At 43.2% G+C, this 144,179-nt stretch overlaps 5 protein-coding genes across 5 annotated transcripts; 1 reads left to right on the top strand and 4 right to left on the bottom strand.

Moving 5' to 3' along the window:
- Nucleotides 1-40,260: 40,260 nt before the first annotated feature.
- Nucleotides 40,261-51,072, bottom strand: LOC139369601 (jupiter microtubule associated homolog 1-like). Its single transcript, XM_071108855.1, has 5 exons — nucleotides 50,900-51,072; nucleotides 49,307-49,449; nucleotides 42,188-42,288; nucleotides 41,988-42,015; nucleotides 40,261-41,692 (listed from the first exon to the last, which is right to left on the bottom strand). The coding sequence occupies exons 1-5, from the start codon at nucleotides 50,953-50,955 to the stop codon at nucleotides 41,523-41,525; spliced, it is 498 nt and encodes a 165-aa protein (XP_070964956.1). The 5' UTR covers nucleotides 50,956-51,072; the 3' UTR covers nucleotides 40,261-41,522.
- Nucleotides 51,073-53,024: 1,952 nt separating this feature from the next.
- Nucleotides 53,025-55,437, bottom strand: LOC139370345 (small ubiquitin-related modifier 2-like). Its single transcript, XM_071109771.1, has 4 exons — nucleotides 55,201-55,437; nucleotides 54,467-54,598; nucleotides 54,067-54,138; nucleotides 53,025-53,708 (listed from the first exon to the last, which is right to left on the bottom strand). Exons 1-4 carry the CDS (start codon nucleotides 55,219-55,221, stop codon nucleotides 53,643-53,645), a joined length of 291 nt encoding a protein of 96 aa, XP_070965872.1. The 5' UTR covers nucleotides 55,222-55,437; the 3' UTR covers nucleotides 53,025-53,642.
- A 23-nt stretch (nucleotides 55,438-55,460) lies between these two features.
- On the bottom strand, nucleotides 55,461-63,109 carry LOC139370344 (ADP-ribosylation factor-binding protein GGA3-like). Its single transcript, XM_071109770.1, has 17 exons — nucleotides 63,025-63,109; nucleotides 62,307-62,391; nucleotides 62,038-62,113; nucleotides 61,846-61,944; nucleotides 61,610-61,733; nucleotides 61,403-61,506; nucleotides 60,948-61,028; nucleotides 60,662-60,799; nucleotides 60,354-60,435; nucleotides 60,121-60,240; nucleotides 59,692-59,928; nucleotides 59,409-59,467; nucleotides 59,027-59,259; nucleotides 58,515-58,804; nucleotides 58,204-58,373; nucleotides 57,496-57,606; nucleotides 55,461-57,142 (listed from the first exon to the last, which is right to left on the bottom strand). Exons 1-17 carry the CDS (start codon nucleotides 63,062-63,064, stop codon nucleotides 57,032-57,034), a joined length of 2,160 nt encoding a protein of 719 aa, XP_070965871.1. The 5' UTR covers nucleotides 63,065-63,109; the 3' UTR covers nucleotides 55,461-57,031.
- A 12,937-nt stretch (nucleotides 63,110-76,046) lies between these two features.
- LOC139370343 (growth factor receptor-bound protein 2-like) lies at nucleotides 76,047-122,870 on the bottom strand. Its single transcript, XM_071109769.1, has 5 exons — nucleotides 122,414-122,870; nucleotides 91,949-92,046; nucleotides 84,201-84,323; nucleotides 82,858-83,026; nucleotides 76,047-80,284 (listed from the first exon to the last, which is right to left on the bottom strand). The coding sequence occupies exons 1-5, from the start codon at nucleotides 122,489-122,491 to the stop codon at nucleotides 80,099-80,101; spliced, it is 654 nt and encodes a 217-aa protein (XP_070965870.1). The 5' UTR covers nucleotides 122,492-122,870; the 3' UTR covers nucleotides 76,047-80,098.
- A 7,982-nt stretch (nucleotides 122,871-130,852) lies between these two features.
- On the top strand, nucleotides 130,853-137,553 carry LOC139369600 (melanin-concentrating hormone receptor 1-like). Its single transcript, XM_071108854.1, has 2 exons — nucleotides 130,853-130,928; nucleotides 136,529-137,553. The coding sequence occupies exons 1-2, from the start codon at nucleotides 130,853-130,855 to the stop codon at nucleotides 137,551-137,553; spliced, it is 1,101 nt and encodes a 366-aa protein (XP_070964955.1).
- The last annotated feature ends 6,626 nt before the right edge of the window (nucleotides 137,554-144,179 follow it).

The raw sequence follows: 144,179 nt of genomic DNA, 5'->3' as shown, positions 1-144,179 counted from the left end.
TCTGGTTAGACTGTAAACTCTCCTTACAGACTCACATTAGGCATCTCCAATCCAAAATGTAGTCTAGAAACAGCTTCCTATTTCGCAGCAAAGCATCATTCACTCATGCTGCCAAAAGCCTCATAAAACTGACTATCCTACCATCCTTGACTTCGGCGATGTCATTTACAAAATAGCCTCCAACACTCTACTCAGCAAATTGGATGTAGTCTATCATAGTACCATCCGTTTTGTCACCAAAGCCCCATATACTACCCACCACTGTGACCTGTATGCTCTCGTTGGTTGGCCCTCGCTTCATATTCGTCACCAAACCCACTGGCTCCAGGTCATCTATAAGACTTTTCTAGGTAAAGTCCCGCCTTATTTCAGCTCACTGGTCACCATAGCAGCACCCACCCATAGCACAGGCTCCTGCAGGTATATTTCACTGGTCATCCCCAAAGCCAACTCCTCGATTTGGCTCCTTTCCTTCCAATTCTCTGCTGCCTGTGACTGGAACAAATTTCAAAAATCACTGAAGCTGGAGTCTTATCTCCCTCACTAACTTTAAGCGTCAGCTGTCAGAGCAGTTTACCGATCATTGCACCTGTCAACAAATGGAGTTCTGTTGGATATAAACTCAGCAAAAAAAAAGAAACGTCCTTTTTTCAGGACCCTGTCTTTCAAAGGTAATTTGTAAAAATCCCAATAACTTCACAGATCTTCATTGTAAAGGGTAAACACTCTTTCCCATGGTTGTTCAACGAAACATAGACAATTAATGAACATGCACCTTTTGGAACGGTCGTTAAGACACTAACAGTGTTAGACGGTAGGCAATTAAGGTCACCGTTATGAAAACTTAGGACACTAAAGAGGCCTTTCTACTGACTCATCTGCGTGAACGTGGCTTAGGCATGCTGCAAAGAGGCATGATGACTGCAGATGTGGCCAGGGCAATAAATTGCAATGTCCGTACTGTGAGATGCCTAAGACAGTGCTACAAGGAGACAGGACGGACAGCTGATCGTCCTCGCAGTGACAGACCATGTGTAACAACTCCTGCACAGGATCGGTACATCCGAACATCACACCTGCGGGACAGGTACAGGATGGCAACAACAACTGCCCGAGTTACACCAGGAACGCACAATCCCTCCATCAGTGCTCAGACTGTCTGCAATAGGCTGAGAGAGGCTGGACTGAGGGCTTGTTGGTCTGTTGTAAGGCAGGTCCTCACCAGACATCACCGGCAACAATGTCGCCTACGGGCACAAACCCACCGTCGCTGGACCAGACAGGACTGGCAAAAAGTGCTCTTCACTGAAGAGTCGCGGTTTTGTCTTACCAGGGGTGATGGTCTGATTCGTGTTTATCGTCGAAGGAATGAGCGTTACACCGAGGCCTTTACTCTGGAGCTGGATCGTTTTGAAGGTGGAGGGTCTGGGGCGGTGTGTCACAGCATCATTGGACTGAGCATGTTTTCATTGCAGGAAATCTCAACGCTGTGCGTTACATGGAAGTCATCTTCCTCCCTCATGTGGTACCCTTCCTGCAGGCTCATCCTGACATGACCCTCCAGCATGACAATGCCACCAGCCATACTGCTCGTTCTGTGCGTGATTTCCTGCAAGACAGGAATGTCAGTGTTCTGCCGTGGCCAGCGAAGAGCCCGGACCTCAATCCCATTGAGCACATCTGGGACCTGTTGGATCAGAGGGTGAGGACAAGGGCCATTCCCCCCAGAAATGTCCGGGAACTTGCAGGTGCCTTGGTGGAAGAGTGGGGTAACATCTTAAAGCAAGAACTCTCAAATCTGGTGCAGTCCATGAGGAGGAGATGCACTGCAGTACTTAATGCAGCTGGTGGCCACACCATATACTGGCTGTTACTTTGATTTTGACCCTCCCCCCTTTGTTCGGGGACACATTAACAGAAATGTAATAATCACATTAATGTGGAACTTGTTCAGTTTGTCTCAGTTGTTGAATCTTGTTATGTTCATACAAATATTTACACATGTTAAGTTTGCTGAAAATCAACGCAGTTGATATTGAGGGGACGTTTCGTAATGTTAGGCTACAGTGTTTCTTATCTTCTATTTTGACTGGAATTGTGTGGCCATTCTTAATCAGTGCAGCATTTATTCCAGCTCTGAAAGTAATATTTGGTCCCATATACCTAGCAGGCAATGATTACATCAAGCTTGTGACTCTACAAACTTGTTGGAGGCATTTGCTGTTTGTTTTGGTTGTCAGATTATTTTAGTTCCCAATAGAAATTAATGGTAAATGATGTATTGTCATTTTAGAATATGTTTCTAAACAATTCTACATTAATGTGGATGCTACCATGATTATGGATAGTTCTGAATGAATCGTGAATAATGATGAGTGAGAAAGTTAGACACAAACATCATATGCCCCCCAAGAATGTTATCCTCCACTGTTATTGTAATGGTGAGGTTAGCATGTCTTGGGGGTCAGTTGGACAACTGACTAGGTATCCCCCTTTTCCTTTCCCTTTATACACATACACTATAAATATTCAACATTTCAACATATAGCTGTGGGAAGTAAGGGTGGCGCTGCAGCACTCCCTGATAATTAAAAAGTGTATTTAAAAATAAAATAAATATATATATATATATATATATATATAATAATAATACTTTTCCCCCTACCAAATTACTGCACTTAGGCCTTTGTTAGTCCTGTAAATTACTCCTCAGAAGTGGAAGTTAAGTTGTCCTCACCAGCGTTCCCCATGGCATTGTCTCCATTCTAAGAGATGAAGGGGAAAAGGGTAAGTGATTAGAAAACAACAGAAAGGAGTAGGTCAAATACATGAAATTGAAAGAGAAAATCCTCAACAAAGAATACCCATTGTTTAACTTTGAGGAAATGTCAACATGGGAAATTCCAGATGTATCATTTCCCCCCCCCCCCCCCACACACACACACACACACACTAAGCCATCATCTCACCCCGGCGTTGGTGTCTTTATGGCTGTTGGAGGAGAACTGGGCAGCACATTAACCTTGTTTGATTCTCATTTGATAGAGGGCTTAGATTCTAATTTACAGATGTCTCATGCCAGAAGTGATAACATTTTCAGATACTTGATATAAGCAGCCAAACACCTCATCTAATCAAGTAGAATTAAACTAAAACTGCTTAGCTTGGCCATTTCATGGATTGTTTTTAATTGCTCAATCCCAAGGGGTTGCGAGTTACGACCTAGAAAATACAATTTGGAGGACGAGTCAGAGTCCACAGCCATAAGCAACGACAGGGATAACCCCAATTCAACATCCTGCCTGGGCTGGACATCAATAGGTTTCAGACAGACAAAGAACCCCTGAGAGAAGGGCTATCCACTGATGTCCATCGAGAGAGTCAGTGTAATGTAATGAACTGACATAATGACTCCAGACATTCTAAATGAAGTCATCAAAGGGATGTCACCTTAAATAAGTAGATAATATCAATTTCAACTGTTTTCTGTTTTATGTTGGTCCTTGACCCCATAGATCTATTTGTTGCTTTGTTAAAATGGAATCCATCCAGATGAACCCTGTTTCTGTTCCAGTATCTAGGTGACAGAGTGTCGGAGGTGGTGAAGAATAGAGTGGTAGATATGCTCTTCAGCTGGACACTCTCTTTACCCAATGAGGCCAAGATCAGTGATGCTTATCAAATGCTGAGGAAACCAAGGTAAGATTTCAACATTTTAAATGACCCTATTGCATGTTTTCATTGGTTGTTGTCACTTTTGGGCATGGCACTCCTAACTGTGGCCTGTTTTCAGGTATTGTCACTGTTGACCCTGAGCTTCCTTTGGATAAGGCATTGATGCCGTCGCCTCCATCATGGCCCAAGAACTCTGTGTTTGAAAACGAGGAGTCGGAGTGAGAGCTTTGGATCAATGCTACTTGGGAAATACGTTTAACATCACAAGGAAAACCTGGATTGTTTTGGAGGAAAGTGTGGAGGCGGTAAGAGTCACAAGAAGTGGTCTTATTAAGATTTTTGTTTGTGTGTCTGCGGAGCAGAAGAAGCGTGTTTTAAGGCTCAAATGTATCTGACTGGAATAGTGAAAGGGGTGGTGAAATGCTACATGTTGAAAAGGTGGACTTTGTATTATTTATTGCTACAGTCATAAACTGTACAGCACAAGCGGAGAAGAAGTCTAAGATAATTGGAATCATTGTTTTTGCCGAACAATGAACTCTGTGCAAAAGCAACAACTTCATAAGTGAAAGCCATGACATTTTGGTTGTAACATTCCTTTCCAATTACTGTCAGGCTGTGCGTCAAAGCACCCATTCATCTGTAAGTCCTGTATCCGAGCTTTTGCCATTGGCACCGAGATTGAGTGAGGGACAACTACAGCACTACAGATGCCAGAGGCTTGGATCATGTACATAAAGTGCTTCTGTCAAAGAACTCTTACAAATATTTTAAAAGACAGGGTATCAAAACAATGGTCACAGCCAGGGCATTTTACAGTTAAAATGTACAGTAGTATTATTAAATTCTCAAACTCAATCTAAATGTATTTAGATAATTGAGTGACGACACAGCCAACCTCCCTATTCCCATCAGAAATAAAGACATAGCCGTGTATGGTCAAAAGTGACTTTAATGTAAATTTTTATGTGCTAATATTAATTGAGACTTTTACAGTGATAAACCTGCATGAATTTGGATGAACAAGTAACGGTCATGTAGCCCAGCTTGACCCTTCAACATCTACAGAACAGCACTTGAAAATGTGAATTCACTAAAGCCATGTGTGCAATTTCATTCCAATTATATTTCAACAAAATTGACCTGTGGCTGTAAATACATATGTGTACATTGATTGAACCATAGGTTTTCCCTGTACAAGGCAGACCGTAAAATAGGCATCAGACCTGTAAGAGAGACCATGACAGAAGTTTGAACAAGAACTCTGGATACTTTGCTTAATGTACCAAATTGTTGGCTCCAACATCGAGAATTAAAAGATTAGGCAGAACGAGAACTAGGCAGAGCTGTCATAAAGTCACTTGTCATTCTCTCAGGCATAATTTAATTAACCTGTTGCTGAAAAAGTTTCCCTTTTTAAAAAACACCCAGCACTCATTACTGGCGTTTTAAAGTTATAACATTGAAATGTAAAAAGTACAGAGATAATTCTTTTCTTTAAAATAAATCTGATTTCTCCATTACATTACAATAGTATGCCCATTCTCCAGTGTTGTAGTCTCGGTCTCGAGTCCGGCCTTAAGACCACACTGAGTGTCTAGGTCTTGTCTCCTTGTCAGATACATTTGTACTTGGTTTTGTCTCGGACAGTGAGGTCTCGTAATTTCTTCCCGAGATCAACTGTGTAAAAAAACTCAGTGGGGGCAGGCCAAATATATACACTCCTTTCTTTAAACATGAATACCTGCGGTCTTTATTTCTATTATAGACATGTTTGCACAGTGCCGAACCTATTGGACCTTGGCCTTCAGTGTGTGTCAGGTTTGTACTACTAAAAGGACAGCAATGGTAATACCAGTGCATCAGTAGAGGTTGCTGAGGGGAGGACCATTCATAATAATGGCTGGTACGGAGCGAATGGAATGGCATCAAACCATGTGTTTTGACGTACAGTGGGGCAAAAAAAGTATTTAGTCAGCCACCAATTGTGCAAGTTCTCCCACTTAAAAAGATGAGAGGCCTGTAATTTTCATCATAGGTACACTTCAACTATGACAGACAAAATGAGAAAGAAATATCCAGAAAATCACATTGTAGGATTTTTTTATGAATTTATTTGCAAATTATGGTGGAAAATAAGTATTTGGTCACCTACAAACAAGCAAGATTTCTGGCTCTCACAGACCTGTAACTTCTTTGCCTATACTCACTTCCTCATCCCCACTGATGTGTATCAAAGTAGTGTAGTGGAGGTATACGACTCTTCAAGTATGTAGTACAATAGTGAAATAATGCACAAAGTAGCCTACACAATCCCAAAGCATGTGAAATATATTCACATGCGCGCTGCATTCATGGTCTAGTTTCATCAGAATATCATCTGCAGGCAGTAAGAGCGCTCAGCTCTCAACTGGTTTTGGCATGGAGCAGCTCACAGAAGAATGACATCGGTAGCAGGTAGGAAAGACGTTTCAACTGATGATATCTACCGGTAAATGACAACTAAGGCAACAATGGGTATGCATACCAGATACTGTAAAAGATTGGTCCAAAGTCTTGGTTAGTAATCTATTTGTGAATCGTAATTCAGTCATTTGCTGTTTGCATCAGGGGTGTATGCATGAATGGGCTTGGGTGGACACAGGCCAACCCACTGGGGAGCCAGGCCCTGACCAATCAGATTGAGCAAAAACAAAAAACATTATTATTACAAAAATACTACTCAGACCTCAAATGGTCTCCTGATGTGGTTTAAGCAAAATTGATTTAAAAAAAACAGGATTTTTCCCACAGGGGGCCTTTCCTTCGCTGGGTGGGCCGTTGGGGAAATGTTTGGCAAAATTAGAGTATACCTACTTCTCCAGGCACCACTACACCACTGCATAGGGCTGATGGGCAGCAGTCACACACAGCATGCTGTTAAAGGATAAGCTGTTCATTCACTTGAACATATTAAGCCAGTAGTTCACGATCAGAAGAATACAAATAAATAAAAATATTAGGCTAAGCATTTCCCAATCCTAAATTTACCAAAACGAAACTATCACTTCCCATTGCAAAACACATTTCACATTAACCACACAAAGTAACCAGTGACCAAAAATGAGCCTGATTTCAACATCTAGAAAATAGACATTTTTAACGTCGGTAAAATACGTATTTTCAACAACAGGACAATAAGTATGTTCAACTTTAATTCAGATCCCAAAATAAACCTGATTTCAACGTCCTGAAAGTACTGCTCGCTATTGAGCAGTGAGCTGTTGGCCTTCAAGAAAGCAGAGTTTCCATAAGTTTTTTGTAAAAACTGTCCCACCCATTACAAGTCAATGTGATTGGTTGATTCCACTTTCACTCCAAAATGTTTCCCTATCTAGGTTATGATGACCTAGCCAATAGCTCACTTACCTAGCTATATTTATCTCCCCAGAGACCACCAACGAAAAATCCTGATTGGATATTTTTTTCTCTTCAGTGTTAACCCTTTCCAACAAAACTGAAGATATTAAATCAGAACAAAGTTGAAAATAATATAATTATGAATATTATTATATTATAAATCCTTAGCTCTTGTCTTATTGTTCCCTACTGTGTTTGGGTTAGCAACAATTTGTAGAGTGGCTCTATTTGCCCTTAACAAGAAGAGGAAGAGGAGGTGTGGTGGGCTAGGAGGCCCCACCTGACAGCTAGGTCGCCTCGTCCCTCTGCTCTGGAGTGGGAATGGCCTCGGCCTCCATAGCATTATCTAAACATGGGAAAAGAAACAGGATAACATGCTTGAGACTCAAGCGTTTGAAAATGTGATAACATACACAGAAATCAGCCTATATACACAAACGCTCCATAAATGTTCAACATTTCAACATAGCCGCAGGAAGTCGGGGTGCTGAGGATTCTGCAGCACTCCCATGATAAATAAATACATATATTTTATATAGAAATATTTTTTTCAAAATGTACACCAAATTACTGCACTAGGCCTTTATTACCCCAGTATGAGAGGAGAAAAATACTTGTCAGCAGAGTGAATAAAAATACTCCTCAAAAGTGGAAGTTAAATTGTCCTCACCAAAATTCCCAATGTCATTGTCTCCATTCTAAGAGGAGATTAATGAAAAGGGGTAAGTTATTAGAAAACACAACAGAAAGGAGTAGATTATTCTAATTTATTGCCTGGGAATTGTCTGGCTAATCACCAAGTGATCGAGGGTTTACATTCTAATTTACGGACATCTCATGCCTGAAGTGATAACGTTTTAAATGCTTGATAGAGTTATAAGAATCCAAACACCTCACCTATTCAAGTAGAATGAAACTAAAACTGCTTAGCTTGGCCATTTCATGGATTGACCGTACCGCTCATAGTTCACAGCCATAAACAACGACAGGGAACACTCCAATTCAACATCAAGCCAAAAACAGTCTCCCCACCTGACCTTTCAGACAGCAATGCCCGAACTCCCCTACTCAACAGCTGCTAATCAGACAAGTCAGTTGGATTTATTGTATCATATATCATCGTATTACTTATCATACGCAATCAATATCACTATCAAAGGAAACAAAGAGGAGACGAGCTGCGTCACTAGGTTTCAGACAAAGAGCCCTTGAGAGAAGAGCTGTCCACTGATGTCCATAGATAAGTCAGTGTAATGTAATGAACTCCAGACTGAATGTATTGTAATGACTCCAGACGTCCTAAATTAACTCATCAAAGGGGTGTCACCTAAAGTAAGTAGATAATATCACTATCAACAGTTTTCTGTTGGTCCTTGACCCCATAGATCTATAACTGTAATGTGTTGCTTTGTTTAAATGGAATCCATCCAGATGAACCCTGTTCCTGTTCCAGTATCTAGGTGACAGAGTGTCGGAGGTGGTGAAGAAGAGAGTGGTAGATATGCTCTTCAGCTGGACACTCTCTTTACCCAATGAGGCCAAGATCAGTGATGCTTATCAAATGCTGAAGAAACAAGGTAGGATTTCAACATTTTAAATGACCCTATTGCATGTTTTCATTGGTTGTTGTCACTTTTGGCCATGGCACTCCTAACTGTGGCCTGTTTTCAGGTATTGTCACAGTTGACCCTGAGCTTCCTCTGGACAAGACATTGATGCCGTCGCCCTCCTCCCGGCCCAAGAACCCTGTGTTTGAGAATGAGGAGAAGAGCAAGGTGAGATGCTTCCTTCTTATGATGTTTGATGGAAGATCTTTGTATACGGACGATGGAAACAGACTATGTGGAGAAAGTGTTAATTGTGCTCCCTTAATTTTTTTTGGGTGAATTCTGTCTTTGAGATGCAAATAGCATAGGCTAGATAGTTTATGACTATGTCATTACAATAACAATTACACTATAAAACCCGCCTGACTATCTCACCCTCTCTCTTTGGCCTTGGCATGTTTGCATTTCTGAGCTTCAAGTTGATCTATGATCAAAGATTGTTTTCTCAAGCCCTGGGATCTGTCACAGGGATTGGCTGCTGTGACTGGACCCTACTGTGGGAAATAGACTAGAGTACTAGAGACTCTGACTTATTATTCTCTCTCTCTGTAGCGACTGGCCGAGCTTCTGAAGAGCAAAAAGCCTGAGTATCTACATTGGGGCAAAAAAGTATTTAGTCAGCCACCAATTGTGCAAGTTCTCCCACTTAAAAGGATGAGAGGCCTGTAATTTTCATCATAGGTACACTTCAACTATGACAGACAAAAGGAGAAAAAAAATCCAGAAAATCACATTGTAGGATTTTTAATAAATTTATTTGCAAATTATGGTGGAAAATAAGTATTTGGTCAATAACAAAAGTTTATCTCAATACTTTGTTATATACCCTTTGTTGGCAATGACAGAGGTCAAACGTTTTCTGTAAGTCTTCACAAGGTTTTCACACACTGTTGCTGGTATTTTGGCCCATTCCTCCATGCAGATCTCCTCTAGAGCAGTGATGTTTTGGGGCTGTTGCTGGGCAACACAGACTTTCAACTCCCTCCAAAGATTTTCTAAGGGGTTGAGATCTGGAGACTGGCTAGGCCACTCCAGGACCTTGAAATGCTTTTTACGAAGCCATTCCTTCGTTACCCGGCGGTGTGTTGGGAAAGTTGTCATGCTGAAAGACCCAGCCACGTTTCATCTTCAATGCCCTTGCTGATGGAAGGAGGTTTTCACTCAAAATCTCACAATACATGGCCCCATTTATTTTTTCCTTTACACGGATCAGTCGTCCTAATCCCTTTGCAGAAAAACAGCCCAAAACATGATGTTTCCACCCCCATGCTTCACAGTAGGTATGGTGTTCTTTGGATGCAACTCAGCATTCTTTGTCCTCCAAACACGACGAGTTGAGTTTTTACCAAAAAGTTATATTTTGGTTTCATCTGACCATATGACATTCTCCCAATCTTCTTCTGCATCATCCAAATGCTCTCTAGCAAACGTCAGATGGGCCTGGACATGTACTGGCTTAAGCAGGGGGACACGTCTGGCACTGCAGGCTTTGAGTCCCTGGCGGCGTAGTGTGTTACTGATGGTAGGCTTTGTTACTTTGGTCCCAGCTCTCTGCAGGTCATTCACTAGGTCCCCCCGTGTGGTTCTGGGATTTTTGCTCACCGTTCTTGTGATCATTTTGACCCCACGGGGTGAGATCTTGCGTGGAGCCCCAGATCGAGTGAGATTATGAGTGGTCTTGTAGGTCTTCCATTTCCTAATAATTGCTCCCACAGTTGATTTCTTCAAACAAAGCTGCTTACCTATTGCACATTCATTCTTCCCAGCCTGGTGCAGGTCTACAATTTTGTTTCTGGTATCCTTTGACAGCTCTTTGGTCTTGGCCATAGTGGAGTTTGGAGTGTGACTGTTTGAGGTTGTTGACAGGTGTCTTTTATACTGATAACAAGTTCAAACAGGTGCCATTAATACAGGTAACAAGTGGAGGACAGAGGAGCCTCTTAAAGAAGAAGTTACAGGTCTGTGAGAGCCAGAAATCTTGCTTGTTTGTAGGTGACCAAATACTTATTTTCCACCATAATTTGCAAATAAATTCATAAAAATCCTACAATGTGATTTTCTGGATATTTGTTTCTCATTTTGTCTGTCATAGTTGAAGTGTACCTATGATGAAAATTACAGGCCTCTCTCATCTTTTTAAGTGGGAGAACTTGCACAATTGGTGGCTGACTAAATACTTTTTTGCCCCACTGTACACATCTTGTATTATCATTTTAGCTTGTTAGCAACAAACAAAAAAGTAACAATATGGGGATGGGGTAGTTGGGTGGGCTATTTGCGGATGGGCTGTGTACAGGTGCAATGATCGGTAAGCTGCTCTGACAGCTGATGCTTAAAATTAGAGAGGGAGATATAAGACTCCAGCATCAGTGATTTTTGTAATTTGTTCCGGTCATTGGCAGCAGAGAACTGGAAGGAAAGGTGGCCAAATGAGGAGTTGGCTTTGGGGATGACCAGTGAAATATACCTGCAGGAGCCTGTGCTATGGGTGGGTGCTGCTATGGTGACCAGTGAGCTGAGATAAGGCTGGGCTTTACCTAGCAAACACTTGTAGATGACCTGGAGCCAGTGGGTTTGGCGACAAATATGAAGCGAGGGCCAGCCAATCAAAGCATACAGGTCACAGTGGTGGGTAGTATATGGGGCTTTGGTGACAAAACGGATGGCACTGTGATAGACTGCATCCAATTTGCCGAGTAGAGTGTTGGAGGCTATTTAGTAAATGACATCGCCGAAGTCAAGGATCGGAAGGATAGTCAGTTTTACGAGGGTATGTTTGGCAGCATGAGTGAAGGATGCTTTGTTGCAAAATAGGAAGCAGATTCTAGAACTAATTTTGGATTGGAGATGCTTAATGTGAGTCTGTAAGGAGAGTATACAGTCTAACCAGACACCTAGGTATTTGTAGTTATCCACATATTCTAGGTCAGAACCGTCCAGAGTAGTGATGCTTGTCGGGCGGGCAGGTGCGCGCAGCGATCGGTTGAAGAGCATGCATTTAGTTTTGCTTGCATTTCAGAGCAGTTGGGGCCATGGAAGGAGTGTTGTATGGCATTGAAGCTCGTCTGGAGGTTTGTAAACAGTGTCCAAAGAAGGGCCAGAAGTATACAGAATGGTGTCTTTTGCGTAGAGGTGGATCAGAGAATCATCAGCAGCAAGAGCAACGTCATTGTTGTATACAGAGAGAAAAGAGTAGTCCCGAGAATAGAACCCTGTGGCACCCCCATAGAGACTGCTAGAGGTCCGGACAACAGGCCCTCCGATTTGACTAACTGAACTCTATCTGAGAAGTAGCTGGTGAACCAGGCGAGGCAGTCATTTGAGAAACCAAGGCTGTCGAGTCTGCCGATAAGAATGCGGTGATTGACAGAGTCGAAAGCCTTGGCCAGGTTGATGAAGACGGCTGCACAGTACTGTCTTTTATCGATGGCGGATATGATATCGTTTAGGACCTCAAGCGTGGCTGAGGTGCACCCATGACCAGCTCGGAAACCAGATTGCATAGTGGAGAAGGTACGATGGGATTCGAAATGGTCGGTGATCTGTTTGTCAACTTGGCTTTCGAAGACCTTAGAAAGGCAGGGCAGGATAAATATAGGTCTGTAACAGTTTGGGTCTAGATTGTCTCCCCCTTCGAAGAAGGGGATGACCACGGTAGTTTTCCAATCTTTAGGAATCTCAGATGATACGAGAGGTTGAACAGGCTAGTAATAGGGGTTGCAACAATTGCGGCTGATAATTTTTAGAAAGAGGTCCCAGATTGTCCAGCCCTGCTGATTTGTAGGGGTGCAGGTTTTGCAGCTCTTTCAGAACATAAGCAGTCTGGATTTGGGTGAAGGAGAAATGGGGAGGCTTGGGCAAGTTGCTGTGGGGGGTGCAGAGCTGTTGACCGGGGTAGGGGTAGCCAGTTGGAAAGCATGGCCAGCTGAATAAAAATGCTTATTGAAATTCTCGATTATCGTAGATTTATCGGTGGTCACAGTGTTTCCTAGCCTAAGTGCAGTGGGCAGCTTGGAGGAAGTGCTCTTATTCTCCATGGACTTTACAGTGTCCCAGAACGTTTTGGAGTTTGTGCTACATTATACAAATTTCTGTTTGAAAAAGCTTGCCTTTGCTTTCCTAACTGCCTGTGTCTATTGGTTCCTAACTTCCCTGAAAAGTTGCATATCGCAGGGTCTATTCGATGCTAATGCAGTATGCCACAGGATGTTTTTGTGCTAGTCAAGGGCAAGCAAGTCTGGAGTGAACCAAGGGCTATATCTGTTCTTAGTTCTACATTTTTTTGAACGGGGCATCCTTATTTAAGATGGTGAGGAAAGCACTTTTAAAGAATAACCTGGCATCCTCTACTGATGGAATGAGGTCAATATCCTTCCAGGATACCCGGGCCAGGTCGATTAGAAAGGCCTGCTCACTGAAATGTTTTAGGGAGCGTTTGACAGTGATGAGGGGTGGTCGTTTGACTGCGGACCCATTACGGACGCAGACAATGAGACAGTGATCACTGAGATCCTGGTTGAAACAGCAGAGGTATATTTAGAGGGCAGGTTGGTCAGGATGATATCTAAGAGGGTGTCCGTGTTTACGGATTTAGGGTTGTACCTGGTAGGTTCCTTGATAATTTGTGTGAGATTGAGGGCATCTAGCTTAGATTGTAGGATGGCCGGGGTGTTAAGCATGTCCCAGTTTAGGTCACCTAACAGTACAACCTCTGAAGATAAATGGGGGACAGTTAATTCACCTATGGTGTCCAGGGCACAGCTGGGAGCTGAGAGGGTCAATAACAAGAGGCTTATTGAAAGAGAGAGACTTATTTCTGGAAAGGTGGATTTTTAAAAGAAGAAGCTCGAACTGTTTGGGCACAGACCTGGATAACCTGCAGAATTATGTCATGCTATCTCAGCAGTGGATTGCAACTCCTCCCCTTCGGCAGTTTTATCTTGGCGGAAAATGTTTTAGTTGGGGATGGAAATTTCTGAATTTTTGGTGGCCTTCCTAAGCCAGGGTTCAGACACGGCAAGGACAGCAGGGTTGGCGGAGTGTGCTAAAGCAGTGAATAAAACAAACTTAGAGACGAGGCTTCTGATGTTAACATGCATAAAACCAAGGCTTTTACGGTTACAGAAATAAACAAATGATAGAGCCTGGGGAATAGGAGTGGAACTGGGGGCTACAGGGCCTGGGTTAACCTCTAGGAGAAGTAGGATAAGGGTGCGGCTAAAGGCTATAAGAACTGGTTATCTAGTGCGTTGGGGACAGAGAATAAAAGGGGCAGATTTCTGGGCGTGGTAGAATAGATTCAGGGCATCATGTACCGACTATGACATAGTAGGATGCGAGTACAGTGGAGGTACACCTAGGCGTTGAGTGACGGTGAGAAAGGTTTTGTCTCTTGTGGCACCAGTTAAGTCAGATGAGGTCTCTGCATGTGTGTGGGGTGGGACAAAAGAGCTATCTAAGGCATTTTGAGCGGGACTGAGGGCTCTACAGTGAAATAAAACAATAAGAACTAGCCAAGACAGCAGTAGACAAGGCATTTTGACATTAGAGAGAGGCATAAAGCAATCACTGGTGTTGCTGACGATGTATATTCCTCAATGTTGATGGATGAGTCCTGGGTGAAGGATGAAAAAATAACAACACTATTCTCAAAACATTCCTGCCGCATTGAGTCTGCCACCTCTGTCCAGCACCTCAGTATTCTCTGTGTTTGTGTCTCCCTCTTGAGTTGTTGAGACATCAACGTGTAAATAGCAATGAATGGGCAGAGCGGGTCAGTTAGGTACATACAGGACCTGAGGCTGGGGCTGACAGGTAAACAAAATGAGGTACCGTGTTATTGAAACAGTCCAGGGGGCATCAGCTGAGTGGCCGAGTGATCATAGGGTCAAAAGAGCAGCAATCGGTGAGTCAGGGTGCCGTTTGGTAGTCACTACTACACTAGGCGAGCAGGGGACACAGCGTTCAGAAAAGCTAGCGGGCTAGTAGACGGTTCTTCGGCAACATCGTAACAGAATAGCCTGTTGAGACCACATCGGGCGATCACATCAGCAGTCCAGTCGTGATGGATCGGCGGGGCTCCGTGTCGACAATAAAGCGTCCAGGCCAATTGGCAAAGTAGGTATTGTAGCCCTAGAATTAGCTGGTATATGGGCCTAGCTCAAGGCTAGCTCAAGGCTAGCTGGTGCTTGCTTTGGGACAGAGGCGTTAGCAAACAGTAGCCACTCGTTTGCAGCTCGCTAGCTGCCATGATCTGGTGTAATGATCCAGAGTGGTAGGAGTCCTGTTATGTGCTACAGAGGAGGAGTCCAATATGCTCTGGGTTGATATCACGCTGTGTAGACTGGTGGGTGTTGTCCGAGCAAAGGCTGGCTGGTGACCGAGTAAAAGGTGAAGACCACTAGCCGTGGCTAACAAAAACTAGTAGCTAGTTAGCTGGCTAGCTCCTGATGGAAGTTCCAGGTATAAGGAATAAGGGTTGCAGGAAAGTATATTTAGTTCGTAGATAGAAAGTGAGATTAAGATGTATACGAAAATGACCGGCTATTTACACGGGATAAGACACGTGATAAGACAAAGACAAACACACACGTCCTACTGCTACGCCATCTTGGAATGAAATTTGATTGGCTCTGAGTATATTTGGAACTCTACCCATGCGAAATACAACGAGTCACTGCTTTCCATTTAGACTATGCCGTACTCTAACACTTTTTATCGTATTTCTGAGAAGAACCTCTCTAGACTTTCAAACAGTATGGGAGAAACCTGGGCTTCCAAGGCTACGTATAACTTAACTAATATCACACTCACTAACATATAAAACCCTGACAAACTTATTACAGACGCACAATTGAAAGCATCCTGTCGGGCTGTATCAACGCCTGGTACGGCAACTGCACTGCCCGCAACCGCAAGGCTCTCCAGAGGGTGGTGTGGTCTGTCCAACCCATTACCGGGGCAATCTACCCTCCCTCCAGGACAGCTACAGCACCCAATGTCACAGGAAGGCCAAAAAGATCAAGGACATCAACCACCCGAGCCACTGCGTGTTCACCCCACTATCATCCAGAAGGTGAGGTCAGTTCAGGTGCATCAAAGCTGGGACCAAGAGACTTAAAAACAGCTTCTATCTCAAGGCCATCAGACTGTTAAACAGCCAACACTAGCACATTAGAGGCTACTGCTTATAGGCATAGACTAGAAATCACTGGACATTTTAAGGAATGGAACACTAGTCACTTTAATAATGTTTACATATCTGGCATTACTAATCTCCATATGTATATACTGTATTCTATACTATTCTACAGTATCATAGTCACTTAATATTTGCATATCATGCATTCTCATCTCATATGTATATACTGTTTTCTATACTATTCTACGGTATCTCATTCACTTAATAATGTTTACATTTCTTGCATTACTCATCTCATATGTATATACTGTATTCTATACTATTCTACTGTATCTTAGTCCGTTCCGCTCTGACATCGCTCGTCCATATGTATATAGTCTTAATTCATTCCTACTTAGTGTCACAGCTGCTCCTGCAATGCCCTCTACTGCTCATCCTGTGTCTCCTTGACCTGCCACAACTCCCCAAGTACTCTCTCCCTCCGTGTGTGATTGTGTGGGGGCGGAGACAGGTGTGCTGGAGTCAGAGCAGATCCTCACCAGCTGCAACCTGTTCCATAATCAAGACCTCTACAAATACTCAGTCCTACCACTTCCAGATCGTAATCTCTGCTCAGTCAGTCTACGCTTCTAGCCGTTTGTGATGATTAGAGCATGTTATCCAGTTTTTCTTGCCTGATGCTGTTTTCCTCCCTGCTACAGTTCCGCCTGCTCTGACTCTGCTCCTTGTCTCCAGTTCCACATCTCGTCATCCTGCTACTCTGTCCTGGATTCCACACTCTACTACTCCCTTGGATTCCCCTCTGGAACTGCCTACCCTCTCCCAACCCCTCTCGCTCCAGCCTCAGCCTCCGCACCTGGTTTCCTGCAACCCACCCGAACTTCCCCTGGCCTGCACTCCATCGTCCCCGTGTTTCAATAAATACCTCGTCTGAGTCTGCTCTTGGGTTCCCCTGTTCCACTCCGCGTAACACTAAGTATTATGCTACACCCGCAATAACATTGGCTAATCATGTGTATGTGACCAATAACATTTGATTTTGATTTGAACAGATCAAATCAAAGTTTATTTGTCACTTGCGCAGAATACAACATGTGTAGACCTTAGAGTGAAATGCTTACTTACATGCTCTAACCAATAGTGCAAAAAAAGGTATTAGGTAAAAAATAGGTAAGTAAAGAAATAAAGACAGTGAAAACTAACAGTAGCCAGGCTATATACAGTAGCGAGGCTACATACAGACACCGGTTAGTCAGGCTGATTGAGGTAGTATGTACATGTAGATATGGTTAAAGTGACTGCATATATGATGAACAGAGAGTAGCAGTAGTGCAAAAGAGGGGTTGGTGGGTGGCGGGACACAGATTATAAAATATTGAGGCATGCAATAAGATGGTACAATCAGGCATTCAATGGATAGCAGAGAGTGCACCAATACTGGAGAGCATGTTCTAAAACCGGAAGACTAAGGTCATTAAACCTTTCCCAGACTTCTCAGAAGGAAATGTCTGGTCTCTGGCATCTATGCATGGGAAGTTGTTCTCCATCCTCAACAAGCACATGTACAGATAGGACTACTTATGCAGAGCACATGTCCTTTTCAGCCCCATTTGCCTTTCCACTCTCAAAAGTGCCCTTTTCGGTGTTGGTCAAATTTACCTCCCAAAGTGTTATAAAAAACAAAATGGTGTTGTTCTGAACCCACTGCCTGCAAGCTGTCGTTAAATTGTCATCTATACTTCAGAACCAAAATGTTGCGTGTCTTCATTGTTGATGTTGACGAATGGCATTGGCGCGTGAAGGCGGTTGCCCATATCCAGATTAGTGCCCTGAAAACGTTTCATTTCCTCCAGTTTAGCCTGACAACAGAGTAGACCTAAGTTTATATTATCCGAAATGTACTTCAGAGTCATCTTTGCCAGAACAATAAAAGGCTACATGGCAATTTGATAGGCTAGTTTAGGTGGCTACTGGCTACATGTCTAAAGATACGCAGCTGATCGCACTGCCTTAAATATAATGGGATGATGGGATGAAGATGTAACATTCTGGCAAATGTATTAAGATATTTGTGAGGAAAAACCGGGCTACCCGGCTGGCCAACCTGGTCTCAGAGCATTTTGTAATATTCTGTACATAAATCCTAACATGTTCATAACATTCATAACATAATACACTGCTCAAAAAAATAAAGGGAACACTAAAATAACACATCCTAGATCTGAATGAATGAAATGTTCTTATTAAATACTTTTTCTTTACATAGTTGAATGTGCTGACAACAAAATTACAACAATTATCAATGGAAATCAAATTTATCAACCCATGGAGGTCTGGATTTGGAGTCACACTCAAAATGAAAGTGGAAAACCACACTACAGGCTGATCCAACTTTGATGTCCTTAAAACAAGTCAAAATGAGGCTCAGTAGTGTGTGTGGCCTCCACGTGCCTGTATGACCTCCCTACAATGCCTGGGCATGCTCCTGATGAGGTGGCGGATGGTCTCCTGAGGGATCTCCTCCCAGACCTGGACTAAAGCATCCGCCAACTCCTGGACAGTCTGTGATATAACGTGGCGTTGGTGGATGGAGCGAGACATGATGTCCCAGATGTGCTCAATTGGATTCAGGTCTGGGGAACGGGCGGGCCAGTCCATAGCATCAATGCCTTCCTCTTGCAGGAACTGCTGACACACTCCAGCCACATGAGGTCTAGCATTGTCTTGCATTAGGAGGAACCCAGGGCCAACCGCATCAGCATATGGTCTCACAAGGGGTCTGAGGATCTCATCTCGGTACCTAATGGCAGTCAGGCTACCTCTGGCGAGCAGATGGAGGGCTGTGCGGCCCCCCAAAGAAATGCCACCCCACACCATGACTGACCCACCGCCAAACCGGTCGTGCTGGAGGATGTTGCAGGCAGCACAATGTTCTCCACGACGTCTCCAGACTCTGTCACGTCTGTCACATGTGCTCAGTGTGAACCTGCTTTCATCTGTGAAGAGCACAGGGCGACAGTGGCGAATTTGCCAATCTTGGTGTTCTCTGGCAAATGCCAAACGTCCTGCACGGTGTTGGGCTGTAAGCACAACCCCCACCTGTGGACGTTGGGCCCTCATACCACCCTCATGGAGTCTGTTTCTGACCGTTTGAGCAGACACATGCACATTTGTGGCCTGCTGGAGGTCATTTTGCAGGGCTCTGGTAGTGATCCTCCTTGCACAAAGGCGGAGGTAGCGGTCCTGCTGCTGGGTTGTTGCCCTCCTAAGGCCTCCTCCACGTCTCCTGATGTACTGGCCTGTCTCCTGGTAGCGCCTCCATGCTCTGGAAACTACGCTGACAGACACAGCAAACCTTCTTGCCACAGCTCGCATTGATGTGCCATCCTGGATGAGCTGCACTACCTGAGCCACTTGTGTGGGTTGTAGACTCCGTCTCGTGCTACCACTAGAGTGAAAGCACCGCCAGCATTCAAAAGTGACCAAAACATCAGCCAGGAAGCATAGGAACTGAGAAGTGGTCTGTGGTCCCCACCTGCAGAACCACTCCTTTATTGGGGGTGTCTTGCTAATTGCCTATAATTTCCACCTGTTGTCTATTCCATTTGCACAACAGCATGTGAAATTTATTGTCAATCAGTGTTGCTTCCTAAGTGGACAGTTTGATTTCACAGAAGTGTGATTGACTTGGAGTTACATTGTGTTGTTTAAGTGTTCCCTTTATTTTTTTGAGCAGTGTTTGAATTGTAATGGATATACACAAATGAAAACATTAATACATACCAAGCATCTCAGATTTATATACATAATCAGAAGAAATGCTCTGAGACCAAGTTGGGCTGGCCAGCCTGGTCTCATAGACTAGACGTAACATAGTAGACGAAACATAGTAAATGTAAATTGGGACACTCAAATTAGTATGATATGCTACATTTGCTATGGTTACATAAGACATATGATTAATTAATTCAAAATGAAAGTAGGATGGTTGGTCGGGCTGGCAATGAGCACTCCGCAGGCAGCCTGCCCTCCAAAGTGATGGTGCGTTGCAGACCGAACATGGTTTCCATCCGATCATGCAACCTCCCCTACAAGTAGGTTGTATGATTTTGCCTGCTCTGGACTCCAGACAAGTGACATAATATATCCCTAGTTGACATTGAATGCTAACATGAATTAATTTCTGCTCCAAATGCAGGTGTAAAATGCAGTTTATTTCTGTAGCCTTTCTTGCGTTTTGAAAATGCATCAACATTTATGGCTGTAATGCTACATTTGCACGCATGTTGGTGTGGGCATGTGCATGTTGGTTGCAAGTTCTGTATCACTCCTTTTTGGAGTAGCAGGTCAAAAAGCTTGAAACCCACTGGGTTGCATAGTAACGGTAGGCTACAGTATTTCTTACAATCTTCAATTTTGACTGCAATTGTGTGTCCATTCTTAATAAGGGCAGCATTTATTACAGTTCAAAATACAGTGGGCTCTGAAAGTAGTATTTGGTCCCATGTTCCTAGCACACAAGAATTACATAAAGCTTGTGACTCAGCAAATGCATCCAACAAATTTGTAGTTTGTTTTAGTTGTGTCAGATTATTTTGTGTACAATAGAAATGTTTGGTAAATGATTGGTCATTTTAGAATATGTTTCTAAACAATTCTACATTAATGTGGATGCTACCATGATTATGGATAGTCCTGAATGAATTGTGAATAATGATGAGTGAAAAAGTTAGACACAAACATCATATGCCCCCCAAGAATGTTATCCTCCACTGTTATTGTAATGGTGATGTCATGACATTGGCCTGGGGGTAGGTTTATGACAGTCATAAATACCGCTCCCCTCCTTTTTCCTCTCTCTACCCTACTGATGTTACATTTGAAAACCCCTTGGTTAACATAGAGATTCTGGGAACATCAGAAGCTGGGGGGAAATTAACTATATTCTGGTAATCCGACCAATTGAACATATGCGGTGGTACTTAATGAATATGATGTCATTTCGGTTGTCATCTGAGACATTCTCATCGATGATAGGATGACATAAACTCTACAGTGGAAAGTCTACACATCAGAGTTATCGGATTCACATGGAATTGTTGTTCATTTTAACTGTTTGAAAATGAAATTATTCGTGATGGGATGAAATGTGATTTTAACTTCTAAAATGTGAGAATTGGGTTTTCATGAATGAATTAGGCCCGACTCAGTGGCCCGCCCACGTGAAGAGACATAGGTTGTAAACTATGAAACACACCCCTTTTCTCCGTCCACTACATAAGCCCTTGACGAAAATGAAACCTCCTGTTCCGAGGATGTGAGGACGACGGTCCGATGTCAGAATGGTTCAGATAATAACTACAGAACGAAGCCAACATCAGGGTGAGCTTTGGTTGCGAATGGTATGAACTTTGAACTCCTATTCACTACAGAAGTGATACCTCCTAGCCGGTGAGTTAGCAACAGCAGCTGCAAATGAGGGTAAGGAAGGAACAGACAGAGTATCCCGTCTACCAAACAACGACGTTACTACAACGTATCCAATTGACCACCAGAGGCGTTCTTCAAAGGACTCGGTTTGGCAACACGGCCTTCCATCTACCACCAACCTACTGAAGCGCAGCTCAGAGTAAATATTTATTGCATTTTCCTTTTGCAAATGGGCGGTAATTTAGAATGCATAAAATACTGTATTTGCGATAGCACAGCTTCTTCCTTTGGTCCTCAGTCTTCCCGCTCTTTCACTCAAACCCAGCCCTTTTCTTTTGTGTAACCAGCTGTCATATCTGTTCCGCCCGCTAGGTATGTTTTCTTTTATGACGTAATTTGTAATCAAGGTATGATTAATTCTGTGTATATGTAATTCTGTGTGATTAGTTAGGTATTTAGTAATTCAACTTGTTAGCCAGGGTTCGTAAAGATAACCAAGAATTTAAAACTTTCAGATGAGACTGAATTAAGGTGACGGTTAATATTGACTGCTATTGATGTAAAATATTACTAGGTCTTTAAGAGTTTATTCGGAAGATAACAGCTCTATAAATATCATTTTGTGGTGCCCCGACTCTCTAGTTAATTACAGTTACATGATTAGCTCAATCAGGTAATATTAATTATGGAGAAATTATTTTAAAGAATAGCATGTCATATCCCTTAATCCAGCATAGCCAAAAACACGACAGTGAGGTTAGCATGTCTTGGGGTATGATATTTGTACGTCTTTCTCACTCATTATTAATGACTCCAGACCACCACAATGAGATCATCTTGAAAGCTCCATGTTTTTGAGAACTCAAAGCACTGACTGGGTTAGTACAGGGTTGTTTGACCGCTTTCATTCCATGTTTGTCACACAGAGACAATGCAAAGACACAAGCACCCCAAATTTAAAAACACTGCATTGTGGAAGTCTGGGAGAGTCACATCCGCGCCAGATTGTTCTTGTTGATCATAATCCCCTGCAAGACCAGCTGGCGCAATTAGAAGTCTTCAATCTATCATTCAGGAGTGGGGGACCCACTGACAGGGAGCACAGGGATGCGAGGACCGGCCTGCTCCCACAAGGATGTGGTTGTGGTAGAGCTGGGATGATAAACTGAAAATTACAGACTCCCACATTGCCTTCCTCTCACCGAATAATTTTGCGCATGTCGGATAATTATCTGTGATTTCTGATACACAATGTTCCTGTTCAAAGGCACTTAAATATTTTGTCTTGCCTGTTCACCCTCACATACACAATCCATGTCTCAATTTAAAAATACTTATTTAGTCTGTCCTCCCCTTCATCGACAATGATTGAAGTGGATTTAACAAGTGACATCATTTGTCTCATAGATTTCACCTGGATTTACCTGGTCAGTCTTATGGAAAAAGCAGGTTTTTAACAACAAGCACTCAAATAGGGCACTGAAGTTATAACTTTGACCTGTAAAGACTACAGATACAATACAAAAAATGACATTAGAATTGGACATATTCTCTGAATTTAGAAATAATGATGCCAGTGTGTTGGATTTGACAGCTTGGCTCCCCCGTGTGGATTATGGTTTCCATAGAAATGTTCAAGTTCCCAACTTCATGTAACACTACATTGTGTACCCCACCAATTAATTAATATGACTTACAATTTAGTCCAGCATAACCTTAAATAAAAAAATCTTTCACAGTACATTATTTAAAAAATATTTTTTGTTTTTTTACAAAGGATTCACCAAAAATGTTTCGGTCTCGGGAACAAACAAGGCGTGCATGCAGTTTTTGCCAAACAATGGGAACTGTGCAAAAACAATTGCGCATTGGAGCATTTGACATTGGCACCGGGATGGTGCCTTATGCCCTTTAGCCAGCAGTCCTGTGACAGCACTACAGATGCCAGAGGCTTGGATCAGTTACATAAAGTGCTTCTATCAAAGAACTCTTACAAATATTAAAAAAGTGTGGGTATCAAACAATGGACTTGGGTAGGGAGGAAAGAAAGAGAAGGACGGGATGAAATTCCTGGAATCACATGAACGGTTGGGGCTTCTTCTTTTTTCAACATATTTTTTTTTTGAGAATAGGATGGCAGAGTTCAGAGAAAGAGAGCGATAGGGAAGGAAGGAGAGGGACCTCAATCCAGGATGAGGCTGGACTTGCCCTCTGGGGAGTTCCTGTGGCCTGACAGCATCCCTGCGGCAGGCTGGGAGAACCCTCATGACAGCTGGAGCGTAAAGTCCCTCTGCTCTGGAGCAGGAATGGCCTTTGCACCTACATCATTATCTAAAGATGGGAAAGGAGACAGGATAGCATACTTGAGACTTTTAAGCATTTAAACATGTTTCACTGTAGAGCCTCCAGCCCTGCTCAATATGCCCTTATGTTAGACCCCACCACACATGCGGTGACCGCACCTGGCTTAAATGGTGCCTCTAGAGACAAAACCTCTCCCATTGTCACTCAACGCCTAGGCTTACCCCCACTGTACTCACATCCTACCATACCCTTGTCTGTACATTATGCCTTGAATCTATTCTTCCGCGCCCAGAAACGTGCTCCTTTTACGCTCTGTTCCAAACGACTAGATGGCCTTTAGCAGTACTCTTACCCTACTCCTCCTTTGTTCCTCTGGTGATGTAGAGGTTAACCCAGGCCCTGCAGCCCCCAGCATCACTCCCATTCCCCAGGCACTCTCATTTGTTGACTTCTGTAACCGTAAAAGCATTAGTTTCATGCATGTTAACATTAGAAGCCTCCTTCCTAAGTTTGTGTTATTCACTGCTTTAGCACACTCTGCCAACCCGGATGTCCTAGCCGTGTCTGAATCTTGACTTAGGAAGGCCACCAAAAATCCTGAAATTTCCATCCCTAACTATAACATTTTCCGCCAAGACAGAAAAGCCAAATGGGGTGGAGATGCAATCTACTGCAGAGATAGCCTGCAGAGTTCTGTTATACTTTCTAGATCTGTGCCCAAACAATTTGAGCTTCTATTTTTAAAAATTCACCTTTCCAGAAACAAGTCGCTCACCGTTGTCGCTTGTTATAGACCCCCCTCGGCTCCCAGTTGTGCCATGGACACCATATGTGAATTGATTGCCTCCCATCTATCTTCAGAGTTCATACTGTTAGGTGACCTAAACTGGGATATGCTCAACACCCCGGCCATCCTACAATCTAAGCTAGATGCCCTCAATCTCACATAAATCATCAAGGAACCTACCAGGGCAACCTCTTAGATATCATCCTGACCAACCTGCCCTCTAAATATCTTTCCTGTCTTCAACCAGGATCTCAGCAATCACTGCCTCATTGCGTCCTGGGTCCGCATTCAAACGATCCCCCCCACCCCCTCATCACTGTCAAACGCTCCCTAAAACACTTAATCGAGCAGGCCTTTCTAATCGACCTGGCCCGGGTATCCTGGAAGGATATTAACCTCATCCCGACAGTAGAGGATGCCTGGTTGCTCTTCAAAAGTGCTTTCCTCTCCATCTTAAATAAGCATGCCCCATTCAAAAAATGTACAACTAAGAACAGATATAGCCCTAGGTTCACTCCAGACTTGACTGCCCTTGACCAGCACTAAAACATCCTGTGGCATACTGCATTAGCATCGAATAGCCCCCGTGATACGTAGCTTTTTCAAACCAAAATTTGCTTCCTGTAGCACTAATTCTTAAAAGTTCTGGGACACTGTAAAGTCCATGGAGAATAACAGCACCTCCTTCCAGCTGCTCACTGCACTGAGGATAGGAAACAATGTCACCAACGATAAATCAATAAGCATTTTTCCACGGCTGGCCATGCTTTGCACCTGGCTACCCCTACCCTGGCCAACATCTCTGCACCCCCTGCAGCAACTTGCCCAACCCCCCTCCCTCTCCCCACTTCTCCTTCACCCAAATCCAGATAGCTGTTGTTCTGAAAGAACTGCAAAATCTGCACCCCTACAAATCAGCAGGGCTAGACAATCTGGGCCCTCTATTTCTAAAGTTATCCGCTTAAATTGTTGCAACCCCTATTACTAGCCTGTTCAACCTCTCGTATCATCTGAGATTCCTAAAGATTGGAAAGCTACCGTGGTCATCCCCTTCTTCAAAGGGGGAGACACTCTAGACCCAAACTGTTACAGACCTATATCTATCCTGCCCTGCCTTTCTAAGGTCTTCGAAAGCCAAGTTGACAAACAGATCACCGACCATTTCGAATCCCATCGTACCTTCTCCACTATGCAATCTGGTTTCCGAGCTGGTCATGGGTGCACCTCAGCCACGCTTGAGGTCCTAAACAATATCATAACCGCCATCGATAAAAGACAGTACTGTGCAGCCGTCTTCATCGACCTGGCCAAGGCTTTCGACTCTCTTAATCACCGCATTCTTATCGGCAGACTCAATAGCCTTGGTTTCTCAAATGACTGTCTCGCCTGGTTCACCAACTACTTCTCAGATAGAATTCAGTGTGTCAAATCGGAGGACTGTGGGGGTGTCTCTATGGGGGTGCCACAGGGTTCAATTCTCGGTACGACTCTTTTCTCTGTATATATCAGTGATGTCACTCTTGCTGCTGGTGATTCTCTGATCCACCTCTACGCAGACGACACCATTCTGTATACATCTGGCACTTCTTTGAACACTGCTAATATACCTCCAAACGTGCTTCAACGCCATACAACACTCCTTCCGTTGCCTCCAACTGCTTTTAAATACTATTAAAACTAAGTGCATGCTCTTCAACTAATTCCTGCCCGCACCCTCCCGCCCGACAAGCATCACTACTCTGGACGTTTCTGACCTAGAATATGTGGACAACTACAAATACCTAGGTGTCTGGTAGACTGTAAACTCTCCTTCCAGACACACATTAAGCATCTCCAATCCAAAATTTGTTCTAGAATCGGCTTCCTATCTCGCAACAAAGCCTCCTTCACTCATGCCACCAAATGTACCCTTGTAAAACTGACTATCCTACTGATCCTTGACTTCGGCGATGTTATTTACAAAATAGCCTCTAACACTCTAACACTAATACTCAGCAAACTGGATGTAGTCTATCACAGTGCCACCTGTTTTATCACCAAAGCCCCATATACAGTTGAAGTCGGAGGTTTACATACGCCTTAGCCAAATACATTTAAACTCAGTTTTCACAATTCCTGACATTAAATCCTAGTAAAGATTCCCTGTCTTAGGTCAGTTGGGATCAGCACTTTATTTTAAGAATGTGAAATGTCAGAATAATATTAGAGAGAATTATTTATTTCATAACATTCCCAGTGGGTCAGAAGTTCACATACCCTCAATTAGTATTTGGTAGCATTGCTTTTAAATAGTTTAACTTGGGTCAAATGTTTCAGGTAGCCTTTTAAAAAGCTTCCCACAATAAGTTGGGTGAATTTTGGCCTATTCCTCCTGACAGAGCTGGTGTAACTGAATCACGTTTGTAGGCCTCCTTGCTTGCACACGCTTTTTCAGTTCTGCCCACACATTTTCTATAGGATTGAGGTCAGGGCTTTGTGATGGCCACTCCAATACCTTGACTTTGTTGTCCTTATGCCATTTTGACACAACTTTGGAAGTATGCTTGGGGTCATTGTCCCTTTGGAAGACCCATTTGCGACCAAGCTTTAACTTCCTGACTGAAGTCTTGAGATATTGCTTCAATCTATCCACATAATTTTCCTTTCTCATGACGCCATCTATTTTGTGAAGTGCACCAGTCCCTCCTGCAGCAAAGCACGACCACAACATGATGCTGCCACCCCCGTGCTTCACGGTTGGGATGGTGTTCTTCGGCTTGCAAGCCTCCCCCTTTTTCATCCAAACATATCGACGGTCATTATGACCAAACAGTTCTATTTTTATTTCATCAGACCAGAGGACATTTCTCCAAAAAGTATGATATTTGTCCCCTTGTGCAGTTGCAAACCGTAGTCTGGCTTTGTTATGGCGGTTTTGGAGCAGTGGCTTCTTCCTTGCTGAGCGGCCTTTCGGGATATGTCGATAGAGGACTCATTTTACTGTGGATATAGATACTTTTGTACCTGCTTCCTCCAGTATCTTTACAAGGTCCTTTACTGTTGTTCTGGGATTGATATGCACCAAAGTACGTTCACCTCTAGGAGACAGAACACGTCTCCTTCCTGAGCGGTATGATGGCTGTGTGGTCCCATGGTGTTTTTACTTGCATACTATTGTTTGTACAGATGAACGTGGTCTTTTCAGGCATTTGCAAATTGCTCCCAAGGATGAAAGAGACTTGTGGAGGTCTAAAAATAAAATCTGAGGTCTTGGCTGATTTCTTTTGATTTTCCAATGATGTCAGCAAAGAGGCACTGAGTTTGAAGGTAGGCCTTGAAATACACTGCTCAAAAAAATAAAGGGAACACTTAAACAACACAATGTAACTCCAAGTCAATCACACTTCTGTGAAATCAAACTGTCCACTTAGGAAGCAACACTGATTGACAATAAATGTCACATGCTGTTGTGCAAATGGAATAGACAACAGGTGTAAAATATAGGCAATTAGCAAGACACCCCCAATAAAGGTGTGGTTCTGCAGGGGGTAACCACAGACCACTACTCAGTTCCTATGCTTCCTGGCTGATGTTTTGGTCACTTTTGAATGCTGGCGGTGCTTTCACTCTAGTGGTAGCATGAGACGGAGTCTACAACCCACACAAATGGCTCAGGTACTGCAGCTCATCCAGGATGGCACATCAATGCGAGCTGTGGCAAGAAGGTTTGCTGTGTCTGTCAGCGTAGTGTCCAGAGCATGGAGGCGCTACCAGGAGACAGGCCAGTACATCAGGAGATGTGGAGGAGGGCGTAGGAGGGCAACAACCTAGCAGCAGGACCGCTACCTCCACCTTTGTGCAAGGGGGAGCAGGAGGAGCACTGCCAGAGCCCTGCAAAATGACCTCCAACAGGCCACAAATGTGCATGTGTCTGCTCAAACGGTCAGAAACAGACTCCATGAGGGTGGTATGAGGGCCCGACGTCCACAGGTGGGGGTTATGCTTACAGCCCAACACCGTGCTGGACGTTTGGCATTTGCCAGAGAACACCAAGATTGGCAAATTCGCCACTGGCGCCCTGTGCTCTTCACAGATGAAAGCAGGTTCACACTGAGCACATGTGACAGACGTGACAGAGTCTGGAGACGCCGTGGAGAACGTTCTGCTGCCTGCAACATCCTCCAGCACGACCGGTTTGGCGGTGGGACAGTCATGGTGTGGGGTGGCATTTATTTGGGGGGGCCGCACAGCCCTCCATGTGCTCGCCAGAGGTAGCATGACTGCCATTAGGTACCGAGATGAGATCCTCAGACCCCTTGTGAGACCATATGCTGGTGCGGTTGGCCCTGGGTTCCTCCTAATGCAAGACAATGCTAGACCTCATGTGGCTGGAGTGTGTCAGCAGTTCCTGCAAGAGGAAGGCATTGATGCTATGGACTGGCCCGCCCGTTCCCCAGACCTGAATCCAATTGAGCACATCTGGGACATCATGTCTCGCTCCATCCACCAACGCCACGTTGCACCACAGACTGTCCAGGAGTTGGCGGATGCTTTAGTCCAGGTCTGGGAGGAGATCCCTCAGGAGACCATCCGCCACCTCATCAGGAGCATGCCCAGGCATTGTTGGGAGGTCATACAGGCACGTGGAGGCCACACACTACTGAGCCTCATTTTGACTTGTTTTAAGGACATTACATCAAAGTCAGCCTGTAGTGTGGTTTTCCACTTTCATTTTGAGTGTCACTCCAAATCCAGACCTCCATGGGTTGATAAATTTGATTTCCATTGATCATTTTTGTTGTCAGCACATTCAACTATGTACAGAAAAAAGTATTTAATAACAATATTTCATTCATTCAGATCTAGGATGTGTTATTTTAGTGTTCCCTTTATTTTTTTGAGCAGTGTACATCCACAGGTACACCTCCAATTGACTCAAATTTTCCAAGCTGTTTAAAGGCAGAATCAACTTAGTGTATGTAAACTTCTGACCGACTGGAATTGTGATACAGTAAATTATAAATAATCTGTCTGTAAACAATTGTTGGAAAAATTACTTGTGTCATGCACAAAGTAGATGTCCTACCCGGCTTGCCAAAACTATAGTTTGTTAACAATAAATTTGTGGAGTGGTTGAAAAACGAGTGTTAATGACTCCATCCTAAGTGTATGTAACTTCTGACTTCAACTGTACTATCCACCACTGCGACCTGTATGCTCTCGTTGGCTGGCCCTCACTACATATCCGTCACCAAACCCACTGGCTCCAGGTCATCTATAAGTCTTTGCTAGGTAAAGCTCCGCCTTATCTCAGCTTACTGGTCACCATAGCAACACCCACCCGTAGCACGCGCTCCAGCAGGTATATTGCACTGGTCATCCCCAAAGCCAACACTTCCTCTAGCCGCATTTCCTTCCAGTTCTCTGCTGCCAATGACTGGAACGAATTGCAAAAATCTCTGAAGCTGGAGTCTTATATCTCCCTCTCTAACTTTAAGCATCAGCTGTCTGACTAGCTTACTGAGAACTGAGAACTGTACACAACCAATCTGTAAATAGCACACCCGACTACCTCATCCTCATAGTATTACTTACCCTCTTGCTCTTCTACACCCCAGTATCTCTACTTGCACATCATCATCTGCTCATCTATCACTCCAGTATTAATGCTAAATTGTAATTATTTTCGCCTCTATGGCCAATTTTTAGCCTACCTACCTACTCTTTTTGCACACACTGTACATAGATTTTTCTATTTATTTATATTTTTATTTTCTCTTGTGTTATAGACTGTACCTTTGTTTATGTGTAACTCTGTGTTTGTTCTTTTTGTCGCACTGCTTTGCTTTATCTTGGCCAGGTCGCAGTTGTAAATGACAACTTGTTCTCAACTAGCCTACTTGGTTAAATAAACTTGAAATAAATAAATAAAATGTGGTAATAACATAGACAGAAACAAGCCTATATACACATACACTAAATATTCAACAGTTCAACATAGCCGCAGGAAGTAAGGAGCTGCACTCTATACAAATAAATATAGACTAAATACAAATATTTGTTATTGAAAATGACTGCACTAGGCCTTTATTACTCCTCTATGAGAGGAGAACAATACTAATCAGCAAGAACACATCAAGAATACATGAAACTGTCCTCACCAGCCCTCCCCATGTCAAGAGGAGATTGTTTAATTTGATTTCACCTTTATTTACCTAGCCAAGCCAGTTAAGAACAAATTCTTATTTACAATGACGGCCTACCCCGGCGAAATCCGGACGACACTGGGCCAATTGTGCGCTGCCCTATGGGACTCCCCACCACGGCCGGATGTGATACAGAAATTAAGGGGAAAAGGGTAAGTGAAAACACAACAGAAAGGAGTATTCCAACTAAATAAAAAGAAAGTGAAAGAGAAAATTCTCAACAAGGAATGCCCATTGTTTAACTTTGAGGAAATGTCAACATGGGAAATTCCAGATTTATCACCCCCACACACACAAACAGTCTTAAGCCATCATCTCCCCCTGGCGTTGGATTCTTCGTGGCTGTTGGAGGAGGACTGGGCAGCACCTCAGTGGGGCAAAGGGCTCTCCACACAGCACTCCAGTGGCCTTCCCACCAGTTTGATTCTCCTTTATTGCCAGCGAATTGTCTGGCTAATCACCAAGTGATAGAGAGCTACATTCTAATCTACGGACGTCTATTGTCAAACGTTATAACGTTTAAGATGCTTGATAGTGTTATAAACAGCCAAATACCGCATCTAATGAAGGAGAATGAAACTAAAACTGCTTAGCTTGGCTATTTCATGGATTGACCCTCACATGGGGTTGAAAGTTATGACCTAGAAAGGAAAGTTTGAAGGAAGAGTGAGAGTTGAATTGGAAACACTCCAATTCAACACCCAGCCTGGGGACAAGCCAAAAACCACTCAGTCTCCCCACCTGACCTTTCAGACAGCATGCCGAACTCCCCTACTCAACAGCTGCTAATCAGACAAGTCAGTTGAATTTATTGTATCATATATCATCGTATTACTTATCATACGCAATCAATATCACTATCAAAGGAAACAAAGAGGAGACGAGCTGCGTCACTAGGTTTCAGACAAAGAGCCCTTGAGAGAAGAGCTGTCCACTGATGTCCATAGATAAGTCAGTGTAATGTAATGAACTGACTTAATGACTCCACCACAATGAGATCCTCTTGAAAGCTGTTTTTGAGGACTCAAAGCACCGACTGGGTTAGTACAGGGTGCTTTGACTGCTTTCGTTCCACATCTGGCAAACAGAGACAACGTTAAGGCACAAGCACCCCAAATGAAAAAAAAAACACAGCATTGTGGATGTCTGAGGGAATCACTTCCCCCAAAAAAGTATATTTTGAGGACATCAGTAGCGGCACGGCACCCGGTAGTTCTGCTAGCTTATTATCCCCCACACAACTAGCTCGCCAAAACTCACTGGAGCAATTATAAGTCTTCAAACATTTACAGGCCGGGTGGACTCAATGACAACTAATCATAGGGATGGACGAACAGCTCTGCTCCCACAAGGATGTGGCTGTGGTCTCCCGTCCTCCCACTTCACCGGTACACAAGGCCTCATTAGTGGTGCGTGGGTAAAACCACCGGGGAAGACAAGCCAGGAAAGAAAATAGCCATTTACAACCTATGTGTTGTGATAATTGTGTTGTTTGCTCTATAACCACGGCTAAGGGCTGTTCATATGCCTTGACACCATGATATATAGGCCTAAAGGCCGAGACAATGAGAAGACACAGTGGCACAGTGGCAGAATAAATTCAAACACACCTTTGTTTCGTCACAAAACCGGAGAGCAAAGACCTGTCTGGTGAAGTCCACAATGCATTTTGCATGTAACAAACAGTTAGGAGGGCCGGGTGTCTCCGGGTTTTCGCACCTCCCTTGTACTTGATGAATTAAGGTCACTAATTAGTAAGGAACTCCCCTCACCTGGTTGTCTTGGTCTTGACTGAAAGAAAAAAACAAAAACCTGCAGACACTGGGCCCTCCATGGATTTAGTTTTACACCCCTGACTTAGCATGGTCAAGCAAGTTAATGTTTCTGACATTTTCCAACTACTAAACTACCATTGATTTAGAACCGCGGAGAGTTACTGAAAATCGAAACGAAAGCAGGGACTGCCTCCACTATTACAGCATCATTTCAACTTCAACATGTCAATATTGTGTGTGTGTGTGTGTGTGTGTGTGTGTGTGTGTGTGTGTGTGTGTGTGTGTGTGTGTGAGAGAGAGAGAGAGAATGCGTGCAAGTAGAAAAAAAACGTATCTACTCACCCGATTTGTAGAGCAGGGGTGTCAAACTCATTCCATGGAGGGCCTAGTGCCTGCAGGTCATGTTTTATTCCTTTTAATTAACACTTAGACATCCAGGTGAGGGGAGTTCTTTACTATTTAGCTAGGACAACTAGATGCAGAAATGTATTTGTTTTCTGTAAATGACGTTCTGCTTTTGATGTGATGTGATTGGTGTGAAGCCAAATGACACTTTTAGGTGCGCCAGGACAATTCACAGCTGAGCTCACTCAGTTTAGCTCAACGCTGATTGGCTATTATTATTATATTTTTTTATTATCAAGGGAGGCCATATGCTCGCTGGATTCCCTTGCATTCAATGCTAAGGGTGGCAACAATGGATTTATATATTTTCTTTTAGAAAATATTCCACTTTCTTTCCTGCTCGAGGGACGCAATCTCTCTACCGGTCCCCCATCGCCACCGTCTATTCTAAGACTGCCATCGTTGAAGTTGTTTGTGGTGAGGTCAAAATAAGGGTTATTGTACAAAACAAAGTCATTAACGATTGGATCATCTCTAACCAATCAGATTATCAAAGCCAAGGATGAATTTCTGGCTCTTGCCCAACCTACCGGTTTCTGGGACCAATCAGAACGGTTAGAATGTGTTTGTGTTCTAGAAATAGTTGGGGAGGTACTCAGCTCCAAACTCATGGTGAAGCGTTTGGCCGAAGCAAGGAGTTTTGGTCGCCAGGCAAATCAATCTAGTCTGATGAAGCTAGTCATTTCCATTGAGGGCAACCTCACCCCCAGGCTATTTGGGGAGGAAGTCAGTGTCTGTTGTGCAAGACTACATTACAGTTTTTCCCAATTGCTGAAACACAATTTTGCAAACTAGGCTGGTTTTATCAAAATACTTAACACAATTCACAAAACCACACACCCAAACTGCAAAATACCTCATATATCCTGCAAAATGAAGCACTGCAACCAAAACTACATACAGCATTATCAAAATCAAACGTTTGCATGAAATGGCACACACTTCATTCATATTACCAGATTTTTGTCTAACCAACTACACACTGTTGGGCATAATGAAAAGCACTCTCATCTTTAGTATGCTTTGCCATAATACTAAAATAGTTCAAATTGTAGAAAATTCTTCAGATGCACAGAAATCTGCCAGGACCTATGATCAAGAGAGACGCTCAAGTGTTTTAGTACTATATCTCTTGACACAATGATGAAAATAATCATGGCCTCTAAACCTTCAAGCTGCATACTGGACCCTATTCCAACTAAACTACTGAAAGAGATGCTTCCTGTGCTTGGCCCTCCTATGTTGAACATAATAAACGGCTCTCTATCCACCGGATGTGTACCAAACTCACTAAAAGTGGCAGTAATAAAGCCTCTCTTGAAAAAGCCAAACCTTGACCCAGAAAATATAAAAAACTATCGGCCTATATCGAATCTTCCATTCATCTCAAACATTTTAGAAAAGGCTGTTGCGCAACAACTCACTGCTTTCCTGAAGACAAACAATGTATACGAAATGCTTCAGTCTGGTTTTAGACCCCATCATAGCACTGAGACGGCACTTGTGAAGGTGGTAAATTACATTTTAATGGCATCGGACCGAGGCTCTGCATCTGTCCTCGTGCTCCTAGACCTTAGTGCTGCTTTTGATACCATCGATCACCACATTCTTTTGGAGAGATTGGAAACCCAAATTGGTCTACACGGACAAGTTCTGGCCTGGTTTAGATCTTATCTGTCGGAAAGATATCAGTTTGTCTCTGTGAATGGTTTGTCCTCTGACAAATCAACTGTAGATTTCGGTGTTCCTCAAGGTTCCGTTTTAGGACCACTATTGTTTTCACTATATATTGTACCTCTTGGGGATGTTATTCGAAAACATAATGTTAACTTTCACTGCTATGCGGATGACACACAGCTGTACATTTCAATTAAACATGGTGAAGCCCCAAAATTGCCCTTGCTAGAAGAATGTGTTTCAGACATAAGGAAGTGGATGGCTGCAAACTTTCTACTTTTAAACTCGGACAAAACAGAGATGCTTGTTCTAGGTCCCAAGAAACAAAGAGATCTTCTGTTGAATCTGACAATTAATCTTAATGGTTGTACAGTCGTCTCAAATAAAACTGTGAAGGACCTCGGCGTTACTCTGGACCCTGATCTCTCTTTTGAAGAACATATCAAGACCATTTCAAGGACAGCTTTTTTCCATCTACGTAACATTGCAAAAATCAGAAACTTTCTGTCCAAAAATGATGCAGAAAAATTAATCCATGCTTTTGTCACTTCTAGGTTAGACTACTGCAATGCTCTACTTTCCGGCTACCCGGATAAAGCACTAAATAAACTTCAGTTAGTGCTAAATACGGCTGCTAGAATCCTGACTAGAACCAAAAAATGTGATCATATTACTCCAGTGCTAGCCTCTCTACACTGGCTTCCTGTCAAAGCAAGGGCTGATTTCAAGGTTTTACTGCTAACCTACAAAGCATTACATGGGCTTGCTCCTACCTATCTCTCTGATTTGGTCCTGCCGTACATACCTACACGTACGCTACGGTCACAAGACGCAGGCCTCCTAATTGTCCCTAGAATTTCTAAGCAAACAGCTGGAGGCAGGGCTTTCTCCTATAGAGCTCCATTTTTATGGAACGGCTTGCTTACCCATGTCAGAGACGCAAACTCGGTCTCAACCTTTAAGTCTCTACTGAAGACTCATCTCTTCAGTGGGTCATATGATTGAGTGTAGTCTGGCCCAGGAGTGGGAGGGTGAACGGAAAGGCTCTGGAGCAACGAACCGCCCTTGCTGTCTCTGCCTGGCCGGTTCCCCTCTTTCCACTGGGATTCTCTGCCTCTAACCCTATTACAGGGGCTGAGTCACTGGCTTACTGGGGCTCTCTCATGCCGTCCCTGGAGGGGGTGCGTCACCTGAGTGGGTTGAGTCACTGATGTGGTCATCCTGTCTGGGTTGCCCCCCCCCCCCCTTGGGTTGTGCCGTGGCGGAGGTCTTTGTGGGCTATACTCAGCCTTGTCTCAGGATGGTAAGTTGGTGGTTGAAGAAATCCCTCTAGTGGTGTGGGGGCTGTGCTTTGGCAAAGTGGGTGGGGTTATATCCTTCCTGTTTGGCCCTGTCCGGGGGTGTCCTTGGAATGGGCCACAGTGTCTCCTGACCCCTCCTGTCTCAGCCTCCAGTATTTATGCTGCAGTAGTTTATGTGTCGGGGGGCTAGGGTCAGTTTGTTATATCTGGAGGACTTCTCCTGTCCTATTCGGTGTCCTGTGTGAATCTAAGTGTGTGTTCTCTAATTCTCTCCTTCTCTCTTTCTCTCTCTCGGAGGACCTGAGCCCTAGGACCATGCCCCAGGACTACCTGACATGATGACTCCTTGCTGTCCCCAGTCCACCTGGCTGTGCTGCTGCTCCAGTTTCAACTGTTCTGCCTTATTATTATTCGACCATGCTGGTCATTTATGAACATTTGAACATCTTGGCCATGTTCTGTTATAATCTCCACCTGGCACAGCCAGAAGAGGACTGGCCATCCCACATATGCTCTCTCTAATTCTCTCTTTCTTTCTCTCTCTCGGAGGACCTGAGCCCTAGGACCATGCCCCAGGAATACCTGACATGATGACTCCTTGCTGTCCCCAGTCCACCTGACTGTGCTGCTGCTCCAGTTTCAACTGTTCTGCCTTATTATTATTCGACCATGCTGGTCATTTATGAACATTTGAACATCTTGACCATGTTTTGTTATAATCTCCACCCGGCACAGCCAGAAGAGGACTGGCCACCCCACATAGCCTGGTTCCTCTCTAGGTTTCTTCCTAGGTTTTGGCCTTTCTAGGGAGTTTTTTCTAGCCACCGTGCTTCTACACCTGCATTGCTTGCTGTTTGGGGTTTTAGGCTGGGTTTCTGTACAGCACTTTGAGATATCAGCTGATGTACGAAGGGCTATATAAATAAATTTGATTTGATTTGAAATATTTGCAGAAACACACATGCTGTTGAAACATTTTATTTTTTATTTTTCACCAAACAGCAGATATATTTACATTGGACTGAACCAAAATATGATCACAAAAAATCAGTAAACTGAAAAAGAAAAGGCAAGAAAAATAATTAGGCAGCATCTTGCCGCCACAGCTGGTTCTGGCCACAACGCCTCGTCCACATCACAGGCAATATCTTCCCTTGCCAAACATCGAGGGAAGAAGCGCCTTGAGTGCCTTATCCATCCCGGAATCGCACCCACGTCAATCTCATCAAATGCCTCTTCCATAGCCTGCACAAGAGGCCTGCGCACAAAGGGCTGCCTGTCGTATACCTTCCACCGCCATGCCGAAAATAACTTTTCTATGGGGTTCAGAAATGGTGAGTATGGTGGGAGGTATTGCACAAGAAATGGTGGGTGGTCAGCAAACCAGTTTGGACTGGGGCTGCACGATGAAAGCTCACGTTGTCCCATATTACAACATACCGGGTTCTTTGATGGTCTGCATCATTCATACGCTCTGGTGGTATGAGAATGTTGTGGAGTCTGTCTAGAAATGTGTGAATATGGGCTGTGTTGTATGGTCCAAGGTTGGCATGATGGTGGAGGACACCATGTGTATTGGAGATGGCAGCACACATTGTGATGTTCCCACCACGTTGGCCAGGAACATCTATAATGGCTCTGTGGCCAATGACGTTTCTCCCCCTTCTTCTGGTCTTTGCTAGGTTGAACCCAGCCTCATCTATAAAGATGAACTCATGTGGGATTGCATGAGCATCCATTTCCAGTACTCCCTGAAAACAAAGAACAAAAGCAGTCAATATGGTGTTATCCAGCACACTGGGAAACAATGTTGTGTGTAGTGTACTGCAGTCAATATGGTGTTATCCAGTACACTGGGAAACAATGTTGCAGTCAATATGGTGTTATCCAGCACACTGGGAAACAATGTTGCAGTCAATATGGTGTTATCCAGCACACTGGGAAACAATGTTGCGTGTAGTGTACTGCAGTCAATATTGTACTTACATCCACATATGCTCATCTGACCTCTTTGTTTCTTTGAGAGTTTCTCTCAAACGGCACCTTATAAAGTTGTTTCATTCTGATTTGGTTTCGCTTGAGAATGCGAGCCAATGTGGACAGACTGACTCGTTGAATGTTGTTGAATATGGTGTTGTCTTGGTTGATGTGGCCTTGAATTTCTCGTAATCTGATTTCATTATTTTCCAAAACCAAATTTACAATGGCAGCTTCCTGTACCCCGGTGAACATTTGGCCCCTTCCTCCGCCATGGTTGCGTCTCTCAGTCCTTTAGAAAAACAAAAAAACAAAAATATGGGGCTTGGGCAATGCAGCCTAAAGATATTTCCCCCACAGTAGAGTAAATTCTACAGGAAATTTGTGCAGTTAGTGTATGACATCAGCAATTCATGAAGTAAACAGGTGTCACCCAACTGATACACTATGACATGGGGTGTACTACATAGTGTGAAATAAATGTTGGTTACATACCTGCACTCCAGTCTAAATGTCCGGATGACACAGGCGACAGTAAAACGGCTCAAGTTGGGTTGCACTCTCTGTCCAGCCTCTCCCATTGTCAGCCCATGGTTGATGACATGATCAACTAAGGTTGCTCTGATTTCATTTGAAAGTTGTCTTCTTTGGCCATGAACTCCTTTAGCAGCTCTACCCCTACCTCTCACTCTTCCTCCCTTTCTCATTCTCAACCTCCCTCTTCCTCTCTCTGTAATGGCTTCCATTGTTGTTGTAAAACAAAAGGTGTGGTCACCTGTGGTCTTTTCATAGTGCTTACTTCCTGATTGAAGTGGTAACATTTAACCATTGAGGTGTTTGGCCAGGTGGCACATGTATTGGCCAATTAGCTCATGTAGTGTCATTTTGAATGGCAGTGTTTTGAAATGGCAAACATGTGACTTTATGTCAGATTGTTGTGTCTTATGCAGAGAACTGTGTGAAGTGCATTTAAAAAGTGCCATTTTGAATTGCGAAATGTGTGTAAAGCAGAAAATGTGTTTAGACTTTTGGAGACTTGAGAAGAGGTTTTTCTCTCTGTGTGTCAGTTTAAATAATTATGCTATGCATGTCATTTTAGTGTGTTAGCAATTGGAAAAAACAGTAAGACCACTCCCTTTCAATGCCCTCTTGACCCCTGTCATTATGATGGTCTGGTTAGCGGACACACCGACTGACTGGAGCTAATCTATGCTGACACACTAAATGCTTTGAAATCATTTTAGAGATGTGCTCCAGCTGGCTTCACTAGCTCTTCCGGCAGTGAGTGAAACCACCTTTCAAGGAAAAATCTGATGGTTACCATGGAGACCAAGCATGAGGATTTTTATAGCACAAAATAATCTTTGAACTGGAAGCTTCTCTGCTCTTAGAGATTACCCTCCAAGATTTTTTACCCACTGTGTTTGCATAAATGTAACCCAGGTTGCAGACTCACTTAATCGACTGTCACCAGAAGACATTTTAGGTTCCCCAGCCTACACATGCTCATTGGCCAGCAGGACTATGGATGGTGCCAGGTATCCTCCAGACGTGAAGCTTGGCATTCAGGCCAAAGAGTTGAATCTTGGCTTCATCAGAAAAGAGAGTCTTGTTTCTCATGGTCAGAGTCTTTAGGTGCCTTTTGGCAAACGCCAAGCAGGCTGTCATGTCTTTTACTGCCCCCTCTACCATAAAGGCCTGATGGGGGAAGTGCCGCAGAGATGGGAAAACCTTCCAGAAGGACAACCATCTCCACAGTGGAACTCTTGAGCGCTGTCAGAGTGACCATCGGGTTCTTAGTTCTTTCTTTCCCTGACCAAGGCCCTTCTCCCCCGATTGCTGTTTGGACAGTCGGCCAGCTCTAGGAAGAGTCTTGGTGGTTCCAAACTTCCATTTAAGAATATTGGAGACCATTGTGTTCTTGGGGACATTCTATGCTGCAGAAATTTGGTACCCTTCCCCAGATCTGTGCCTCGACACGATCCTGTCTCGGAGCTCTACAGACAATTCTGTCGACCTAATGCCTTAGTGCATGTCAGAGCAAAAACTGTCAACTGTGGGATCTTATGTAGACCGGTGTTTCCAACTCATGTCCAATCAATTGACTTTACCCCAGGTGGACTCCAATCAAATGATTGATCATCCTTGATGTTTCTATGGAAACATGCTGCACCTGAGATACATTTCAAGTCTCTGAATATGTAAATAGAAAGGTACTTCTGTATTTTTAATAGGTTTTATACATTTCTGCAAATGTATAAAACCTATTTTCACTGTGTCATTATTGGATGTTGTGTGTAGATTGAAGAGGATTTTTTTTATTTACCCCTTTGAGAATAAGGCTGTAACAAACAATTTCGGAAAAAATCTAAATGTCTGAATACTTTCCGAAGGCACTGTACCACAAACCACAAAGTGCCTTATGGCTGTTACCGTATAAACTGGTTACAAATGTAATTAGAGCAGTAAAAATAAGTTTGCTGTCAGCCAATCAGTATTCAGGGCTCGAACCACCCAGTTCAAAAATGTATTTAGGTCATTGAATAACGACACAGCCAACTGCACCATTGCCTTCAGAAATAAAGGACAGCCACGTATGGTCAAAAGTGACATTTAATTTGCGCCAATATTCATTGCGACTTTTACAGTGATAAACAAACCTGCATGAATTTGGATGAACAAGTAACGGTCATGTAGCCCAGCTGACCGTTCAACATCTGCAGAACAGCACTTCAACATGAATTCACTAAAGCCAGGTGTGCAATTTCATTCAAATTACATTTGAACAAAATTGACCTGTGTGTTATATGCATGCATGTATGTGTAAATACATAGAACCACAGGTTTTCCCTGTACAAGGCAGACCGTAAAAATAGGCATCAGACCTGTAAGAGAGACCATGACAGAAGTTTGAACAAGAACTCTGAGCAATTTGCTTAACGTACCAAATTGTCCAACATTGAGAATAAAAAAATGTAAAATGAGAACTAGGCAGAGCTGTCATAAGGTCACTTGTCATTCTATCAGATGGAGTACCACACACAAACAGGCATACTTTAGCTGTTGAGAAAATTTCCCTTCCAAAAAAATAAATAAAATCAGATACAATAAAATGTAATGTTGTTCTCCATTTCATGACATTAGAAAGCCCATTTTCTGGACATATTCACCGAATTTAGTCTTCAGAAATAATGACACCAGGGTTTGAGTAAACTGTTTGGATCCCGTGTGGATTTTAGTTTCCATCGAAATGTTCAAGTCCCAAACTTCATGCAACACTAGATCATGTACCCCAACAATTAACTAATATGACTCAATATAGTCCAGCATAACCTTCAATTAAAATGAAACGTTCACAGTAAAACTTTTAGTTCCTTTTTTAATAGATTTTTTATTTTTTTTAAACAAAAGGCTTCACCAAAATGTTTTGGTTGAGTCGGACTTGGAACAAACCAGGCGTGCATGCAGTTTTTACCAGACAATGAACACGGTGCAAAAGCAACAACTTCATATAAATCCATTTTATTATTATTTTTTTTTTTTAACCTTATCGATCGCGCATCAGAACTTTGCCATTGACACCGGATGGAGTGAGGGACAACTTAAACCTCATGCCCTTTGGCCAGAGGGCCTGTGACTACAGCACTACATATGCCAGGGGCTTGGATCAGGTACATAAAGTGCTTCTGTCAAAAAAAACATACAAAAATTAAAAAAGAGGGGGTATCAAAACAATGGACTCGGGGAGGGAGGAGAGGAAGAGGACGGGACGAAATTCCTGGACTCACAGATGAACAAGTGGAGATTCTTCTTTTAAAAAAGAGAAAAGGACAGCGGAGTTCTGAGAAAGAGAAGGACCTCAACCGAGGATTAGGCTGGACTTTCCCCCTGGGGGGTTCCTGCGGCCTGATGTCATCCCAGCGGCGGGCTGGGAGGCTGCCGTGGCGGGCTGGGAGGCCGCCGTGGCGGGCTGGGAGGCCTCATTCCTCTGCTCTGGGGCAGGAATGACCTCAACCTCCACAGCGTTATCTAAACATGGGTAAAGAGACAGGATAACATGCCTGCCACTCAAGCATTTAAAAATGGAATACTGCCACTTGAAGCTTTTAAAAACATCTGGTAATAAACTAAATCGATAGACAAAAACTACAAATGTTCAACATTTCAACACTACATACTAAAAATCATATTTTCCCCTATAATTTAACTAGCATTGTGAATAAAATGAACCTTCTTAGAAGTTTACAGACATGAATATGTAGTCTTAATCTGGACAACTTGTTTAACAGTGGATGTTAGCAAGAATCATTAAAATAGTCCTTACCAGCATTTCCCACATCATTGTCTCCAGTCTAAGAGGAGATGAAGGAACAAAAGGTAAGTGATTAGAAAACACAACAGAAAGGAGTAGGCCAAATACATGAAAGTGAAAGAAAATCCTCAACAAGGAATGCCCATTGTTTAACTTTGGGAAATTCCAGATTTATCACTCCCACACACAAACACAGCGTTGCGCCATCTCACCCCGGCGTTGGAGTCCTCGTGGTTGTTGGAGGAAGATTGGGCAGCACATCTCCTCAGTGGGGCTGAGGGCTCTCCACACAGCACTCCGGTGGGCTTCCCACCTGTAGATACACAGAATTGACACGGTTTGAGTCTCAATCCCTGGGAATTGCCTGGCTAATCACCAAGTGATCGAGGGCTTACATTCTAAATTAAGAACATCTCATGCCAGAAGTGCTAACGTTTCAGATACTTGATAGAGCAGCCAAACACCTAATCAAGTAGAATGAAACTAAAACTGCTTAGCTCTGCCATTTCATGGATTGTTTTTAATTGCTAAATCACAAGGGGTTGCAAGTTATGACCTAGAAAGGAAAGTTTGGAGGAAGAGTGAGAGTTGAATTGGAAACACTCCAATTCAACACCCAGCCTGGGGACAAGCCAAAAACCACTCAGTCTCCCCACCTGACCTTTCAGACAGCATGCCGAACTCCCCTACTCAACAGCTGCTAATCAGACAAGTCAGTTGGATTTATCATATACTGAACAAAAATATCAAACGGCAAGAGATTTTACTGAGTCGGAGTTCATAAGAAAATCCATCAATTGAAATAAATTCATTAGGCTCTAATCTACGAATTTCACATGACTGGGAATACAGATACGAGTGTTGGTCACAGATATCTTTATTTTTTATTTTTTAAACAAGGTTAGGGGCATGGATCAGAAAACCAGTCAGTATCTGTTGCGACCACCATTTGCCTCATGCAGCACGACAGTCGCATAGCGTTGACCAGGCTGTTGATTGTGACCTGACACGGGAGCATTCACTGCAGGCAACGCAGAGATCCTCATGAATATTCCAGAATGGCTCAGACTCAGCCCTGCTGGGATTCAGTGTAGGAAGGAAGATCAATAGTGGAAGAGCTAATGTAATGACTATGGATTGGAGGAGTTAAATTGACAATTTCCTACACACGGTGACAGCTTTTCTTATAAGCTCTGTGAAGCGAACATGAATCACAGCATCATACATGAACACAATCTGCCCTCTTGTGGAGGAAGTTGCAACTTGCATCCCACATAGATTATCTCCAGGTTCGATGAAGTTGAATTTAAGACCTTAAAATGCCACTTGGAATAAAATGTAATATAAATTGTGAGGTTTGCGCACACCTGCTGATATTCCACTCCAGAAATGAGCCCGTTGACAAAAAGTTGTATATTTAGGGCTGGCTCTTAAAGTGGAACTGACAGAGTTAACTCATTTACAAATGTGAAACAGACAACCATAATTTAAGTACAAAAATATCAAATACCCAGGTCATGCTACAAAACCAAACTGAGGTTTTAAAAATAGGTTATATTTTACCCCCCAAAAAAATACATGACGCAAAGTGAGGCATTGTTGACAATATATGGATGCAGTTGAATGCATGATTAATATAATTCACCAATACATTTCTTGGTAGTCCAAATAATTGCCATCAGGTTGTAAATATCAGCTGGCCTGGTACCTTGCTTGTTTCAGTGACTCAATATTTTTGGGGGAAAACAAAAAAACTGAGACAATGTAACTAATACTGGGAATGTTAAAACAAGGGCAATGATCAAGTCAGTCATATCCATCAAATGTATTTATAAAGCCTCTTTTACGTCAGCCGATGTCACAAAGTGCTGTACAGAAACCCAGCCTAAAATCCCAAACAGCAAGCAATGCAGAAGCAGTGGCTAGGAAAACCTCCCAAGGCGGCAGGAACTGAGGATGAAACCTAGAGGAAGAAGGCTCTGAGGGGTAGGCCAGTCCTCTTCTGACTGTGCCGGGTGGAGATAACAGTACATGGGCAAGATGTTCAAACATTCATAGATGACCAGCAGGGTCAAATAATCAGTGGTTGTAGAGGGTGCAACAGGTGGCTAACATGCTGACCAGACAGCACACGTTTAATCTGTGAGCGTTGCAAAATAAAATGTACATGTTATTCAATAATTTCATCCAAACTCCTCAAGCGCATCAGACTCCTGCATAGCCAGGTGCTAAAATAGAAGAACTTGGTTCTATTTTAGCCATTTGACACACTGCATGTCCCACCTCTCCCATCTACTCATTGGTTATTACGAGCATTTACCCACATGGGTCATTGAAATATGGAGGTCCACACTCCAGTCGGTGCTGGTAATGCACCTTAAAGTTGGTTGCCAACCACCATCAAAATTCTATAAATACAAAAAAAAATGTTTTTAATCAAAACCTATGCATTTCAGGTAAAATAACAACCCATGTTAATCTCCCAGGACAAATTAGCAAGCAAGTTCAGGGATGCAAACTAGTGAGGGCCCAAAAAGGATACCTTTAGGCAAAAAAACAAGTGACTAGTTTGCATCCCCGAGCATAGGCTAGCTAAATGTTTAATATGCATTTCAACCTTCAACTCCAAAATAAATATACTTGGTTTTGGCATTTTAACCTGGGTGTCATGAACGCATTTGGTAGGGATAGACAATCAACATGCACGAACGGAGTCAGTTTGGTCATCCAGACAGAAAGTCAGGCAATCAGTAGGCCTAGGTTACAGAAAAACAAACATTAAAAAGCAATCGCGAAAGTTGGTGCCATACTGCAATTAGCTGGAAACAGTTGTCAAAAATATCTGTTCAACATTTTGAAAACGGGTAGATCTAATATGCATCTAGCATTGGTTGGTAACATGACTAGGATTGTGCCTTTGGCCAGAAGACAATGAAAGAAAGTTAACAAAATAATTGCCTCCACAGAAGGCTACTTTGGAGCAAGGCAAGGCGTGTAGTAAAACTTTTCAGGTGTGCAACAATTATGTTTTCAAAGTGCATACTGCCTCCAGCTCATTGCAAAGTGGTGTGTGACACATTGATGAAGACGGCCTTCGGTTGCCTTTATACACTGCTCAAAAAAATAAAGGGAACACTAAAATAACATCCTAGATCTGAATGAATGAAATACTCTTAAATACTTTCTTTACATAGTTGAATGTGCTGACAACAAAATCACACAAATTATCAATGGAAATCAAATTTATCAACCCATGGAAGTCTGGATTTGGAGTCACACTCAAAATGAAAGTGGAAAACCACACTACAGGCTGATCCAACTTTGATGTAATGTCCTTAAAACAAGTCAAAATGAGGCTCAGTAGTGTGTGTGGCCTCCACGTGCCTGTATGACCTCCCTACAACGCCTGGGCATGCTCCTGATGAGGTGGCGGATGGTCTCCTGAGGGATCTCCTCCCAGACCTGGACTAAAGCATCCGCCAACTCCTGGACAGTCTGTGCGGCCCCCCAAAGAAATGCCACCCCACACCATGACTGACCCACCGCCAAACCGGTCATGCTGGAGGATGTTGCAGGCAGCAGAACGTTCTCCACAGCGTCTCCAGAATGTCACATGTGCTCAGTGTGAACCCGCTTTCATCTGTGAAGAGCACAGGGCGCCAGTGGCGAATTTGCCAACCTTGGTGTTCTCTGGCATCTGCCAAACGTCCTGCACGGTGTTGGGCTGTAAGCCAACCCCCACCTGTGGACGTCGGGCCCTCATGGAGTCTGTTTCTGACCGTTTGAGCAGACACATGCACATTTGTGGCCTGCTGGAGGTCATTTTGCAGGGTTCTGGCAGTGCTCCTCCTGCTCCCCCTTGCACAAAGGCGGAGGTAGCAGTCCTGCTGCTGGTTTGTTGCCCTCCTAAGGCCTCCTCCACGTCTCCTGATGTACTGGCCTGTCTCCTGGTAGCGCCTCCATGCTCTGGACACTACGCTGACAGACAACAAACCTTCTTGCCACAGCTCGCATTGATGTGCCATCCTGGATGAGCTGCACTACCTGAGCCACTTGTGTGGGTTGTAGACTCCGTCTCATGCTACCACTAGAGTGAAAACACCGCCAGCATTCAAAAGTGACCAAAACATCAGCCAGGAAGCATAGGAACTGAGAAGTGGTCTGTGGTTACCACCTGCAGAACCACTACTTTATTGGAGGTGTCTTGCTAATTGCCTATAATTTCCACCTGTTGTCTATTCCATTTGCACAACAGCATGTGAAATGTATTGTCAATCAGTGTTGCTTCCTAAGTGGACAGTTTGATTTCACAGAAGTGTGATTGACTTGGAGTTACATTGTGTTGTTTAAGTGTTCCCTTAATTTTTTTGAGCCGTGTATATATTTACGCTCAGTGTGTCGTCTTGATCGCTGGTGAAAAGTTTGTTTCTGTTGGAGTTTTGTCCTCTCTGTTTTGGTTAGAGGGGACAGTTCAGAGTGACATTCATTTGTTATAGAATGGATGTTTCGGCGGTTGCCGTTCTTCGCGTTCAATGATACCGAATTCCTAGCTGCAGACTAGTAATTTATATCAAAACACTTGTTCTTAATCTGTCGGTATCGATAGTCTAAGAGTTTAACCACGTGGTATGGTTAAAAGATTCAGCAATGGTCTACAACCTTCGTCCTCTCCTAATGGAGAAAAACATGGTCTGGTGATATTTTCTCAAAGTTGGGTTTTATTCGGAATTGCAGAAAAGGGGCTGTCCCAGGATGCCTGACCCTAACTGGGCTCAGGGGCGGTCCTCTGATTTAGTTCAAATCAAAAAGGAATTGTATTTTCCTTCATTAAACAGTCCAAAATCATATTACACAATTTTACAAACAGTATTATGCTCACTCATTCATCTTATACAACAATTAGATGTAAACCTCATATCTGAGGCTATTATATAACAGCGTTATGGTAATGTGGCCACACCGTCTCCCATGAGCTTCCCCAAGTTGTAACAAACGGACCAGTTCGTTTGAGCTAAGCTGGATTCTTCACCGATCTTTTATACTTTCTCCGGAACATGAAATTTGTTCGTACCTCAAGTTCTGTGAGGTGGAAGAAATTCCTTTGTTCTCTATGAAAATGTACTCTGCCTCTTATACTGTGTGGCCATGTGGCAGGGTCTTCTCAGGAATTTACGACCTCTCTCTGACCACAGCAGCCTAGTTGAAGGAGGCAGGGAAAGGGGGATGGGGTTTGCTGTACCCAAAGAGGGCAACATCATGACACTTTGTGCGTGTGATAGACACATAACGAAAACACACACGCCAATTGAATTCACTAAATCATGCAACTGAACCTATAGACTGATAGGCATGACAAGTCAAATGCATTTACATGGACTGGTATTTTTTCCTCTCCCAGACTATTGGCCAGTGCTAATTTTATGCATTAATTAATGTCTACATTCCTTTTTGCCACATTTATTATTAGACAATACAATTTAAAAGTATGCATTAAGTTATGTGAGCTAAACAAATAAAATGTAGAATATATACATTTTTTATTAATAATGTTACCGTCCCCATGACATCCATGCCACCACCAAAGAAAAATATTGGCAGTAGAACAGCCTTACAGAACAGCTCAGTGACTTACGTGGCACATTTCCAACAAGTCAGTTCATCAAATTTCTGCCCTGGTCAACTGTAAGTGCTGTTATTGTGAAGTGGAAACGTCTAGGAGCAATAGCGGCTCAGCCGCAAAGTGGTAGGCCACACAAGCTCACAGATCCAGACTTTTGAAGTGCATACAAATCTTCTGTCCTCGGTTGCTTCACTAGGGAGTTCCAAACTGCCTCTGAAAGCAACGTCAGCACAAGAACTGTTCATCGGGGCTTCATGAAATGGGTTCCCATGGCCAAGCAGCCGCACACAAGCCAAAGATCACCATGCGCAATACCAAGCTTCTGCTGGAGTGGTGTAAAGCTCGCCACCATCAGACTCTGGAGCAGTGGAAACGCGTTCTCTGGAGTGATACATCAAGCTTCACCATCTGGCAGTCCGACAGACAAATCTGGGTTTGGCAGATGCCAGGAAAACGTAACCTGCCCGAATGCATAGTGCCAACTGTAAAGTTTGGTGGAGGAGGAATAATGGTCTGAGGCTGTTTTTCATGGTTCGGGCTAGGCCCCTTAGTTCCAGTGAAGGGAAATCTTAATGCTACAGCATACAATGACATTCTAGAAGATTCTGTGCTTCCAACTTTGTGGCCACAGTTTGCAGAAGGTCTTTCCCTGTTTCAGCATGACAATGCACCCATGCACAAAGCAAGGTCCATACAGAACGAGATCCGTGTGGAAGAACTTGACTGGCCTGCACAGAGCTCTGACCTCAACCCCATCGAACACCTTTAGGATGAATTGGAATGCCGACTGTGAGCCAGGCCTAATCGGCCAACTTCAGTGACCGACCTCACGAATGCTTGTGGCTGAATGGAAGCAAGTCCCCGAAGCAATGTTCCAACATGTAGTGGAAAGCCTTCCCAGCAAAAAGGGGGGGGGGGGGGGGACCCACTCCACATTAATGCCAATGACTTAGGATGAAGCAGTTCGACGAGCAGGTGTCCACATACTTTTGGTCATGTTGTGTACTTTCATTGCAGGAAGAAGGGTAATGCGCATCACTGTTGACCAAATATTGGTTTTAGAACCATAAAATTTAGAAATTTTATTGCATGGAACTCTGTTCCATCTCATATTGCTCAAATGTACAGCAAACCTGGTTTAAAAAAACAGATAAAGCAACACCTCACGGCACGTCGCCTCTTCCATATTTTACCTAGATAGTGTGTATGTATTGATATGTATGCTACACGTACCTTTTTAAAAATATTGATATAGTTCTGTCCATGAGCTGTTCTTGTCTATTAATGTTCTGTATTATGTCATATTTCATGTGGACCCAGGATAAGTAGCTGCCGATTTTGCAACAGCTAATGAGGATCCTAATAAAATAACAAACAATGTGTAGGAAATCTTGCTCTCTCTGGCAACGGCCCGACTCGCACATGACGTGCACACATGGTTGGATAGCTTTTAGAAAAAGTGCACCTCCAGTATTATTTGATGTTAAAATAGTAATAACTGCAACAATTAAGCAGCGGCACTATAATGGAAACACTGTAGTCATCTCAGTTGCATTTAAGACCTTTGAATTTAAGAATCTGAGATAAATGAATTTAAGATTTAAAGACTAAGGACCCGCACTGAGAAGTTTTGATAAATTACATAGGCTACATACAGCTAGAGGCACAGTACAAGTATTATACAAGAAGCTGAGGTAGGGTGATGGGTTACCAGGTGGGTTGTTCCTCCGATGAGCGTGTGGGTCATCTGGTTCAGCGAAGATGTTGGAGGCCATCTTGTTTTTGCGATTGGGGGGCTTTTCCTCATCATTGCCAAAAGAGATGTTGGAGGCTCCTCCAGGGGGGCGCAGGACCCTAAGAGACAAAGCAATGAGAAAAGTATTGAGGAAAATAAAATAACTAGCCTAACTTGTATACTTCTTACTGGTATAGCCTTAAACTAGGATTTGTACCCTCTAAGAGTTCCTACTGAAGAAAAAAAAGAAACAAAATAAATACACACCTGTCTGAAATTTTGCACAGGACAAAGGGCATCATCCCCAGGCTATTTTGGGAGGAAGTCTGTGTCTGGTGCGCAACACTACATTAGAGCCTTCCTGACTACTGTCATTATGGTGGTCTGGTTAGCTGACACATTGACTAGAGCTAATCTATGCTGACACACAAAATGCTTTGAATTCATGTTAGAGATGGGCTCCTGCTGGCGCCACTATCTCTTCCTGCAGTGAGTGAACCCACCTTTAAGCCGAGGACTTAGAGGATGAAAAATGGGTGTGACAAAACCATGGAGACCAAATGTGAGGATTTTTAAAGCATGAAATAATCTTTGAAATGGCAGCTTCTCTGCATTGAGATAATGATTTTAAAAAAACAATACCTTCTGCTAAGATTAACAATTAAAAATATATATTTTTGATTTACATGCATTGTGCTTGCATAAATGTAAACCAGGTGAAAGCTCACTTGATCGATTTTCACGATAACAGACATTTTAGGTTCCCCCATCCCACTTGCCCCAGAGGCACACTACAACCAGCGGGTCATAAAATATCCAGATGTCATTGTAGCCAGTTGTCTCTGTATGTGGGGCAGCTGCTTCGGCCTGATATCAACCTTAATCAAGCCGGCTAAACCAACCAGATGTAAAATAATTTAAGTCTGATTAGCATAGTTGGTTTTGCAAGTCAGTAACTAGCTAGCCGAATAGCTGGTTAGTGAATATTTAATTTGAGCAAATCTGGTTATGGAAGAGGGCTGCATGGTCGTGATTGGCAAAGTGGATACTACTAACGTTAGTCGGATAGAAAAATCACCTTCCACAGGGGGCCCCACCCAACCATAAAATTAACTGTTATTGATTTGCTAGCCAAGGACAAGTTTCATGCTAGCAGTCTGGCTCTAGTGTCATGCACCCTGCATTGAATAAAATAAGCAAATGTTGATTCCTTTGAAGGCAATCAGTTAGAACCATTAGCATTTGCTTGCTTTTACACACATACGTGCACGTCGTTAGCTAGCTACATTCACTAGCCAAATGCTAGCAAGCTAACGTTAGTTAGCCTGTTCCACATACAAAGAGGCAAATGTCAACGGTAGTTGTGGACACAGACGCATTTAACGTGAAATACATCCTCTCACAAATAATTTAAAAAGCCATTAATACGAACAGGTTAAGAAAATAGTGTCTATTGTTTGACAACTAGCTAGTTAAAGGTTAGCTAGCTAACTTAGCTGTCTAGAGGAGGGCTGCATCATTTGACATTTGGCTGAAAATGCAAGGCTCTTGACATGTCATGATGCTTACCTGGAGCTGCTTTTTGCTCCGGCTTCCATGCCTGAATATATAGTTGTCGTCGTCATTTTGTGAGAGGCTGGTAAGAGTTAATAAGCTATTGCAAATAACAAGACGATTTTAGACCAATATTTCACCACCTCAGACTCGTTTTACTCCACCCGGTACAAGCAAAATGATCAATCGGATTTAAAAAAAAAAAACGTGAAGAGGGCGTTTCCATGGTTGAATTGCCACCCACAAAAGGACGATTCGTTCTCCTGATTGGTTCCTGACTCATAAATCATGCATTTGATTGGAGAATCGGTGTACGACCTGCGCGCTCAAGGAAAAGCAAACCGTCCTTAGCAACAAACAAAAAATAATTCAAATGATGTCTGAATCTAGATGTTAGAACCCTCCTTTCTGTACAATCAAACAGTTTGAGATAAATATTTTCCTGACAAATACTTCTGTTTTTACCCCTCATACAGAATCAGTCAGTTGATACAACAGAGAACAATAATGAAAAATCTGACTATATGATTCAGACAGAAGGTCAACCTAGAATGCATTTACACAGGCAGCCCAATTCGGATCTATATTCCACTAATTGGTATTTTGACCAATCATATCAGATCTTTTTCAGAACTGATCTGATCTGAAATATATCAGAATTGGGCTTCCTGTGTAAACAGATGGTTGATAATCATCATTATGTCACAACTTGGATTTTTGCACATTTATTAAAAATAAAAAACATAAATATCTATTTTACATAAGTATTCAGACCCTTACTATGAGACTCAAAATTGAGCTCAGGTGCATCCTGTTTCCATTGATCATCCTTGAGCTGTTTCTACAACTTGATTGGAGTCCAACTGGGGTAAACTCAATTGATTGGACATGATTTGGAAAGGCACTCACCTGTCTGAGGTCCCACAGTTGACAGTGCATGTCAGAGCAAAAACCAAGCCATGAGGTCAAAGGAATTGTCCGTAAAGCTCAGAGACTGGATTGTGTCGAGGTACAGATCTGGGGAAGGGTACCAACATATTTTTGCAGCATTGAAGGTCCCCAAGAACACAGTGGCCTACATCATTCTTCAATGGAAGAAGTTTGGAACCCCCAAGACTTTTCCTAGAGCTGGTTGCCTGTCCAAACTGAGCAATTGGGGAAGAAGGGCCTTGGTCAGGGAGGTGACCAAGAATTTGATGGTAACTCCGATAGAGCTCCAGAGTACCTCTGTGGAGATAAGAGAATGTTCTAGGACAACCATCTCTGCAGCACTCCACCAATCAGGCAGTTATGGTAGAATGCCAGATGGAAGCCACTCCTCAGTAAAAGGCACATGACAGCCCGCTTGGAGTTTGTCCAAAAGGCACCTGAAGACTGACCATGAGAAATTATTCTCTGGTCGGATGAAACCAAGATTGAACTCTTTGGCCCAAATGCCATGCGTCATGTCTGGAGGAAATCTAGCACCATCCCTACGGTGAAGCATGGTGATGGCAGCATCATGCTGTGGTGATGTTTTTCAGCGGCCGGGAATGTGAGACTAGTCAGGATCGAGGCAAAGATGAACGGAGAAAAGTGCAGAGAGAACCTGTTCAGGACCGCAGACTGGGATGAAGGTTCATCTTCCAACAGGAAAACGACCTTAAGCACACAGCCAAGACCAAGCAGGAGTGGCTTCGGGACAGGTCTCAATGTCCTTGAGGGGACGAACCAGAACCCAGACTTGAACCCAATCGAACATCTCTGGAGAGACCTGAACATAGCTATGCAGCAATGCTCCCCCTATCCAACCAGACAGAGCTTGAGAGGATCTGCAGAGAATGGGAGAAACTCCCCAAATGCAGGTGTGCCAAGCTTGTAGCGTCATACCCAAGAAGGCTCGAGGCTGTAATTGCTGCTAAAGGTGCTTCAACAAAGTAAAGGATCTGAATACTTATGTAAATGTAATCAGTGTTTATATAAACTTGCAAAAATGTCAAACTATTTTTGCATCATCATTATGGGGTATTGTGTGTAGCTTGAGGGGGGGGGGAATAATTTTATACATTTTAGAATAAGGCTAACAAAATGTGGATAAAGTTAAGGGGTCTTAACTTTCCAAAGGCACTGTATATATATATATATATATGACAGAGACATATTTAAAAAAGAATCAATTTATTTAACAATAACAGATGAGTCGATTTAAATGCAGGCTTATTGGAGAACATCAATACAAGTTGCATCGCAAACAACTTCAATTATTAAAAAGAAAGAATCCATCTCTGAAAACAGAAGTCTGACCAGCAATTGTCAAAACGGGTGAATTAGATGTAAAGAACTTACACACCTTCCAAAATACATTGTCCAGAATTGTAGGCTTTGATTGCTGGATTAGTTCAGCACATGAAACAGGATCTGACAATGGGTACCCTCGCTCAGATGTTTATGTACAGAATAAACTCAATAATATACAACCGTATGTTATGTGAATATCAGAATAAATGGTATTGACACGTGTAGAACTAGGTATGCTGAATCCCAAATTGACCCAACTCCTGTAGACCTGAAAGGATTGGAAGTACGGCTATAACACAGCAAGTCGTATTAACATATTGGTCAAACCTATCCAATCTTTTCAGATTGGCATTAAGTGCCTAGGGATAGGAGTTAGAAGTCGACTTGGAATTCAAAAGCAGAGTTTCAGAAAATACATTATTAGGGAACGTAGAGGCGAGCTGGCAGGGGAGGTAGGGGTGTTGGTGGGGAACATAGGCCCCTAGTGAAGAAAACCTCCCGTTTGCTGCTGGAACACATCGATTGTGTCTTCATCTTCCATTTCCAACTGACAAAACAAAAGTCATAGTCAAGATCAGTTATAGCATCAGCAATGCATGTTTTTTTCTACCTGTGTAAACATTCTTCGTGGGCAGGATAAAACACGTTTTTCAAATATATTTTGGGGGGGGGTTATTTTGAAGTTTTATTGACAGGTTCAGATCAGAATGTTAAATGGAGAGCCAGATGAGAGGATTATAGGAGAGGAAGTAAGGGATTGAACCTCTGCCTCCAGGGGCCCTATGTGGTCCTGGAGGCAGACCCCGGCACAGGATAAATCCATTTGCCAATGAACAGTCAACTCAAACATATTAGAGGAACCAAGGATTTGATCCAACAATAACAAACCTTATCGACCAACTTACTTGAGCTGGTGTGTCTGTCTCGTTGATGGGTTGACCATCAAACCGGAACCGGATTTGCCTAATCGTCAGGCCCTGTGGAAAGGCATCACAAGACACAAACATTTGAACTGCAAATACGCAATTCTTCAATCAAGGGAACTTGTGCATGGCAATAACACCCTCAGTCTGAGTGCATGTATACAGGACGTCACGTAGCGAGTACCACTTCCTCCCGATTCGGCTCATACCTTGCGCGAACTCGGGAGCTCTGCCTTGTTAGCACACGAGACCTCCCTCCTGAAGCGTATTACCAGACGGCGCCAAATGGAAAATCGCAAGTGGGGATACTTCAGGCTGAGGAGTAGGTTTCACACATCCCCATGTCCTACACATGCATGTTTGAATATTGCTGGTGCCTTACCTGTCTTTCGCAATATGCTTTCATGAGTTTGCTGAGAGGTGTGTGCCTTTTGATCTTGAACTGCACCACTGAGCCGTCTTGTCCTGCCACCTTCAAGTTGATGTGGTCATTGTTCTCCGTCTTTACTCCTTCCTAAAAACAAATAAAACAGATTCCATGATTAGAGAAGAGTGGATATTTGGTACATTCTCTAGTAACTAAACTATCCCTCACATCTAAACTAAGTTTCAAATCACGGATTATGATATTTGGATAGACATTGTTAAGTGCAATGGTCTGCACGGAATACTCCCGATTCATAACAATTACAACAAGCTAATTGATCATGTTAGCATGCTAACAACTGTATGTAGCTAGCTGCCATACTGTTATTCGGGCACGGGCCCTCGACGTTAGCTAGCTAGCCATCTAGGTTGCATCCGCGCATCATGACAAGAAAACACATGAATATGAATTACATTTAAATTAGAAAATTAAACTGATTTTATTGACTGACAAAACATGAATTCACAAAAGGCACATTGTTACTGATATTATTCGCTAGCTAACTACAAGCTAGCAGTTAGCCTAGGCAAGCGGTCCAGACCGATTCAGCAATATTTCCTACTAAATCAACCGGTTAAGTAAATTACCTGCTCTAAACCTCAAACCTTTTCAGAATATCATACAGGCCAACATAACGAGAATACAACTTCACTGTAAATATTGCGAATAAAATACGTTTCATTGCTCACCTTGGGTTTTTCGTCTGCCATGGCTGCTACACTTCAGCGACTTTGCGCTTTCTCCACGAAGCTTGGGCAGGAGCGCGACTTCCATCTGCGCCAGTTTGGAGAGCAGTCTGTGCTGCTCTTTTTCCATGACGATACATTTCTGAGCACTCACAGTGTGTGCACAGTGTTACATTTATGAGCATTCACAGTGTGTGTTGCTAGTGTTGCTTGTTGGTGTGAAACTAAACTTAAAAATACAAAAGTAAAATGACATGTTCCAGGAGGTTTGATTATTTATAGGCGTTTCCTCGCCGGAAATCAACGTCTGTATGGGCGCAAGTGGGTTAGGGCAGGCATATGAACATACCACATACAGCATGTGGCAATTCTTTAAAATTAAGACTTTAATTCTTCATGCGGTGAAACAGTTCTTCGAAAATACATATACAGTACTTACTTCTGCTCAATCCCATTAAAGAACCACACATTTTAATGCACATGAATTAATTTGCCAATCTCTAAAATGGACAATAAATAGAGCAACAATTTATATTAAAGTTTGGATGAGAACTCCTCGATTGTAACACTGGTACTGATAACAGAAAACGGCTTCAGAACGCAGACAGACAGAATAGACATTAGATAGTCAGACACTCATGTTACATACAAGTACATTGCAAGGGACACCCATAAGCCCTATTTTGAGTTACCGATTCATGTCCTATTGTACCACTGCAGGCAAAGCACCTTCACCATAGGCTGTTTGAATGGGGATGCAAGGGTTAAGATGTCGCAGATAGAAATGTAATGTATAGAGCTGACAAGCTTCCCTATTCAAACAAGCTCAATACAGGTCTATCTGAAAATGCTGTGATATTTCACCCTCCTGGATAAGCCCCAGGTTTCTACAAACGAATATTAAATTGCTACCAAGCCATTCAAAGTTAAATATGCAGGGAAGAATTTCAGCAGTAAACTGATCTCAAAACAGAAGACAGAGCTTGCTTAGCTAACACCATCTCTGGAAACCAATACTTTCATGACAAGCACCTAAAAATAAATAAATAAATAAATACTTAAAGATTCAGTCACACATCTTGGCTCCCATAACTGAAACATGTCAAAATAGCACTAATAGAAATATATAGGTAGAAATAGAAAATTCCCACCTGACCAGATAAATAGCACTCTGCTCTCAAAATACAAACAATTATTTGGAATATATTCAAAGACCTTCTCAACAACATTATGCAAGTGTTCAGCATTTAGCTGTCTGTACTGTCAGTTATCTGCTCCATCATTTTCTACTGAGGTATCGTATTGGAATAAAGTGAAAGGGGGCAGGTGGAAAATAGATACATGTATGCTACTAGTCTAGGGCTTCTTTTCCATTAACTGTGACAATCGGGAGATTTTCCCTGTCCAATTACTGGTAGTTCATTGTAACAGTCTTGTGTAACTGCCCGATATATATCATGTGATAACTTCCACTCTTATCACATGCTAGGCTGGCTCTTATTGACCGTTCAAAGTTACATTTCCAAGTGTATATGACTGCTCTAAAACCAAACATTGTAAGTCTGTATGGCATTTCTAAAGTGCAGCAATTCTGTAACAATTCCATTCAGAGAAGATTGGGTTTGAAGTATATATAAATAAACATGACACCTAACAGAAGGACAATGTAACAAATGGCATAATGATAATAGTGCTTAATAACTTACTAGTATATGAAACATTCGCAAATACATTGATTCTCCCCCAAATACTGTCTTTGTAGCGTCAACTGACTCAAGCTGTCCCCACCATGTGTTGCTGTATTGTCCCTGGCACCATTTTGGGGTTAGGGGGGCTATAGAGCCCCCCATATCTCGGCTGGGGGGAACTGGTCCACCTCCCCAGTCTCTGTGCACTGCTGCTCTCCCAGTGTGAACGTCAGCTTGTATCTCATCCGGACCTTCTCCTGAGAGAGAGAGAGAGAGACACACACACACACACACACACACACACATAGAGAGAGTAAGCATGCCAGTTTAGCTTGCTGGTTAGCATTGTAGCATCATTTTGACTTCAAACTAAAGCACACAAATGTTCCAGGTGATATGAGACATGGGTAGGTGATGTAAGGAATCATAAAGACCAAGTAACAAAGGATGGAATAATGGATCCTGAACCTTAGCAGGGATCACACAGACAAAAAACATGTACCATAACACATCTGCTAAGTGGAATATCTTATTATACCATAACCACATTTTCAATTCATGCAAATATCAGATTAATAACTCTCATTGACTACACTAGGAGGACTCTCACCATTAGTGGGTTGGCCAGCAGCATGACTTGAGTGATGGCGGCGGGGGGAAAGATGGGGTTAAAAGGCGCCAGGTCAGTTCCCGAGGGCGGTTGTAGTCTCACCTTCATCGACTGGCAAGGGGGAAGGAATGAATGGGTTATCAGTGACAGTTTGAAGACGGGCTTTGGTTCATATATATTAACTCACAAATATTATAGATTGAGCAAACTTCACTGCCTGTCTGAAGCAGTACCTTACTGAACATATCTCACTTGTCAGGAGAGTGAGGATTCAAGTATGCTAAAAGAATGATGCTCATGAGTTCTTTTAATCAACTACAGCAGGCAGCGTTGGTTTTAATTGGCCCCCCATGTTCTGAGCAAACTTTTTTTTCTCCGTTGTTGGACATAAAATACTGTCAAAACACCAGGAAATCAGCTCCAAGTGATTTTAATGTTGGGAATCTGTTCCTCATTATTCCCACGCACAAGAGAGATATGTGATCATAAACAAATGTAAGCAAGGTTTTAAAATATATCTTCTTGCAGTCAATTTGCAGTCTACAAATGATTTGTAATTATGTCCTGGCTCTGACCATCCGCTCGAGATAATAATTAGCCCACGGCTGAATCTAGTTGATTATCCCTGTACTACAGTGTAAGTACAGACCACAGTGTAATTGAATAGGTTGTAACAGCGCGAGTGTCCACTGTCCAAGTCAGCCTTACCTTGGGTACAGCAGCTTGTAGGACCATGTTCCTGACGGGAAGAGGTGCCGTGTTCAGCATGGACACCACCATCACCAGCACATCCGGCCGGCCCAGCGGACAGTCGGTGGCAAAGTGCAGGAGAACGCGGACCCCGTCTTTATCATAGGCCGTCACAGGACACAGCTTGCCTTACACATCACAGAATGACAGAGAGAGGAAGAAAACACTCAGTATCTGCACTTCCAGCCAGTGTACTGAGCCATCTGTGTTGACCAGACTACAATACCCAGAAACTCCTGAAGGCAGGCCAAGGTCTTCCTGGGACTCACTTGGCTTGATGGCTTCTAGGGGGACGTGGACGTTACTTAGGGAGATCTCAGGGAACTTGGCTGGGCTGGCCTGCCCCAGCGGGAGAATCAGGATGGGGGACAGAGAGCGGAGAAGGGGGCTGTCATCAGCAGCCGGTGGGGACAAGGTAGGGGCTGCAGCAGCAGCCGGTAGGATACCCAGAGGGAGAGGGCTGGATCTGGAGGCGGGGATCCCAATTCTCGGGGAGGCAATGGCACCCATAGCCTCACCCATCCCAAACAGGTCGCCAGTGTTGATCACACCAGGCATGCTATGGTAGATGATGACAGATGGATTAAACCTGCACTCTGTACCGCCCATCCCTACTGCATACACTCAAAATAATTGATCAAGCAATAAGCCAATTGGTGGCATTTAAATATTACTTCAGTTATCCACTTTCAAGCCTCCACAGTTACATGGTGTGGTACATGCTAGCTAGCATCTAGCCTTCACAGGAACATAAAGTATGATTGGTAGTAGAGATGAGCACCTCTTGGGGCTACCCAAATCCAACATGGCCAGGTCCTGTAGACTGTGGTTCAGGGAGGCGGAGACTGCCTGGGCAGCAGCACTGGGGTAGGGGAAGGAGGCCGCCACTGAGGATTGTGGGGCGGCTGTCTTAGAAACAGGCTCTGTTGTAGAAGCTCCTAACTGGTCCGTAGAAGCTGCAGAGAATACAGTAGCTGGGGCACTGCCAAACAGGTCCAAAACTGGGTTGGGAGCCTGGAAGAGAAAGGGTTTAACATCACATTAAACATTGTGTGTCAAGCTGACATAGTTAAGATCAATATTTCCAGGAAGGATAAATATTTCTACCAGATAAATGCTTCTGAAAGTACTGACTGGTTAGGACACTTGAAAATGCCATTTACCTGCATAAATGTCCACAGATTATTCAAGTCATCTTTTGCAGGAACTGGGTCATTAAGTCCTGAAACAAACAAACAGTCAATATATCAGTCAATTTATTCTCCTATTCTATCAAGAAAACCCACATTTCCCCTGAAGAGGGAGAGACTTTGGCAATATATGTGGGGATTAGGTGAGTCTACTATGTGAATTCAATGTCAAAAACATGAATCACAAAGACATACAGAAGACTAATGCTTTCTTATCAGATCCAAGACAAAGGTGTTGATACAGGATGTGCTGTACCTAGAGAGAGGAGCTCCTTGTCCAGTAGAGACAGTGCAGCAGAGGGTTTTCTGGGACTGGGGTCCTCCATGGCAGGGCAGGCCTGAAGATCCTGGAGGGGGGCAGACCCGTACAGCAGGTCGGCTGGGATAAAGTCGGGGTGCTGGGCTAGAGGAGGATGCTCTGGTGGGGAGGGGCTCTGGAGGTCCAGACCAGCCAGGTCTATCAGGATCTCAGACTGGTTGCTGTCTTTGGTACCTGGCCAGGGATGGAAAGAGACAAAGATTAGGGTGAAACAGTACAAAATGGTAAATACAATAATACACCAATGTGATCTCAGATGAAGGGGGGGTTATTATTTTGTAAAGAATCCCCAGACCTGGGCCCCAGAAAGGAAAATATGGATAATCCCTGGTAGAAAATAAAATCTGGGAACCGTCATGTTCTTACATTGTGTAGTAGTTGACAGTCCAAGTGGCTCAATCTCTCCATTGGCAGTCTGTCCCTCCACAATCCTCTTATAGGAGTTGATGACGCGGGACAGGTCATCACTGGCCTGCAATATGTCACCTGGGGGTCACGAGAGGTCAAAGGTCACAAAGGATCAATCAATATGACCAATGATAGGAGGGATTTGACTATTTTGGACAATAAGATGGCAGGCCTCAGGGAGTGTTGGTTACCTAAGCTGCTGTCATTGTCCTCTGTCTCTGTGGCCAGCTTGAACACAGTCCCCCTCAGCTTGTCACAGTCACCGTAAAGCTCCTGAAATGAAAAAACAACACCAATAATAATATTATGTGATGACAACACATTTCATATGCTTCCAAAGTGTATTAATGTGCTTTAACAACAAAATATTTTAAAGAAAACTTTCATTGTCCTGGAAGCGATTTTGTTTTATTTTCCACAAAGTTAATCTATAAAAAGTGTTTATCTCCAATTTTATGAAGGGAAGAGTCTACAATAGTGAAGTAAGATGTGGACCAACTTTGATAAGCTCCTTGTCTCCGTCCGTTGATTGGTCCCTGCTGAAGTGGCTGAGCATCTCGTTGAGCAGTTTAACACTGTTGTTGACCTCCTCCAGGGTGCTGCTGCGCTTCGACGCTCTCTGCAGCCTCACCTCATCCTGAAACACAGCACACGCCTGCCTTAAACCCACTGGGACACAGTGACTGACAGAGGGCCGGATTCAATCACTTGTCATCATTATGGTCGTCATCATGTTTGTGTAGCAGCTCTGTTTACACAACTACTGCCTAACAACTACTGCTAACCTCTTTGACCATGTTTTTGATGAGGCGGTTGGCCTCCTGTAGATCCTCAGGCTTTTTGCTCTTCAGAAGCTCGGCCAGTCGCTACAGAGAGAGAGAATAATAAGTCAGTCTCTAGTACTCTAGTCTGTTTCCCACAGTAGGGTCCAGTCACAGCAGCCAATCCCTGTGACAGATCCCAGGGCTTGAGAAAACATCTTTGATCATAGATCAACTTGAAGCTCAGAAATGCAAACATACCAGGACCAATGAGAGAGGGTGAGATAGTCAGGCGGGTTTTATAGTGTAATTGTTATTGTAATGACATAGCATTGGCTAGATAGATTATGGCTATTTACATCCCAAAGACAGAAATCAAACATATTTTTTGAAAGATTAACACGTTCTTCACAAAGTGAATTTATAGCGTCCGTATACAAAGATATTCCATCAAACATCATAAGAAGGAAGCATCTCACCTTGCTCTTCTCCTCATTCTCAAACACAGGGTTCTTGGGCCGGGAGGAGGGCGACGGCATCAGTGCCTTATCCAGAGGAAGCTCAGGGTCAACTGTGACAATACCTGAAAACAGGCCACAGTTAGGAGTGACATTGCGACTTTACAGTATTGGCTAAAAACCAATGAAAACCTGAAATATGGTCATTTTAAAATGCTGAAATCCTACCTTGTTTCTTCAGCATTTGATAAGCATCACTGATCTTGGCCTCATTGGGTAAAGAGAGTGTCCAGCTGAAGAGCATATCTACCACTCTCTTCTTCACCACCTCCGACACTCTGTCACCTAGATACTGGAACAGGAACAGGGTTCATCTGGATGGATTTCATTTTAACAAAGCAACAAATTACATACAGAACTATGGGATTAAAGAAAATACAAAACATCTGATATTATCTACATACTTTAGGTGACACCACTTTGATGAGTTCATTTAGAAACCTAAATTTCCCAACTTCATTGTGGAACCTTTTCCCGCAGTTCTTCATGCAAGCCTCTAAAACCTGCAACAGTGAGAAGTCAATGTTAAAGCTCCAAGAATTATAGGCCTAGTGATAAATGACAAATACTCAATGTAAGAGTGGGATGTTACGCACCATCAAAGCCTGTATCGCCTCCCATTCTTGTGGGGACTGGATTTTATGGGCTAACAATCTCACAGCAATCTGTGGGCTGAAATTAAAATCATATACTATCAGAACAAATCTCAAACAATTTAAGGATTCAACAGTTCCAAATGAGCCTGATTTGAGGTTATGCTGTTGTAACTTTTTATTGTCGTCATCTTCAGAAAACCTTATTGATTACAATTAAATTAATACCTTAACATTACGTTACTTGAAGAGCATAGAAAAAGCATCCATACCCTTCCAATTCCTTATTGATTTGGTCACAGAATCCTATAATGTACTCCCAGTCTTCCTGCCTGTTGGATGGGTTGGTGGCTTTGTCTGTAGGGGGGGGGTCACATGAATATCTATCTCTGACTGAGTTTTCAGATGCTCCTTTATAAAAACTGCTGATGGCTGACATCTGAATGTGATGAAAGTCAAACATGTCATGAAAGTTACAGCACATTCGTCTTGACACAAGTACAGCAAGTTCTAGTCGAATGCAGGCAGCCCTTGCAGTAAATTAGGTAGCTAGGTTGGCAGTTAGCTAGTCACAGAGTTGTGTAGCCTGCTGGTGAGTGATTTGTAAACAACTACAGTAGTTGCTAAGTTATCTAGCTAGCAAACTAACTCCAAAAATCTTGACAACTAGCAAAAAAAATAAGCTTAGTTAGCTAGCTACCTAACAAGAGTCAACAAATGGTCGTATTCAGTGTGCATTGTGAACATGAACTGTTGTTGCCAAAACATGTTGATAGCTGGCTAACGTTAGCTCATTGCAAGCCACCTCTCATGACCCAAACATTGACTCAAAACACGAATAAATGAACATAACCATTGTTGCCATTTGTATAAAATATACAATCTAGCTGGCACTTGTGATGTAGTTGTGAATTGTCAATTTGTGAATTGCCAATTTAAAACGACGCATAAAGAAGTACGTATAATTTAATTTCCAAGCATGTAACTCACTGAGCCACGACTCCAGCGACTCCCCTTCCGCATCCGCCATATTCACTGCGGAGACACCAATGGGCCAATTCGATTATGCTGAGCCGCGGGGCACCGGTCGTGAACGGGAAAAAGTGGTGAGGGAGGAGCACATTCTCAAATCGAACAGTAATCTGCTGCGATCGCTCATGTTGTCTACGTCATGGTGCATACATCTTCTTTCCTTACAATGTTAGAATTTTCAAACGACTTATCATTGGTAAGGCAGATAAAACGCTTTTATTGAAAGCAATCACCTTTGAATGTGAAACAGAATCCTACTCATTACTCCACGTGCTTAAAAATATCACTTTTGTTTTGAGCCCCTTTAGCTGGGGCTTTGAAAGGGGCACCTGGCTCAAACTCAGGAGGCAGCCCGATGTTATGATAATTTGTCGGTACAGATGGTTTGTTTAGCCTACATAGCAGGTTAGGATAATTAACGTAGCATGTTAGGAACATGTACATAGCAGGTTAGGGGAATGAATGTAGCAGGTTAATAGAACTAAGCTAGTGGATTACTTAGGATAATTAACATAGCAGGTTAGGAGAAATAAAGAAGCAGGTTAGGTGAATTAACCTGGCAGATTAAGAGAATCAAATCAAATTGTATTCGTCACATACGCTGAATACAACATGAATTTACCGTGAAATGCTTACTTTTGAGCCCTTAACCAACAATGCAGTTTTTAAAAAGTAAGTAAGAAAATGCAACCGTTCAGGATGCTCTCGATGGTGCAGCTGTAGAACTTTTATAGGATCTGAGGTCCCATGCCAAATCTTTTCAGCCTCCTGAGGGGGAATAGGCATTGTCATGCCATCTTCACAACTGTCTTGGTGTGTTTGGACCATGATAGGTCCTTAGTGATGTGGACACTAAGGAACTTGAAGCTCTCGACCTGCTCCACTACAGCCTCGTCGATGTGAATGGGGGTTTGCTCTGCCCTCCTTTTCCTGTAGTTCACGATCAGCTCCTTTGTCTTGCTCACATTGAGGGAGAGGTTGTTGTCCTGGCACCACATTGCCAGGTCTCTGACCTCCTCCCTACAGGTCTCATCATCGTCTGTGATCAGGCCTACCACCGTCGTGTCGTCGGCAAAACTTAATACTGGCGTTGGAGTCGTGTGTGGCCACGCAGTCGTGGGTTAACAGGGAGTACAAGAAGAGACTAAATACGCACTCCTGAGGGGCCCCGTGTTAAGGGTCAGTGTGGCGGATGTGTTGTTGACTACCCTCACCACCTGGGGGTGACCCGTCAGGAAGTCCAGGATCCAGTTGCAGAGGGAGTTGTTCAGTCCCAGGGTCCTTAGTTTAGTGATGAGATTGGAGGGCATTATGGTGTTGAATGCTAAGCTGTAGTCAATGAACAGCATTCTCACATAGGTGTTCCTTTTGTCCATGTGGGAAAGGGCAGTGTGGTGTGCAAGAGATTGCGTCATCTGTTGATCTGTTGGGGAGGTTATGTGAATTTAAGTGGGTTCAGGGTTTCTGGGATGATGATGTTGATGTGAGCAATGACCAGCCTTTGAAAGCATTTTATGGCTACAGATGTGAGTGCTTACGAGGCAGTTAGGAAAAAGGGTTAGGCTTAGCTACAATCAGGGGGTTTGTTTAATCTCACCCGGGCGCCTGAGTAGATGTGTTTTGCACCGGGTGAAAGTTGATTGCATTAGTTTTGGAACCAGGCTGCCTCCTGGGCAGTGAGCCATGTGCCCTGTTTAAAGCACATGGCAAAGTAATCTCAAAACCAAGTGATATATGGGCACGTGGAGCAATGAGTACGATTCTGTTTTTTCACATGCAAAAGTGATTGCTTTTGAGCTTTATCTACCTTCCCATTGAAAATGAGTTAGAAAATTCTGACATTTATTTTATTGAAAAAATGGATGATGCACCATTCTGCATTGTTGACAAAATGACAGAGCGGCACAGATTACTATTCTATTTGAGAAGGGCAGCCGCGCTCCTCCCTCCCCGCTTTCGCCCGATGACGTAACGGGCTTTTGCCTGATGCCCCGTGGCTCAGCATAATCGAATCCACCCAGTGACAGAACGACGAAGTAGTCAGAAGCCAATAGAAAGAGAAGCTAGAGAGGGATTTAGTTTCCCTGTCGGGCCGCCGTCAGACCCTTCTCCTTTTGGCCGCCGACGTCACGGCCATGTAAATGAGGGAAAAACCAAAGACCTGTGGAGACACCACGTGACTGCGACCAAAATTACATGTCTTTGGACCAAATTTCTCACGCTTTCACCCACTGGGCTGTAGAATGACGATAAATCATTGAAGGGGTTCTATTGATCTGGTTTGGGCGCCTGAGTAGGCATAGTTAGCACCGGGTGAAAAGTGATTGTACTTTTCTGACCAATGGCAAAGTTGGCTCAAAACAAAAGTGAGATAGGAGTAATGCGTAGGATTTTGTGTTTTCACATGCAAAAGTGAATCCTTTTGATAAAAACGCATAATGTGCAATCCCAATGAAAAGTAATTTGAAAATGTACAAGAGATGTATGTTTCTGAACGATGGATCGTGCTGCAGATTGCTGTACGATTTGAGCAGCGTGCGCCTCCCTCGCGGATGCGACCGGTCACGTGGACGGGTCATAGCCCGGTGCACCCCGTGCGTGCCTGTTTAATAGACTCCCCTCATTATAATGAAATAGTGATAGATAGGATTTGGGGTAAACTTTTATTTTACATCCCTCTACTAGAAACTGAATGTGGTTTACTAGTCTGTATGGGAAACAAACTTTAAAATGCCTATATGATAGTCATAAGCCCAACTGTAACATTTGTTTGCTAGAATATCTTGTACCCAAAATATAAGCTTATTTTACTCCAATGTTTGTAAACAATGTACATGTTAACATGGTTAAAACTATAATGTTGATATCATTGATTTTCAGTCCTTACATCCATCGCTCTGCCCATGAATTTGAGTGGTTACATTTATCCAGGCCCATCCCTCAGCTTCTTATCAAAACAGAGGTGGGTTGGCCGCTTTGTTATTGTTTCAACTAAGGATTCAAGCTTTAATGGTTTCAGTTTCAAAATTTTAACAACAAAACGTTTTACAAAATAAAATATTCACGCAATGTAGAAAAATGATCGATTCAAATTGTGAACAACCAAAATCGTCTTAGGCTACTCAAGTGAAATAAGAAATATCTTTAATAAGACTTGATTAAAATGTAAATAAATAAACATATCCTTGATTATACGAAATAAAAAAATATATAACGTAAATCAGTCAAGATAAACCTGATAATAATACATAAAGTGTTATGGAAACGTGTCGTTCAGCACAAACCGTTCTTCAAAGTAGCAAACGTTTAATTAAACTGAACGTACCCCGGTAACACTTTCCGCCAAAATGGCGCCGCATTTGTTTACAAGGAAGCTAACGTTACTTCGTCTTTCAAAGGTTGACCAATATGATCTAATTTCAATGTCAAATTATGTGATATAATTTCATTAACAACTGAAATACTTAATCAGAAGAGCTTATGAAAGTCAGATTTTTCTAATTGAAGCACGCCTGGCCATTGTAGGCAGGCTACAAGCGGGTCTGCATCCACACCACCAGAGTAGAGGTTGTAATATTTGCCGTCATCTCTCGTGGACACACGGTATCTAAGTAAACACAACTAGTACCGTAGAGCAGCTGACCTGAGCTAATAAGGCAAATGGATCCACGTTTTCCAAAGATGGATATGTGAAAAGGATGCTTGTCAACACTACAGCTGGAAGAGAGTAATGTAGTGCTTGTCAGGGCAGAGGTATTGTCATCAATGAAAACAAGATAATCGACCACGTGTTGCCCAGGTGGCTCTCTCCTTGCTGCAATGTGCATCTGTGTGGTCAGTGTTGAGGGGCACTGCAACCACATGGCAGGTGTAATGTACAAGCTGGTTGACCACCAGAATCTGTCACAAAAGAACATCCCTCCTGAGGACACGGGTATAGACCGACTTCAGTCATGGCACAGGCCAACTCAAGTGTCCAAGGAAGCAACAAAGCTGAGTGACATGACGGATAGAGACAAACACTGATGGGGAAAAACAGCTAAATCAAATAAAAATGGGTTAACTGTGCCTTACGCCCCACACACCTTAACCTTACACGCAGCAGACATTAAAGACCTTGTGACAAGGTTAGAGGCAACACAAACTGGCCTTCTGCTGGCAGGGACACTGACTGACAATGCATTCCAGCCTGTGAATGTCCTGGATGAGCCTGGTCCCTCCCATTAAAAGGATATGATGCTCCACTCCAAGATGTCCTGACCACTCAGGGAGACAATGGCAGTCAAGGGCGCACTGTTGCAGTGTGTCGACGAGGAGTTAGATGTGACATCCCTGTAGAGCAGAAAGCAGACTACCTTCAAAATGTTGTTGTTAGTGATGGGAGAGTGAGGAACCCATAAAGAGAGACCGGGGGGGGGCACCATGATGTGGCACGAGGGGTGGATGAAACAGATAACAGCTTCAAACTTCTTCGCTGTGATCAGGAGGAAAACGAAGCACACAAAGTTAGTTGACAACCTAACAAACCCAATCCAGTTCACAACCATACAGAGTTTGGTAAAGAGCATGAGCAGGATGCATACAAAGCCCTTAGCCCATATTACAAGATGAAGAACTCCGGCCTAGTGGTGAACACAAGATCTCCCTTCCTGGCTGCTTCCCCAGATGGTATCGTGGTAGAAGGAGATGAAGATGCACCTGTGGGACTGAGATGCAGCTCAAAATTCAGGAATATCCACCTAAAAGAAGCAGCAAGACTTGACAAGAGTTTCCCAGCTGTAGTAGATTCAAATGACCAGCTCTGATTGAATTAGAAACATCCGTACTACTATTGTGTAATGAGGCAAATGGGCATTATGGGAACACACTGATGCGATGTGGTGTTCTAGACAGCGAGGAATGGAGGTGTGTAGAGGTCTGTTTGATGATCGTCTATGGCAGGACTGCATGTTCCCTTTGGAGAGGTTCTATTTCTTACGTATGTTGCCCAAGCTCACCAATAAATCACGAATGATAAATCATACTTCTACCCAGGAATATGCAAGTCTTTTTTTGGCCTGCACCTTGACTCAAATTTGTTGATGAGCACCTCCTCACTTTTCCTGCTTGTTACATATAAAATAAACATTAGATGGATATCATCTCATGATGTGAGGGAGGCAAAAAAATAAACAAAACGTGTGCCGTTTTACTAACTAAATGACACTTTTAGATAGTACGTTAAGATGGTCAAAGGAAACAGTCTCTTCAGCTTTAGAGGTGAGGAAAATTAGCAGCAGAACACGAATCGGAATGCACTCCTTTTTATGCGCACCAGAATTATAATCTGCTTCTATGAATTACCCTGTGAAAGCATAACACCGTAAAATCGTATTTTATAACTTAGTCATGTTGGCAATAGAACAAACTTTCAAATGATGCCCATCTGACCCAGATTGCGATTTATAATGGTCCGTTTTTGGATTGCGTATACAACAACGGTAATTGTGTGATGGCGGGAATGCAGGGCTGTGTTCCAAACAACAACTGCAAGTGTCCTTGTTCTAGTTCCTCAACGGCACAGCTAGGAGTGCTCAAAAAAGCACCTTATAGCTGAAGACTTCTTTAAGTCATAAAAATGTATTGAAATGACTTAGGAACTGTGTACACTTTAGAGAGGGGTGTGGCCACTCGGAGACTATTGTTTTTATGTTATGTTGCACCTACCCCACATTTTCCAGGAATATTCTTATCATGTTACTGAATGTATCTATAGTATTTTCAGATTTTGTTATCAACAAATGCGGCAAAAGGTACAGTCAATGTAAAATGCACATAAAATCAACAGTGTAATGTTTGGATTCAGTCTTGTGCCAGGCGAACTGTTGTGTCTTCCAACGTTGGTCTAATAATTGTCCCATAATCTCCAAACTTCCCTTTCAATTACTTCCGTGCTTTTCATATCGTTTCTGTAAGAAACATTTCAAATAAGCCCTATCCATATAGGCCAACTCCTGCGACTGTGAAAAGGGTTCATGGTTCCAAGTCATTTGATGTGACATGTGCATTAATAGCATATAATCGAAGATGAAAAATGTGAATGACCACAGACCAAAAAAACCTGTCAGTCAGAATAACCACTACTATGCTTTAAATGTCCATAAACACTAAGATAGTTAGAACATTTAACATAAAAAAAATACTTGCTTGCCCACAAATCTTGCTCCCCTAAAAATGTGAGCTGTACCTAAATGATATACACTTAAATTGTCTTCCATGTTGATGGTGGTTATATGTTCAAATACACACTTATAACAGACACCTTTTCTATTTGAAATTGAAGGAAATGTAGGCTCAATTACATACTAATTATTAAACAGACAGTGCGAGAGAGACCGGAAAGCCAGGAGGAGTGTCCACGCCAGAAAGACAGCGGCCCGACTTGGATGCGACAACACAAACACATGGGATCCCAGGGCCAGCAGCCCAGACCGCCACACCACGCCAGGCCATTCAAACCAGGGGTGGGAAAAAGTTAGTCAGATGACAACATGTGTGCCAGATCTCACTCAGTTCTGGACACATGCTGATGGGAACTTGCTGCTGGAGAATCATGAACATGAATCTGTAGGTGAGCAATGCAACGGGTGTCACACACCTCTGGAGCAGTGAACTGAGACTTCCCCCTCACAAATGGTGCTACAGAGACACAGACTCCTTTGTAAACAAGTCAGTCCTGAATGCCAAAACTCTGATCCACCAGTACCTTTTCCCCTGCTTTCAGCATGTCCAGTAATCCACTTCGCTCAAAGACCCCCCCCCATACATATCAGTCATGTACACAGAGCCATGAACAGAGCCATGAGGTGCAATGCACACTAAGGCCTTGGTCATGTTAGGGTTCTTGTAGTTGAACCAGGTGCAGGACTATGCAGCAAGCCTGGATGGCTTTCAATGAAAACATCTGTGCAGTCTACTATGACTCGACAGTTCAGGTATGCTGTCTTGCCTGCGACAGGCATACGCTTCTGTACAAACTGCCGACTGGGCAGCTGCTTGAAACAATGATATTGCACCAAAACGCCAAAGCAGTCAGCAACGGTCCCTCATTAAAAGTCTGACTCAGAGACAAATTAGGGCCAGGAACAGTTCATCCATGGGACTGAGCTTTCTGTGTCTCTCCAACTCTTGGCCATCTTTTGCCGGCTTCCCTTTGAAAAGAGAGCCCGGTAGTGCAGCTGGCCATTTCGCTTTGGTCGGAGGAAGTCGTATAAGGTCAGAAAGGTCATGTAATCCGTCAGTCCGGTGTAAAACCATATATCACCAGCACTTCCCTGGATGGAGAAGGTTTTCCTGTGCAGCTGCCTCTGGAGGTCTTTGATTTTGGCTTCAGCATTCTCCAGCCTTCTCCAGCTCGGCAGTATCTATACAGTTTCCCTCCTCATTCTTCTCACCGAGTTCCCTCATGGTGTCACAATCGTCGTAAGGAGCGGACCAAAATGCAGCGTGGTATGTGTTCATGATGATTTTTTAATTAAAGAAAGCACTGAACACTGAATACAAACTATACAAAACAAATAACGACCGCGCCGCTATATTGAGAACTGTGCTGACACAAGCAACTAACATAGACAATCACCCACAACCCAAAATGACAAAACAGGCTACCTAAATATGGTTCCCAATCAGAGACAACAACTAACACCTGCCTCTGATTGAGAACCATATCAGGCCAAACACAGACACAGACAAACTAGACATCCAACATAGAATGCCCACTCAGATCACACCCTGACCAAACGAAACATAGAAACATACAAAGCAAACTATGGTCAGGGTGTGACACATGGACGCAACCATCTCTGCTACCTGACAAATAACCAGAATTTGCAATTAGTCACGCGTGTGTACTTTATTGTTTATGTATTACTGATAGAGCTGGAGGCAGATACCTTAACATCATTGGGAGGCTAGCTGCAGAGGCTGCAAGGCAACTGCTAAGCCATCAGGTGATGTATCAGGAAAGGGATTGAAATATTGAGGAGTGGTGGGCCCTAACTCCATCTGTGAACTCCATAATATAGAAGGATATACAATTACCATAATACACACTACCCAGATGCATATTAGGGAGGAGCTCAACAGTCAGCAAGGTTCAGCTCTCAATGTGTCACTCCCTTTACTGGTGCATATTGGTCCACTGCACAACCCTAATATACAGTACCAGTCAAAAGTTTGGACACACCAACTCATTCAAGGGTTTCGTCTTTATTTTTTTACTATTTTCTACATTGTATAATATTAGTGAATACATCAAAACTATAAAGTAATGGAATCATGTAGTAACCAAAAAAGTGTTAAATCCAAATATATTTATATTTGAGATTCTTAAAAGTAGCAACCCTTTGCCTTGATGACAGCTTTGCACACTCTTGGCATTCTCTCAACCAGCTTCACCTGAAATGCTTTTCAAAGTCTTGAGGGAGTTCCCACATATGCTGAGCACTTGTTGGCTGCTTTTCCTTTACTCTGCGGTCCAACTCATCCCAAACCATCTCAATTGGGTTGAGGTCGGGTGATTGTGGAGGCCATGTCACTCCATAACTCTCCTTCTTGGTCAAAAAGCCCTTACACAGCCTGGAGGTGTGTTGGGTCATTGTCCTGTTGAAAAACAAATGATAGTCCCACTAAGCGCAAGCCTGATGGGATGGCGTATTGCTGCAGAATGCTGTGGTAGCCATGCTGGTTAAGTGTGCCTTGAATTCTAAATACATCACCTACAGTGTCACCAGCAAAAAAAAAACCACACCATCACACCTCCTCCTCCATGCTTCACAGTGGGAACCACACACGCGGAGATCATCCGTTCACCTACTCAGCGTCTCACAAAGACACTGCGGTTGGAACCAAAAATCTAACATTTGGACTCATCAGACCAAAGGACAGATTTCCACCGGTCTAATGTCCAATGCTCGTATTTCTTAACCCCAGCAAATCTCTTCTTATTGTTGGTGTCCTTTAGTAGTGGTTTCTTTGCAGCAATTCGACCATGAAGGCCTGATTTATTTGGGCTGCAATTTCTGAGGCTGTTAACTCTAATGAACTTATCCTCTGCAGAAGAGGTAACAATGGGTCTTTCTTTTCTGTGGCAGTCCTCATGAGAGCCAGTTTCATCATAGCACTTGATGGTTTTTGCGACTGCACTTGAAGAAACTTTCAAAGTTATTGAAATGATCCGGATTGACTGACCATGTCTTAAAGTAACTATTATTCTACAATGTAGACTGTTGTTTCTCTTTGTTTATTTGAGCTGTTCTTGACATAATATTGACTTGGTCTTTTACCAATAGGGCTATCTTCTATTTACCACCCCTACCTTGTCACAACACAACTGATTGGCTCAAACGCATTAAGAAGTAAAGAAATTCCACAAATTAACTTTTAACAAGGCACACCTGTGTCACGTCCTGACCTTAGTTCCTTTTTTATGTCTCTATTTTAGTTTGGTCAGGGCGTGAGTTGGGGTGGGCATTCTATGTTTTCTATTTCTATGTGTTTGGCCTGGTATGGTTCCCAATCAGAGGCAGCTGGCAATCGTTGTCTCTGATTGAGAACCATACTTAGGCAGCCTGTTTTCCCACTATGGGTGTGGGTAGTTATTTTCTGTTTAGTGTTTTTGTTGCACCTTAGAGACTGTTTCGTTTTTGTCGTGTTTTCTCCTTTGTTATTTTTGTGTTCGGTTTAATAAATATAACATGAACACTTACCACGCTGCGCATTGGTCCGATCCATCCTATTCCTCCTCAGAAGATGAAGACAATCGTTATAACCTGTTAATTGAAATGCATTCCAGGTGACTACCTCATGAAGCTGGTTGAGAGAATGCCAAGCGTGTGCAAAGCTGTCATCAAAGCAAAGGGTGGCTTCTTTGAAGAATCTCAAATATAAAATATATTTTTATTTGTTTAACACTTTTTTGGTTACTACATGATTCCATATGTGTTATTTCATAGTCTTTATATCTTCACTATTATTCTACAATGAAGAAAATAGAAAAAATAAAGAAAAACCCTGCAATGAGTAGGTGTGTCCAAACTTTTTACCCGTACTGTATATATATTTGTGTTATTCAGATTTTTTTCATGGGGTGCTACTGCACCCTCAGCACCCGTTCTTCCCGCCAATTGATGCTTGCGAGCATTGCACATGCGGTGAGTCCTCTCGAGAGATAGGGTGCAGTGTTTTTTTGGGGGGGCACACAAACACAACTGTTATCTTTTTACAGTTTTTAGAATAGGTTTCACTTTTTCTGTAGTCACTGTGGTTGGTGTTCTGTTGTTTTTGTACTGTAATTATGTTGTACTGCCAGCAGATGGCGGGAATAACACAGTATATAATCTATGGCCACCTGCCTCACTAGAAAGAGCCAGAGTACCAAAGCCTCACGAGCAAAACGCTAGATAGAGCCATTGGGTCATTCATTATGCAAGTATTACATGGGTGCAATGATGCAAGATAAACAGCATGACACACTATAGTTGACTACTAGAGCACTGGGCTAGACCAGTTAACCTCTTCTTCTTCATTCACTTCTCTCCTGTCTAGGTGAGTAACCTCCCAGGGATCCTCCTCCCTGTGAACACTCTGATGGGAGTGTGTGAAAGAACAGCACAGTCTAAAGGACACAGATCAAAACCTCCGATTAGAGCAGGCCGGGGTACAAAGAAACCAGTGTGAGGCAGCGGAAGGGGTTTTGCATGTGTTTCAGACAGGAAGATCATGTCAGGGAGAAGTGGCTCCTCCACCCCACACACAGACTTTGATCTGGAGATGGGTCGTACATATGACAGACGGCAGGATGGGTATGAGACAACCCCTCCCAACACTCTATTACATACACTCCAGGTAAAGGCAGTGGCGTGTATTCACGGATGCCAAGTGAAGCCAGGCTTCCCCCAAAAAATGTACCTTATTACATTATTTTGTATCTTTTGTCTCACTGTGTTTCATCAATTTCATTCAATTTTATAAAGGCTAAATGTATCTCACTGGAGAAAGCATCCAAACGAAAGAAACAGCACATCTCTGTCTCAGTATGTGTAGCGTATCTATCTGATGCTGTCTGGTCAAAAAGAGTATGCCATTTTTGCTGCCAGTAGAATTGAATCCAAGGAATGCCAGCGAGCATTTGGCCTCCCTTGATAATTTTTCAAAAGAATTACAGCCAATCAGCATTGAGTTAAACCGAGCGAGCTTAGCTGTGATTTGTCCTGATGCACCAAAAGAAAGTGTCAAGGAAAGCCAGTTTGGATTTGGATTCAGACCAATCACACCAGAAGCCAAACGTCATTGACAGAAAAAAACTAGAATTTTTGCATCTCATGTTGTTTTCCCCCGGAAGCTAGCTAGCTAGCTAAAATCAGCCCTTTTCTAAACTAGCCATGGATGGAGGTAGGGATTTGGACTTGTGGTTTTACTTCTCGATACTGGCCAATGATTATAACGCGATTCTGTTCCAACCATAAATTCCACCATTGTGCCCCTGGCCCGAGAGGATGGAAATTCAACAGGTAGCTAGATGTAATGTTAACGAGCTGACCTGGCGCATCATTGCCCATGAAAGGAAGTTAGGCTAGCGATCAAGCATTTTAGCCAGGTAGCCTAGGAAAACAAAAGCTAAAAGTGTGTACTGTATAACAGTCATAGACATGAAAGAGGATGGCGGAATTGGTGTTTCTCTACAAGCAGGGTGAGTCAACATGTTTTTATCTATTTGCATGCACACACACGCATATACCAGACACACACAGAAATCAGTACCATGGACAGGCACATATTTAGCTTAAGTTGATTGGACTAAAAGTTTTGGGTATAGTTTAGTTGTCACTCGATTAGACTAAGCAGAGGTGATGTTGAAATGATGCTGGAATAGTGGAGGCAGTTCCTGTTTTCTTTGCGACTTGTGGTAACTCTGTGGTTCTAAATCAATAGTTGTTTAGTGGTCTGAAAATGTCGGAAACATAACCCTGGTTGACAATGCTGTAGGTCATGTAACGGTTTGTTACATGCAAAATGCATTGTGGACTTCACCGGACAGGTCTTTGCTCTCAGGTTTTGTGACGAAACAAAGGTGTGGTTGAATTTATTGTGCCACTGTGCCTTCTCATTGCCTCGGCCTTTAGGCCTATATATCATGGTGTCAAGGCATATGAACAGCCCTTAGCCGTGGTTATAGAGCAAACAACACAATTATCACAACACATAGGTTGTAAAATAGCTATTTTATTTCCTGGCTTGGCTTCCCCGGTGATTCTATCTACGTACCGCTACTGGGTAGAGGTAGCCTATGGGCCTGTATTCATAAAGCGTCTCAGCGTTGGAGTGTTGATCTAGGATCAGGTCCCCCCCACTGTCCATATAATCACATAAATGATCTAAAAAGCTAAACTGATCCTATATCTGAGAGACTGTCTGGGTTGTAAGCACAGATCTAGGATAAGAATTAGCTTACACTCATTCCAATAGTAACCATTAATGGGTACATGTCAAACTGACCTTAGATCAGGAGTTGGGCATATCATCTGACCACCTATGTCACCCAGTTAATCAGCATCTTTCTCTTTTGAAACATTAGGTTACACTGTGTGGTGTTGAGTGTAACCCAAGCATGACCCATGATAAGGGCCCACACCCAATCTGCTACATTGCTCCTCCATGCTCTCTGTAGGAACTCTCTCTGTTGTGCAAAAGTGGTGAGATAGTTAGTGGAGTAACCATAGAGATACAGGGCCAGTTTTCCGGATGAAGCCTAGACTAAAAAGCATTCTCAATGGAGAATCTACATTGAAAGAGTTTTGAACGTAATGGCTAGGCTTAATCTATGTCTGGGGTTCTACTTTCTATGTGTAGAACTTCCTCCTAAAAACAATGTGGATTGTTCTAATGTGAAACATACAGTACCCGTGACAACAGGAAGTAACCAACGTCACAACAGTAGCTTCTTCATAGTGATTGTTTTATTATTCTGTCGTCGTCGTTCTACGTTCAAAGGAAATAAAATGCTGTGACAGACATCCAGGGACATCATCATCCTCCCGTTTGAAAACGGAAACTTTTTTAATTCACGCACATCATGAAATTACATCATAAATCAACCATGTCAGATATACATACAAAGACTTTTCAGCATAAGGTAAACAATCACATCGTCTTAGGTGTCAACCACCGTATGATCCCACTCCGGAATAACGAGTCGGACGGCTGCAAATGGACGAGGAAATAAACCATAGAATGATACTGGTAGCAGACTGGAGACTATTGTCACCGAAGTGAAACAAATAGTGAGTGCCGAGTGCAGTGTTATGTCATATTTAACTAGGCTTAATGAATGGTACACTTGCTGGCGGCCTTCGCACTATAATGAATGACTGACTGACTGAGGAAAGAGTAAATATTGACCATGGGAGAGTGCAAGGCTGTCCAGGAACCGAGAGACAGCGTAAATAGACAAAGTTTTGGACTGGGTCCTATTTATCAGGCCCCTTGAGAGCAGCGGAATCCACCGTCTGGTAGCGTCAACTAGCCTGGTAGAAGACACTGAACCGTCTGGTAGCGTCAACTAGCCTGGTAGAAGACACTGAACCGTCTGGTAGCGTCAACTAGCCTGGTAGAAGACACTGAACCGTCTGGTAGCGTCAACTAGCCTGGTAGAAGACACTGAACCGTCTGGTAGCGTCAACTAGCCTGGTAGAAGACACTGAACCGTCTGGTAGCGTCAACTAGCCTGGTAGAAGACACTGAACCGTCTGGTAGCGTCAACTAGCCTGGTAGAAGACACTGAACCGTCTGGTAGCGTCAACTAGCCTGGTAGAAGACACTGAACCGTCTGGTAGCGTCAACTAGCCTGGTAGAAGACACTGAACCGTCTGGTAGCGTCAACTAGCCTGGTAGAAGACACTGAACCGTCTGGTAGCGTCAACTAGCCTGGTAGAAGACACTGAACCGTCTGGTAGCGTCAACTAGCCTGGTAGAAGACACTGAACCGTCTGGTAGCGTCAACTAGCCTGGTAGAAGACACTGAACCGTCTGGTAGCGTCAACTAGCCTGGTAGAAGACACTGAACCGTCTGGTAGCGTCAACTAGCCTGGTAGAAGACACTGAACCGTCTGGTAGCGTCAACTAGCCTGGTAGAAGACACTGAACCGTCTGGTAGCGTCAACTAGCCTGGTAGAAGACACTGAACCGTCTGGTAGCGTCAACTAGCCTGGTAGAAGACACTGAACCGTCTGGTAGCGTCAACTAGCCTGGTAGAAGACACTGAACCGTCTGGTAGCGTCAACTAGCCTGGTAGAAGACACTGAATGTCGAACGCAGCGTTCAATCTGGTTCAACCAGGCCAAGAGTCAACCAATAGGATACCAGTCTCAACTCTATACCTGCTGAAACATTGACCCCTGTAATCACATAAGGTCTAGGGCCAGGAATTTTTCCTGAACACGTGACATGACTTGGAAATACTCCAGATCAGATGGTCAGGTGGTCAGGAAAACCTCAGGGTCATACATGTCATATGATTGGCTGAGAATACAGACACACCTGAAGAGGTAAATACATGTCACGTACAGAAAATACACACAGGCGTCACACTTTAGTGCTTTTTTTTACATAGTGTGACATGGTGAACTTTGAATCGGGGGGGGGGCTTTGCAACAACAGCAAGGCAACACATAGCCAGGCTACAGTTCATTGCGAAACCACGTAAGCAAGGTTTCTCCTGCCCTTGCATTTTCAAACACCTGCAAGTCAATCAGACTATCAGTTCATTGGAATGGCTCATTGCAGTTCATTGCAGGCTAGAAATAACATTGAAAAACTTGCATGGTCCACTCCCTGCATATTCCCTTCAGACCTGCCTCTGTGTATTTCAGCCATTTTACTTCAACAAACCATAAAGCATATTCGAGTAGTTTTCCAAATCAATGAGTGTAGATAGGGAATAACAAGCAGAGTGGAGGAGAGATAATATGAAATTCCTTGCATTTGAAGTCCTCTTCAAGATTCTCAAAAGGTCCAAAGTAGAGAGTTGAGGACACAGAGTTCTAGAGGTCATTGACCCACCTGTTGCGCTAGTCGTTCTGATCTAGAGTCAGTTTGTCAGCATCATTGGTCCTTTATTCTCTTTATCAAGATGGAGGATTCCATTCTGCCTCCGTCACAAGCAGACACTGACTGAAGGATAAATACTTAAGATGTTGCCCAGATCAAGCACTTACGTTGGTCTTTATGACAATTCATGCCCCCTCTTTCAGGTAACGCTAAACTACCTTTTTTCTGTGACTTCTTTTCGCCCGCTGTCAAAAATGTCCCCCTTTAGACGCAACCAAACCGACAGATCATGTGTTCGCATCTAATCGCATAGAATTCCAAAAGCCCTTTTGATACGTCCCATAATCAGACAAAACAAGACTTTGTCATACGCATGTCGTTCTGTTAAACATAGATCCACACTGCACATTTACATCACACCATTTAGTCATTTCTCAAGGGAAACACTACATAACAACACTCTCTGGCACAAAACATGTTTCTCTTTCATCGAATGATCATACTTGATGAGAGACAGAAGAGACTGCAGAGCTGAGACGGGTTTAGAGATTCAGACTGGGGTTTCCATAAGGTAGCTCCTAACCAATGGCCGGCATGTGTGGAGAATGGAGACATTGTATTGGTCACCGTATCTCTGCGATCTGCTGCTTAAAAAAGCACTCATTGGTCAACCTGGAGAGACAAAAAACACCAGAGATGGAAAAGGCACTACCCAACTTCCACAAACGCAGGGTGAAATCAGTGAGTGTAGCACTATTCAATACCTTCTTTCATAGAACTAATGATTATAAGGATACTGCCGTTTCAACCCAGTCAACCACTAGCAATCTCCATGAAGAACCCCTACGACCCAATTTAGCTACATTTAGGTCATATTGAATCAGCCCCATCATCAGTTAAGTCTATTGATTGCGGATGGACATAAAACTCTATACCATTGTCTATGATCTTTTTGAGAACGATGGCCACATTTAAGAATGCAGAAAGCCACTAAATGCCTAAATGGGTAAAAAATGACACAATTTGTTCTAGCTGATGGCCGCGCTTCCGCTTTCACACCAGAACAAAGTAGAAATCCTGACATTTTCCAAATTAGATTTAGATTTCCACCTGAAATATTATCAAAATATAATTTCTGTCTTGAGATTATTGCATAACTCCCAATCACATGAAAACCATTTAGCTTCTTGTCTCAGAGACTCTGTGCATGATCTGGGTCATATCAATTAGTGCACAGTTTCAAAACGCAACAAGACGTTTTGCAACGGAAAACAAAAATAAGTGTTTCTTATTCAGTTCAGGTAGATCCTCCCTGTCTATTTTCTTCCATTTGGTACTAAATTAATATGATCCTAGAAAACGACAATATGTAGGTCTACAAATAGGGAAGAAATCAAGTAAATGAATGGAAAAAAACACACACTAAAACGGGCTCAAACTACAAATATTTAGAGATATACATACACATCGATAACAATAGAATTTCTCTCCAGTCCATGGTCCTTCTCTCCCAAAGCTGGGTTGAGATCAATAACACACTAGACTAGAGTCTTTGGTCTCTGACATCTTCTTCATTGTCTTTGTCTAATAGACTGTAACATATGATGGTGATGTTATGCATAATGAAAGAAAACAAAGAACGTATAAGAGGGGAGGCCGTTGCCGGAGTCGAGCTACAGCCGGATCCCTTGTGTTTGTTTTTTTACTCCAACTTAGGTTCCTTTGCAATGCTTCTCTGTTCCATGTGTCCAAGAATCCACAGAGTCAACTGTAGAGTCTGAGTAATGAAATCTGCCTCTTGCTCTGTGTATTTGCAGGATTTTTGTTCCTCTTCCCATTCTTCCATTCCTCATTTAGGTCTGTTTCTGAAGTGTCCCTCAAAGTTCTGAGGGGGTGTAAATGGGACAATGGGGGACGAGAGGGGCCATGTCATTATTCACTTAGCCAATCACATGTTTTGGTTGACCGGCGTGACGTAGTTGCGCGGGAACATGCCCGTCTGGCCGTGGCAAGCGCCTTTCCACCAGTTGGGGTCGGAGTTGTCCAGGACCTGGATGAAGTCGCCGCGTCGGAAGCCCAGCTCGCCGTCCTCCTGAGGGTCGAAGTCAAACAGCGCCTGCACGTACGTTGAATGCTGGAGAGACGAGAGGAGAAACACATGGGTTAGAATATGTGAGGAGTGTAGTCGGGCACTCCTGTGTTCATTAGGGCACTGTATTTTGGTTTGGTCAGGGTGTGATTTGGGTGGGCATTCTATGTTCTTTTTTCTATGTTTTTGTATTTCTTTGTGTTGGCCGGGTATGGTTCTCAATCAGGGATAGCTGTCTATCGTTGTCTCTGATTGGGAACCATACTTAGGTAGCTTTTTCCCACATGGTTTTTGTGGGTAGTTATTTTCTGTTTAGTGTTTTGCACCTGGCAGGACTGTTTCGGTTATTCTCGTTGTTATTTTGTTATAGTGTTCAGTTTCAATAAAAAGCATGAACACTTACTACTTTGGTCCGATTCCTCTTCTTCAGACGGCGAAAACCGTTACAGGCACGCAACGGATAATGTTTTAAAACGCTTTGCAATGGAATAGGAAATTAGTATTTCTTATTGGTCTGTGTACTAGACTCTCTGTTAAAATCATTCTTCTGTTTGGTGCCTAATGAACATTACCCTTTTTTCCAACTTCCAATTGTATTGTACTTCTACTTGTATATTTGTCTCATAACCAACATGAAGACGACCATAGTGGATTTAGCTATTTTTCTGCAAAATTGCTTAGTGAACTGTAGTTCACTGGTAATTGGTTGTGTTTTTGCATGATTGCTTAGATGAGAATACGTGATGCAATCTCATTAAATGATTGTCAGAGATGAGGATTTCCCTGGTATTCCGTATGATATTGCAGCGCTGTGTATACATACATTACCTTCAGAAAGTTCACACCCCTTGACTTTTTCCACATTTTGTTGTATTACAGCCTGCATTTAAAATTGATTAAATTTAAATGTTTTTTTTGTCCTTGGCCTACACACAACAACCCATAATGTTAAAGTGGAATTATGTTTTTGGACATTTTACAAATTCATTAAAAAAAAAGAAAAGCTGAAATGTCTTGAGTCAATAAGTATTCAACCAATATGTTATGGCAAACCTAAATAAGTTCAGGAGTAAACATTTGCTTAACAAGTCACATGTACTCACTCTGGGTGCAGTAAAAGTGTTTTTTATGACTACCTCATCTCTGTACCTCTGTACCAATTATCTGTAAGGTCCCTCAGTCGAGTAGTACATTTCAAACACAGATTCAACCACAAAGACCAGGGAGGGTTTCTATTGGTAGATGGGTAAAAAAATAAAAGCAGATATCCCTTTGAACACAGTGAAGTTATTAATTACACTTTGGATGGTGTATCAATACAACCAGTCATTACAAAGATACTGGCGTCCTTCCTAACTCAGTTGCCGGAGAGGAAGGAAACCGCTCAGGGATTTCGCCATGGTGACTAAAACAGTTCCAGAGTTTAATGGCTGTGATAGTTTTCTCCTAAGGATGGATTAACAACATTGTAGTTACTTCACAATTCTAACCTAATTAACAGTGAAAAGAAGGAATCTTGTACAGAATTTTTTCTTCTTCTCCAAAACATGTATCCTGTTTGCAACAAGGTACTAAATTCTCAACAAAAAAAATGTGGCAAAGCAGTTAACTTTTTGTCCTGAATATAAAGTGTTATGTTTGGGGAAAATCCAATACAACACATTACTGAGTAATAGTCTCCATATTTTCAAGCATAGCGGTGGCTGCATCATGTTATGGGTATGCTTGTAATCGTTAAGGACAGGGGAGTTTCAGGATAAAAAAATAAATGCAATGGAGTTAAGAACAGGAATAATCCTAGCGATAAACCTGGTTCAGTCTGCTTTCCACCAGACACTGGGAGATGAATTCACCTTTCAGCAAAAAAAACATGAAACAAGGCCAAATCTACACTGTAGTTGCTTACCAAGAGGACAGTGAATGTTCCTGAGTGGCCGAGTTACAGTTGACTTAAATCTACGGGAAGACCTGGAAATGGTTGTCTAGCAATGATCAACCACCAATTTAACAGAGCTTGAAGAATTTTGAAAAGAATAATAGGCAAATATTGCACAATCAACATGTTGACTTACCCAGAAAGACTCAGCTGTAATCGCTGCCAAAGGTGCTTCTACAAAGTATTGACTCAGGGGTGTGAATACTTATGTAAATGCGATATGTCTGTATTACATATTGAATACATTTGCAAACATTTCTAAAAACATGTTTTCACTTTGTCATGATGGGGTAGTGTGTGTAGATGGGTGAGGGAAAAATGAATGTAATACACTTTTAATTCCGGCTGTAACAACAAAATGTGGAATAAGTCAAGGGGTGTGAATACCTTCTGAAGACCCTGTATCTGTGTGTTTACATGTATTTGTGTGTGTGTTTCTGGGGGGCGGGGAGAAGGACGAGGATGAGCAGAAGAAGTAGAAGAGGAAAAAGATGAAGAAGCAGAAGAAGAGGGAGATGAGGATAGAATAAACAGAACATTAGTGATTACTGATAAGGTAAAAGGAGGAGTGATATTGGAGAAAAGTGGCTTTTCTAAAGTGTGTGTGTGTGTGTGTGTGTGTCTGTGTCCCTGTGTGCGCGCGTGTGTCCCCCTGTGGGTGCGTGTGTCCCTCCCTCCTCACCTGTGGGACCTGCTCGATGTCCCTGAGGAAGATGGGCTGGTTGCGGGACACAGAGGTGGAACGATGGTAGTCCACCAGGGAGTTGAGAGAGTTGAACTTGACCACCCACAGGAAGTACTTCCCAGCCCCGTCACGCAGGACCTTGAAGTGCTGCACGTCATTACCAAACCTGGGGAGAGGTAGCATAGATCTAGAAGTGACTGGTTAAGTTTAAACAAGGTGACCATCCTACTACTTCCATCAGTCCAACCGTTTCAGATCTGTGATTACCAAACCTGTGGCGGAGGAGGAGGAGAAGAAGGGGGAGATAAGTATAGAATAAACAGAAAGTAAGTGTTGACATTTACCGTGGTAACCATCTGAGGACAGCAGTCAAAACACTGTTAAGTCTACATCACGTGGTCACTAGTTCTATAACCATCTGTGTCAGCGCTTTCATGAATGATTTAAGCCCAGATGGCCCAGTTTCCTTCTCCCCGCGTGATACCATGAGTTTGGGATTTTGACACAGAAGATATACTTCCATTAGATTGTATTACAAATGGATTAGACAGGGACAGTTGTTTGGTACACAGCTGTGACACTAGGACAGTGCAATTGTAGCAGTAGCGACAAGAATAATAGTCTATTCTGTCACCTACTGTTAAGTGCTGAACTGGAGTATGTGTCCTACTGTGTCCTAGTATGTGTACTACTTTTGGCCTGGACAAAGGGAATAAGGTTCCATTTCTCTCACTCACTCACTCACTCACTCACTCACTCACTCACTCACTCACTCACTCACTCACTCACTCACTCACTCACTCACCTCACTCACCTCACTCACCTCACTCACCTCACTCACCTCACTTACTTACTGCAGACACAGCCTGGGACTAGGGAAAGTGCCAGCTTGCAAAGCTTTGATAAGAGGCAGCAGCGCCCACACCGGAGCTATCTGACAGAGACCAACATGCTTTAGTAGCAGATAACTGTTGGTTAGCCCCAGGTGAGTCAGAGATGACACAGCCAATTAACTTGATATGGATCTGTAGATCTGCACAGCGACTTTACATGAAGACTAGAATGGGAACAGGGTGGCCAGTCACTGCTAGAACAGTCAGTACCTCCCAGGTTAAGCTGGCTAGACGCTCGCAAACCAACATGGGAGCTGTGCATGAGAAAGCAAGCACTTAGCACAGAGTTGGAAAAAAATATGTAAACAGAACTGATATTGGAGAAAAGTGTATTTTTGAAAGTAATACGAAAAAAAAGGGAAAACAGATAATCGGTCGATCAGTTATACAATGATTGAACTGAAATGAAATAAAGGTTCAATAAACCAGTGTGTGCGTGTGACATACTTGACAGAGAGGGAGAAGTCTCCCGGTGCGCTCTCCGACTCTCGGATGAGGAAGGCCCCATCGTGTCTCTGTTTGTTCAGCATCTCCTCTGCCTTCGCCCGGGGGATCTTACCATAGAACCACCTGGGACAACAATAACAAATCAGAACAAAACACTTTCATAAATGATATTAAAACAAGTCGCAAGTAACAGTGATAAGTGCTGATTTACTGCAAATGAAGAAAGAAAAAATACCCTGCGGGCAAAACTGGTTGAAATGACGTTATTACATGGTTGTAATGACGTTGTTTCAACCAGCCCTACCAAGCTGGGTTGTTTTTCTTCTTCATTTGTAGGAAAAGCAGCACTTACCAGAATTTGATTGTGGTGTGGTTGTGACAGGTAGCTAGTTAGCGATGACCTTTGAGTAACCTCAAAGCGCAGGGTCATAGGCGTGACTCAATATCATGGGAACATGGCCTTTAGCAGAGCTTGACCTCAAACCTGACCCCTGTTATTGACAGTTGTAGTGGTTGTTGTGTCTGTGGGGAGGAGTGAGTGAAGTGCATAGCGACCAATAACACTACTAAACAATAATGTCAAAATCAGAATATCGCATTTATTTTGCATGCCAAATAGAATGACATCAATGCAGTAAGTGAGCACATGTGGGCCATTTAATTAGTCTTTTTGCATTTGTCCTAGTAGGTTGTAATTACAGGGAGGTTCCTGGTCTGATAAAAGGGCTGGTGGAGCCTTGGGCCGAGACAATGACAACTCTGTGTGGTGCCATGCCAACCTCACCTGCTACCTACTCCTCTGGCTCTGACTGGTGCCCAATACCAGCGGTCAGTCACCAACCCCCATAGATACTCCATACAGAGTGTGTGTGTGTTTGTGCATGGGTGTACAGTGTGTGGGACCTCCATTTCCTTCTGTGACTTGTCAGGTGTGGAATTGTACTGTCCGGATAAAGGTGTTATGTCACAATGTGCCAAAAAAGGTGTTGCAACACACAATGTTTGCCTCCTCTATCTCCAGTGAAAGCAAACCCTGAGCTTTATCCATATAGCTTAATTTAGCCATATAGCTTAGCCTTACCATATACTGTAGCTTATCCTAGCGGTACCATATCCTTGCCTTGGCCAATAGCCATAGCCTCTGCAGTAGAGCATGTCAGTGCAGGTGAGCGCTAGCGCTATGCCGCTTAGCTTGTTCGTTTGTGAGCTCAGACAACATGACAAAGCCAGAGGACCTGATCAACTCCAGCTGTTCCTCATGAGGGAATGATAATCCAGCCAGGCTTCACATACAGTATCATCATCAGGGCAGAGTCCTCAAACAGTGTCACAAGCCGATAGTCACATTTCCACCGGCTAGTTTTGCCTGCTGGGTAAAGACGACAGATATGAGTAGAACAGGCCTATTACATGTGTACACACTAGAGCACATATGTCAGAGTCAAGGCCCGCGGGCCACATCCGGCCCGCAAGAAGGTTTTTTACGGCCCCTGGGATGATCTTGATTTATTATTAGAACCGGCCCGCAGCAAGCCGGCAGCCCGCAGATCTTTTACACGCACCAATACTACATTTCCCACAATGCAAAGGTGACGCACCGAGCAGTAGGCTGCTTCATTTCAATATTTATTGGCACAGCAGTCGTCAGCATCACAGTAAAATTAACTTTCAGATACCCATCAAAAATGGCAAAACGGAAGGTGGATACTGAGAACCGGGGGTTTCAAACAAGGTGGGAGTCGGAGTATATGTTCACGAAGGTAGCTGGAAAACCTGTGTGTCTTCTGTGTGGAGAAAGTGTGGCGGTACTGAAAGAGTATAATCTGAGACGACATTATGAAACGAAACACGCGGACAAAAACAAGAATATGGACATGGAACAAAGGCTACAAAAGGCAGAGGAATTAAAACGAGGCCTCAAATCTCGACAGGCTCTGTTCAAAAAAGCCAAATCACAAGGCCAGGCTGCTGTCAAGGCCAGTTTTATTTTGGCAGAAGAGATCGCTAAATCAGCCCGGCCATTTACGGAGGGGGATTTCATCAAAAACTGCATGATTAAAGTTTGTGACGAAGTTTGCCCAGAAAAAAGGCAACTCTTTTTAAATGTGAGTCTGAGCAGAAACACCATTGCCGAGAGAGTAGACCAGTTGTCCATCAATCTAAAAGAGCAGCTTGTGAAAAAGGGAAAAGATTTTATTGCATATTCCTTGGCTGTGGATGAGAGCACCGACATTTCTGACATTGCCCAGTTGTCAATTTTCATCCGCGGAGTGGACTCCAACCTAAGCGTGACAGAGGAGTTTTTGGCTTTACGTCCTATGCATGGCACAACTACGGGGCATGATTTGTATGAAGAGGTGTCAAGATGTGTAAATGAGATGGAGCTGCCTTGGGAAAAACTCGTGGGTTTGACAACCGACGGAGCACCTGCGATGTGTGGACACAGGAGCGGACTGGTGGCGAAGATACGGGAAAAGATGCAAGAGGAAAACGCGACAGGTGAGCTGACAGCTTATCATTGTATCATACACCAGGAAGCGTTGTGCGGTAAAGCCTTGAAAATGGAGCATGTAATGAGCATCATCACGCGCACAGTTAACTTTATCAGAGCCAAAGGTTTGAATCACCGCCAGTTCAAGGCATTTCTGACGGAGTTAGAAACGGAGCATGGTGATTTGCCTTATCACACAGAGGTGCGATGGCTAAGCCAGGGAAAGGTGCTTCAAAGATGTTTCGAGCTTCGTGAGGAGATTTGTCTGTTCTTGGACAGCAAAGGGAAAGACACAACACAACTCCGAGACGAAATGTTTCTGTGTGAAATGGCTTTTCTGTGTGACATTACGAGTCATCTGAATGCAATAAACTTGCAGCTGCAGGGTCGGGATCGTGTCATCTCTGATATGTACAGTACAGTGAAGGCATTTAAAACCAAACTGACTCTGTGGGAGACGCAGATGCGGAAAGAAAATTTGAGCCACTTTCCCAGCTGCCAGACCATGAAAGAGAAGCTCTCTACCAGTGCGTTCCCGAGCACACAGTTGGCTGATAAAATAGGTATGCTTGCCGCTGACTTTCGACGCCGATTTGCTGACTTTGAAGCACAAAAAAGCAGGTTGGAACTGCTCGGTAACCCATTTGCTGTTGACGTGGAAAGCTCACCACCAAACCTCCAAATGGAGTTGATTGACCTCCAATGCAATGATGCACTGAGGGCAAAATATGCGGCAGTGGGTGCTGCGGAGTTCGCCCGTTTCCTCCCCGGCACAATGCCCCAGCTGCGCATCCAGGCTGCTCAAACGTTGTCTATGTTTGGCAGCACATACCTGTGTGAACAACTGTTTTCTTTGATGAACCTGAACAAAACATCACACAGAAGTCGACTTACTGCTGAACACCTCCACTCAATTCTGAGGATTTCTTCAGCTCAGAGCCTTACCCCGAACATTGATGAACTTGTGGAAAAGATGGGACACCACCAAGTATCACCCTCAACCTCAAACAAGTGAACATTACTGTGCAATCACATATTTAGAGTTTTTACTCAGTTCAAGTTTAAAAGTTAAAATTTAATATTTGTTTTCACTGCATGTTACTTCTCCTTAAACAAAGTGTTGTTTTTGATTAATAGATTTTTGCACTTTATTTTTTTGTATTTCAATCCAATTATATTTTAAAAATATTTCAGTTGAGTGGATGATAGAAAATTGCTATTATTGTTTTTTCTTTGAAGTAAATTTAGCCCACTTTTGCTAAAATAGAAAATATAGTCTACTGATGGTGCCTTGAATACCGGTTTCTTTCATTTAATGTTCATGTTATGGGGATATTTATATAAAGGAAATTTGTCTTTTGTGTCTGTTGAAAATTAAAGATTACTGACAGAGCCATAAGAAAATATTGCTTTATTTATCTGATCATATTGTAATATATTTGTTAGGTTTTCAGTAGGTTCAATTAGGTTCACTAGACTATATGCGTCATTTAAAATTTTTTCAATGAACATTCGAACAGTCCGGCCCTCGTCTTGTAGCTGATTTTTTTATTTGGCCCTCCGTCCATTTGACTTTGACACCCCTGCACTAGAGGTTGACCGATTAATCGGAATGGCCGATTAATTAGGTCCGATTTCAAGTTTTCATAACAATCGGAAATCGGTATTTTTGGGCGCCGATTTGCCAATGCACATTTTTTATACCTTTATTTAACTAGGCAAGTCAGTTAAGAACACATTCTTATTTTCAATGACGGCCTAGGAACGGTGGGTTAACTGCCTTGTTCAGGGGCAGAACGACAGATTTTCACCTTGTCAGCTCGGGGGATCCAATCTTGCAACCTTACAGTAACTAGTCCAACGCAATAACGACCTGCCTCTCTCTCGTTGCACTCCACAAGGAGACAAGGAGCCTGTTACGCGAATGCAGTAAGCCAAGGTAAAGTTGCTAACTAGCATTAAACTTATCTTATAAAAACAATCATAATCACTAGTTAACTACACATGGTTGATGATATCACTAGATTTAATCTAGCGTGTCCTGCGTTGCATATAATCTGACTGAGCATACAAGCATACAAGTATCTGACTGAGCGGTGGTAGGCAGAAGCAGGCGCGTAAACATTCATTCAAACAGCACTTCCGTGCATTTTGCCAGCAGCTCTTCATTGTGCGCCAAGCATTGCGCAGTTTATGACTTCAAGCCTATCAACTCCCGAGATGAGGCTGGTGTAACCGAAGTGAAATGGCTAGCTAGTGCCTATAAGAACATACAATAGTCAAAGGTTAATGAAATACAAATGGTATAGTGGGAAATAGTCCTATAATTCCTATAATAACTACAACCTAAAACTTCTTACCTGGGAATATTGAAGACTCATGTTAAAAGGAACCACCAGCTTTCATATGTTCTCATGTTCTGAGCAAAGAACTGAAACGTTAGCTTTCTTACATAGCACATATTGCACTTTTACTTTCTTCTCCAACACTTTGTTTTTGCATTATTTAAACCAAATTGAACATGTTTCATTATCTACTTGAGGCGAAATTGATTTTTATTGATGTATTATATTCAATTAAAATAAGTGTTCATTCAGTATTGTTGTAATTGTCATTATTACAAATAAAAAAAAAAGTTTTTTATTTTATTTTTTAAAATCGGCCGATTAATCGGTATCTGCTTTTTTTGGTCCTCCAATAATCGGTATCGGCGTTGAAAAATCATAATCGATCGACCTCTAGTACACACACATTGACCTGTCAGGTAGCACTAGCATCACTGGGCCATAGGTTTCAACCCACAAGCCTTTAGCATTTAGCGATGCTATTCTTTGTGCCTGGTGTTCACACACAAACAGGCTTAGAGATGACAGAACTCCAACCCCCTCATCCACAGTGCTCTGATCTCCCCGAGGTAACACCCTGGGGTAACAGTAACACTGTGTGTAGAGAGATACTGTGGATATCCTCCTATTATCCCGGTCCTTCCTGCTTTGTGGTGGGGGAGTGCTGCTCTTTGATGAGGTAACACTGACATCCACGGCTACCAGGCTTCCATAAGGGAGTCAAAGCCCTTTACACACTATCGAGCCAAACCAAACCATGCTGTGGTGACTTGGCTTTCTTCTCCTCACATGATCCTTTCCAGCATGGTAACAGCAACCATGGTGCATGTAACCAGGCCAAGGCCAGCCCTATAGTGAAGTGAGTACTGTTTTTTCATATCCAGCCCCACCATCTGCCTGCCTGCTATCCTGGACCCTCCTCCACCAGCTGCTCCTCCATAGAGCAGGTGATTCCCTCCCTCCTGTATTTAGGCCCAGCTGACCAATCAGTCATAGGGTCCTTAAGGCTCATGGACAGTCTCTTCCTGACTGCTATAATAGGGCCCTCTGTATCTGATTGGTTGCGGTGTGAGAGCCCTCTCAGCCCTTATAGCAGGTGGCGGTGGTGGGGAAGGCTTTCTCACACAGCTGACGACTACACAGGACAAAGCCCCTCTTTGCTACTGTGTGCGTCTGTAGAATATAAAGTACAATCCATCTCTATTTAGTGGCTACCTCAGAATAAGATCCATTTAGTAACCCTGAAGTTTATGTAGAAAGGGCTTCTGTAGGACAGTTACAGTACAATCCATCTCCTATCTGACAGTTACAGTACAATATATCTCCTATCTGACAGTTACAGTACAATCCATCTCCTATCTGACAGTTACACAAAAGCCCTGTTGCTCGGCTGAAGTCATATTCTTTACTAAATATAGCATGTTGCCTAGAAGGCCAGCATCCCGGAGTCACCTCTTCACTGTGGACGTTGAGACTGGTGTTTTGCAGGTACAATTTAATGAAGCTGCCAGTTGAGGACTTGTGAGGCGTCTGTTTCTCAAACTAGACACTAATGTACTTGTCCCTTTGCTCAGGTGTGCACCGGGGCCTCCCACTCCTCTTTCTATTCTGGTTAGAGCTAGTTTGCGCTGTTTTGTGAAGGGAGCGTTGTACAAGATCTTTAGTTCCTTGGTAATTTCTCACATGAAATAGCCTTCATTTCTCAGAACAAGACTGACGAGTTTCAGAAGAAAGTTCTTTGTTTCTGGCCATTTTGAGCCTGTAATCGAACCCACAAATGCTGATGCATAGTCACTTTAATTAACTCTACCTATGTACATACTACCTCAACTAACCGGTGCCCCCGGACATTGGCTTTGTACTGTCACCCCCCTGTATATATTGTTGTTGTTTTTTACTGCTGCTCTTTAATTACTTTTATCTCTTATTCTTATCCATATTTTTTTAAACTGCACTGCAGGGTTGGAAAAATAACTTGTGTCATGCACAAAGTAGATGCCCTAACCGAGTTTAGTTTGCTAACAAGACATTTGTGGAGTGGTTGAAAAATGTGTTTTAATGACTCCAACCTAAGTGTATGTAAACTTCTGACTTCAACTGTATGTATGTTCACACACACACACAACAATTTCTAAAAACCTGTTTTTGCTTTTTCATTACGGTGTACCGTGTGTAGATTGATAAGGGGGAAAAACATTTTTGAATCCATTTTAGAATAAGGCTGTAACGTTACAAAATGTGGAAAAAGTCAAGGGGTCTGAATACTTTCCCAATGCACTGCATGTTAAGTAGAGAGTATGTAGAAAGATCCACACAGGCTATATTGGGCCAGAGGGCGATTGTGGGGGCAAACCTAATAGGCCTGACGCAGCAGAAACAGACTCTGGAATCAGGACTGACGACGCCACATGATGAGGGATTCTGGGATGCCAAACCGACAACCCTGCGACCACATGGATCTCAGAGGCCTATAACCCACAAATGAGCTCTAGAAAGCCAGGTCACTTCCAGGCTAGCTTCCAGACCACAGCAGCAGCATGATGAGACCTTTCTCCCCCTTATCTTCAGACCAGAGGAGCATTTATCCTAGCCACAGGAGTTAGCTAGACTTTGTTTCATGTGTCTTCCGAATGGTTCTAAACATGGGAACTAGAGAAGTAAATCTGTCTATGAAGTTACTTTCCCCCCCCTGATATTTAGCACAAATAAATGCCGTTTGGAAAAAATAAGTTTCACAAACTAGTAGTGGAACCTTCCAACATTAGAACCTCACGTTTGATACCCCAATTTTGAGCGCCAGGTTAAACATGAGGTAATTTAGGGGAGGTGAACGCCGCCATTTTGGCTCTCCAGTTTCATGTGGACTTGGGCTCATATAGGGCAACTGGTATCTAAGACTGGCTCATACTTACGGGTGTCCCTTCATTTCTATGTAGTTTTTGGGGATGAAGCCTTCTTTCCCATTCAGCTCTGCCTTGTACCAGTTCTGGTCGCATTCTTCATTCAAAACCTGAAGACACAAAACAGAGGGACGATAGTTTGGTCAAAGAGTCACAAATAGTTATAAGCATGGTCGTGACAAACGTAAGACCACAAGACTACATTATTTTAAAAAAATGACAAGAGTGGGTACATGAAAGCCAACATAATGGTGTGGAAACCATTGTATGAGCTAACCACAAATATTATTTAAAGAAATATCATGCAGATCCTCTATATTCATGTACTGCTATGTACATACACTGAGTGTACAAAACATTAGGAACTGCTGATAGACTGACCAGGTGAATTCAGCTGAAAGCTATGACCCCTTATTGGTGTCACTTGTTAAATCCACTTCAAATCAGTATAAATTAAGGGGGAGAGACAGGTTAAAGAAGGATTTTTAAGCCTTCAGACATGAATTGTGTAAGACAAAAGTGCCTTTCAACAGGGTATGGTAGTAGGTGCCAGGCGCATCGGGTTGAGTGTGTCAAGAACTGCAAGGCTGCTGGGTTTTTCCACGCTCAAAGGTTTCCTGTGTGTATCAAAAATTGTCCACCACCCAAAGGACATCCAGCCAACTTGACACAACTGTGGGAAGCATTGGAGTCAACACCGGCCAGCATCACTGTGGAACGCTTTCGACACCTTGTAGAGTCCACGCCCCAACGAATTGAGGCTGTTCTGAGGGCAAGGGTTTTGCAACTCAATATCAGGAAGGTGTTCCTAATATTTTGTACAGAGTATTCCCCCCCATATGCTCGCAGACTCAGAGACGAAAAGCAAAACATTGCAATTCTAGGACAATACTGCTTAAAATACACCATGCATCCCATAACTGCCATGTACCGTACATATTTCCCCCCTAACCTCCCATACGTCCATTCACAAAGCCTAGCCAGGTGAAAAGACATTCCAGACAGACTGGCCCATCCCAGGCCCCATGAGACCTAGTCCAGGTCAGTCAACCTGACCGTGATCATCTGGAGGCTCCACAGTGGGACCTGACCAGACTGCCACCACGCCACCACTATACCAGACCCAGACCCCCTCCTGTCCCCACAGAGACACCATCTGTCACAACCACTCTGGCCCCGGATCCATCAGTATCAACGGCTGACACTAACACTCCGTAACCGGCCAAGAGAGCTCCCCGAGAGACAACGAGTTACATGGGTTTTTAAGGTTGGATGGAGGAGGATTCCGGTTGATAGAACACACATTGGATTTTAGGTGTGGGTGGGAGTAGTATGAATCTTGGTGGAATTGCTCTTTCTGGATGAGTTTGTTTTGGAGTGAAAAATTGCTATTGCGTGTCTATAAAGGCAACTTCTACCCAGACAGACTAGTTCAAACATATGGCCTTACACCTCCACTCTTTATTACCCTGTCCCCGTCGGATGCCAAACCAACTCCGCTTCAGCATGGGACTGTATCGTCTCCCACAAGCAAGACCATCATACCATCATACACTGATGTGACTGGGGAGTGGGGCCTTCAACGTCTCCCACGGTGTCTCCACACTCTACGGTGGATGACCCAGTCATCTTAGTGGAGAGAAATGGCCAGGCTCAGTCTCTTAGCCTTCGCTGGTCTCAGTAAACACCCATTAATCTTAGCTTTCTCTCTCGGCCTCTGCCATGGGGCAATGGCGCCACTCTTACCAAGGCCACAAGTGAAATGGACTGCCACTGTAAACACAGAGGACAGGAAACAATGTGCACCAAGCAGGAAGAAACAGACATGGGTTATAGTTTAGGCTTACTAATGTAAATAATAGTGGGTTGTAAATGTATAGACAGTTGTGATGTCACATATGGGCCAATTTTAAAATGGAGTTAACTGTGCCAGTGATTCCTAAAATGCTTTCTATTGTACCATGATCTTCATCATCTCTACTACTGGACAATTCTACACTAACAGGATGATGCCGAGACTCTGATTGTTCACTTTAAAATGCACGTCAAACAGAAACCAGTGACTGCAAAGTTAAACAAACCATACAACTCTACGCACGAGGACGACTTCTAACAGTTGCTACTGAAAATGTTACAAAAACACATTTAGTTGGACTGTGCAGATGCAAAGTTTGGTAACAGTTTGTGCTGTTGTGCTGTCATTCTGTTACCACATTTTTAATCTGCACCGTTCCTCAAGTAAATGGGTTTTTGTAAAATGTTCTGTGGAAATTGTTAAGGAAATTTAACGTGGAAAAAGTCATGCTTGTGCAAAGAGTTGACTGCTTTTGTTTGACATACAGACATACGTCTCAGCATCATTCTGTAACCGTGGAATTGACCCACTGTTTACCAGAAATATTTGTTCCAAAAAATAACTATACATATGGAACCAGTGTTGTACTAGCTGACCTCCTTTTCCTGTGGAGAGATATCTGAATACATGCAAAATCTGCCCCAATTTCTGTTCAATTGAATTCAAATCTCCCATTGGCAGAGAAGACAGATAAGCAAGCATACAACGCACACACAGAAAGTGACAGATGAGGGGGTGGATACACTTATTTGTTCTGGGGGAGGCTGGTGTGTGTCTACTGTTGGCCTCTGACTGCTTCCTAATCTGCCAATCACACACAGCACCTCCTATAGCACAACCAGCGCAGTGTGTGTGTGGCCCATGCCTCTTTTGAACACTGGCCGGCTGTCCCTCTAAACTCTGCATGACCTCAGACTCCAAAACACGGTAATAACCACTCACACAGGTTGAGAACGCAGGAGATAAACATACACACAGAGAGAGGGAGAGAGAGGGGAGAGGAGGGGAGAGAGAGAGAAAGACACAGTGTGACACACAGTTCCACCCTCCACCTCCAGACACACACATCCAGCTGCTCAGTACTGGTGACTCACCCAGTGCTCCGTCACAGCCCGTCTGTACCCTGGGGGCTGTGTTGGCCTGAGCAGGATTCTAAAGTGATAGCTACTGCTAGTGATGAAGAGAGGAGCGGTGCTGTAACCTTGTGAAGAGTCAGAGCCAATCCAGTCCTGACAGACACATGTATGGCCTCTAGTATGACTGAATACTGCTCATACATGAATCTCTGAGGGAGAAGGAGAGGATGAGCTAACGTCTCTATGCCAGTGTAAGTGTGTGTGTGTGTGTGTGTGTGTGAGTACATCCATGTACCCGTGCCTGCCTGTGCACTCCCATGTCTGTGTGGAAATGTGCAACACTGTGTCTCTGTGTGTGTCTGTCAGTCTGTGTCTGTGTGTGTGTGTGTGTGTGTGTGTGTGTGAGAGAGAGCTGGAGGGAAGGAAATGAGGGAGATAATGACTCTCCTCTCCCTCCCCTGAGCGAGGCAGGAGCTCCGGCTGCTGATAAAACTAATTACACCAATGCTAGGAAACAAGGAGCTAGTGCACAGACAGACAGAGACAGAGACACAGACAGAGACACAGACACAGACACAGACACACAGACAGACAGACAGACAGACAGACACGGGGGGCGGGGGGGGCGGACATGTACACAGAAGTAGAGGACGTGTTCTTTACATGAGCGTGTGTGGTTTGGGGGCCGATATGGGGGTCATAACAGATGGGTACTGTGGACGTTCTCCACCTTGCTTGCTGACTAGTAAGAACTAGACAGCCCGTTCACATTAACCTACCAACCCAACCAGAAGAGTAAGACGTAAGAGAGAGAGTTTCTCTAAAAACATATCTAATCCATGGTTTGGAAGGCAATACCTTTGTTATTCCATTGTTTTAATTCCTATAAAGACAAAATAAAGGCAATGCGGCCATGCATTTGGCACTACAGCAAAGTGAATTTGAGCCAGGGATTTGTAAAAGCCCAACAAAGACAAGCGCACTTCAAAGAAAGACACGAACAAAACAGACTAGTAAAACCCATCTGACACTGCAATGAAGACAGTGTCAGTCAGTCTTTATTTTCTGGCTCCCATTAACAGTACATTTTGTTGAACAGCACATTGTTTCATCAGTGGCTGTCTAATTCAGTTTGTCCTTCCCATAACAGAGGCCGGTAATGTGTTTTAAAGCTGGAAAAACATACATCTGTCTGTCGACTTCATGAAATGAGACCACACCACTCAGTGCTATAATACCATCTGCTACTTTGATCGTATCAGGCCTAGGGACAGAAACAGAGGTAGCCTAGCTGTCACAATAGGCTGACTGGCCGGGGCAATGACATGCACACACATCTGTCTCTCCTAGCTCTTTCTTCCTGTCTCACACATTGATGCATTCTCTCTCTCTCCCTCTCCACATTTCTTGATACCTCTCTGTGTCCTGCTTCATCACAATCTCTCCCTTTTCTCTCTCTGTACTACACCCCCCCCCCCCCCCCCCTTCTGTCGCCACTTCTCTCTATTTTCTATACAGAAGCACAATGACACTGTGGTATGTATATGTCATCAGCAACCAGCGTGCTAACAGAGGGTGAAGCTGTAAACACCTGCTTCCCATTCAGCATCCAGAACCATAGTGGCTGTAGTGAATGATATATCTCAGTATGGTAATCTCCTCGCAGAGTGTTACTGGTCGTGGCTGAGGCACGGTCCTCTGGACCGATCTCGTTGCCTTGTTGTAAACCTCTGTAAGGGCGTTGATGCGGTTACATTTACAAGATCAGGCCCCAGAGTAATCTCCTTCACAGCTGCCACACACACCATCCTGATCATCCCAAATCCTCATTCTGCCATCTCCTAAACCAGACGTGATAGTCTTGTGATGGCCCCATTACTGAGGGGGGAGAGTGAGGTGGAAGAGGGGGAGAGAGGGAGGTGGAAGAGGGGGGAGAGAGGGAGGTGGAAGAGGGGGGAGAGTGAGGTGGAAGAGGGGGGAGAGTGAGGTGGAAGAGGGGGGAGAGTGAGGTGGAAGAGGGGGGAGAGTGAGGTGGAAGAGGGGGGAGAGTGAGGTGGAAGAGGGGGAGAGTGAGGTGGAAGAGGGGGGAGAGTGAGGTGGAAGAGGGGGGAGAGTGAGGTGGAAGAGAGAGGAGAGTGAGGTGGAAGAGAGGGAGGGGGGAGAGTGAGGTGAAAGAGAGAGGAGAGTGAGGTGGAAGAGAGGGAGGGGAAGAGTGAGGTGAAAGAGGGGGGAGAGTGAGGTGGAAGAGAGGGAGAGGGAGGTGGAAGAGAGGGAGAGGGAGGTGGAAGAGAGGGAGAGGGAGGTGGAAGAGGGAGTTGGAAGAGGGGTAGGGGAGGTGGAAGAGAGAGAGGTGGAAGAGGGGGGGAGAGGGAGGTGGAAGAGAGAGGAGAGTGAGGTGGATGAGGGGGGAGAGTGAGGTGGAAGAGGGGGGAGAGTGAGGTGGAAGAGAGGGAGGGGGGAGAGTGAGGTGAAAGAGAGGGAGAGGGAGGTGGAAGAGGGAGTTGGAAGAGGGGTAGGGGAGGTGGAAGAGGGGGGAGAGGGAGGTGGAAGAGAGAGGAGAGTGAGGTGAAAGAGTGGGAGAGTGAGGGGGGAGAGTGCGGTGAAAGAGGGGGGAGAGTGAGGTGGAAGAGAGGGAGAGGGAGGTGGAAGAGAGGGGAGAGGGAGGTGGAAGAGAGGGAGGGGGGAGAGTGAGGTGAAAGAGGGGGGAGAGTGAGGTGGAAGAGAGGGAGAGGGAGGCGGAAGAGGGAGTTGGAAGAGGGGTAGGGGAGGTGGAAGAGAGGTAGGGGAGGCGGAAGACAGGGAGTTGGAAGAGAGGGAGAGAGGGAGGTGGAAGAGGGGGGAGAGTGAGGTGGAAGAGAGAGGAGAGTGAGGTGGAAGAGAGAGGAGAGTGAGGTGGAAGAGGGAGGTGAAAGAGGGGGAGAGTGAGGTGAAAGAGGGGGGAGAGTGAGGTGAAAGAGGGGGGAGAGTGAGGTGGAAGAGAGGGAGAGGGAGGTGGAAGAGGGAGTTGGAAGAGGGGGAAGGGAGGTGGAAGAGAGGGAGTTGGAAGAGAGGGAGGTGGAAGAGGGGGAGAGGGAGATGGAAGTGAGGGAGGGGGAGTGGGAGGTGGAAGAGAGGGAGTTAGAAGAGAGGGAGGTGGAAGAGGGGGAGGGGAGGTGGAAGAGAGGGAGTTAGAAGAGAGGGAGGTAAAAGAGAGGGAGAGGGAGTTGGAAGAGAGGGAGAGGGAGTTGGAAGAGAGGGAGTTGGAAGAGAGGGAGCTGGAAGAGGGGGAAGAGAGAAGAGGTCGACCGATTAATCGGAATGGCCGATTCATTTGGGCCGATTTCAAGTTTTCATAACAATCGGTAATCGGCATAATTGGACACCGATTATGGCCGATAACATTGCACTTCACGAGGAGACTGCATGGCAGGCTGACTACCTGTTATGCGAGAGCAGAAAGGAGCCACGGTAAGGTGCTAGCTAGCCTTAAACGTATCTTATAAAAAACAATCAATCTTAACATAATCACTAGTTAACTACACATGGTTGATGATATTACTAGTTTATCTAGCTTGTCCTGCATTGCATATAATCGATGCGGTGCCTGTTAATTTATCATTGAATCATAGCATACTTCGCCAAAAGGGTGATTTAACAAGCGCATTCGCGGAAAAAAGCACTGTCGTTGCACCAATGTGTACCTAACCATAAACATCAACGCCTTTCATAAAATCAATAAACAAGTATATATTTTTAAACCTGCATATTTAGTTAATATTGCCTGGTAACATGAATTTCTTTCAACTAGGGAAATTGTGTCACTTCTCTTGCATTCTGTGCAACAGAGTCAGGGTTTATGCAGCAGTTTGGGCCACCTGGCTCGTTGCGAACTATGAAGAATATTTCTTCCTAACAAAGACAGCCAACTTCGCCAAACGGGGGGATGTTTTCACAAAAGTGCATTTGCGACAAAAGCATAATCGTTGCACGAATGTACCTAAGCATACATTTCAATGCCTTTCAGTATTCAGTATTGTTGTAATTGTCATTATTACAAATAAAACACCCCCTTTTTTTATAAATCGGCCGATTAATCGGTATCGGCTTTTTAAGTCCTCCAATAATCGGCGTCGAAAAATTATAATCGGTCGACCTCTAGAAGAGAGGGAGTTGGAAGAGAGGGAGTTGGAAGAGAGGGAGGTGAAAGAGAGGTAGAGGGAGGTGGAAGAGGGAGATGGAAGAGAGGGAGATGGAAGAGAGGGAGATGGAAGAGAGGGAGATGGAAGAGGGGGAGAGGGAGATGGAAGAGCGGGAGATGGAAGATGGAAGAGGGGGGCATTTTGCCAATGCAGAGTGTAGTCCAGAGAGGATTGGGAAGGAATCAAACTGCAGGATTATAACCAGGGGTGTGAATTCAATCAGGGAAACAACTCAGCAGACAACAGACTTGCTCTTAAACCTAAATCATATCCACAGGGGGTTCCTCTCCTCTATTCCTCTACACCTTCACACTTACTGCCTTCTGCCTCCTAATTGCCCGCACTGGAAAAAATAAGAGAGACTTGCGTGTGGTGTTTGAGTGGGGAGAATGTGTGTGTATGTATTTATGTGTTTCAGTGTATGTGTGTGTGTGTGAGCGTGTTCAGTATGCACAACTAGCCAGGGAACAAGGCATTCAGGGCGAATACTGGTTTCTGGTGCGTCATTAATATACATGAGATGGTAGGAGAGGGAAGGAGAGACATTTTTTTGCATAATGAAAGAAATAGAAAGAGAGAGAGAGAGAGAGAGAGAGAGAGAGAGAGAGAGAGAGAGAGAGAGAGAGAGAGAGAGAGACTTACACACAGAAGGTAAGCTTATCGTTCTCCTTGAGAGAAAAACAGCCAATGTGTCCGTAGAGGCGCGTGGAGAAAGACGGGCGATACCTGACAGAAAACTTAATGAACTATGTGAGGGGAATCAGTGTGTGTGTGTGCGTGCATGTTGGGAATCAGGGCAGACAAGAAAATTGATCAACTGCAGAGGGGAACGTGCAAAAGAAATACATTTATATCTACACTGAACAAAAATATAAAAAGCAACATGCAACAATTTCAAAGATTTTACTGAGTTACAGTTCATAAAAGGGAATCAGTCCATTTAAATAAATTAAATAGGCCCTAATCTATGGATTTCACAGGACTGGGAATCGGTTGGACCCAGATACCTTTAAAAAAAGGTAGGGGCGTGGATCAGAAAAACAGACAGTATCTGGTGAACACCATTTTCCTCATGCAGCACGACAGATCTCCTTCGCATAGAGTTGTCCAGGCTGTCGATTGTGGCCTGTGTAATGGTGTCCTACTCCTCTTCAATGGCTTGTGAAGTTGCTGGATATTGGCAGGAACTGGAACCCGCTCTTGTACACGTCAATCCAGAGCATCCCAAACATGCTTAATGGGTGACATGTCTGGTGAGTATGCAGGCCATGGAAGAACTGGGATATTCTCAGCTTCCAGGAATTGTGTACAGACCCTTGCGACATGGGGCCGTGCATTATCGTGATGAAACATCAGGTGATGGCGGCGGATGAATGGCACGACAATGGGCCTTAGGATCTCATCACGGTATCTCTATGCATTCAAATTGGCATCGATAAAATGCAATTGTGTTTGTTGTCTGTAGCTTTTGCCTGCCCATATCACAACCCCACTGCCACCATGGGGCACTCTGTTCACAAAGTTGACATCCGCAAACCGCTCGCTCACATGACGCCATCTGCCCGGCACAGCTGAAACAGGGATTCATCCGTGAAGAGCACAATTCTCCAGCGTGCCAGTGGCCATCGAAGGTGAGCATTTGCCTATTGAAGTCGGTTACTACGCCGAACTGCAGTCAGGTCAAGACCCTGGTGAGGACGACGCACACACAGATGACCTTCCCTTAGAGAGCATGCAGATGAGCTTCCAACCGGTTTCTGCCAATTTGTGCAGAAATACTTTGGTTGTGGAATCCCAGTTTCAACAGCTGTCCGGGTGGCTGGTCTCATACGATCCCCCAGGTGAAGAAGCTGGATGTGGAGGTCCTGGGCTGGCGTGATTACATGTGGTTTGCAGTTGTGAGACCAGTTGGACGTACTGTCAAATTCTCTAAAACAACGTTGGAGGCGGCGTATGGTAGAGAAATTAACATTAAATTCTGTGGCAACAGCTCTGATGGACATTCCTGTAGTCAGCATGCCAATTGTACGCTCCCCCAAAACCTGAGACAACTTGGCATTGTGTTGTGTGACAAAACTGCACATTTTAGAGTGGCCTTTTATTGTCCCCAAGGTGACCCATCATGCTGTTTAACAGGTTATTGATATGCCACACCTGTCAGGTGAATTGACTATCTTGGCAAAGGAGAAATACTCACTACCAGGGACGTAAACACAATGCTACACAACATTTGATAGAAATAAGCTTTTTGTGCATATGGAACATTTCTGGATTCTTTTATAACACTTTACATGTTGCGTTTATATTTTTGTTCGGTACATTTCTTTTCCACGAAGAGCCTCTACATAAACTCACAAGAATCTGCTTTGTCTCCACAAAAACGTACAAATAGTGCTTTAAGCAGCGATTTACAGAAGCATACTGTGGGAATTGGTACAGTGAACAAAGAGGTGCATTTCCATGTACAGCACAGTGATTTGCATCCGTTTAGATCTCTGAAACAAACAACTATGACACGTCTACGACATTATCCAACCCACTGCTTTATGAAAATAGCAACATTAAGCATCGATGCATACTTTGCATAGTAACATGGTACCTAGCGTGTCTACAACATCATCCAAACTACTGCTTTGTGGAAATAGCAACACTAAAACATTGATGCATAGTATAATAGCATGGTGTACAAAGCAGTGGTGTATGCCCCTACATCACTACACAATCCTCTAGTTGGAATGAATATTGCATTGCCAGTTGACACACATCCAAGCCTTCACTTGGATAAAGTCAGTGGTAATCGAGGTTCATTACGCAACCGTATAGTTTTCTGGGATTTTGGATTGTGCCAAGAGCCTAGCCTGTAGCAGCTGGGGCCTTGCTTTCCTGGAGAGTTATGTGCTGCTGTGTATCCCTCTGCCCCCTGTCCTGGTTCTGCCCGGTTGGCACCGGTCCCAGCCTCTGTTTTGGGGCTAATCCATGAGGTCTATTTATCCTATGCCGGTTGAGGGGATAAAGGGCGAGGAGCGACAGCTAAACCACTAATCCAGCTACAGCACTGGGACACTTTTAACGAGATCCCAGATTGGGGCTGTCTGGATTACAAAGAAAGAAAGAGTGACAGAGAGTGTGAAAGAGCAGACCCATTAGGTTCCGACAAGCTCACTCAGACTAGAGAGGCTCAGTGTAGGGGACAGGCCTCCGAATCTAGTCTGCCCAGATGGCCCCTCTCAGACACTCTCCCCCCCTGGGAGGGCTTTCTATCTATGTCTGCAAACTGTCAACAACAGTAGAGTTTCAGGGTCAGCACAGAGACAGAGAGAGAGAGAGGGAGAGACCTTTTGTTTATTATTTATTTCACTTGCTTTGGCAATATAAACATATGCTTCCCATGCCAATAAAGCCATTAACTTGAATTGAGAGAGAAAGCAGAATCGACAGGAGCTTTTAATGCAGGAGAAAGCACACACTAGAGGTCGACCGATTAATCGGAATGGCCGATTAATTAGGGCCGATTTCAAGTTTTCATAACAATCGGAAATCGGTATTTTTGGGCGCCAATTTTTATTTTATACCTTTATTTAACTAGGCAAGTCAGTTAAGAACACATTCTTATGTTCAATGGCGGCCTAGGAACGGTGGGTTAACTGCCATGTTCAGGGGCAGAACGACAGATTTTCACCTTGTCAGCTCGGGTGATCCAATCTTGCAGCCTTACAGTTAACTAGTCCAACGTGTGACGACCCTCCCACTCTGTCTGCCGTATTTTGTCTTTGTTCTTGTTTCCTTATTAGGATGCCGGTGGGCGGAGTTGAGAGGGTCGTCAGCTACATGGGAAACACCTGGGCCCAGGTGTTTCCCAGGATAAATACACCCCTTCCCCATTCATGGGGGAGACTCTCTCCATGCAGACATTTGTAGATTGTGTTGTGGTTCTTGGTGGCCTTTTGTTTGTTTGCTTTGGCACCATTCAACACCCTGCATTATCACATTCATGCATGCAAAGCACTCACTTACGCTACTAATTACTGATTACACACATCATTGTATATTTTCCTTAGTTGCTTTAGTTAATAAATATATATTTTGTTACTCCTTATCTCCACGTCTCCCTTTGTTACGGGCTTTGAGCCGGTTCGTGACAAGTGGGGGCTCATCCGGGATATTTGAACTATTGGTTTGGGAGACCGTGGAAGTACGTGTTTGTTTGCATATTGTGTTTGAGTTTAATAGGCCCAGTATTGGTTGCCTTTGTTGTTTGGGTTGTGTGCTGCGTTGGAGAGAGTATAATGGTTAGTTTCCAGGCCCTGCCTAGCCTGGAAACGTTTGTTCTACTTTCTGTTGGGACATCAGTCTGAGGTGAGTAATCGGCTGTGTACCTCAGTGGGAGATTTGGGTAGGGTAGTGGAACTTGCTACCTGGAGCTATAGCCTTTTTCCCCTGATAGGCTTAGTGACATGTTTCATTTTTTTTGGAATATGTTGGGCATGGTTAATGCTTGTTATTTTTGTGTGGTGTCTGTGGACTGAGCAGTTGTCTCGGGGGCACATCCGTGGCTTGGTGGAATTTACCAGCATGCTGGGGAGTTTTTCCTTGCCAGCGGGCTACAGTGCGTAAATTCCCACTGCAAATCTGCACGAAGACTAGGGTTGAGTTATTGTAGGTTTTGGGGAAGCTCCGTATCTCATCTCTCTTCTGTGGTGCTCAGGGTGATTGTCAATTCTCGGGTTGTGGTCTGGTGTGCTCAGCAGAGGGGAAGAGCGAGATTATTATTATTTTTTTTTGTAACTATGGCATCTTATATAGATGAATTCATTCGCTTTCCATCGGAGAAATTGTTAGATTTAGGTACTAAAGAACAGCTGTTGAAGGTCGCTGAACACTACAACGTTGAGATTAGTGATAAACGTCTAAAGAATTCTATTAGGTTGATATTGAAGGCCAATCTGATGGAGAGTGGTATTCTTGAAGTTACCACTGGGCCAGCCTCTGCTGAGAGTTTGTCGTCTCCCCATAACGTTACAATGGCCATTCCATCGGTTAGTCCAAGTAGCCTTCTTTTTGAACAGCAGAAAGAACTGCTTTTGTTACAGCTGGAGCATGATCGTGAAAAGAGAGAGCATGATCGGCAAAGTGATCGTGAGAAGCTAGAGCATGATCGTGTAAAGTATGAAAAGGAATTGGCATTTAAACAAGATATGGAGCGTGCTAAAATCAAGTTGCAACAAGAACGTATAGAGTTGGTTAGGGAAAGAAAGATCTCAGGGGAGAGTTTGTTTTGGGAAGGTGATCCAGATTTACCTAGGGGTAGTTCCTCTTTTGGTCGTGCCCCAGAGACATTTGATATTGTTGGGAACTTACGGTTATTGCCTCAGTTTAATGAAAGGGATCCCGAGACATTCTTTTCGTTGTTTGAGCGTGTTGCTGACGCTAGGAGTTGGCCTGATTCTGACCGCACTTTAATGTTGCAGTGTGTGCTGACTGGTAAAGCGCAGGAAGCATATTCAGCTCTTAGTGTACACGACAGTGCCAATTATGATAAAGTTAAAACAGCTGTGTTACAGATTTATGAATTGGTCCCTGAGGCTTACCGCCAACGATTTAGAACATTAAAAAGGGATGATAAGCAATCTCATGTTGAATTTGCACGACAATTATCTTTACAGTTTAATCGCTGGTGTTCCGCCTCTGCAGTTGTGACTTTCCAAGGGCTGTGTGATCTGATTATGTTAGAACAATTTAAGGACACAATTCCTGATCGTATTGCCACGTATATTAATGAACAGAAAGTAAAGAATGTCGCTGAAGCTGCGGTTTTGGCGGACGAGTATGTGTTGACTCACAAAAGTGTCTTTGCAGAGCCCCGTATTCGGAAAGAGTGGGGGCGTTCGGATAGATTTGGGCTTCGCTCACCGAGATACTTTGGTTCACGGGCACAGTTCTATTCAACTAGGGTTGAGCCTGACTCCCATGGTAAAGCTGACTTTGGGCAGGAGTGTCACTACTGTCAAGGTTCAGGTCATTGGAAAAACGAATGTCCACTTCTCAGGTCAAAGGGTGCTTACGCTAAATCCAAGCCTACCGCGTTAGCTGCACCTGTTCCACATCAGTTCACTCATGACTCATTTCCTCAGGCCCAGGATAATGTGAAAGTCCATATTGATCCAGACTATTTACCTTTCATTACGGAAGGTTTTGTGTCTATGTTAGGAAGTAAAGACCTAGTGCCAGTGAAGATCCTGAGAGACACAGGTGCCTCTGAATCATTTGTGTTGGAATCTGTGTTACCCTTTTCTGCTAAGACTGATTCGGGGAATAGTGTTCTAATTAGGGGAATAGGTTTGAACACTCTGTCAGTTCCATTGCATAAACTGATGTTGGATTGTGGACTGGTGAAAGGTGAAGTTGTTGTGGGGGTGCGGCCTTCGTTGCCTATTGAGGGTATCGACGTTATCCTTGGGAATAACTTGGCTGGTGAGCGTGTATGGCCTGCCGTGTTTCCATCTCTAGTGGTTTCCACTAAGCCGTCATTTGTTGGGATTCCTGATGAGAGTGTACAGAGCTTCCCAGAGGTGTTCTCTGCGTGTGCAGTGACACGTTCTATGAGCCGTGGCGAATTGGTCACTGCGCCGACTAATGATAATAATACAAAGAAGTATGCCACTGTTTTCCCTGTTATTCCGTTATCTGTAACCCGCTCAGATCTAATTAATGCGCAACGGGATGACCCCACGTTAGAAGAGTTGCGTGACCAAATTATGCCTGTAGAACAGTTGGGAGATGTCGCCCATGGCTATTTTCTCCAAGAGGATGTCCTGATGAGAAAGTGGGTGTCTCATGATAGTTGTTTTCTGGGGGAGGCAATTAGTCAGGTTGTTGTACCAGTTAAGCTTCGTGAGTTGGTGTTGGAAACTTCCCACAGCGACGTTGCTGGACATATGGGGGTGAGGAAAACCTACAATCGCATTTTAAGACATTTCTTTTGGCCTAGATTAAAGAGGGATGTTTCTGATTTTATAAAAACTTGTCACACCTGTCAATTAACTGGTAAGCCTAATCAAGCTATTAAACCGGTACCATTGTTTCCTATTCCTGTACTCAGCCAACCTTTTGAGTATCTGATTATTGACTGTGTGGGTCCCCTGCCTCGTTCTAAAAAGGGTAGCAGTTACCTGTTCACTGTGATGTGTCAGACCACTAGGTTTCCTGCTGCCTATCCTCTACGATCTATCACAACTAAATCTGTGTTAAAAGCTTTGACTCAGTTTCTCTCATTGTTTGGAATCCCTAAGGTCATTCAGAGTGATCAAGGATCTAATTTCACCTCTAATCTGTTTAGTCAGGTTCTTCAACAGCTCCATATTAAACACAATTTGTCTAGCGCCTATCACGCGCAAAGTCAAGGAGCACTGGAACATTTCCATCAAACTCTAAAGTCTTTGTTGAGAGCTTATTGTACTGAGATGGATAAGGATTGGGAGGAGGGGTTGCCTTGGTTACTGTTAGCCGCTAGGGAGGTTTCACAGGAGAGCACGGGTTTCAGTCCAAATGACCTTGTGTTTGGACATAGGGTGCGTGGACTTTTATCTGTTCTCCAGGATGACTGGAAGTCTCCCGAGCCTCCTCAGTCCCTGTTATCGTATGTGTGTGATTTCCGGAGACGGCTGTATGCCGCTGGTGAAATGGCTAAAGAGAAGTTATCATCTTCACAGGAGAGGATGAAGGGCATATTTGATCGCCGAGCTGAGCCTCGTCAATTTAGTCCGGGTGACCAGATTCTTGCTCTGCTGCCAATTGTTGGTTCTCCTTTTCAAGCCAAGTTTCAAGGTCCATATACTGTGTTGCGCAAGTACACTGAGCAAAATTATCTAGTGGCCACTCCAGAACGAAGGAAAGCACACCAGCTGTGCCATGTAAATCTGTTAAAACCCTATTATGCACGTTCCTCTGAGACTGAACAGTGGGATTCTGCAGAGGACGCTAAACCTGTTCTTTTGGCTGATACCGTTGTTTCCGTGGGTTCTTGTCATGCTAGATCTGTGCATGAGGAGGAAGATGTTCCTGGTCCTGACGATTGTATATTGCAGGGTAGATTGAAAAATTCAGAAACACTGGATATCTTAGACAGTCTTCTCACTCACCTACCTGTTGATGGGCGGAAAGAGATGGTTGGTCTGATTCAGAGATTTCCAGGTTTGTTTTCTGATACACCTACACGTACAAACTTAATGGAACATGATATTGACATTGGAGATGCTGACCCCATTCGTCAGCGGTTCTATAGAGTTTCTTCAGAGAAACTACGTTGTCTGGATGCTGAGGTCAAGTACATGCTGGAGAGTAAGATAGCAGAGCCTTCTTTCTCCAGTTGGGCTTCTCCCTGTATCTTGGTCAGTAAACCGGATGGAACAAACCGATTTTGTACGGACTACCGTAAGGTAAACAGTGTCACAAAGCCAGATTCATTTCCTCTTCCTAGGATGGAGGACTGTGTTGATCAAGTCGGTGCAGCTAAGTTTGTGAGCAAATTTGACCTGTTAAAAGGCTATTGGCAGGTGCCACTGACGACTAGGGCACGTGAAATCTCTGCCTTTATTACACCCTTTGGTCTGTACTCATATTCGGTTATGAGTTTCGGTCTGCGTAATGCACCTGCGACTTTTCAGCGACTTATGAACAGGGTTGTCGCCGGTCTGACCGGGTGCGCTGTTTATTTGGACGATGTATTGATATATGCAGATACTTGGGAAGAAACATCTGTCCCGTATTCAAGCCTTGTTCGAACGTCTGGCTGCGGCTCGCCTCACAATCAATCTGGCTAAATGTGAGTTTGCTCAGGCAACCGTTACATACCTTGGAAAAGTGGTTGGGCAGGGTGAAGTGCGTCCTGTTCGGGCTAAAGTGGTGGCTATTGATGCTTTTCCATCACCAACTACTAAAAAGGAACTGATGCGTTTCTTGGGCATGATTGGTTATTACCGTAGTTTTTGTAGTAACTTCTCTACTGTGGTCGCTCCCTTGACCGATATGCTAAAAGCTAAGGCTGTTTACGTTTGGTCTACTCGTTGTCAACACGCTTTTGAAGATGCAAAGAGGTTGCTTACCTCAACTCCGGTGCTGGCTGCTCCTCGCATGGATTTGTCATTTACCTTGCAGGTGGATGCTAGTCATGTGGGGGCAGGTGCAGTTTTGCTGCAAGCAGATGTGTCTGGGGTTGAGAGGCCTGTTAGTTTCTTTTCCAAAAAGTTTAACGATTATCAGTTGAACTATTCGGTTATTGAAAAGGAAGCACTAGCACTCATTTGGGCGCTACAACACTTCGAAGTGTATGTCGGGTCGGGGGTAGTACCTATTGTGGTCTACACTGACCACAACCCCCTCACTTTTTTGAGGTCCATGATGTGTCCAAACCAGAGGATAATGCGATGGTGTTTATTTTTACAATCATTCCATCTCGATGTGCGGCACATCAGGGGGTCTGAAAACGTGATTGCTGATGCGCTCTCTCGTGCACCCTGCTCCTAAATGTTACGGGACTGACCATTGCTTCCTATTGTCATGTTCTCTCTGTCCTGTCTTTTCCCTCCTGGTCTTGTTTTCTTCGTTCCTCTTAAATGTTGCTTCCTGTGCGAAGGTTGCTGAGGTTTGGGGAGGAGGTTGGCTGGGGCAAATTGTAAGTGTGAACACATAACCCCTCACCAATTTGGGACGCAGGAGGCTGTGTCAATTTGGGACTGCAGGGACTGGTATGTTGTTCCGGGGTCCTTGTTGGTCCCCGGTTTTATGGGAGGGAATGTGACGACCCTCCCACTCTGTCTGCCGTATTTTGTCTTTGTTCTTGTTTCCTTATTAGGATGCCGGTGGGCGGAGTTGAGAGGGTCGTCAGCTACATGGGAAACACCTGGGCCCAGGTGTTTCCCAGGATAAATACACCCCTTCCCCATTCATGGGGGAGACTCTCTCCATGCAGACATTTGTAGATTGTGTTGTGGCCTTTTGTTTGTTTGCTTTGGCACCGTTCAACACCCTGCATTATCACATTCATGCATGCAAAGCACTCACTTACGCTACTGATTACTGATTACACACATCATTGTATATTTTCCTTAGTTGCTTTAGTTAATATATATATATTTTGTTACTCCTTATCTCCACGTTGTCTCCCTTTGTTACGGGCTTTGAGCCGGTTCGTGACAAACGCAATAACGACCTGCCTCTCTCTAGTTGCACTCCACAAGGAGACAAGGAGCCTGTTACGCGAATGCAGTAAGCCAAGGTAAGTTGCCAGCTAGCATTAAACTTATCTTAACAAAAACAATCAATCATAACCACTAGTTAACTACACATGGTTGATGATATTACTAGATATTATCTAGCGTGTCCTGCATTGCATATAATCTGACTGAGCATACAAGCATACAAGTATCTAAGTATCTGACTGAGTGGTGGGTAGGCAGAAGCAGGCATGTAAACATTAATTCAAACAGCACCTTTGTGCGTTTTGCCAGCAGCTCTTCATTGTGCGTCAAGCATTGCACTGTTTATGACTTCAAGCCTATCAACTCCCGAGATGAGGTTGGTGTAACCGAAGTGAAATGGCTAGCTAGTTAGCGCGCGCTAATAGCGTTTCGAACGTCACTCACTCTGAGCCTTCTAGTAGTTGTTCCCCTTGCTCTGCATGGGTAACGCTGCATCGAGGGTGGCTGTTGTCGTTGTGTTGCTTGTTCGAGCCCAGGGAGGAGCGAGGAGCGAGGAGAGGGACGGAAGCTATACTGTTACACTTACAATATTATAGTGCCTATAAGAACATCCAATAGTCAAAGGTTAATGAAATACAAATGGTATAGAGGGAAATAGTCCTATAATTCCTATAATAACTACAATCTAAAACGTCTTACCTGGGAATATTGAAGACTCATGTTAAAAGGAACCACCAGCTTTCATATGTTCTCATGTTCTGAGCAAGGAACTTAAACGTTAGCTTTCTTACATAGCACATATTGCACTTTTACTTTCTTCTCCAACACTTTGTTTTTGCATTATATAAACCAAATTGAACATGTTTCATTATTTACTTGAGGATAAATTGATTTTATTGATGTATTATATTAAGTTAAAATAATTGTTCATTCAGTATTGTTGTAATTGTCATTATTACAAATACATGTTTTTTAAAATCATCCGATTAATCGGTATCAGCTTTTTTGGTCCTCCAATAATCGGGATCGGCGCTGAAAAATCATAATCGGTCGACCTCTAACACACACACACACACACACAAAACACATGCACGTCACAAGCTAACCCCTTTACCCTGCTCTCTGCCCTGCTCCACTGACAGGTGTAGTGAGTGGTATGACGTCTACCACTTGTGAAGGAGCTCAGGGGTTACTTAGGGGAGGAATGAGTCACTCTGGTGTACCTCTAATGCTAACTATGTCTCTCGCCTCACAGGAGACACAGCAGGCAGCCGGGCCTGGGTACGTTAGAGCTAGCGTAAACAAGTTAGCGGGGTAATGCTAACTGACTCACCCCAGGTGACAGACGAGCAGATGCTACAGGGGTAACTGCAACTGATCCTATTTTGAGGAGAACTATTGAACTAGGTTATGCTTTACAAAGTGAGCGATGACCGGGAACACTGACGGTTTGACAGTCTGCGGTCTGTCCCGTCTTTCGGTACTTGGGTGTGTGTGTGTTGTGTGTGCTGTGGTTCCAGTCACATTTCTTTACACGGAGGGATGGAGCATGAATTTGCACGTCCAATAAAATGTGCTAACGATGAGTGCAAATCCATTTAGCCTATTGTCTTCTTTTAGTGGAAGTGATTTACAAAAGTAAACATTCTAGCAATATGGCTACTGGCTACTGTTGATAGTCTGCAAAAAGAAAGCTACAAAAAGACACGTAGCATTAGTCTTGGCTAGCCTACTGTAGCCATGTCGATATGTCTTTTGGACTCTTAAAGAGGCAGTGTCCTATTTTCAAATCTCAAAAATACATACTTTAGAAACAAATGTATACAATTAATACAATGCAATTCTAAAGAATAGGGTAATGACTTACATTGCCAAATTATATTACACAGCTTTTTAAAACATACAATAACCAAATGTAGCCTCTTAATAGCTGAATTTAGAGAAAGCATGCCAACCTATAGGCCCTGCATGACCCCAGTTCATTTAAAGGGATACTCCTGGGTTTTGGCAATGAAGGAAGTTGGTGTTAGTTTTTGCAAGCTAATGCTAGGTCTCTACTAGCATGCTAGCAGTTACCATAGTCTTCCAGCCATTGTGTAAATGTTAGTTAGCAATTGCGCTAATGCTAGTCAGCAACTTCATTCAAACGGTCATTGCCAAAATATTGAATTATCCCTTTAAGAACTACACCACGTCCAGGCCAGTAGAAGTTCTGTTCATGCCAATAGATTTTTACCAGCGTCCAACGTTAACTGGATGATTTTTACCAGTGAGAAAAAAAGCTAACGTTGGACCCTGGCGTGTTTCATAAAGAGCCACGGAGTGGTGGCGCATAGGCTATTTACTGTGCTTTGATTGACGAACAGCAAGCTTAACTTGTCTATAAAAGGTGTGGAACTGACTGAATAAAGTCAATCTCATACAACGTAGTTACTGTATATGTCCATGGTGTCGCATCGGCACAACTAAACTACAGATCTCATTTGTATTTTCGATTTGAAGTCCTTTAGTACTGGCCAGACAAGGATTTTAAAGTGAGTGACTAGTCAGTAGTCTACCGAATAGCATCACTAAGAGAGCAGTTCATTTGACTCTATAATTTGCATACGGGTAGGCTTTGAATTGTTTTAAAAGCTAATTATACTTATTTTCAGAGATATTGATATACTGTAGGTCTACTGGTTTAATCAACATTTTAACAATGGTGCTTTCTGTATGGCAAAGCCCATGTTTAACACCTGCGTCATTCTTCAATCATACCTGAAGCCTGTGGAAGTCAGACTCTTACAGGCGGACTACACCGCTCGCGTCGCACAATACATTTAGAAATCTATGTTATTCAATTATTGCACCCACACTGCTCGCGAGCGACAGTGTTTGGGCTTCGTGTTACAGGTTTTTTAAGGCCCAATGCAGTCAGAATTAAGTTGTTCCTGTGTTTATATCATATTGCACAACAGCTGATGAAACCAGCAATGTAAAAGTGTGAACATTTTTGATCAGTGTTATATCCTGATTGTGTTTTCAGACAGAAAATATCTAGTATTCGAATGTACCAGAGGCCACCAAAATAGAGCTTGTTCTGCAAAAATGTCTTAACCCGAGCCTGGCTGGCTACTTTTCCGATTTGTCTGGCTACTCCATGTGCTTGTGGAAAACAATGTATGCTGTTTAGTGTGAAGGAGCGCAGGGGTAACTTAGGGGTGGAATGAGTCACTCTGATCGGGAAGGTGAGCCCTGTATGTTGGGGCTGGTGCCTGCCTAGCATGTTAGCACTCTAATGCCAACTGACTTACCCACAGTGATGGGAGGCCAGCTGGGGATGAGTCAGCATGAGGCAACAGAGGGTGTACATAGTCCATCATCTTTTTGTCCCAACAAGGCAACAAACCTAACCAACTGAGCTAATTGATCAGTTCAGTGATTGCATTTAACACGGCTGGTCTTCCAGGTCAGTTCAATCAAAAACATGGCATGCAAGGACTAGGGTTGAGAGTCCTGTACTGTATGTTGGTACTCAAGGATTAGGGTTGAGAGTCCTGTACTGTATGTTGGCACACAACGACTAATTTTGAGAGTCCTGTACTGTATGTTGGTACTCAAGGATTAGGGTTGAGAGTCGTGTACTGTATGTTGGTACTCAAGGACTAGGGTTGAGAGTCGTGTACTGTATGTTGGTACTCAAGGACTAGGGTTGAGAGTCCTGTACTGTATGTTGGCACACAACGACTAGTGTTGAGAGTCCTGTACTGTATGTTGGCACACAACGACTAGTGTTGAGAGTCCTGTACTGTATGTTGGTACTGAAGGACTAGGGTTGAGAGTCCTGTACTGTATGTTGGTACTCAAGGACTAGGGTTGAGAGTCGTGTACTGTATGTTGGCACACAACGACTAGTGTTGAGAGTCCTGTACTGTATGTTGGTACTCAAGGACTAGGGTTGAGAGTCCTGTACTGTATGTTGGCACACAACGACTAGTGTTGAGAGTCCTGTACTGTATGTTGGTACTCAAGGACTAGGGTTGAGAGTCCTGTACTGTATGTTGGTACTCAAGGACTAGGGTTGAGAGTCCTGTACTGTATGTTGGCACACAACGACTAGTGTTGAGAGTCCTGTACTGTATGTTGGTACTCAAGGACTAGGGTTACACCAGAGAGGAAGGCTTATTCCCAATACCTCCCCTTAGCCCTCCCCCTCGTTTTAGAGGGTTGCTCGGTGGAGGAGTGGCACTCAAATGGAGCAACTAGTGGTAGGGAGAGGTCAATTAGGCCTAGGGAATGGGACATCACTCCATCAGTTGCGCACATCAGAAACTGACAACGGATATCACTCAATTCATTGACGACGAGCCTTGTGTTTTTCACAATGCCTGTACTGGTGGCAGTAATAGCTTTCCTTATATTTCTCGTGCAACAAATATGTACTTACCATATGAGCAACAAATGAGAACAGCAGAAAAACATTATGCCCGTAACATACCCATCCTCTGGTTGTGGTTCAAAGTGGAGGAGTACTGAAGCTGGACTTTCATTCCATAGCAGTTTAACAGTCGCATTTCCTTCACTCAGTCACTACCAGTGGAAGTACTGTTCTGAAGTCATCAAACCGGCACTAGGCTACAGTCATAGATAGACGCTCCGTGTGGCAGATATCTAGGCTAGTCAATGGAATTAAAATGACAAAACTAAAAGTTAAATGAGAAAGACAGGCTACAACACCAAGAGCCTACAGGTAGGCTGCCACTTAATACTCTGAATGTAGTTGTTATTTGCTATAGAAAGGAATGGAAAGCACACAGCTAAAGTTATGTAGTCTCAATTAGCCTAGCTAACGTTAGCTAGCAAGCTAAGCTAGTTTCTCTCAGTTGATGCAGTCAAGACAGATACTATGTAATCAGATGAGTTGAATAACGAGCAAAAAGCCTACCACTGCAAGTCAACATGGTTGCCTTCTCTCTTCCCCGGTTACTCTCAGACACACACCACAAGGCCACATGACATACAGTTGAAGTCGGAAGTTTACATACACCTTAGCCAATACATTTAAACTCAGTTTTTCACATTTCCTGATATTTAATCCTAGTAAAAATTCTGTCTTAGGTCAGTTAGGATCACCAATTTATTTTAAGAATGTGAAATGTCAGGTTATGTCGATATAGGACTCGTTTTACTGTGGATATAGATACTTTTGTACCTGTTTCCTACAGCATCTTCACAAGGTCCTTTGCTGTTGTTCTGGGATTGATTTGCACTTTTCGCACCAAAGTACGTTCATCTCTAGGAGACAGAACGTGTCTCCTTCCTGAGCAGAATGACGGCTGCGTGGTCCCATGGTGTTTAAACTTGCGCACTATTGTTTGTACAGATGAACATAGTACCTTCAGGCATTTGGAAATTGCTCCCAAGGATGAACCAGACTTGTGGAGGTCTGCCATTTTTTTCTGAGGTCTTGGCTGATTTCTTTTGATTTCCCCATGGTGTCAAGCAGAGGCACTGAGTTTGGTAGGCATTCAAATACATCCACAGGTACACCTCCAATTAACTCAAATGATGTAAATTAGCCCATCAGAAGCTTCTAAAGCAATGACATCATTTTCTAAGCTGTTTAAAGGCACAGTCAACTTAGTGTATGTAAACTTCTGACCCACTGGAACTGTGATACCGTGAATTCTAAGTGAAATAACCTGTCTGTAAACAATTGTTGGAAAAATTACTTGTGTCATGCAGAAAGTAGATGTCCTAACCGACTTGCTAAAACTATAGTTTGTTAACAAGAAGTTTGTGGAGTGGTTGAAAAATGAGTTTTAATGACTCCAACCTAAGTGTATGTAAACTTCTGACTTCAATTGTAGGCATGCACGTCAGTGTTGACATCGGTTTCGCACATCTGGGTTAAACTAGACATCCGATATGCTCACCGATATATCGTGCATCCCTGATTACAAGTCATACAAATGTCACGCCCATCAGCAAGCTAAATGTATGGCTAGTTGGTTAATGTTAGCTAGTCAGCATGTTAAATAGCGATTTTCATAAATTAACTTCATGACCAATAAATATGCATAATCCTTTTCTGCATTAATATATTCCTCTTAACTGTACATTTTTTGCATGACTTGTTATGACGTTATAATTACTTACGTTTGCTTCCATCATAGTATATTTGCCAGCCACCTTCCTGAAGCAACTTTAGAGACTTTGGTCGCAGTGCTTCATGGGAGTTCTGATAACCACTAGATAGAAAATCTGCATGTCAATTCGCATCGTTTGGAGGGACAACTACAGGGCTCAAAGGCACTACCCCTTGCCCAAAGTTGAATTGGAACACTACTCCGACTTCATGTGGCTCACGGGATGGCTAAGGGTGGGACTAAGCCTGAAGAGGCGAAGCGAGAGGGTTTACTCCGCCCAAAATCTGTCCACACTTAGTAGATTATTAAGCAAGCGAGGTGTTTTTGTATGTGGGTCAATGAGAGTTTAGTCAAGATAAAAATGTATTGCTATTGTGATAAGTGAGTCTTTTTGATCTAACAGCCATTTCGTAATGCGTAACATGTTACGGGTGTACTGACGTAAGTGTGTCACAAGTGACATCCAGGCAACTTTGAGAAAAAAATACTTTATATCAGAGTTGTTCCTGTCAGAACTAGTGATAGTCTATGCATATTCATGAGGTTAGCATAGCATCTCACTCTACATTGAATACAGGCGGTTGACGGCTCATTGAATATTCCAAAAAGTATTAAATAACGGAGATCTATACGCCAATCACCAGAGAGGAATAGACAGGAGCTCGACAGCCTGCCATTCCACTCTGTGGATAACGAATCCCATTGTTAGGGGGGAGACGCGTAATCCCATCATTATATCCAGTATCTCTGGTTATACCCAAACTCTAGTCTATACCCAGAGTTTCTGTTGAGGGTTTCTGATGAGAAGTAATAGTTACGACATTGTAACGATCCCGTTACAACCGTTTCTGTGCCCATTCAAACAAAATAACCATATTTTGCAGTTCCAGAAGCCATACAACACGGAAATGACACTTTGGCAAAAGTTATGGGTATTTTCATGCTCATCATGTTGATGGAATTGTGTTCCATCGCGACGACCAAATTACAGGATGGGAGAGAAGAGGGAGAGAGGAGATGGCTTCATTTATCTCCCTATCACACACACGCGCGCGCACACACACGGTTCCTGAAACAATTACGCTTTTCCTGGAGTTGAAGCAAAATAATCCTGCAGTGAGAATTTAGCCTGTTCCCCCCCAGTCCCCTGAACTATATAAATAAAGTGAGAATGGCTCTATTGACATCAAAGTAAAAACAAATGAGGTGTGAGAAGGCAACTTTCACAGCTGAAATGGAACCCTATTTTCCTATATAGGGCTGGTCAAAAGTAGTGCACTATATAGGGAATAGGGAGCCATTTCTGGGTGTTGCGATAAAAAACCCAAAGCTTAAGGAGGGAGGGAAAACAAAGCTTCTAGTTAGGAAGCCATCCGTATTGAGCTAACAGCCCAGAGTATTGTATTCTATGGTCTGTCCACATGGGAGAAGGCAGGTTTAGGTTTGATCAATGGTTAAAGCATTTGACTGGGCTTAGAGATGGATCTTTGAAACAGCACTGGAGGGAGGGTGAGAGGCTGTGTGTGGTGTGAGAGAGAGGTGTGGGAGAGGGTTGTTTCCGAGGCATTAGACAGAGCGGTGTTAGGATCGCAGCTTTGATGAAAAACAATGTTGAACAGCCCAAGCTAGTCCCACTGCGGATTAGTTTAGTGTGTGTGTGTCTGTGTGCATGTGTTCTCTACACTGTTTCGGTGTGCTTTACACTGTTTCGTGTGTGTGTGTGTATGTGTGCGTATCTACTTGCACTCCCCCTAGGCCAAGGGCGGGGCGGCAGGTAGCCTAGTGGTTAGATTCGTTGGGCCAGTAACCGAAAGGTTGCTAGATCGAATCCCTGAGCTGACAAGGTGAAAATCTGTCATTCTGCCCCTGAACGAGGCAGTTAACCCACTGTTCCTAGGCCGTCATTGTAAATAAAAATGTATTCTTAACTGACTTGCCTTTTTAAATAAAAAAATAAAAAATATGGTTGTGAAGCTGAGAGTCAAGAACAGCATTAGATGTGACAGGAAACCATGTTTTGCTTTTCACACTGTCGGGCCCGTGATCACACTCTTAGCTAAAGAGCAGTAGGGAGTGTGTTGTAGTGAGCCTCAACTACTGTAGCCCTGGACAGAATTACGACTGGGTGAAGTCAACCCGTGCAAAATGAAACTATCTGGCAAGTTGTGAGGCCTGGAAAGTTCTGAACACACCTGAGAAGATAGTTTAAAATCCCTTGTTCCTTAGATTTAGTCAAATCTCAGGGCATTCCCAACAGAAATGGAGCCAACTCGGCATCTACCCATCCCAAACCACGCAGGAGGACAAGCAGGAAAACAAGGAAGCAAGGCTCCAGGATGGCTTCAAAGCGAAGGTCCCTGAACACAGGGGTAATAAGAGCAGCCTTTGGCCTTACGACTGGGTCAGACAGTAGCAGTAAACTTTTCAAAGCTACAGTGTGACAACTCGGTGTGTGTGTCTCTCTCTCTGTGCATGTGTGCACTGCCAGCCCTCCAGTCAGACAATCTCATACTGTAATTAGGTCAGATTCACTTCCAAGGGTAATAAGCATCATCCATGCAGCAGTAGCCGCAGGGGGGGGGGGGGGCAAAAATGTTTTGAACACCCTGCCATTGTACTGAGGGGAGTGCACGATTTGTTAGAACATCCTAACTTAGCCTTGGGGGAGTGCACGATTTGTTAGAACACCCGGACATTAGTTCACAAACCTAACCTGATGGTTTAATTCTTGACCCTTGTTCTACCAATTTAGGTCCGATGTTTGGGTTGTTAAAGTTGTGTCTATCGCGTAGTAAGGCAACACAAAGGTTTATAAACACTAGTCTACCTCTCCTTCTGCCATCCCACTATCTCTTTCTTCATCATGCTTTGTTTTTCTGCCCTGTAATTGAAAAGTCAATATACTGTAACTCTGTACACGGTGACGGGAGGTGACGAGAGAGAAGCCCGGCACAGGATTGTGGGTTTACTTTAGGCCTGTTCTCCCTCGGTCTTCTTTAGCACCTCTAGCAGGTCACAAGCTGTGACATGGGACCTGCTAGTTTGTTTGTTTAGATTATTCTCGCTCCCTCCCTCCCCAATAGGCAGGATGAAGGGAACAGAGGAGAGGAATGGAGAGATGGAGGAGAGCAGCCAGCCGCATCCCTCACCTCCATTTCCTCCTTCTGGAGGACAAAGAGAAGGACAAGATCTGTGACAGAGAAGAGCAGGTGGATGAATGATTGTGCTGTTCTTCTCTCAATGGGGATAGTCAATGTGTGTCTATTGTCTTTCCTTCCATCCCCCTTGTCTTGACACTCATCTGCATCGGATGGTGATTTCACCTTGTAATGGGAGAGTTGATACACTGTACATTTGCCCCTGTCAAAGGAGTCAGTGTCACCCACACATGCAGGTGCACACGCAAGCATACACACTCATAAATAGACACAAAGAATGGCTATGGTCAAATGGCAGAAGAACCTATCATGCATATGACATAAGTGACCCATAGGACGCAGCTTCTGGTATATAAGCTCCTAAGAAACCTAGCAGGTTAGTATCCGCCATGGTAATGAGTTCAGTTCACTAGATAGCGTTGGCAGACGCTGTCTGTCCTTCACTGTACATTCACAGTACATCCCGTTTTAGACTCCCGCTGCCTCTGGCATTCTGGGAGAGCGGAGTGGAGTGCTTTCTTTCTCTCCCTCGCTTTCTCTCGGTTTATCCTTCTGTGCCTGACTGCCAGCTCGGAACACAGACTTCTGGTGTCCGTGGGTTGGCACCAAAAAGTCAAAGAGCCAAAGTGTGACCTTGCAGGCCTAAGATCTGTGCTGTATAGCCTTAGCCAAACGGCATTGACAATGGCCACGGGATTTGGCTATACAGCAAAAACTAATCTGGGACCAGGCTACGGTGCTGCTACTTCCCTAAAAACTATTTAGCCAGACACTTGAGACCAAAGCTGTTTGTTGTTTCCTTCTTCTCCTTTGTTTGGCGAGAGTGATGCTCCCATTCTCTTTGGGCTTCTCCGTCAGACACGCAGCCCTTGGCCAGGTTCCTGTCTCAGATGGTTTTTCTTTCCACTCCTTGCAGGCTAAATTTAGACCTGATGCTGCCCGGCTTTTGTGCTGCGGCCTCAGTTGACAGAAAAAATAAAGAAAGAGAGAAATAGAGAACGCGAGAGAGAAAGATTGCGTGCCCCAGAGCCATTGAATGTCTATCCAACAAAAAAACTTCCCCAAATAAAAACGGAGGTCTCCTCTCCTACCCTTCAAAATGCGAGACAAACCGAGATGTCTTGATGTCGAGTAACACAAAAAACAAGACAAGACTTCTGTTCAGTAAGCGTTATTTATTTTTGACATGCTTCTCTTCCTGACAACTCAATACCAGAGAATAAACTCCTCCACCCTTTGTAAAGTGGGGGATGGGGGAGTTACCCTACATATTCAGAGGAAATAATCTCTCATCTTCACAGATCTCTAAAAATATCCATGAGGACTTAATGTCCCCTGTATTGTAAGGGGATCTCAAGAACGGTGCTAAATTGATCATGGACATGGCACGTCACGCATCGGATGTATTCTACTTCTCAGCAATTCACCAAGACAGTAGGCTTATTCCATAAGAGCTCAATTCATCAAGAGAGTAGACCTACTTCATAAGAGCCACTTGACTAAATACCCTGTAACAACACTTGTGTAATAGTACATGCTGGAACAGTACTGGAGCTAAAAACCCAGTGCCAGGCCAGAAGCTTTGAAGTGTGTGGTTAAAAAGAGGCCCCATCCTCCCTCCATGGTCAGAATTCAATTAGGAAAGGAGGGATAGGATCACTGCCGATGTTCCTGAATCCCCTCCAGATTCTCCCTTTCTCCTTCCCTCCCTCTCTCAGCCAAGACTGCATCAGCAGAGCAATCCCAGGAAGTTGCAAGAAGGGAACTCAACTCAACAGAACCCTTTCGCAACTCCGGGCGGAGTTCATGCATGCTGCGCTACGCAGAAAGAACCGAGCAGGGGGAAGAAAAAAAAATAGCCTCGGGTGTAGTAGTGTTTTTACCGGCAAGCTGTTGCCACACACCACACTCTTGGATGATTAATATTTATGTGGTGCCCGCCGAGCGAGCGAAGCCTAAAGCCCAGGGGGATGGAGTAAGCTGCCTGGCATACTCCCCCATCCCCTTCTACAGCGCTGTGATAAAGAATGTTCGCTCTCCATTGAGCTTCATTTCTGTGAACAAATCAGCTAACACGAGAAAGAAATCTATTGACTTGGCTGTTAGAATGTAGCCTGCTTCCAGATTGGTTTGTGCTGTCTTGCCAAATGCTATGGTCATTGTCACGCAGGCTAAAAGCTTGGCTAATACAGGAGGGAGGGACATCCATTGGTTTGGATGACAGAATGTACTATACAGATAGTAAAAGTTACTTAGACTAGTGTATACTGTAAGCAGTATAGCCTGCACTCACATGCCTCCTATCACTGATCGGCAATCGCACCAATCGCCCTTCAGATATTCCTCTTGGACAATCACAGACTTATTAAGTCAGAAGGCAACAAATTGACTGATAACTTTGTTCACCGTTTCACCGTGTTCACTGTTTTCACAGCTCGCGGCCATATTTCTCTTAAAGCCACATGATCAGATATGTTCCTGTCTCTAGTGTGAACATCTACAACTGATGTTTCTCTTGAGGAGATATGAATGCGTATTCCTGTCCTGGTTCGCCAGATCTGTTTCTGCCTCTGAACGTGGCGTTGCCGGGGTACATTGCCGGAGTAGAGGAGAACAGGGGAGGGAGGGTGAGCCAAGACCAGGGCCAGACCATTCTCAAAACACCAGTGGAGAGAGGGAGCTGGAAAGAAGACAAGACTGCACACAACCACAACCAGCCGTTTACATCAGAGACACACACTTCACTCTCAATCTTCTCTTTACTGCTGTTTTTTTTTGCATATGGTTTTAACCCGAACTGACACCAGTATTATGATTGCAGTGCAGGCAAAAAAAGTTCAGCTATAATAGAGCAGAGTCATGAAGCAGAGCTGTTAAAGTACTGTTCTGACACTGAAATGAAGGAGCTGTCATAATCCCAGCAAGGGAAGGGGTGTGGTTGTAAACATACTGCCAGCTCATCCTCTCTCTCTCTGCTCTTTCCTTCTCCCTCTCCATTTCTGACTCTCTGAGTGAGAAAAAATGTATAGAAGCCAAGGATGATACTGGAGACTTCCTGTTTCAGCATTATCACATAGCCTACTTAACCACAGAAGAAGTCCAATATTGCTGAACTACTGAGGATAAAGAAAGGATTTGATGGAAGAGCTTAAGCGTCGTTTTTAACCAACTATGGGTAGGGTTACTTACCATAGCATTCTGACTCCTCTTGTAGCATTTATTTGACTCTAAAAATTATTGTCATATAGGCTACGAAGACTAATTTTGGGGTTGCTCATTCTGGTTCTCCACACAAAATGATGTCCGCGTGTAATATGTGGCATACAATATAGGATGCTTGTTATAGGATGAGAGAAAGACAGAATCATGTCCTGCCAAAGGTTATCAGTGCTATCCTTTTCCATATCTGTACGGAAACAATCGCTGAACTTTTCCTTGAAAACATGACACCGATTACCATATGAGTTGCCATTGACAAAGACATTAGCTGCCCCTCATTCAAATGTGTTGGAACCAAAGGACAACACCCCTGCAACATGTTTTTATTTATATTATATTCTGTTCTAGTCCCTCTCTTTCTGTAGGCCAATCATAATAAATAGACCTTTGAAATGACAAGGTAATATCTCTTGGAAAATATTTTGTTATTGATTATCGACCAATTAAAGTGAATTAGGGTACTAACTGTTTACACGTTTTTAGATCATGTCCTTAAAACCGGTTACTGTGCAGGAGTGTCTAATATGAAGACAAAATGACCAACAACAAAAAAGGTGACAGGTTATTACAAATAGTGTAATAACCAGGCCTTTAATCAGTCAGGAACATGCTGTCCCTGACACATTTCTTAAGAATATAAACAGTAAAACAATTGGCTGCTTACCTTCAACGTCTCTCCACGTTTAAAACTCAACTCATCATCTGCAGTGGCTTTGAAATCGTATTTGGCAATGGCCTCCATGGTGAGGATTGTTGGAACACTTGTATGCGCTGTTGATGAACGCACAAGTACCCTTCTGAAGTCTTTCAATGGAGTTTATTCCTCCAAGGAATTATGAAAATTATTAACAATGTCAGGAAAAAAAACAGAAAAGCTCCGGTCCCGTTTTCCCCCTGGTCTGACCAGTCACTCCGAGTAGCGCAAATACCCTCACTCGCTGCACGCCGCTACAAACCTGTGAATAAGAACGCAGATAGAGAACCTGAGACTATGTAGCAGTAAAGCAACATTAACCAACACCGAAAAACAACGCACTAATATGATAGTTTGTGATATGATGCCGCGCCCACAGACAATACTAGCATTCTGAGGCTCTCACAATAAGAGGAGGAAGGATATCATCTGATTGACGTTTCCTCAGACCAACTAAAGCACATCATCTCCACAATTGACCAATCGGATGTGAGAATACTGTCATATCCAATAGGTGTACTGTAGCTGTGCAAAACCAATGGGATTGCTAATTTACACGCCTTGTAGAGGATGTTTGACAGGCAGATGTGGTTGATGACTCAACTCGAGCTAAATGTAGAATGTCTAATTTCGACTCAAAATCGTTTTGTGTCTGGTACAATGTTTTCTGCCCTCTTTCCTTGCCATTAGCCTACATCAATATTTTGTATAAATGTCCAGCTCATTCGAGTGAAACATTGGGGAATAAAAACAAAGACCTGCGATAGTTGTAACAATGCAATAAATTATTGTTTCCAAGTTTGACAAGCAACAGTTTGTTACAAAGTTAAAAGTAACCTAGTTGACACAATTGCTAAAACTTAGAAAGGAGACTTGTGGGCCTACTTTAGCTCCAACACAAGAAAGATGACGAAGATACGACTATTAGGGTATTGTTGTGCTAGACCTACAATGTAGGCTAATTAAACAAGAATATAGGCTACATCGTTTCAAAAAAGTTAACGACGGTACACCAGGACTTGCATGAAGCTAAAGTGAAACTATTCAGGTCTCCTAGGCCTAGTCCACCTACCTACATTTAATGTTACCTTGTCTCTACTTGCTATCCCTCGAAATTCTACAAACACGTGTTATTAGTAGGCTATCCACTTCCTAGAAAGTGAGCTCTGTATATAGGAAGCTTCCTATCGCGACATTTCGGGAATACTTAAATCTGCACAGAAATGATCCCACTCCCCTGTTCCACTGCCCCCCCCCCCTCTCTCTCTCTCTCTCACTCTCTCAATTAAATTAAATTACATTAAATTCAAGGGGCTTTATTGGCATGGGAAACATATGTTAACATTGCCAAAGCAAGTGAAGTAGATAATATACAAAAGTGAAATAAACAATAAAAACGAACAGTAAACATTACACTCCCAGAAGTTCCAAAAGAGTCAGAACATTACAAATGTCATATTATGTATATATACACAGTGTTGTAACAATGTACAAATGGTTAAAGTACAAAAGAGAAAATAAATAAGCATAAATATGGGTTCTATTTACAATGGTGTTTGTACTTCACTGGTTGACCTTTACTGGTGGCAACAGGTCACACATCTTGCTGCTGTGATGGCACACTGTGGTATTTCACCCAGTACATATGGGAGTTTATCAAAATCGGGTTTGTTTTTCAAATTCTTTGTGGATCTGTGAAATCTGAGGGAAATATGTGTCTCTAATATGGTCATACGTTGGGCAGGAGGTTAGGAAGTGCAGCTCAGTTTCCACCTCATTTTCTGGGCAATGTGTACATAGCCTGTCTTCTCTTGAGAGCCAGGTCTGCCTACGGTGGCCTTTCTCAATAGAAAGGCTATGCTCACTGAGTCTGTACAGAGTCAAAGTTTTCCTTAAATTTGGGTCAGTCACAGTGGTCAGGTATTCTGTCACTGTGTACTTTCTGTTTAGGGCCAAATAGCATTCTAGTTTGCTCTGTTTTTTTGTAATTCTTTCCAAAGTGTCAAGTAATTATCTTTTTGTTTTCTCATGATTTGGTTGGGTCTAATTGTGTTGCTGTCCTGGGGCTCTGTTGTGTTTGTGAACAGAGCCCTTGGACCAGCTTGCTTAGGGGATTCTTCTCCAGGTTAATCTCTCTGTAGGTGATGGCTTTGTCTCTCTCTATGCAATTCAAAGGGCTTTATTGGCATGGGTAACATGTTCAGATTGCCAATGCAAGTGGAATACATGATACACAAAAGTGAAATAAACAATCAGAACAGTAAACATTAAACTCTCAAAAGTTTCTTAAAGAATAGAGACATTTCAAATGTTATACATCTGGCTATGCACAGTGTTGTAACAATGCGAAAGTAGTTTAAGAACAAAAGGGGAACTAAATAGACAGATAAGTATTGTTTGTATTTAAAATGGCTTTTTTGCTTCACTGGTTGCCCTTTTGTGGCAACTGGTCACACATCTTGCTACTGTGATGGCACACTGTGTGTGGTATTTAACCTTATAGATATGGGAGTTTATCAAAATAGGATTTGTTTTCAAATTCTTTGTGAGTCTGTGTAATCTGAGGGAAATGTGTCTCTAATTGGCATTGGCAATGCTCCTTATCACTGCACTCTAGACTCCTCTGTAAACTGGTCATCTCTGTTCTGCCAGTCACATTCTGTTTAAAGGTCCCCAAAGCACACACATCCCTGGGTCGCTCATCTTTTCAGTTCGCTGCAGCTAGCGACTGGAACGAGCTGCAACAAACACTCAAACTGGACAGTTTTATCTCAATCTCTTCATTCAAAGACTCAATCATGGACACTCTTACTGACAATTGTGGCTGCTTTGCGTGATGTACTGTTGTCTCTACCTTCTTGCCCTTTGTGCTGTTGTCAGTGCCCAATACTGTTTGCACCCTGTTTTGTGCTGGTACCATGTTGTGCTGCTGCCATGTGGTGTTGCTTCCATGTTGTTGTTATGTTGTGTTGCTACCATGCTGTGTTGTCATGTGTTGCTGTCTTGCTATGTTGTTGTCTTAGGTATCTCTTCATGTAGTGTTGTGTTGTCTCTCTTGTGATGTGTGTTTTGTCCTATATTTTTATTGAATTTATTTTTAAACCCAGCCCCCGTCCCCGCAGGAGGCCTTTTGCCTTTTAGTAGGCTGTCATTGTAAATAAGAATTTGTTCTTTAACTGACTTGCCTTGTTAAATAAAGGTTAAACAAATAAAAAAATAAGACATACATTTGGCAAACGGTTAGAAAGTGCATCTCAATTTCCACCTCATTTTGTGGAAACTGAATATTCCTTCATTTTGAATATTCCTTCATTCAGTCACAGTGATCAGGTATTCTGCCACTGTGTACTACTCTTTGTTTAGGGTCAAATAGCATTCCAGTTTGCTGTTTCTTTGGTTAGTGCTTTCCAATGTGTCAAGTAATTACATTTTTGTTTTCTAAAGATCTTTCTCTCTCTCACACACACACATAAACACACACTTTTGTATGAATATGCATGTGTGAAGAGTAGAAGACAACATTTAGTTTGGCTCTAGACCTCACCTGTTGTAGATGTGTCATAAGGTGTAGGGACTCCATAGCAGGGACTACTGGGCCATCTAGTGGTACAAAATTTGAATAAATTGTGAAATGATACAGGAGAAAAAATATGCAGATAATTGCCAAAATAATGGAAACACTTGAATAAATGAGGGATACAAAATATATTGAAAGCAGGTGCTTCCACACAGGTGTGGTTCCTGAGTGAATTAAGCAATTAACATCCCATCATGCTTACTACCCTGCAACACTACAGACATCGGACGTCCAGCATTGCCATCAGCAATCAGCAACCTGGAATGCATTTTTAGGACTATAATTTTTTCCTCATATTGTAGCGAGTTGGATGAACGAATTTTCCCAGTAGGAAATAGTTTTTCCTTGCTTTCCCAGTTGTCTTGAACACACTGAAGTCGGAGATTTCCCAACTCCTAATTTCATGTTTTTTTTAAACGCGGCATTTTAAACGATTATGCCAACATCTCCAGTCAAGTAAGACGACGTGGAATTGCATGAAATGCGTTTATAAAAGGCCCAACATTTCTCGGACACTAGGCCACAAAATTGTTTTCCTCTGTGTGTAACTTCGATAAATTCCTCTACTCTACTGCTCTATGCCACCTCGCAAATGTGATGACATGTATGCAATGCTTTATTATAAAGGTGATTTTGTTCTAATGCATCCCGGTACCTCAGATCTCCAAGTTTAAAAAAAAATGATTGACGAGAAAAATACTGTCCAACCCATTGGGTATCTCATCGCGCCCTCACATGCCATGTCTTGAAATAAGCATATAGACTGACATTTACATTTATATTGTAAAACTTCTGACAGCCAACTTTCTAACTCCATAACTTTTGGACATTATAGCACTGCAGAAGGCATTAATCATTGAGCCACTGTTAGTTTTGCACTTAAGACATGACTCTGCTTTTATGATGTACAATGTGCACATTTTGTCTCTTGTATATTCAATTCTGTACATTAGTTTAGTTACAGGCCGGCTCCAGGCATAAGCGATATTAACGGTCGCTCCAACCGACCCCGTATATATATTGTTTTGGAACTCAGTCGAGAATAGTAGAATTACACAAGGTGCAAGTTCTAAATGTTATGTATCAACAGTTTATTGTTTTGTCAGTCACTAACAATTAGCCATGTCAGCTAACAAGTTTTTAATTGTAGTAATCATAGCCGAATACCGACCGGGCATGCAGGACATGTGCCCTGGGTCCCTGACCTCCAGGGGGCCCCCATTGATTTTGTTATTCACTGTCACGATGTATAAATGATTGGAGACAGGCACAGGAATACGTAATAGGGGGTTTTAATACTCCACCCAAAAATACAACATGCCATGAAAGGCACAGACAGGGAAGAAGCCCAAAACAAACACATATACAAAAACACAGGGAGGTAACCCAAACAAAAGAGCCAGGTAACACCTCCAATAAATACACGGGACTAGACCTGTAATAACAGTGCACAACAACACACGGGACTAGACCTGTAATAACAGTGCACAACAACACACGGGACTAGACCTGTAATAACAGTGCACAACAAAACACGGGACTAGACCTGTAATAACAGTGCACAACAACACACGGGACTAGACCTGTAATAACAGTGCACAACAACACACAGGACTAGACTAGTTTCTCTACGCCCCATTGCAAAATGTGTAGAATTGCAGGAAACTTGCTTTAAAACTGCAAAAAAATGGTCTCTGCACCATGGCAAAATAGGTAGAATTGCATGAAATGTGTTATAGAACTGCAACAGTTTCTCTACGCCCCATTGTAAAATGTGTAGAATTGCAGGAAAAAAAACATAAAAAACGTACATATTTCACACATTTTGTTTGCCCACTTGGTGAAAATGCCCCTCCACCAAATCTCGCTTAGGGCTCACATTTTGGCTACCGCTGTACCTAGCTAGTTATGTTCCAACACTCTCTTTATCTGTGCCAATATCAGTTATTTTTAAGTCTTGGTTCCAATAGTTTATATTTTTTTCTAAGAGATAGGCTTTCTGCAGGGTTATGTATATACCTATCATATGAGTATCATTTTCTGACTTAAATAGAAGTCCCTCATATTGTTATAGTGTTCTTAATTGTGAAGTTGTTCATGTTCTCAGCTCCATCCTTTGAAAACAGACACGTGAAACGATTCTGGGATGAGCGTGCACGTCTTCATCAGACCAGAGAATCTTGTTTTTCATGGTCTGAGGGTCTTTAGGTGCCTTTTGACAAACTCCAAGTGGGCTGTCATGTGCCTTTTACTGAGGACTGGCTTCCGTCTGGCGACTTTTCCATAAAGGCCTGATTGGTGGAGTGCTGCAGAGATGATTGTCAATTCTGGAAGGTTCTCCCATCTCCACAGAGGAATTCTGGAGCTCTGTTAGAGTGACCATAGGGTTCTTGGTCACCTCCCTGACCAAGGCCCTTCTCCTCCGATTGCTCAGTTTGGCCGGACGGCCAGCTCTAGGAAAAGTCTTGGTGGATCCAAACTTATTTCATTTAAGAATGATGGAGGCCACTGTGTTCTTGGGGACCTTCAATGCTGCAGAATTTTTGTTAGTACCTTTCCCCAGATCTGTGCCTCAACACAATCCTGTCTCAGAGCTCTACAGACAATTTCTTCAACCTCATGGCTTGGTTTTTGCTCAGATATGCACTGTCAACTGTCGGACCTTATATTGACAGGTGTGTGCCTTTCCAAATCATGGCCAATTAATTGAATTTACCACAGGTGGACTCCAATCATGTTGTAAAAACATCTCAAGGATTATCAATGGAAACAGGATGCAGCTGAGCTCAATTTCGAGTCTCATAGCAAAGGGTCTGAATACTTATGTAAGTAAGGTATTTCTGTTTTTTATTTTTAATATATTTGCAAAAATTCTAAAAACCTGTTTTCGCTTTGTAATTATGGGGATATTGTGTGTATTTATTTAATACATTTTAGAATAAAGTTGTAATGTAACAAAATGTTGAAAATACTTTTGCCATTCTGTTATGAGTTTTGTTATTATTTTATTGTTGTAATTTATTACATTTATGGATCTGCAGGGGACTTTTCAGATTTTCCTCGTTTTAATAATATAATCAAAATAACTATTTGATCCATGGAACTTGGAAGCACTGAATTGAGTGAAGTGTGTTGTCATTTGAGTAAGTAGGGGAGTTCCTTTCTCCCAGAATGTCAAATAGAATGATATCCTCTCCACACAAATGTCTTAACAGTGTCTAATATTTATGTTCGGGTGATTTATATGTTGCATCCTAAGATGCTGGATTCTTCTGCAGAAGACTCCGAAGTGTACTTATAATAAACGGAACAGATTTATTTCATGTTCACCATAACACATTCCAGTCGACCACTCTCTACAGTGTCTTCAGCCTAACTCACCAATCCATCATTGAACTTTACCCGCCTTTGTATCGCGTAATCCAATCACTTCAATGCCAGAACGGAAACCCCATTGTCATTTGTTAATTCAAATAACTGAACCCCTGCATGGAAATCCCATTGGCTATTTGCAACCATTTTAAATCTAAACTCATTAACACATAATACATTTCTCAATACACCACAATCTATTTTTAGTGATCATTTTTCTGTTTGCTGATAGTTACTTTTTAAAGGGATTTGTTTGACAATAAGATAAAAACATCATGATTGGTTGTGTTCATGCCAAATGAAAAGGTCATATAAAAAATATACAGTTAAATGGCATGTCTTTACTATTAGGACGGGTGTAATTAGCACTATGTTCACCACCATCAACAAAACACCAAATGGAATTTGTGGAAGAATGGTGTTGCATCCATAGCAATTAGAACACTCGGGATCTCTATGGTTGCATCTTTCCAATAGAGTTCCAGACACTTGTAGGCATTGTCTGACGTTTGATGGCGTCACTTCTACGACACACAATGATGCCAACCGAGGTGCATTGAAGCTGTTCTGGCTCTTGGTGGCACAGCGTCCTATTAAGCTGCTTTATGTTGATGTTTCCTTTATTTTGGCAGTTAGGCTACCTGTAAGTTCCCAATTCGTTTGAAATTATCATTAAAACGTCATAATGCTTGGAACATGTTTGCTTTCATTTTGTCACTAAAAAAGAAGGATGGGGAGCAATAAATTCCGGGATTGGAAATGCTAGAGCGACAGAAATGTACAGTATGTTGGTGAAGGTATTCTTTCGGGCTAGGCTATTGGTCATCAAATAATAAGTAGGACCCCTCTTCGTGCTATTAAAATGTCTTTGTTGAGGTGCCATGTGCCATGTTAGCATTAAAAAAGTACATTGGTCCTTGATCTTTGATGTGGCTGTCAAAATGTATTAAATACACACATCGACTTGTGAGTCAAGACAATACAGCCACATCTCAATGGTGCCAGTCAGCTAGACTTCTCAACAGAAGAGTTATCCTCGAAACTTCATCCTCAGCCAATGAAAGACGAAGAGCGCAGTCACAAATAGACTATACAGTAGCGTCGTGCAACTCAGGAGAGTTGTCAGTCTCCTAGTAAAATACTTGAAGACACTGGGCGCCTGTCTCCACTCCATCAAGCGCGTGCCAACGATACGCTACTAATCAGTAAAGTCCAATACAAGAGCGGAAACGTTTATTATATTTTCATGGATCTCACAAATAATAGTAGTACTAGAATTGTTATGTGCAAGATGGAACTGTAAATATGATTTGTTTTATCAGTGAGTTCTAGCCACTACAATATGATTTAAAACAGCAAGACAGTTGCGTTATTAACTGCTTGAGAATTTTCCCTGAGCATAAACACTTGATCTTTTTTTCTTTACCCAGATTTTATTGAGATTACATCTGAAGTTATCAATGGATTTCTATAATGTGTCGGTCTTGTATGATAACACCTCACCGGTTGCAGTGAACTCATCTGAATCTTCAACAGGTAAGCATTTATCATGGTTGAATATATTTGTACAGTAGGCTATTCAGAATAGCAATTAAACAACCAGATTGTAGAAACGTGTAATGGTAACTGCACTGAAGGAAAATTATTCATAGCCTACAATGATTTCACTTTATCTTATTATGGCACACATAATGTAGGCTATAATGAAAGCTACAGTCATCCTCTTTTTATTTTCATTCGTTTTCCCTTGAAGACGTTAATGGTTGGTTTCCTTCACTGCTCTGTCTAACACTTGTTATTCAGAGGGAAATTAAAATCTGTCTAGTAGCTTCCTGAAGGCACAGCTAGTGTCAACCTTTTCCTTTTTGAGTGACTTGTTTTTCGTCGGAATGGCTCATTCTCTACCTTAATCTCAAAAGAGCCATGGAAATTCCTGTGAACTTTTAGTCACCACACACATACAGTAGCAGCTATGTTATTGAGTTTTTTTTGTCAAAGATACTGTATATAGCACATACCAAGGGCACTAAAATATATATTACTGGGAACTGAAATATCTTCACAGGTTTGGTTTATGGATAGCCTATACTGTATACTATGCATCACGCTTTATTACAATGTTCCTCTGCTGCTCGTAAATTCTACCAAAGTCCTGACTTCAGTGTCTGGAAAGTCTGTTTTGATGTTGTCGGCAAGATGTGTTGATGATAATGAGGGGAGCTGATTTCAAATCCAAACAGTGAGAGATCTCAACAAGCCGCCTGATCCCGACGAGCTGACATGAATGTGGTATAGCAACACAGTGCCTTCAGAAAGTATACAAACCATTTGACTTTTCCACATTTTGTTGTGTTACAAAGTGGGATTAACAAGGATTTAATTGTCGTTTTTTTGTAATCAATCTACACAAAACACTCTGTAATGTCAAAGTGGAAGAAAAACACAACTATTCAACCCCTTGAGTCAATACATGTTGGAATCATCTTTGGCAGCAATTACAGCTGTGAGTCTTTCTGGGTAAGTCTCTAAGAGCTTTCCACACCTGGATTGTGCAAGATTAGCTCATTATTCTTTTCAAAATTCTTCAAGCACTGTCTGGTTGTTGATCATTGCTAGACAACCATTTTTAGGTCTTGCCATATTTTCATGCAGATTTAAGTCAAAACTGTAACTCGGCCCCTCATGAATATTCATTGTGTTCTTGGTAAGCAACTCCAGTGTAGACTTTGTGTTTTAGATTATGGTCCTGCTGAAAGGTGAGTTCATCTCCCAGTGTCTGATGGAAAGCAGACTGAACCAGGTTTTCCTCTACGATTTTTCCTGTTCTTCGCTCCATTCCGTTTATTTTTTATCTTGGAAAAACTCCCCAGTCCTTAATGATTACAAGCATACCCATAACATGATGCAGCCACCTCTATGCTTGAAAATATGGAGAGTGGTACTCAGTAATGTGTTGTATTGGATTTGCCCCAAACATAACACTTTGTATTCAAGACAAGCCACATTTTTTGCAGTATTGCTTTAGTGCCTTGTTGCAAACAGAATGCATGTTTTGGAATATTTTTTGTTCTGTATAGGCTTCTTTCTTTTCACTCTGTCAGTTAGGTTATTATTGTGGAGTAACTACAATGTTGATCCATCCTCAGTTATCTCCTATCACAGCCAATAAACTCTGTAACTGTTTTAAAGTCACCATTGGCCTCATGGTGAAATCCCTGAGCGGTTTTCTTTCCTCTCTGGCAATTGAGTTAGGAAGGACACCTGTATCTTTGTAGCGACTGGGTGTATTGATACACCATCCAAAGTGTCATTAATAACTTCACCATGCTCAATGGGATATCCAGTAGGTGCTCTTTTTGGTCAGGCATTGGAAAACTTCCCTGATCTTTGTCGTTGAATCTGTGTTTGAAATTCACTGCTCGACTGATGGACCTTACAGTATGTCTGGTGTATGGAGATGAGATAGTTATACAAAAATCATGTTGAACACAATTATTGCACACAGAGTGAGTCCATCCAACTTATCTGACTTGTTGAGCACATTTTTATTCCGCACTTGTTTAGGCTTGCCATTAAAAAGGGGTTGGATACTTATTGACTCAAGACATTTCAGCTTTTCATTATTAATGAATTAGTAAACATTTCTAAAAACATAATTCCACTTTGACATCAATGGCTATTGTGTGTAGGCCAGTGACAACACATCTCAATTGAATCCATTTTAAATTGTGGTTATAACACAACAAAATGTGGAAAAAGTCAAGGGGTGTGAATAGGGCTGTTGCGGTGATCGTATTAACGCCACACTGGCGATCACGATTCATGAAGGCAGTCAAATTCCATGTGACCGTATAGTCACGTAATTAGGCTTCTCCAAGCTCTGACGCTGCTGATGGTTATTAGTAGCCTACCACACTTGCTAACTGGTATTCAGCACTCCATTGTCCCTCAAATCACTCTGACTTAAATGCAAATGTGATCGAAAATCTAATCAAACACTTCATGATAGCCCATGAGCTCATGTTGCGCAACATTTCTATAGGCTATGCAATTGGGAGAGAAAACAAAGTGATGGCCTCTATTGAAAAGAGGACGATCCCATCAGCTTTCCATAGACTAGGCCTACTACATTTATTTCTCAACTTTCTTAATATTAACCACATTGCTTATCTTTAAAACAGGAGTATAGCCTTCCTGGCTGGAATAAAAACCACAGAAAAACATCCTCCATTCGCTATTTAAGTGCATAGAGGGGATGCCTCTGGGAAATTTGAGGCATTATCAAGTGCTTGTCAAATTGTGAATGAGAGACTGATGAAGTGTGTACAGCCTGCGTAAAAAAAAAAAAGTAGAGCGTAAGCCTTTCAAGCAAATTTTTTCAAGTCATCATAAGAGTCACCTCATGCAGCCTTACAATGTATAAAAACTCTAAACACGTAGCCCAATGTTTGTAGAACAACTAAAGTTACATGAATAAATCTAAATGAAGCATATAGGAGTACCCATTTCTTTGTTAACCGTTCAGAACAGAATAGCCATATGTGCGCACTCCCTAAAAATGTTTGAAGAAAATATCCTTCTTATTTTATTCAGCTTTGTTCAATTGTATTCTTCATACTACAAAGTAATATAAAATGAAGGCACAGAATTCTAAGCAAATCAATTACCGTGACACCAACAGTTATTTGCTTAACAAGGAACCTATAAGGAACCTATAATGGTTCAATGTAGCTACTGGTTCCTGGAGGAACTGTGGAGGCGTGGCTTAGTATGGGTGTGGCTTTAAGTTATATATTTTTTGGCCACCCGTTAGTGCAAATGTCATTCCTGTTCAACTGTTCTGTTTTATTGTCATCACATGTTAAAGTTAAACACTAACAGTTTTGTAGATTCAATGAAGTTAACAGAGGTGTATGAGTTGCATTAAAGCCTATCCAAATCCCAAAGTTGGAACAGTTACCACTATATGTAATCAGCAATGTTAATTTGAATATGTATACTGAACAGAAAAATATGTGCAACTTGCATTGATTTCAAAGATTTCACTGAGTTACAGTTCATATTAGGACATCAGTTAACTGAAATAATTGTATTAGGCCCTAATATATGGATTTAACATGACTGGGCAGGGGTGCAGCCATGGGTGGGCCTGGGAGGACATAGGCCCACCCACTGGGGAGCAAGGCACAGCACATAATTATTAGTTTTCCTCCACAGAAGCACTTTATTATAGACAGAAGTACTCCTCAGCACATGTGTAATGATCATGCTTTTTAATCATCTTATTGACATACCAAGATTATCTTGGCAAAGGAGAAATGATCACTAACAGGGATGTAAACACATTTGTGCTCAAAATTTGAGAGAAATTAGCTTTTTGTTAATATGTCAAACTTTTATTTCAGCTCATGAAACATGGGACCAACCCATTACATGTTGCGTTTATATTTTTTGTTCATTATAGTATAATCGAATTGGTTCAAAACAGTGGCAGGAGGTGCAGCAGTGGTCATTCTATTTTTTACATGGAAAAGTCATATTGGTGTATTTATGCATTTATTCTAATACAAATACTGAAGAGCTCAGTGACTTTCAACATGGCACCGTCATAGCATGCCACATTTCCAACAAGTCAGTTCATAACATTTCTGTCCTGCTAGAGCTACCATGGTCAACTGTAAGAGCTGTTATTGTGAAATGGAAACGTCTAGGAGAAACAACGGCTCAGCCGCAAAGTGGTAGGCCACACAAGCTCACAGAACGGGACCACTGAGTGCTGAAGCTCGTAGCACATAGGCTGTCATTGGTTGCAACACTCACTACCGAGTTCCAAACTACCTTTGGAAGCAACGTCAGCACAATAACTGTTCATCGGGAGCTACATGAAATGAGTTTCCATGGCCGAGGAGCCTCACCCAAGCCTAAGATCACCATGCACAATGCCAAGCGTCAGCTGGAGTGGTGTAAGGCTTGCTGCCATTGGATTCTGGAGCAGTGGAAATGCTAATTTGTCCTGGGATATAAACATTGAGTTGTTATTTTCCCTGAAATGCACAAGGTCCTCTACTCCGACAATTAATCCACATACAAAAGGGTAAAAGTTTGTTTTCTAGCAATCTCTCCTCCATTGGGCTTCTTCTTCTTCTTTGGACTTTATATGGCGGTTGGCAACCAACTTTAATGTGCATTACCACTACCGACTTTCCTGGAGTCTGGACCTCAGTTAAATTTTCAGTCACCCACGTGGGTATATGCTCTTCAAAACCAATGAGGAAATGGCACATGGGTATAGGCCCCTAAAAACCAAAAAGGAGATGGGAAAGGCGTGACTTAAGCGTCACAAATAGAACCAAGATCGACGTCACCGGCTTTCTAGCCATCGCCGCTCCATTTGTCATGTATCCATTTGTCTTGTCTTGTTTTCATACACACCTGGTTTTCATTTCCCCAATCAATCTACTTGTATTTAACCCTCTGTTTCCCATCATGTTTTGTGTGTAATTGTTTTCATGTCAAGCGATGTTCTTTAGCGCTTTACTTTATTGTTCCGTGTTTTTCAGCGCGTTTGTTTTGTTGTGCTCCCGTTTTGGAACTATAATAAAGTGCACTTTATTTATCATACTCTGCTCTCCTGCACCTGACTTCCCCTTTAGACACACCTTGACACTTCTGACCCACTGGGAATGTGATGAAAGAAATAAAAGCTGAAATAAATCATTCTCTCTACTATTATTCTGGGATTTCACATTCTTAAAATAAAGTGGTGATCCTAACTGACCTTAGACGGAATTTTTACTGGGATTAAATGTCAGGAATTGTGAAAAACTGAGTTTAAATGTATTTGGCTAAGGTGTATGTAAACTTCTGACTTCAACTGTATATGTAGCAAAAAAGCTGTAAAAAAACTACAAGATATTTGTCCTCCGAAGAAGGTGGTGGTGGAGGGGTTAATAATTTAAAAAAATAGTTTAAAAAAGTTATATTATTAAAAATAGATATATTTTTATAAAAAGAGTGTACTACCTGGGTCCCAGCAGCCAGGCTATGTAAATTGCTGCTTGACCGGACTGGTTTCTATGATATTTCATACCGGTACTTAACTAACATTCTCTTCTGCTGCTCTTGTGTCCCTATAGGTGGGGGTCATGATGCCTACTACAACAACGCCATCTTGCCCACCATATTTGGCATCATCTGTTTCCTGGGCATTATGGGTAACTGCATGGTTATCTACACCATCCTGAAGAAGACCAAGTGCCGCGCCAAGCAGACCGTTCCCGACATCTTCATTTTAAATCTGTCCATCGTCGACCTCCTCTTCCTCGTCGGTATGCCCTTCCTCATCCACCAATTGATGGGCAACGGCTCGTGGTGCTTCGGTGCCACTATGTGCACAGTCATCACCGCGCTGGACTCCAACAGCCAGATCGTGAGCACCTACATCCTCACAGTCATGACTCTGGACCGCTACCTGGCCACTGTCCACCCCATCCGCTTCAACTACGTTCGGACACCGTGCGTGGCAACCGTGGTTATCGTTCTAGTATGGACGCTGTCGTTGCTGACCATCATCCCGGTGTGGATGTACACGGGCCTCATGCCTCTGCCTGGCGACCTGGTGGGCTGTGCCCTGCTACTTCCCGATCCGTCTACCAACATCTACTGGTTCACACTCTACCAGTTTGTCCTGGCTTTCGCTCTGCCTCTCCTCATCATCTGTGTGGTCTTTTTCAAGATCTTCAAGCACATGACCACCAGCGTGGCACCCTTGCCCCCCAGGAGCCTGAGGGTGCGCACCAAGAAAGTAACCCGTACGGCAGTGGCCATCTGCCTGGCTTTCTTCATCTGCTGGGCCCCTTACTACATCCTCCAGCTGGTTCACGTTGGAGTCCAGAACCCCAACCCAGCATTCTCCTACGCCTACAACATAGCCATTAGCATGGGCTACATTAACAGCTGCATCAACCCGTTCCTTTACATTGTGTTGAGTGACACCTTCAAGAGGCAGCTCATCGTGGCCATGCGGCCGGTCCACAGGAAGTTCCGGGTCAACCCCACCAGCACCACGGAGGGTAGTGTTAGTCTGAGATTGACCACTGACAGACCCCAGCAGGATCAGAGCTCCAGGGAGCTGCTGCCTGCCAATATGGCCGACCACTGAGGCCTGTTGTATGACAATTTTAGTTTTGTTGAACCTTTATTGAACAAGACCTCTTTACCCAAGGAGACCTGGTGTGGCCAGTGGAAGAGGGTATGAGATCAGTGTACAAGAACGGTGTATGGGGACAATCTATGGACCAGTGTATAGGAAGATCTGTGTATGTCATCACTGAATTTGAGTAGTGTACAGGAATGAACAGTGTATTAAATCAATGTATGGACCCATGTACAGGGTAGGGTTGTAAACATCCGGTAACTTTCCCCAAATCACCTGGTTTTCCAGAAATCCGATTTGAAAGATTCCCTGAATCAGGAAGTAATAAGCAGGAAATCCAAAATCCTCCAACCAGGATATCTATAAAACTTTGTAATTTTGGGAAAGTTGGCAGATTTTTGCACCCCTAGTTTTCGCAAACCTAGTACAGTCCGAGACATTTTATTGGATCACTGTATGGGATCAATGATGTACGTCTACATGGGAACAGTTAATGGATCGATCAGAATAGAAGAATACAATATGTGTGGTATCAGTGAGTAGGATCAGGCTGAGCTTGAGAGGAGATGTTTAACATAGTCAGGATGAGATTATTGAGTACCAGCCAACACATGGTACTCAGTACAGTAAACATAAGGATATAAAAAAATGATTTTCTAATGATATTCAGGGGATAATGGAAAAGTGTGAGAGTCAAGATGATTCATAGCTAAATGTAAATACATACACAGACATAAATGACCCTCATGAGGATGACTAGTTTGATATTGTATCAGGCATTGTAATTCCAATTCTTCATGGAAGGCAGGTTTTAGCACAATCCCATACTGTAGTTTTGGTTTGGCAATCTAGCTAATGTATGTTACATTTCATTTCAATGTACAATGTTCACATACCACTTATATTGTACAGTATGCTCAGTACCTAGTACCTACACTGCAATTGCACCATAAATACATGTTTCGGCTTCACTGAATGTTGCGTAGTACTTTTTATCCATACATTTGTACATTGTCTAAGAAGTAATCATGTATGACCATTCAGTGTGGATGTTTTGTAAATATATATGTTTATATTAATATATATATAGATACTGTATGTTTTGGTGTAATTGTATTTGTATATACAGAATCAGAGTTTTTTTTTATTTATTTGTATTTTAACGTCAAGTTAAAATAAATATGTTTCAAACTTCTCATCACGGTATAGAGACAGGCAATACTAACTATAATTTCATGCATAACCAGTGCAATCCTCATATTAATCATACATTTACTTAATTAATTTATGCAATGCCAATGCAATTAGGCATCGCGGATTCTCCTATCTGAATGTCTTTGATAAGTTGTTAGTCTTTGTTTAGCTTTGACACTTCAAATCTCACTTTGAATCTTAATCTGATTCCTCTCCCTTTTTACAGATTTGTCTTTTTTGAAGAGAAAGTTGGAGATATACACAGAGTATACCAAACATTAGGAACACATTCCTAGTACTGTGTCACGTCCTGACCTTAGTTCCTTTTTTATGTCTCTATTTTAGTTTGCTCAGGTCGTGAGTTGGGGTGGGCATTCTGTGTTGTTCTATGTTTTTGTATTTCTGTGCTTGGCCTGGTATGGTTCCCAATCAGAGTCAGCTGTTTATCGTTGTCTCTGATTTAGAACCATACTTAGGCAGCCTGTTTTCCCACTATGATTTGTGGGTAGTTGTTTTCTGTCTTTGTTTTAGTTACCAGATGGAACTGTTTCGGTTGTTCTTTTTGTTTCTTTGTATTTTTAGTGTTCAGTGCTATTGATTAAAATGATGAACGCGTACCACGCTGCATATTGGTCCGATCCTTCATACTCCTCCTCAGAAGAGGAGGAAAACCGTTACATACTGAGCATCAATTTATCGGGGCATGGACTCTACAAGGTGTTCAAAGCGTTCCACAGGGATACTGGCCCCATGTTGACTCCAATGCTTCCCACAGTTGTGTTGTCTGGATGTCCTTGGGTGGTGGACCATTCTTGACACACACAGGAAACTGTTGAGCGTGAACAATCCAGCAGCGTTGCAGTTCTTGACTCAAACAGGTGCACCCGCCACCTACTACCATACCCCGTTATAAAAGGCACTTAAATATTTTGTCTTGCCCAAAAACCATCTAAATGGCACACATACACAATCCATGTCTCAATTGCCTCACGGCTAAGAAATCCTTCTTTGACCTGTCTCCTCCCCTTCATCTACACTGATTTAAATGACAAATTTAACAAGTGACATCAATAAGGGATCTGTCACGTTCTGACCTTTATTTCCTTTGTTTTTGTATTTAGTTAATATGGTCAGGGCGTGAGTTGGGTGGGCAGTCTATGTTTGATTTTCTATGATTTGGGGATTTCTATGTTTCGGCCTAGTATGGTTCTCAATCAGAGGCAGGTGTCATTAGTTGTCTCTGATTGAGAATCATACTTAGGTAGCCTGGGTTGCACTGTTTGTTTGTGGGTGATTGTCTATGTTGATGGCTTGTTTCAGCGCAGCTCGCATTAGCTTTACGGTTGTTATTTTGTTTACTGGTTTTGTATAGTTTTCAGTGTTCAGTACTTTCTTTATTAAAGAGTTACCATGGACACTTACCACGCCGCATATTGGTCCTCTGATCCTTTTCGCCTCTCCTCTTCAGATGAAGAGGAGGACGACCGTGACAGGATCATAGCTCTTACCTGGATTCATTTGGTCAGTCTATGTCATGGAAAGAGCAGGTGTCCTTAATGTTTTGTATACTCAGTACTTTTATAAAATGCATTTATTAAAGCAGAAAATGGGTGACAAAACAGGCAGTCCATGGTATTGTATTGGAAAAATACGTCACATTGAACTGTAATTTACAGAATATTATTTAAAGATCATCACTTTAGAGAAGTCTGATGTATAACCGATTGTGAAAGACTCAGCATCTGAACCGTTCTTGGTACAAAATTTGTTTTGTTGAAAATATCAATAGATCTTTTCAAAGTGAACAATTACTTTGAGCTCAAAGGTGACATTTCACTGTAAATTATTTTGTGCTTCAAGGGTAAAAGTGGGTGAATTGAAAAGTGTATTGAATCCACAAGATGTTTGGGTCGATCTTGGTATGTCAAAATTAATTAAAGTATGTCCAAGTTGATGGTTGTGCTCTGACAAAGGACCTTGCTTCAAAACGTTGCCCTTAAGTAGGCCTAACAACAAATATCATTAAAGGGAATTATTGCTGTTACCATCCTGAACCTTTTAAGATGTCAGTTAAAGTCAATTGGGTGTTTACTAGTAATGCAACATGGTAAACTTATCACGTTTCAGGTAAGACCCAAATGCAGACTGTGTTGAAGTAACAATGTTTATTACAGCAACAGGGGCAGGTAAACGACAGGTCAAAGCAGGTAGGGGTCGATAATCTAGAGTGGTGGGGCAACAGTACAGGACGACAGGCAGGCTCAGGGTCAGGCAGAGGTTGGTAATCCAGAGTAGTGGGCAAAGGTACAGGACGGCAGGCAGGCTCAGGGTCAGGGGCAGGCAGAGTGGTCAGGCAGGCAGGCTCAGGGTCAGGGGCAAGCAGAGTGGTCAGGCAGGCAGGCTCAGGGTCAGGGGCAGGCAGAGTGGTCAGGCAGGCAGGCTCAGGGTCAGGGGCAGGCAGAGTGGTCAGGCAGGCAGGCTCAGGGTCAGGGGCAGGCAGAGTGGTCAGGCAGGCAGGCTCAGAGTCAGGACAGGCAAGGGTCTAAACCAGGAGGGCGAGAAAAAGAGAGACTGGAGAAAAGCAGGAGCTGAGACAAAACGCTGGTTGATTTGACAAACAAGACGAACCTGCAACAGGCAAACAGAGAACACAGGTATCAGTACCCAGGGGATAATGGGGAAGATGGATGACACCTGGAGGGGGGTGGAGACAAGCACAAGGACAGGTGAAACAGATCAGGGCATGACAGAATTTGAATATGGAAATTCATATCTTGACATATTTTATGTAGACTGGGAACTGACAGTAGCTAGCTATGGATACTCCTTTCTGAGAACCTTGTATTATGGTTATTCTTGTCAAGTAATACCTCGCCATCGCAACCATCTGTCTCTCATGGCAACATTCATTTTCTCCTGTTAAAACAGAATCAGGCATCGGTCACAGGTCATGGTTATACTATCACTGTCATTGTGGTTTTCAAAAAAATATTTCCAGCAGGGTGCATTACAAAGATTCCCAGCAGGGCTCATTATAAAGATTGCCAGCAGGGTGCATTATAAAGATTCCCAGAGGGTGCATTATAAAGATTCTCAGCAGGGTGCATTATAAAGATTCCCAGCAGGGTGCATTATAAAGAATCCCAGCAGGGTGGATTATAAAGATTCCCAACAGGGTGGATTATAAAGATTCCCAGCAGGGTGGATTATAAAGATTCCCAGCAGGGTGCATTATAAAGAGTCCCAGCAGGGTGCAATATAAAGTTTCCCAGCAGGGGGCATTATAAAGATTCCCAGCAGGGGGCATTATAAAGATTCCCAGCAGGTGAGTGTACAAGCATTCAGAACACCTTCCTAATATTGAGTTGTACCCCCCCTTTCCCTCAGAACACCCTCCTAATATTGAGTTGTACCCCCCCCTTTCCCTCAGAACACCTTCCTAATATTGAGTTGTACCCCCCTTTCCCTCAGAACACCTTCCTAATATTGAGTTGTACCCCCCCTTTCCCTCAGAACACCTTCCTAATATTGAGTTGTACCCCCCCTTTCCCTCAGAACACCTTCCTAATATTGAGTTGTACCCCCCCTTTCCCTCAGAACACCTTCCTAATATTGAGTTGTACCCCCCCCCCCCCTTTCCCTCAGAACACCTTCCTAATATTGAGTAGTACCCCCCCTTTCCCTCAGAACACCTTCCTAATATTGAGTTGTACCCCCATTTCCCTCAGAACACCTTCCTAATATTGAGTTGTAACCCCCTTTCCCTCAGAACACCTTCCTAATATTGAGTTGTACCCTCCCTTTCCCCCTAAACACCTTCCTAATATTGAGTTGTACCCCCCCCCCCCCTTTTCCCTCAGATCACCTTCCTAATATTGAGTTGTACTCACCCACAAGGCAGTTCTTGACACACTCAAACCGGTGCACCTGGCACCTACTACCACACCCCGTTCAAAGGCAATTACATATTTTGTCTTGCCCATTCACCCTCTGAATGGCACACATACACAATCCATGTCTCAATTGTATCAAGGCTTAAAAAGCATTAATTAACCTGTCTCCTCCCCTTCATCTACACTGATTGAAGTGGATTTAACAAGTGACATCAATAAGGGATCATAGCTTTCACCTGGATTCAGCTGGTCCGTCAATGTCATGGGTGCTGGTCAAAAGTAATGCACTATATAGGGATGAAGGTGCCATTTGCGATGCAGCCAGTCTGTGTTCCTCTTCCTTTGTTGCTAGGCAGAAACTCTTCATTACAGCCGTTGTTTTAGAGAGGAGTTTGGAGAGAGGATAACTATGGTTCCATGGGCTTTAACAAATGGTCTGATCAGCGTGCTAACATTGCAGAATATAGTTCTCACAGGCAGGCTGAGTTTGTAATGGACCAATGCTTAACAGGAAGAGAGGGAAGCAGCTGACAATGACTCATCAATACACACCAGTTAGAGAGCCTCATGTTGCGATGTTGTTGATTGTACAGAGCCAAGTAGAGAGAGCCTATAGCAAGTTGTCCCATCTGAAGGCAATTATTAGATGAGGTTAGAGTTGTGTGTGTGCAACTACGTACCTCTCTTTCATGAGATGAAGGAGACACATAAGATTCTTAGAACTAATCATTTCAAAAACCTTGCCTTGAGGCCCAGTTATAACATTAATCAACCACACAAAGGATGGAGGGTGAAAAGGTAGAATGGAAGAAAAGGAACAAAGTAGCATAGATCTGCAATGACTAAATAATACTATGAATTACTGTATACTGAAAGTGCTATCGCTTGGAGCAGTGTGCGGGTACTAGGAGTGAATACTAAAAGGAATTCACAAGAGATGATTCATTATGCATTTCCCCTTGCCCATGGTCAGCAACAGGAGGTAGTTCAGGCACACTTAAACCAATTATCAAGGCTTAATTGAGCTTTCATTAAGTATTCAAAAGCACTACATAGATGGATCACCAATTATTTATAAGCAGACACATACTACATTAAAGGAGCTGTAGAAGGTCCTTTTATCTGGCCGTTGACAAAAGTAGCGCAACCCCTTTAAATAGCATAACATTTACTTGAATGAATTATTTCTGAAGCATCTACAATATATAGCCCTTTTGATTGACAAGCAGCTCCATCATAATAGAACACAGACATAAAGCAGGCCTGCTAACTTAACCAGTGTGTTTATAATGGATTTTCAAATAGAGAGCATCTTGTATTGAGTGTGACTCCTGGAGGTTATCATGCAGTGGTGCATCATTACATCCTGATCCCAGATCAGTCTGTGCTGTCTTGTCAATAGGATGTCAATGTTGTCAAGACAGTACAAACAGATCTGGGACCAGGCTAGAGCATCATTTAGGATGAATAGAATGGGGGCCTAGTTTCATGTCGTCTCCACAGAGAGAGGTCACAGTATGGGATCAATGTGTGATCTGATCAACG

This window comes from Oncorhynchus clarkii, chromosome 17 (assembly GCF_045791955.1).
Source record: "Oncorhynchus clarkii lewisi isolate Uvic-CL-2024 chromosome 17, UVic_Ocla_1.0, whole genome shotgun sequence".
NCBI lineage: Eukaryota > Metazoa > Chordata > Actinopteri > Salmoniformes > Salmonidae > Oncorhynchus > Oncorhynchus clarkii.
Note: the sequence above shows the minus strand (reverse complement) of the source record. Positions and strands in the feature narration are given on the sequence as shown.

What these genes read in the sequence shown, in the direction of transcription:
- LOC139370345 (XM_071109771.1), bottom strand. Translation starts at nt 55,221, where the DNA reads ATGGCAGACGAAAAACCCAAG. An exon ending in TGGCAGACGAAAAACCCAAG is followed by an intron (nt 54,599 to 55,200) that starts GTGAGCAATGAA and finishes ATTTGTTTTTAG; the next exon opens with GAAGGAGTAAAGACGGAGAA. An exon ending in AAGCATATTGCGAAAGACAG is followed by an intron (nt 54,139 to 54,466) that starts GTAAGGCACCAG and finishes GCCTTTCCACAG; the next exon opens with GGCCTGACGATTAGGCAAAT.
- LOC139370343 (XM_071109769.1), bottom strand. Translation starts at nt 122,491, where the DNA reads ATGGAGGCCATTGCCAAATACGATTTCAAAGCCACTGCAGATGATGAG. An exon ending in AACGTGGAGAGACGTTGAAG is followed by an intron (nt 92,047 to 122,413) that starts GTAAGCAGCCAA and finishes TTGTGTCTTCAG; the next exon opens with GTTTTGAATGAAGAATGCGA. An exon ending in ACATCGAGCAGGTCCCACAG is followed by an intron (nt 80,285 to 82,857) that starts GTGAGGAGGGAG and finishes TCGTCTCTCCAG; the next exon opens with CATTCAACGTACGTGCAGGC.
- LOC139370344 (XM_071109770.1), bottom strand. Translation starts at nt 63,064, where the DNA reads ATGGCGGATGCGGAAGGGGAGTCGCTGGAGTCGTGGCTCA. An exon ending in AGGCGATACAGGCTTTGATG is followed by an intron (nt 61,945 to 62,037) that starts GTGCGTAACATC and finishes TCACTGTTGCAG; the next exon opens with GTTTTAGAGGCTTGCATGAA. An exon ending in GATTTGGGTAGCCCCAAGAG is followed by an intron (nt 58,805 to 59,026) that starts GTGCTCATCTCT and finishes CATCTACCATAG; the next exon opens with CATGCCTGGTGTGATCAACA.
- LOC139369601 (XM_071108855.1), bottom strand. Translation starts at nt 50,955, where the DNA reads ATGACGACGACAACTATATATTCAGGCATGGAAGCCGGAGCAAAAAGC. An exon ending in TCGGAGGAACAACCCACCTG is followed by an intron (nt 42,289 to 49,306) that starts GTAACCCATCAC and finishes GTGTATCTACAG; the next exon opens with GTGGGAAGCCCACCGGAGTG. An exon ending in ACGAGGACTCCAACGCCGGG is followed by an intron (nt 42,016 to 42,187) that starts GTGAGATGGCGC and finishes ATCTCCTCTTAG; the next exon opens with ACTGGAGACAATGATGTGGG.
- LOC139369600 (XM_071108854.1), top strand. Translation starts at nt 130,853, where the DNA reads ATGGATTTCTATAATGTGTCGGTCTTGTATGATAACACCTCACCGGTT. An exon ending in CTCATCTGAATCTTCAACAG is followed by an intron (nt 130,929 to 136,528) that starts GTAAGCATTTAT and finishes GTGTCCCTATAG; the next exon opens with GTGGGGGTCATGATGCCTAC.